This window comes from Hyperoodon ampullatus (genome assembly GCF_949752795.1).
Source record: "Hyperoodon ampullatus genome assembly, chromosome: 1".
Lineage (NCBI taxonomy): Eukaryota > Metazoa > Chordata > Mammalia > Artiodactyla > Ziphiidae > Hyperoodon > Hyperoodon ampullatus.
Window position 1 is genome coordinate 95201930 of NC_136914.1, and position 122329 is coordinate 95324258.

The following is a 122329-nucleotide window of genomic DNA, read 5'->3' on the forward strand; positions in this document are numbered from 1 at the left end:
ACACACAAATGGTCCCAGGGCTTTATTCAGATGCCAGTTTGCTTGTGGTACCACCACAGGGTTATCTGACCCACTGCTGCCTGCTGCACATGGGCTTAAAGAGCTGTCAACGTTTTCTCTTGGCCTGCCATGATACAACACATGAGACTAAATACCAAATGAAGACAAAAGATTATGGTTATTAATAAATATTACAATTCTAGGTGGATTTGGACACTATGTACACCCAATCATGGTAATAACACAGAAACAAACACTTTTATGTTTTAAAAATCTTACATAAACAAGGGTTGAGGGCAAGTCATTTTAAAGTTTTAAATCTCAGATGTTAGAAAACAAACAAAAACCTTTAAAAAAATCTAATTCATTAGATCCCAATAAAACAAAGTAGAAAAAGTGATACGTTGATGCTCGGAATTAGATGAGCATGCTAATTAAAAAAAGCTGTTGTCTCCTTGTTCCATAAAATTGGCCCCTACAATGTTTCTACTTGATCATCTCATTGCATACACAGTATATTTGCAAGTGATCAAGCACTTCATTAAAAAAGCATATAATCAAATTAAGGATAAAAGGTTTGTTAGAATCTAAAAAATTATTTTTTACTTCAAATGTACCAGGTTACTTGCTGAGCTTCTACTATAAGGGCACTAAGTAGTATGGATCATACTTTCTAGTCAAATGTAGGAAAATACTTTGCACAGCCATGTTTTTACAGTCATTCTCAGAGCATCTCAAAGATAGGTTGCAAATTACTGCTCTATGTCTCCCTCTTGAAATCTCAATTGCAGACCAATGGCCAACATTTCAAAAGCTAATAATCATGCACTGTCTTAAAACTGAGGGGTGGAATGATGGCTCTAACCACCAAAATAACTGCTGCAAGTTATTTAATTTAGTAATATAAGCACCTCATTGCACAGGTGGGGAAAGTGAGGCGCAAAAAGGTGTTTCTTCTGTTTTTTGGTTTTTTTTAAAGAGAACTCTTGATGCTAGGTAACTTTGGGGTATAATGGATTCAAGGTTTGCATGAAATGTTATACTTAACTCACATGTCCTGTTTGCATCACAACACCTTAGTCTAACCTCTTGCAAACTCTTTAAAGCATGGACCTGGCAAATGCCACTGACCACCTGCCTTTTCTCTGACCAGGTGAAAAAGGCTAGCCAATGCTTGAGCGAAAAAAAAGAATACCACATATTGTTGTATTATATGTAATTAGCAAGGTTCAATTATGAAAATATTCCATAACTGAATTTCCATAACTCTCAAACATTCCACAAAATTCTCTAAGAACCTGTGGGAGAGCAGAGTACCTGGCAATCCTCTCTTAAACAGAAATTTACCGATTCGTTGCATTACTGTTGATGATCTGAAGTTAAATGTATACGATTTCTAAAAATAAAAGTACTAAACTACTAAATAAAACTGAAAGGATCATCCAAGTTCCTAGATAATACCAAAATATTTATCTAGGATTACTAAAGAAATCATAGCACTTTGGTACCCTTTTCAGAAAAAAATCTCAAAACTTATAACACAAGCATGTGGCATTTCACACTGTACCGAGTAACAGTAAATGGAGGTGTAACCACTATAACTTCTCCACTAACTTTGTGTTTTGAAACATCATGTCTGCCCCTAGCAGTTACCATTCCAGTTCCACAGGGTATTTTCCAGTCAGACAAGCTGTACAATGATTGTTCTTTTCAAAACATTCCAGACCATTCCCATTTTCTTGAATCATAACATCTTCCTTTGTACAATGACCGTTCTTTTCAAAACATTCCAGACCATTCCCATTTTCTTGAACCATAATATCTTGCCTTTTCACTTTCTGTTTTTTAAATGTTATCCCTTCTTGTACAGATGAAACCAGTCCTTCTACTGACAGATACACAACACTGTTTGCTCCTACGGGGGAAAGACAGGGAAAAAGGTCATGAGACTTCCTTTGGAAAGGAAGAATTGCCTTAACAGAGAATAGTTACAAACAGAAAAACATAAGCCAAAATAAAAATTTCTCCTTTAGCCCCTGTCTCTCTCTTTTTAAAAAAAATTTTAAATTTTATTTATTTATTTTTTGGCTGTGTGGCTTATGGGATCTTAGTTTCCTGACCAGGGACTGAACCCAGGCCCTTGGCAGTGAGAGCTGGAGTCTTAACCACTGGACCATCAGGGAATTTTCTCCATTAGCCTCTCTTAAAAAAAAAGGCGGGGTGGTGGTGGTGGTGGCTGAAGAATCAAAACTCAGGGCCTTTATTTATTTTTTTTATTTTAAATTGGAATTTAAGGGATAACAATTTAAAATAGCAGTGGAGGATTCAAGTCTAGAATGGCTTCAAAAGGCTTTAGGAGTCATTTTCTTGAATAACAGACCTTGAAGTCAGGAAGATCTGGGTTCAAATTTAAGCTTAAGGTCACTTACTTTTCCTAAGCCTTTTTTTCCCAGCTATCAGATAAGGGAAATATTGCCTAATTGTAGCAGTTTTGTGATGTTATTATGATAATATAGATGTGTTCCTGGCAAAGAGTGAGTGCTCACAATATATCAGTTGGGTGACATTCAAAATATTTAACTGGGGACTTCCCTGGTGGCACAGTGGTTAAGAATCCGCCTGCCAATGCAGGGGACATGGGTTCAAGCCCTGGTCCGGGAAGATCCCACATACCGCGGAGCAACTAAGCTCGTGCGTCACAACTACTGAAGCCCGTGCGCCTAGAGCCCGTGCTCTGCAACAAGAGAAGCCACCGCAATGAGGAGCCCGCGCACTGCAACGAAGAGTAGCCCCCGCTCGCCGCAGCTAGAGAAAAGCCTGCACACAGCAACGAAGACCCAACACAGTCAAAAATAAAATATAAATAAATAAATAAATTTACAAAAACAAAAAAAATATTTAACTGGTAAGGTACAGGCATGACCAGTCAAGAGAAACAACAGCTGTAAACAATCAGTGTGGAGGTACCATACATGGATGAACATGTATGTGATATTTATAGTTTACACCTCACCTGAATTTGAAAGGCAAATGTCTTATCAAGGATAACCTCCATCTCCAAGACTTCTGACCTCATTATTAAAGATAAGCCTATATAAGCTTTTCACTTTTTGATTTGTACCCACAGCCAAATTATTCTATTAGAATCTGTGGTGAAATTACTTTTGTTTTTCTTCTGATCTGACCTTTGGGAGGCTTTAACTGATTAGCAGTTCTCTCTACTAAGAAAGCCTTTCTTCTTCTCTGATCTCACCTTAGCCTAGCTCTCCATCACAGCACTCACTATGGTGTCCACACATATCAGGCTCTCTCACTATTCATCTGCTCAACACATACAACATTTACTTTCAATAAATACTGAACACTATTTTTTATTAAAAGTGTAAAGATTGACAAGCTTGGATTTTCTGTTAATAAATGAATAAAGATAAAAGTTTATAGAAATTGTAATACCTACCTAGATGATCTGAGATATGCTCAAATTCTGGTTTATTGGCAATAAGCTCTTCTTTTGTTGGTATGTTTATTCCCATGAAGCATGGATATCTAATAGGCGGTGAAGCTACGCGAATGTGTACCTTGGAAAGAAATCATTTCACACATTAATTAGTTTGACATTCACTGTGAACAATTATGCAAAATTCTGTCATTCACAAATACAACATAAAATTGTTTTACAGAATACTTTAACAACATACGGGTAATAAAGCATACTAAAAAATTTATTTCACTCTAATAGGTGGAAAAGAATCTCAGAAAATCATGTGATATACATATAGAACTCCAGTGTTCAGTCAGAACTACTTTTAGAATTAATTCATTACCAAGAATCCTACTTGAGCAGCCCTGTCCTAGACTCCAAAGTGTCCTGACAAGAATTTCAAAATGTTAGCCACTTGTAAAGGGTTCTTTTTACAGAGATCCCCATTGTTTCCTTCTGTCACCTACTAACAAGGACATTTCTTTCTTCTGATCTGTCATTTCTCATTTATTATATTCCTAGGACCACCTTCAGTTTTTTCCTCTAACACTTGAATGGCACTTTTGCCTACCTCTTATTTTACCTTTTTAAAAAGAAAAATAACATCTACCAGGATATAATAAAAACCTTACTACTACTACAAAGAACTATGTTTGTCTATTTTTTTATCTATCATTATTTTCTGCCTTTTGTCAGGAACATTTACACAGCTGTAATCAGTGTCCACATTTACTTTTTACCTTTCTTGTAACAGCAAAGATTTTCCCATGTTTTGCAGTCTTCATAATTATAGTTTTTAATGGTTGTATCATATTTCATCATACTGATGTATTGATTTACTAAATTATTTCCTGCTGGTAGATATATGAGCTATTTCCAGTTCTTTTGTTTAATATGAGCTATTTCCAGTTCTTTTGTTTATTTGTGTCTATTCTTTTTTACTATTGTAATGGATCTGAACTTGCTTTCTAAATAGACTGTCATACTGCTTTCTATACCATTTTCTCCACAATAGATTTTATTTCTAAATCTGATCAACTATTAGCTGTAAATGACATCTCACTTCAGTAATTTGAATTATTGAACTATGTAGTTAGAATAAGCTTTGAGATTTGAAAGTATAACCTAATGTGTCAAATTTATTACACTAGGATTGCTTCCATATCTTCAAAAAGAAAAAGTAATCAATACTCTACAAATTTAAAAGTATTCTATTTTGTGGTTTATTAATTTTAAAATTAGGTTTATAAAAATTTTAACATAAAATTTTCATGACTATCATGTTGTAATTATTGGTGCTTTAGGATAGGTGTTTTAATATTACTTACCTCTTTTGCACCAGATTCTTTGAGCAATTTGATTATGGGTGAAATGGTATTGCCTCTCACAATTGAATCATCTACAAGAACAATTCTTTTGCCTTTAAAGTTGTCCGACAATACTCCAAATTTTTTCGCAACACCAAGTTGTCTTAACCTCATGTTTGGCTGAATGAATGTTCTTCCTACATACCGGTTTTTACATAGCACCTCCACATATGGAAGCCCACACTGACAGAGAAGGAATAAAAGGACAATGAGCAGTACATATACAGAGAACTCTAGGGTTCTGTTTTCTCTAGGTCATGCTTGCATTATAACATCTATGTAAAAAATTTTAAATATGGTTGTTATTCTGACTCTCCATCATCAGATTACAATTTTCCTCCACTATTTAAACTGTAGGGAAGAAAAGGCAAAAAGAAAAATTACTGAAAGTCCTCTACTTAGTAGGAAAAACAATTCATTTTATTAGAATTTGTAATGCTTCTTTCTTAAACACATATTATTTCTCTATCTTGGAAAAGAATACCAAGAATGTGAACACATGACAAAGAATAAATCACTGTCAGAAAAATTCACATATTTAAAAATTGTCAGCAGGAAATGAATTAAAACCAGTAGGCTAAGGAGATACTTTCTGAGGGACAGGAGGTGACTTATCCATCTAACAAGGTAATACTTCTCTAAAATGAATGCATATTATTTCTTTTAAAAATTCACAAACTAAACTTTCCAATGTAGTGAATGTTGGGTATTATACACCAGGATCACTATAATTACATATTCTACCTGGTTATGAAAAATGAAATTAAGCATAGTACTAAGAACATTATACAAAATTAACATAAACAACTTTATTATCACCCACACTCAGTAGGGAATAAATACACCAGCGGCTTGTGAGGGTACTTAATAATAAGCAAATATTACCACTAAATTCTATATATAGTCATGATATTATTTTTTTAAAATGAAGGGGGTCGTTTTCCTAGTCTTTGGGTAAACTTTTTGTGGACCCATTAAAAAATAGTGCCACTGAATTGAAAAGGCTGGAAAATAAGTAACTCTTGCAAAGGAACCAACACTTTCCTTTTCCTTACAATAAATTGATGAGTTTCTCTTTATATACATGGATTTCTAATCTCAGTGCTAAATGAGCAATTCACTGTGTGTTAATTAAGAGAAAATACCTTTGCTGCATAACCAAGGGCAGCAGGCGTAGCAGATTCCGGGACAGTGCTAACTAAATCCGCATCCACAGGGGCTTCAATTGCCAGCTGCAGACCACAACGGTATCTTACTGTGTAAACCATTTGGTCTGGAATGTTTGGAAAAGGAAATAAATTTTTACTTAGTATAATATAGCACAGCATAATATCACTATTCTAAGAAACTAGCTTGTTAGAACTCTATAGAATTGAGCGTGCAGCAACGAAGACTCAACACAGCCAAAAATAAATAAATAAATAAATAAATAGAAAAAGAAAAGCAAGACAAAAAAACATTAAAGTGGAAACACATAAACTGGGGGAATTCACTCTTTAAAAAAAGAATTAACCTTAATACATATCTGAAAATCATAATCCTTACTCCTAAAAGGAAAACAAAATCCAAGAGTCAGATGAAAAGGAAAAACTGTGATCTTATGACTTGTAAGCTCAGTCCCAAAATTTGCAACATAACTATGTGCCTTCAAAGAGCCAGGTAAGCCTTTGGGCCCAAGAATTGCCATGTTTCAATGAGGTAAATAATAGATTTATATCAATAGTTAGAGATATTTTACTTACCTTCAAATATACTATCTGGTCTTGCAAAATAAACATATTCGAAGATACAGAAAGCCACTGGGTTTCCTTCAGACCTTGGTATAATATCAAGAGTTTGGACATTATGTCTGGATATTTCCACAATTTCTCCAGGCAAGATTTCACGGTAATATCTTGGGAAACAATATTAAAGACTATAAATAAACCAGTCAAATTAAGACAAATTATCTATTATAAAGCACACAGAGTCCCTTCCCTTATAAAGGAAAAATGGCTCAATTTAATATAAAGTATATTGGCTTAAAAAATTAAAAAGTAGTATTCCTGGGCTTCCCTGGTGGCGCCGTGGTTAAGAATCCGCCTGCCAGTGCAGGGGACACGGGTTTGATCCCTGGCCCGGGAAGATCCCACATGCCGCAGAGCAACTAAGCCCGTGAGCCACAACTACTGAGCCTGTGCTCTAGAGCCCGTGAGCCACAACTACTGAAGCCCGCACCCAGAGCCCGTGCTCCCCAACAAGACAAGCCATGACAATGAGAAGCCCGCGCACTGCAACGAAGAGTAGCCCCCGCTCGCTGCAACCAGAGAAAGCCCACACACAGCAACGAAGACCCAATGCAGCCAAAAATAAAAACAAATAAATAAATAAATTTATTTAAAAAAAGAAAAGTAGTATTCCTCCAGCAGTAATTTCTATAAATCTGTTACCCCTAAATTCAAATTTAGAATTTAAGAAATTAAAAGCCCCATATTTTTTTTTTGCGGTACGCGGGCCTCTCACTGTTGTGGCCTCTCCCACTGTGGAGCACAGGCTCCGGACGCGCAGGCTCAGCGGCCATGGCTCACGGGCCCAGCTGCTCCGCGGCATGTGGGATCTTCCCGGACCGGGGCACGAACCCGTGTCTCCTGCATCGGCAGGCGGACTCTCAACCACTGCGCCACCAGGGAAGCCCCAAAGCCCTATATTTTATTGATTTTTAAAAGCATGAAGGCTAAAGAGAGCATTTTTATCCTGGCTTAAATTTTTTGCTCATAACTATTACTTGTTGAGGAGATTCTTCCTCTCTAAAATAAGTCTCATGGTATTTTGAAAACAGGATGCCAGTTCCTGGATTAGAAGGTATTATTGGGACATTAATGTTAGTGCAACTGCTGAGCACAATGTACAAAAGGAACTGCATTTATAAACATGTATTCTTGCAGACATCAGAAACAAAAAAAATTTTTTTTATTGATGTGGAAAAAGTTGATCTGCTGAGTGAGATAAAACTTACCTTGCACCAATAGATAAAAAGCTACAAGATTCTGAAGACACCACCCATCCTTCTGTTTCTGAAGATTTCTTTTCTGTAAATCATAAGACAATCGATTCAATTACTGAATTCAAGAAATTTTAAAAGAGGCTACGTATTTCAAGAGAACAGTTAAACACCAAATAGATAAGGAAAAGAGCTCACAGAATATCCATTACTATGACTTTAAGAGCATATGGTTCCTCATTTGACTAGAACCAAAGATAAAATTAATAATCCCAAGATTCCTTCAAACAATATGGTTTCATGGCTTGAATAAGACATCTCATAAGTCAAAAGGAAAATCGCTGACATCATATTGCACAAATGAAAAAGCTGGGCAAAGGATACGAATAGGCCACTCAGGACAAAACAGGAATGTCCATTAAATATATCAAAAATGGCTCAGCTCAGAAATATTCAAGGAAATGTACTTTGAAAACTAAGTGCCATTTTTTTCTTTTTTACCTAGCTTTTACTCAATAAGCTCCTTATACCTACAGATTTCAGGGTGTGCCAATAGTAGGACAATGACTTGGGAAAGCATTATAAAATTGTATTTCTTTTGAAGTTCATTACCTTTATCATTTATATCAGATACAGGAATAAGACGACCAATGCACAGAGGACGATTTCCATAAGGATCTCGTACTGCATAAATCACATCTCTGTGCATTATAATCAGAGAGTATGCCGTGGGTGCTTCCTTCATTAAGTTTTTAATCCTGGAATCAATTAAATAATTGAATGAATAATTTTAGTTACAAACACATGCAAGAGCAAGCTCTCATTACCAGACCTGCACACTCAGCCTACTTTTACCATTACCTTGCCACCCAGTCTGGGGTGTCATCTTGTTCCTGAGGAGGGGTATACGCCAGTAACTGGGTGATCATTTCGCTATCAGAACTTGTTGACAGACCAATACCGTGACGCAGAAGCTATTTGGAAAGGAGAAAAGTTGCAGTCATTAGAGGGGAAGCTTTAACTCACCCCTCACCCAATAGCCTGCCATCACAGGAAGAGATCAGGCATCGTGTAGATGCTCAGTTACGGAATCCTGCATCCTACCAATGGTAGGTATGTACGCATAATAACGGAGAATCGCTGCTGGAGGCAATGGGAAGTCTCTGAATCTTTTCAAATAGGAAAAAAAATAGTGCTTTAGGAGGTATACAGGAAAGCTTTTGAAAACTAAGTTTGATGGAATGTAGACCTGCAGTGGGTGTCTGGAGGAGCGGGACGGAGAAGGCATGAGGGTTTGGGGTTATGGTTCTAACTTTTTCAGCCCTCGACACTCCTGACAGATAGGACACATTCCCGTAAGAGTGGCACACTGCAGTGCAGACTCTCAACTCGGGTTTCTTGGTGGTGGTGATGGTGGCTACCCATCCTCACTGATCATCCCTGATGCAGCAAAATGTGTAGAGGTGAAGTCTAGCATCTGGGTAAGGGGTTAGGCGAAAAATAATGACCTGGGTATTGTTTAGAATGGAACTTCCAGTGGTACCTCTAAATAGTGAGTTTTAAAATAATTTTTACTTCATATTTATATTTTTTTAATTGTCTGAATAAAAAAATTTTTTTTCATTTCAGAGCAAAAAAACTGTATTATTGTAATGACAATGCCAGAGGCTAAGAAGAGGGCAGGACAAAGTTCTGGGAATACTTAAATCAATTTTCCAGATCTCAACTCCAAAGCAGTGCATCAGAATCACCTTAGGAGCATATTAAAATGCAGACTCAGCAACCGGCCCCTCCCCAGACTCTGGGTGGGGGGGGGAATCTCTTAGAATCTGTAATCATAACAAGTACTCCAGCTAATTCTGATACAGTTGTTCTTTGCAGTTAGATAACAGATAGCAACAAAAGGGTAATACCCTTTTCCAAGCTCCTCAATAACTTCTTTTCAGTAATTTATTACAACCATGAAAATGCATTTAAAAAAACCTTACCTTTTTCCTTAAGCGAGCAGCATTTACCAATTCGCCATTATGTGCCACAGCTATTTTCCCATGAAGTGTTTCAACAACAAAGGGCTGGCAATTTTCTAATTCACAGTTTCCTGTAGTGGCATACCTCGTGTGTCCAATTCCAAGATTTGAAGTATATAATTTCTTCAAATTGTCTTCAGTAAAGACGTGATTTACAAGACCCATTCCCTTGCAAAGTCAAAGTAAGAGCTCATTTTAGGGAAAAAAACACTAGTAGCATTTTTATATGCCTTTGCTCAGACAATCCCAAATTAGAAAATGCAGTTCACTTAATTTCTCTGTGCTTCAGAATTCTAATCTAAAAAAAAAAGGCGGGGGGGAACTAACCTAATTGTAAGAACTGTGATGCAATAAAATACATATTTGAGGTGAAATTCACATAACATAAAATTAACCATTTTAAAGTGAAAACTTCAGTGGTATTTAATGCAGTCACAATGTTGAAGTGCTTGTTTTATAAGATACTTTTTGATAAAACATTGAAGAACAGATGTACTAAGCGTTAACATTTGTCAAATACAATAAACTAAATTATTTGTAATTTTAAATTAAAGCATGTTAAAGTATTCAAATAAATGACTTGTCTGAGTCAGTCTAGTAAACCATCACTGGTAGAGAAATAAAAATAGAAATGACAAATAGAAGTGGTTGACCCTTGAACAATATAGGCTTGGACTGCTCAGGTCCACTTTTTCATGGAGTTTTTTCAATAAATATATCAGAAAAATTTTTTGGAGATTTGCAACAATTTAAAAATACTTGGCAGACGAACCGTGTAGCCTAGAGTAACTGAAAAAAATTAAGAAAAAGATGGGTATGTCATGAATAAAATATATGTAGATACTAGTCCATTTTATCATTTACTACCACAAAATATACACAATCCTATTATAAAATGTTAACATTTATCAAAACTTATGCACACAACAAACACAAACCATAAACTGTGCTATTTGCTGTTTCGAGAAATGTAAACAAACATAAAGGTGCAGTATTACATCATAACTGCATAAAATGAACCACAGTCTGCACTGTAATACTGTAATAATTTCGGTGCCACCTCCTGTTAATATTGCAGGGAGCTCAAGTGCTGCAAGTACCGACTTAAAATGCCATGTGACACTAGCCCTCTCCGGGTGAGCCCCTCATCTCTACCTCAAGTTGCCTATTGAAGTAAAAAGTCTCCTCTCCCAGTTCCTGCATATTTTTCTTCGTGTTTACTGCAATACCGTAAACCTTGAGTAACACCGTGGGACTCATTCAAAGTGCCACTAGTGACGCTGAAAGTGCTCCCAAGAAGCAGTCACGACTTTGCAAGAAAAAGTTGAATTGCTTGATGTCTACTGTAGATTGAGGTCTGCAGCTGTGGCTGCCCCACCATTTCAAGATAAATGAATCCAGCATAAAGACCATAAAAAAAAGAAAAGGAAATATGTGAAGCCGTTGCTGCAGCTATACCAGCAAGTACAAAAACCTTGCACTTTTTGTGAAATACCCTTTTATCTCATATTGAAAATGCAGCTTTTATGTGGGTGCATGATTGCTATAAGAAAGGCATACCTATCTAATATGATTTGAGAAAAAGTGAAGCCATTATATGATGGCAATGCAAAAGGAAGGTGAAGGATCTAAAGCTGCAGAATTAAATGCCAGCAAAAGATGGCTGGATACTTTTAGGAAGAGATTTAGCTTAAAAAAGGTCAAGATAAGGCTTCCCTGGTGGCGCAGTGGTTGAGAGTCCGCCTGCCGATGCAGGGGACACGGGTTCGTGCCCCGGTCCGGGAAGATCCCACATGCCGCGCAGCGGCTGGGCCCGTGAGCCATGGCCGCTAAGCCTGCGCGTCCAGAGCCTGTGCTCCGCAGCGGGAGAGGCCACAGCAGTGAGAGGCCCGCGTACCACAAAAATAAACAAAAAAACAAACAAATAAATTTAGAAATAAATAAATAACTAAAATGTCAAGATAACAGAAGTGACTTCTGCAGACCAAGGGGCAGCAGACAAGTTCCCAGACAGCATTAAGAAAATCATTGAGGGAAAGGATATCTGCCTGAACAGGTTTTTAACGCAAAAAAAACAGGTTTTAACGCAAAAGTGACCTATTGTGGGAAATAAAATACCACAAAGGACATTTATCAGTAAGGAAGTGAAGCAATGCAAGCACCAGGATTTAACGCAGTAAGGGATAAGCTAACTCTCCTGTTTTGTGCAAATAGTCGGGTTTAGGATCAGGGCTGCCCTTATCTATAAAGCTGTTAACCCCTGAGCCTTGAGGGGAAAAGATAAACAGCAGCTGCTAGTCTTTTTTTTTTTTTTTAATAAATTTATTTATTTATTTATTTATTTTTGGCTGCGTTGGGTCTTTGTTGCTGTGCACGGGCTTTCTCTAGTTGTGGCGAGCAGGGGTTACTCTTTGTTGCGTTGCGCAGGCTTCTCATTGCGGTGGCTTCTCTTGTTGCAGTGCACGGGCTCTAGGCATGCGGGCTTCAGTAGTTGTGGCATGCTGGCTCAGTACTTGTGGCTCACAGGCTCTAGAGTGCAGGCTCAGTAGTTGTGGTGCACGGGCTTAGTTGCTCTGCGGCATATGGGATCTTCCTGGACCAGGGCTTGAACCCATGTCCCCTGCATTGACAGGCGTATTCTTAACCACTGCACCACCAGGGAAGTCCGGCTACTAGTCTTTTAACACATGGTTGTACAACAAGAAAGCCTGAACAACGAGAACACTTTTTCTGGACTGGTTCCATCAATGCTTTATCCCTGAAGTCAGGAAGTACCTTGCTAGTAAGGGATTGCCTTTTAAAGTTCTTTTGATATTGGACAACGCCCCTGCCATCCAGAACCCCATGAGTTCAACATGGTCAGACCCAAGTGGTCAAAGTGGTGTGCTTGCCCCCAAACATATCTCTAATTCAGCCTCCCTATCAGGGGATCATAAGGACCTTCAAGGCTCATTACACAAGGTACTCTATGGAGAGGACTGTCTACGCCATGGAAGACAAACCCAACAGAAAGAACATCATGAAAGCCTGGAAGGATTACACCACTGAAGATGCCGCAGTTGTTACAGAAAAAGCTAGAAAAGCCATCAGGCCTGGAACAATAAATTCCTGCTGGAGAAAACTCTGTCCAGATGTTGTGCATGACTTCACAGGATTTACAACAGAACCAGTCAAAGAAATCATGAAAGAGATTGTGGATATGGCAAAAAAATAAAAAATATAAATATAAATATAAATAAATAAAAATGGTGGGGGCTGAAAGTGAAGATAGGGATCTTGGAGAAATTCAAGAGCTAACAGTCACCATACCAGAGAAATTAACAGAAGATGACTTGGTGGAGATGAATGCTTTCGAACCAGTGCCAGATGATGAGGAATAAGACACAGAAGAAGCAGTGCCAGAAACAAACTGACACTCAGGCAGTAGGGTTCCGATTATTCAAGACTCTTTTTGGACTTCTTTTACAACATGGACCCTTCTATGATACAGGCACTGAAACTAAAGCAAACCGTGGAACGATTGGTACCACATAGAAACATTCTGGGAGAAATAAAAAAAGCAAAACAGTCAGACAGAAATTAGGACATACTTCCATCAAGTCACATACAGTGTACCTGCCTCTCCTGCCTCCCCTTCTCACCTCTTCCACACCTGAGACAGCAAGACCAACCCCTCCTCTTCCTCCTCCTCCTCAGCCTCTCATTAGGAATGAAGACTACCAGGATGAAGTCCTTTATGATGACCCACTTCCACTTAACGAAGAGTGAATCATCAACATACTGTACAGTTAATAAACTTATCTGTTGTGGATGTGTGAGAGTCTTCTTGTGAAAATCTAGTAACTGTACAGCAAAAACCGTATGAGACATTTTGGTGTCACCATCATCACCATTGCCTAAGTAGTCATTGTGTACAACATCATGTGCAAGACCGGTATTAAAGTGGATAGCCCATCCTTACACAGGCATAAAGTGAGTGATATTTTATAACGATTCATTTATTAGTGTATAGGCTAGGCAACCATAAAGCAATCATATTGCTGCTTCTTTGTTACCAATGCATGAATTGTTATACCTATAAATATGAATTTTTTCACATTATCTTTTCATTTTTGAGGTCTAGTGTTAGTAATACATATAACATCTACAGTGTTCTGTATTAAGACTGCATTAACATAGGTACCGACAGAATTTATCTTGTAAAAAGACAACATAAGCTTATTGTATCAATAAAGGCAGTACTATACTGTAAATGTATTTTCTCTCCTTTATGATTTTAATAATATTTTCTTTTCTCTAGCTTACTTTATTGTAAGAACGGTATATAATACATATGATATACAAAATATGTGTTAATCAACTGTTTATGTTATCAGTTAAGGTTTCCCGTCAACAGTAGGCTATTAGTGGTTAAGTTTTGGGGGAGTCAAAAGATATATGTGGATACTGGACTGAATGAAGGTCAGCGTCCATAACCTGCATTGTTCAAGGGTCAACTATACTTCTAATTACAAATTATTTTTATTCAAAGTTCCTCCCCTCACCACTATATACTAGTTAACTTCGGGCTATTGTTACCTTTATACCCAACATTTTTTAATGCTTAAATATACCTTGTGTGTTTTGAATGTTGGTATCGAATTCCCATCACTGGTCACAATACCAGCACTCTCCTGACCCCTGTGAATATAAAAAGGTATCAACTGTTAAATTTACCCCATTGATAAGCTTCTTAATAACTTTTATGAAACATACTTTTCTCAATAACATCCATGAACTCAGTCTTACAACACATTAAATGCTACTAGCACTAGTGCCACTTTCCACTCATGATGATGACAATGACAACAATTAGCAATAGCAGGAGATGAGACTGTCTGAGTTCTAACTAATATGCCAGGCACTGTCCTAAGCATTTACATGAATGATCTAATTTATTAGGCTTTGAAAACAATCCTCTGAAGTAGGTACTATGATTAGCATTCACATTTTTTTTTTTTTTTGCAGTACGCGGGCCTCTCACCGCTGCGGCCTCTCCCCTTGTGGAGCACAGGCTCCGGACGCGCAGGCTCAGCGCCCATGGCTCACGGGCCCAGCTGCTTCAAGGCATGTGGGATCTTCCCGGACCAGGGCACGAACCCATGTCCCCTGCATCGGCAGGCGGACTCTCAACCACTGCGCCACCAGGGAAGCCCACCATTCACATTTTACAGAAAAGGACAACACTAAAGAAACAGAAGTAACTTGTCTAATGTCACACAGAGAATGGTGGCATGGCCAGGATTAGAACACAGACAATCTGACTTCAAAACTTGTACTTCTAACCTCTGTATTATGTGACCTCTAAATAAGGTTGAGTATGTAGATATAAATAAAAAGCTCCAAATAAAATAGCAGGTAAAATGCTTGTGGGTACTGGAATTATGAACAAAATTAATTTTTTTGTTTTGTTTTGCTTTTTGCACTCATCAAATTTTTTTCTGTCAAATATCTATCACTTTTGTCTTCAGAAAATAAATGCTACTTCAAAAAACCCCAAGCTGATGAGGCACTCTGTATCTCATTTCCTGCATTAGTATTTTTAGGTGATGATACAAAGAAAGCCAGAAGCTAGGCTTCCTAGCTAGGTAGGGTAACACACTCGTAAGACTTAGAGGACCTGCACCACGGTGGAGTACAAACTCAAAAGATACAATAAAGGTTCAAAGTGCTCAACAATTTTTAATAGTTCTGAACAAGTGCTATAAATACTAGATGTTTATTAACAAATTTTTGTTCCAAAGAATATATATCAGGGTAGAAATAAAAAGTAAATCTCTACCATAATATGTATATATACATTAACAACTAATACATGATTTATTTGGTAAAAAGGATCTTTTCCAAAATTGTAATTGTTTAGACATTTTAATGACAAGAAAAACTACAATATTAAATGTACTTGCAAAGTAAAAATCTAAAAAATTAAAATTGAAGTGATTTTACTAAATTACCAATGCTTTAAATACTATGAACTATTATGCTGAAAGCAGACATGCATAATACTATACATCCGATATAAATGAATAATTTGTGACTTAGGATTTATTTATTTAGTAAAATGATGTGGTTTGTAGTTAACCAATGTTCAAAGACTAAGTGATTCATATCAGAGGAGAAATAAAAATGTTAGCCATAAACCTCAGGGCAGAAAGAACCTCTGCCAACCATTTCCAAAACAAACAAACAAAAAATCAACAATCATATAGTAAACTAGAAATAAACACAAAAAAAGTTTTCTTTCCCTTTTGTCTCAAGGGTAATTTTTCTTTTAAAGCTGAAATGAATGACATTAGGAATCATTTAGGTCCAGGCTTCTTTAATCACAAAGCCTGCTTATTTGGCAGTTTCTCAAGTTACTCCCCTCAGGCAGCTTGAACCAGTTAAACTGGATCCTTTCAGCTCTTCAGAGCTTATTGACAACCAGCCGTCTGGTTTCCTAGGAAACAAAACCTTGGCTAGAAATAGTGAATCATTTCCAGGTCACTTTCAACATGGAGAGTGGAGCAGGAAAGCACTGGACTGAGGAAGAGGTTAAAGCTTTGCTAAGTATCTGGGCAGAAAAAAATATACGAAAACAACTTTATGGAACACTGAGAAATAAAGGAATATTTATCTACATTGCTAAAAGGCTGCAAGCACTAGGAGTATACAGAGATTGGAAACAGTGCCGGGCAAAGTACAAAAATCTCAAATATGAATACAGAACAGTTAAATATGCCCACAACTCTGGAGACAGCTGTAAAACTATGAAGTTCTTCCATGATTTGGATGCGATCCTGCAGTATGAACCTGCCACACAATTAACAGAGGAAGATGCAAATGACAGGTGCCTGGCAACGCTGAGCCAAAGTACAGCCCCAGAGATCACTGAAGGTAAAAAGAAAAAGTACCATTCTTTTGTTTTTACCTAACAAACTGTAAAAGAACCAGACTTGAGTCCATATGATAAATATAGCCTGAAATATCAAGGTTGAGAAAAATAACTGACCTGTTATGTATATGCTATTTTGCACAAGGTAAAAATTAATTTCAAAAGAGTTTAATGCCAACCATTTAAAAAATCTGTAAAATACAGAAAAAACGCGTTAAAATGACACCAACTGCTAGTGCCAACTGCTCCTTACCCATGTTGATGCAGTTTTTGGAAAATGGATTGGGTTCTGAAAATATTTTAAGTCTTAATTTTATAAGAGTCGTGAAAAAAAAAATTGCTCAACTGTTGTTTTCCCACAGCTCCAAATAAGACAGAACTTTCTGCTCTATATTATGTTCCCATTTTCCTAAATTTATAAATAAAAGCACTAAAATACTAATAACTGATAAAGAACTTCATTACTTGTTTGGAAGAACACCTCCATTTTAACAGTAAGTAAAACAAATAGATTTGATAGATTAAATGATTTATGATTAAATGATTTAAATACTGGCATATCTTAGGGATATTGTGGGTTCAGCTCTAGACCTCTGCAATAAAGCAAATATCCCAACAAAGCGAGTCACACAAACTTTTTGGTTTCACAGTGCATATACAGTATGTTTACACTATACTGTAGTCTATTAAATGTGTAACAGCATTAGGTCTAAAAAAAAACCCAATGTATATACCTTAATTAAAAAATACTTCATTGCTAAAAAAATGCTAACCATCATTTTAGCTTTCAGTGAGTTGTAGCAGTAACATCAAAGATCACTGATCACAGATCACCATAATACAGTTAAACGGTTTGAAATATCTTGAGAGTTACCAAAATGTGACACAGAGACCCGAAACGAGCATGCTGTTGGAAAAATGGCACTAACAGGCTTGCTTGACACAGGGTTGCCACAAACCTTTTTTTTTTTTTTTTTTTTTGTGGTACGCGGGCCTCTCACTGTTGTGGCCTCTCCCGTCGCGGAGCACAGGCTCCGGACGCGCAGGCCCAGCAGCCACGGCTCACGGGCCCAGCCGCTCCGCGGCATACGGGATCCTCCCAGACCGGGGCACGAACCCGTATCCCCTGCATCAGCAGGCGGACTCTCAACCACTGCGCCACCAGGGAGGCCCACCACAAACCTTTAATCTGCAAAAAATACAATATCTGCAAAGTAATATATGCCTTATTAAAACAAGGTTCTTGAGCTGCTGTGTTGTTAAACCCAACACTATTTACATAGAATTTGCTCACTGTGGAAGCCCAACGTATCACTAGGCAAACTGGGAAAAATCAACGGCAGTAATGAGATTTCTCCCATAGCCAAAATCTTAGAGTAGCTATTTTTAAGAACAGAGTTGTTCAATTCAAAATCTGTTTAATACCTACTGTCTGTGTACACGGTGTGCAAAGCAGTGAGTTACATGCATTCATGGATGTAACCACAGAAAGGAGGGAACTGTGAATAAATGTAACCCAAAAGAAAGTGGTAAGTGGTATAATAAAGGTACCAAATAAGAAGGGGGGTTAAAGATGAGAGATTACAGTTGAGTTAACTTGGGTTATCTGAACTTCGTGTTTAAAGCTCAATAATAAAATCCTTTGGTAAAAAATCCACCCAACTTACTGCCTTTACACTTCTAATACCAAACCAAATTCTGAGAAAGCTTTGCAGTCATTACCAAGTTAAACAGTAATTATATTATTTTATTCAGTTAATCACTCTGCACTCATCATCATCTAAATGCTTTAAGTATTGATTAACAATAAGTAAATCACTCACTGAGCTTTCTGAAAGACCTTGATTTAACCACAGGTTGGTGTAATGAAGATGTGATGGTAATATCTCCACTTCTTAATGGGATCCTCTAGCCCTTTCAGCTACTTGCATGGCTCCAAACTCCCCATTTCACTCATAAGCAGAGGGCCCACAATAAACCTTAACCATGTATGTTTAGGGTATGTCAAACACCCAGTTCTAAAACCAACTCTCTTCCCCCATCGAAACTGATCCTCCTACAAATTGCTTCCACCTTACTATCACTGTATTTCTGGTCACTTAAATAGAAATGTTTGAGATAACCTTGATTTTTTTTTTTTTTTTTTTGCGGTACGCGGGCCTCTCACTGCTGTGGCCTCTCCCATTGTGGCGCACAGGCTCGGACGCGCAGGCTCAGCGGCCATGGCTCATGGGCCCAGCCGCTCCGCGGCATGTGGGATCTTCCTGGACCGGGGCACGAACCCGTGTCCCCTGCATCGGCAGGCGGACTCTCAACCACTGCGCCAACAGGGAAGCCCAACCTTGATTTTTTGTCAGTCACTAAGTCCTTAAAAACAAAATCTACTGACGTGTTTCATAAATTTATCTCTCTGCTCCATTTTCATTACCACCATCCAGAACTTCATCATCGCATGGAATATTAGGATAACCTCTTAACTGGCCTCCCTAGTTTTCAGCCCCTTCTCACATTATCTTCCACAATGCCACTGATTGTTTTTATACAATTTTTTAAATTATAAAATTACAAAAAAATTAGCATTTTGTTTACATTTAAAATAATCTTTAAATTATACCCAGAATTGACCATAATTTAGGGTTAAATGTTACTTAATGGTTCCATAATATTTAACTGAGTGCATATACCAGAGTTTGGGTCTTTGCCCCCTTATATAACGGATGCTGCAATCGATTACCTTTCTTTTTTTTTTGGCCACACCGCACGACTTCCAGGATCTTAGTTCCCTGACCAGGGATTGAACCTGGGTCCCAGCAGTGAGAGTGCCACGTCCTGAACACTGGACCACCAGGGAATTCCCTACAATCAATTATCTTTTGTCCATATTTAAAATTATTAGTTTGGGATAGACTATCAGAATTCAATTTCTGGCCGGGGGGTGGGTATAATTACTTTGAAACATATTGCTAAAATAACTGCTTTCCAAAAGAATTGTAATTTAACAATGGGACTATCCCTTTTATAGAACCCTGTCAAGTAAGATTATGGAGTGAGGTTGAAAGGGGGAGAGACTTTGCTAATTTAATAAATAATGGAGTATGCTAATTTAATAAAGAACTGAGTACAACAGTGTATGCAATAAATAACTTACTTTGCATTTGTTTAATTACTAGTGCTGTGCAACATTTTCCTACATATTTATTCAGTTTTACAAATTGACTGTTCATGTCAATTGAGGTCTTCGAAAAATCTGCGTGACCTCTTTGGCCTTACAAGTTTGGCTGATTTTTATGCGACCCACAAAATTTGAAAGTTTTAACATAGTCACATAGTTTCTTTTCTAAGGCTTAGAAAGCTCTCCTTTCTCCAGGTCTAATTCATTTATAATGTCTTCTGGTGTTTTTGGTGGAAGCAGCAGAATTTTTATTGGTGTAGGGTAAAAAGAGGAAGGGAAGGAAATGAATGTGCCTTTTCTACTGTTGGGATCAACCTCATTCATGCAAGGGGTAAGGACGGAGGATCTGGTCCCCTCTGTTAGGCAGCAGGTAGTCTGACTGAGCCTTCGCAAAAGACCCAAATACAAATTCTAAGACGCTTCATGTTCCGGAAATTATAATTATCTTCAACCTCAGAATACCTTTGGCCGACTGCAGCCAAATCATATTCCTTCACTGAAAGAAAGTTTCCGCTCTCTTTCCCTCCTCTTCCTACATACAAATGCATTAGGAATAATGACTTAAGAGTTTCAGTTTAAAATCTCCATGGCATGGGGCCCCTACATACAGTTTTGGGATTCATGCTAGGAATGACCAACCTAAGGGAAAAAAAAGAGAAATCTCCTGAAGAAGTTGGGGAGAGAGCTTTTCTTTTTTTCCCCCCACCTGTATGTTCAGCTCCAGGACCGTTTCAGTAAACAAAAGTAGGCCCTAAAGCAGATAACAGAATAGCAAACCCTACCTTTCCTTGCTGTTCTCATCAAGCTCAGCTGTTAAATTACCTGGGGATATTAATATCTTTTGTTCTTCTCTCTAAAGAGAATTCTTATGTAACTTCAGATTTTTATTTCCCATATTCCCAACTAAATCCAAAACATTCCCTAACTGCAAGTTAGACTCAAATAATTATGAAACTTGATTTAAAAACTGACAATTTTTATTTTGAGCTTTAAATTTATATAATTATGCCATTTGAAAACACTGATACTTCCCTTATTTTTCACTTGTTTTTTTTTTTGCGGTACGCGGGCCTCTCACTGTCGTGGCCTCTCCCGTTGCGGAGCACAAGCTCCGGACGTGCAGGCTCAGCGGCCATGGCTCACAGGCCCAGCCGCTCCGCGGCATGCGGGATCTTCCCGGACCGGGGCACGAACCCGTGTCCCCTGCATTGGCAGGCGGACTCTCAACCACTGCGCCACCAGGGAAGCCCTCACTTGTTTTTTTTTTAATATAAGAATCCCCAGTATAATGTTTAAGATGATAAACAGCATTCATTTTCTTATTCTTTAATGGAATGCCTTGTAATTATAATGGTGAATAGTGATTTTAAAATGAACGTTTACACCATCAAAATCATACCTAATATTTGATCTCCTAATGTAAAATATAATGCTATTTCTGTTACTCAGTAAAACAAAATTAGAAAAACATGTGGAAATGATATAAGGAGATCAAGGAGGGATGTTTTCATTTTTTCAAGGCTGGCATGGTTCTTTTAAATGGTACATTCCTTGGTCCATTTAAGCAAAACTTAGATTAATTTCTGGAAAGTTTAGTATGTATCAATCAACTAGTTACATAAGATACATAGAAACTCAGCTATTTGACCATATATGCTAATAAAACAAGATTTTCTGATTATCTCATTGCAGGATTTCTCTTTCACATTACCAGTATCACTTAAAGGGCCGACTATGTTAAAGCACCTAAAATACAAAAAAAAAGAAAATACCTCATTTTAAAGACGTAATTTAATTTGAAAACTAACTACAACCATCTCTAGAAACTTATAAAATAAGCAAACAATTCTAGTGGAAGTTCAAAATGTCAATGTGATGGAAGAAATTAGATTTCTCTTTATGGACATAAATATTTAAACCATATTATACCACTATTACAAAAAGCATCTACCCTAAATCTATAATCCTTCATGAATATGAACAAATTCAACTCAAACTATTAGCATTATCAGTTATAATCCAATTTTAATTTTCCTTCATACTTATTTCTAAAAGGAATTCTCTCTTTCCAGGCAAAATGTCAGTTACATCAGTAGACAAGGAAGACATTCCAGGAAATCCTTTACTTTTGGTTTCTCATGTCAGACCAATGGAACTAGGTAGGTATGGTATGGTGGGCCAAATATATAGTGAAACTGATCCAATTTCAAATTGGAAAGTAAGATTGGTTTCAAATCTGAGAAAATGGATGAGTTTTCCTGGTAGAAACACTTAAGATTAATTTATGTTTCCCTCTTTTTTACCAACCTATAAAAAAAAAATCATTTCTAAAACAAATAATTTCCTTAACAAAATGTAAATTGCCTGAAAATATTAGCCTTCAAACCTCCAATCTTTATTCTTTAAATATAGTAAGGAATCTGATGGCCAAAATTACACATAGTAAGTGCTTAATATTTAATGAGCATATGACTTCAGCATTCCTGGGGTCTAAGAAAAACAGAATTTTATATATGAAAGTAAATAATATCAAATCCATAATGAAGTCAAGGATGATTTTATTCACCCCAAAAGTCAACATAAATCTCCTTCTTGCTTCTAAATTCTTATTGAAAGTTAATCCAAGTACGGAAAAATACTGAAAAGCATCTTAAAGAAAAGAAACTAAATACACCACAAAATAAAAACAACTCCCTACCTCAAGTAAATACTATAGTGTTTTTTAATGAGTAATGTTATGGGTGCTGAGGTCCGAACTACCTTTTTAACAAGATAATGGGTTGCTAAATAACCAATATAATGTCAAGTAATGCCATTACCATAAAACGAGTTGCAAAACTGTACCAGAGATGTAATACAAAGTTATTAAAGTATTTATAACTAAGTGGAGACATTCTGCCTAATGCATTATGAAATTTCTGGCACATTTCCTTCCATTAAAAGAATATAATATTTCACTTTGGCATTTGGTCTTTAACCAATGGGACATCTTTTATTTTCACAAAGAGTAGGAAGCACCAGTTATTAATGTGCCTCTTCCAAGCCCTTCATTCATGAATAGTCTTGGTTCTCAACCCTGAACTGCACACTAGAATCACAATCCAGGGATGAGGGGTGAGGGCAGTGGTTTATAAAAGCTCCCTAGGAGATTCTGATATGCAGCAAATGGAAAACATTAGATAAAGAAAAAGCATGGGAAGGAGATAAATTGCTCACACCTATCATGAAAAAGTTGTCTTCAACAAGCTGTTTTCTTATGTAATTATATTTATTGCTTTTGACAAATAAATATAATTTATTTGTTTTATTTGTTTATAATTTATTTGTTTATAATAATAAACAAATAAATATTACAAAATTATATATTCAACTTTCACTATATACATACATCCCACATACTAAAGGAGTGGAATGGAAGAGAAAGAAACGATAAAGAAGAAAGTTGATCGAAATGTAACTAATTAAAAACACAGCTTTATTAAAGCCAGTCACTGTCACGGTAAGGAACAGATTCAGGTTCTGTACTTCCATTTCCCAACTAGTTTGGGAGAAAAGCTAAGCTACGATTTGCATTCCATCTCCTACAGAGAAAATTACTTCCTTTACTAATGTTGCATCCAATTATTTATCTTAGCTGACGTGTGTAACCCATATATCTGTTTCCCTCCCCACCCGGTACAGGTAACTCTACACCAATAATGGAACCCCCTAATAATCCAACTTTCATTCCAGCTGTAGCAAATGAAGGAGGAAAACACTGGACTGTGCCAGAAGTCAGGGCTCTAATAGGCATCTGGTCTGATAAAGGCATACAACAACAACTAGAGGGAACAGTGAGAAATAAAAGGATATTTGAACAAATTGCTGCCGAGCTTCAGAAACTCGGAATAGAGAGAGACTGGAAGCAGTGCAGAACAAAGTACAAAAACTTAAAACATGAATACAAGATTGTAAGAATGGCTCAAGACCTAGGCATGACTAAGAGTATGAAATTTTTTACTGAGTTGGATGCTATTCTGGGACACAGTAAAACAGAAAACTCACAAGAACAGGAATCCCACGATGGAAAGGAAGCCACAGGATGTGCCAATGTAAAAATGGAAGAGGATCAGACAGGTAGGAAGTCAAAGAAAAGTAATCTTAACATCATGCTACCATATAAAAAAATGTCAATACATGAATACAGTCTAAGTTAAATAGGTTTCATTAAATGTTATTCAACAAGCTAATTGCTCAATTTATCATGAAACAGATTTCACGTATATTTGATTAGAACACAGAGAACAGTACAGAGTTACACAGGAGGAAAGAAATGTGAATTTCTAGAAGTTTAAAAAGACCAATTTTAATAAAGCAAAAATGCAATTCCAGATGGCAGAAGTTAAAGCAAATTTTCATACTAGTTGTGGTAAAATCATGAGTAAACAGAAAAGGGGCATTGAAAAACTTAGAAAAATACAAAACCTGTGAGAATGTAAGTGTGAGTTGAGTTGTCCTGGGACACATCATAAAGTTCTTCAAAATAAGTTTAACCCAAAGGATTTAGATGCAATATACACAAAGACATGACAGACAGCATGAAATAAACTGTATGAGTTCTAGGCCAGGAGTCAGGAAATCCAAGTTCTAGCTCAGTCTCTATGGAACTTTGAACTCACAAGTCTCTCCTCTCGACCTGACTATGTAAAATGGCAGACTGGACAAGACGTTCTTAAAGATCTCTACCAAACATAATGTTTCTAGATCTTAACATCATTAAATGATGCAGTCCTAATTTTTAAGAGTATGAGTGTGTGTCTAGGGGAAAGAGAGGGAAATGATAGAGAGTAAGGACTGGGAAATGGTGGTGAGAAGCCCTAAAATGTTTCACTGGTGGACAAGGAAAGAAACTGGTCTCCTGGAGAACTATACATCTCCCCCATTAAAATTAAAATGTAAAATAGCTGGTGATCAAGTAGCCCAACAGCAGTGGCCTGATTATGTTCATACAGTAATTGCTGGAGGTGCAGCTGAAGGTGACTGTCAGTTTTATGTCAGAAGACCTAGTAAGAGATTTGTAACACCAGATATTTATAGTGACCTAAGTGACCTAAGACTAAAAAATATGTTTAAGGATGGGGAATCTAAGCTACAGAAAAGTAAACAACCACAGTTTTTAGTATCAGGTTCACTCTAAAGGGGAAAATAATATATCAGAACTTAAAACACAAATCTGAAAGTGAATAAAAAACAAACCACTATATATCCCACTATGTTCATACAGTCATTGCTGGAGATGCAGCTGAAGACAACTTGGTCAGTAATATGTCAGAAGACCTAAGAGAGACAGATATGAGACAAAGCCCTGGCACAGGTAAAACAGTATTCAGTTTTGTTTTTCTTTTTTGGTCTGTGACAAAATACATAAGATGTTATTATAAGATGCTGCTACATACAGACTGAACTGTGTCACCCCCAAATTCATATGTTGAAGCCCTAACCCCCGCTGTTATTACATTTGGAGCTGGGGCTGTTGGGAGATAATTAGGTTTAGATGAGGTCATAAGGGTGAGGCCTTCATGATGAGTTTTATGGGGACATGTGTATGCATATGGCCGATTCGCTTTGTTGTGCCACAGAAACTAACACAGTATTGTGAAGTAATTATACTCCAATAAAGATCTATTAAAAAAAAGAACATATATGAGAATGTTATAACATTATGAAGTACTGTTGGATAATACATTTCCAAAATACAGAAATGGAAGGTGGAAATTATTAATGACAGTAAAGTTCCCTAAGGCTGTTGTTCTCAAAGTGTAGCAGCATCAGCTTCATCTGGGAACTTATTCAAAACACAAATTCTTGGGCCCCATCCAGAATCAGAAATTCTGAAGGTGAGGCCCAGCAATCTGTTAAGTACTTCAGGTGATTCTGATATATGTTCAAATTTGAGAACCACTGCCCTGTGGTATAGGGTAGTAAGGGGATGAAGACTGTGTGTTTCCTATCGGATGGTTTGCCTTTTACACAATCCAAAATTGGGGGAAGAGGGGATCACTAAGCCCCCAAGCAGAAGCCTAGCCATCACAGACCTTGTATGTAGTCTTTCAGTCCAAAGCTTCATATAGCCTTGGAAAGTATAAAGACCAATGCTGATTAAAAAATCAGGTGCCCCACGGTCTTGGCAAACTTCAGATAAAAAGCTTGATGGGAGAAAGGATAGCTGCCAGAACACTGACAGGTATAAATGGAGAGAAATTAAGGAGACTAACTAGACAGGAATGTGCAGCTGACTAGAGTGAGACAACAAAAGTAAACAAAGCTCTGTGCTCCTAAGGATTCTAAAGATATCACTGCAATGGAGTTAAAATCAGATTACTACGTATACTGTTTAATAAGGCAGAAGGATTTCCATGAAAAAAGTTAAAAACTTTAGCATTCAGAAGATGTAAGCTTGTTAGTCCTCTGGAAAACTCACTTAAGTACAACACCTCAAGATAATTTTTTATATGTAAAAGGAAAATATTAAGTCAGATGTAAACTGATAGGTTTTAAAAAGTTGTTTGGTATGTTTACATGTTAGTATGGAATATATTTAGAAAATATGAAACAGGATGTTTACAGTCATTCTAGAAATACTATTTTAAACTTTCAGATGAAAATAAAAGCAAAGGTATAAACCCACATGGATCTCAGCAACTAAATACATATGAAAACAATTTAAATAGTCAAGAATTTTAGGCACACCTGCAATATATACCTCTTGATGCACAAGTTGCCAGTCCACTATTTGGAAGATTGTTCTGTTGAGGTTAAAGACATGGATATTTATCTTTAGAAAAAAAGTTCACATCAATAGGTAGAGGTCACCTCATTTTGTTTTTATACATTTTACTAATAAATATTATTATCGGAGTTGCCATTGCTCCATATTGATAATGTTGACACTTGGTCATAAAACCGATCTCCCAAAAGTAACACTTTCCTACCTTAAAAGTATACTATAAGCTTCTTTCGTATTTCAAATAAAAATCCAGCTAGAGCTGTGGACCCCTGAATTCTGGATAACTAATTAATTCCCAACTTAGAACTCCTGGAGATTTTGGTTTAGTGTGTGTTGTAGAGTGGCTTCAGGCACCTGTATTTTTAGAGAAGATCATCAAGCACAGCCAGGTTGTCATGGTTTTAGAGAATAATACCAGCAGATGGTTGAAGACAGTAATACATAAAATCCAATTTGATTCCACTTGGGGTAGAAAAATCAGCTACTTCCAGCAAATTATCACTTAAAAAATGTATGACCAACGAAATATGAAGAAGTTAATCACTGGGAAGAATCATAGAACTCTTAGGCTATGCCTAAGTAAATAAGTAAAAAGAAATGGCCCATGAAAACTGAATAACTACTTCTTTGGATCTAAAATAAATTTATTTTTCTCCCTGCCTGAGCATAGGCAACAGAGGATAAAAGGAATCAGAAAGCTACCGTGGGAGAAAGGACTGGTTGTCTGAAGGGAAATTTGTGTTTGACAGTCTTATCAGCTAGCTACCTGTTTCTTCTGAATATGGAGAAATTAAATTGCCTTAATGAATCTCCGTATCAGTTGCTATTTAAATGAGGTAGAATACCTCAATACCTTGGCATTCTGGCCAAAGTCACTGCTTTCTAGTATAGGACAGTCACAGGTAGATCAACTCAGAGGGGTAGAGACCGGCACATATATCCTATTAGAAGCCACTCTTATCGTCAGCCTAAAAACCACATGTGAAAGACTACATGGTTCTTTTAAGAATAATCTTAAAACTATTTTCCTTTTGGCTGTAGTAAAATGTATTTCCAAAATTAAAATATTCACTATCCTGGCAATTTCACAAAAATTAGCAATGTGATGGCCAGCAGAGGGCATTAAAGTATCTATTGTTAGTATCTCAGAAGGCATTCCAAGCATTTTGTTTTCTCCAATTCATTTATTTCTTTTAACAGACTGAAGATTAGTCTATAGTTTTCTTTAAAATGGAATATTTAAACACTTCTGTATATTTTGTATACAATTTGGATAAACTTAGCAGTAAAATTATTATATATTCTAATGTGCTTTAGTCATATGAAACAGTGTTGAAAACTTTTAAAAAATTATAAGTATATAAAAAAAGCTAAGACGTAGGTAAGCTGATAAATTTAAACATGGGCAACTTGTTAATTAAAAAGGTGTCGTTTTTCTAATTCTTACTGTTTATACTTTAATAAACTTTTAAAAAGCTGTGACAAAATAAAGCTTATGTCTGGTCTTTGCCCCTAGTTCCTAGCACAGAGTTTCAAAAACCTTTGGAATTTCTAGTGGTAGAAGTGTTTTGGGGTTTTTTGTTGTTTTTGTTTTAAATTCTAATGAGGTGATCCAGGGTGGGTTTCTAGATAGCTTCAGGATGGTCACCAGAAAAACCACCCTTGTGATCAGAGTTGGAATTTTGGCCCAGCCTGACCTCTAGGAGGTAGGTCATGCCATAAATCAATCATGTTGATGAAAACTCTGGCTCAGGTGAGCTTCTTGGATGAACACATTGATACGCTGGGAGGGTGACACATCCTGGACCCTCTCAGGTCTTGCCCTACGTGCCCTCTTGATTTGGCTGTTCCTGAGTTCTTTTACGATTAAACTGTAATCCTAAGTATAGCACTTTCCTAAGTTCAAGAGTCATTCTAGCAAATTTATCGAACGTGAGGAGGTCATGGCACCCCCTGAATTTATAGCCAGGCAGCCAGAAGTGTGGCCGACATGTGAAGTAAAGGCAGTCTTGTGGAAGATTTGAGTCCTTAAAACTGCAGAGTCTGATGCTAATTCTGGGCAGTTAGTGTCAGAATTGAATTGCTGTACACACAGTTGGGGTGGACATAACAGAAACTAAATGCTCCTCTTTCCTTAAAAGATACTAAATTTAGGGATTCCTTTCTCCCCCCCAGATATGACATTTTACTGTCTAGAACTAATTACTCAAAATTTCTCCATAATACCTACACTGGGGCAAGGGTAGAGGAAGGGTCTGGGCAAGGAAGGAGGTGGTAGGTGTAGTTATAAAAGGGCAACCTTTTGATGAAACTGTTGAGTATCTTGACCTTGATAGTAAAGACACAAAGCTACATAGGTGATAAAATTATTATAGAAGTTAATACACACTGCAAGTGCACATGCACACATTCACAAATGAGTAGAAATAAGATCTGGGAAATCAGAATCATAGTGGCAGATTGTACCAATGTCAGTATCCTTGAAGTAACAGAATATTATGGTTTATAAAATCTCCACATACCCATTGCTGCATATGCTTGCCCTCTTAGCTACATTTTTGCCTCGCAGATCTACTAATACAAACCTTTGTCTAATTTTACAATAATCATTGCAAGCAACTAGACACCTAATCATAGATATATAGATTTTCTTTTTAAATGTCCCAGTGTAGGGCTTCCCTGGTGGCACAGTGGTTGAGAGTCCGCCTGCCGATGCAGGGGATGCGGGTTCGTGCCCCGGTCTGGGAAGATCCCACATGCCGCGGAGCGGCTAGGCCCGTGAGGCATGGCCGCTGAGCCTGCGCGTCCGGAGCCTGTGCTCCGCAATGGGAGAGGCCACAACAGTGAGAGGCCCGCATACCGCAAAAAAAAAAAAAAAAAAAAAATGTCCCAGTGTATAGGAAAGTACAGCTGGGATACAAGAAGACTGTCACAGCATTGATGTACTTCAACATAGCAATCCAACATACCCATATGAGGAGCTGTCCCTAAATTACAAATATCTGACTTGTAAACATCCTAAACATATGCTGACTGGTCCACTAGAATAAATCCCTGTTATATTTACCGGGTTAAGCATTTTAAGTTCCTTAAAATATTTATCACTTGTCTGCTGTTAACATCTGAATGTGAAAACTGCTAAAACCACTTAAAATCTTAGAGTCTTTCATTCCTTTATATGTATTGCAATAAGGATCATTCTCAGTTAAAATGATGATCAAATGAAAAAGAGATGTAAGAGCACTTTGGCAGGCATTAAAATGTAACAATGAAAAATGTTACCAAATTGGATCACAAAGCACTTTCATACTCCCAAACAGAGCATACCGCCTTGAGACTTTTAAGGCAGAATACTTGCAACATTTTGGTGTTGGTGGTGAATCCTATAAGGGCATCTCAAAGTTTGGTTACAGATGGCAAATGTTCCTGGCTTTGAGGTTACAGTTTTGATGCTGGGATCCAGTCTTACTACTTTTTCAGCACAATCTTCAATTGCAAAAGGAGATTAGGGTTCTGTGAACAACAAATTTAAATTGTTACTGTTTGTTTTCTGACAGAGGAAGACACTGTAAGTACTGCCTCAGAAGAGGTGGGCAGCCCCACAGCACTGCACAGTATCACTGGGTCAGGTACAGCATATACATTGTTGAATTTTAAATGTTCTTTTGATACTGAAAATCTAATATATACCAGTTTAAATAGTTACAGGGAAGATCTCTATTATGTATTATCCCAAATGCCTCATTATACCTGAGTTGGTAGAGAATATGGTAGGGAGTAAAGAAAATGTCTATTCCCACTTCTTTTTTTAAGTTAATTAATTAATTAATTAATCTAATTTTTGTTTGTGTTGGGTCTTCGTTGCTGTGCACAGGCTTTCTCTAGTTGCGGCGAGCCGGGGCTACTCTCCGTTGCGCTGCGCGGGCTTCTCATCGCGGTGGCTTCTCTTGTTGCGGAGCACGGGCTCTAGGTGCGCGGCCTTCAGTAGTTGTGGCACGCGGGCTTCAGTAGTTGTGGCTCGCGGGCTCTAGAACGCATGCTCAGTAGTTGTGGCGCACGGGCTTAGTTGCTCCGAGGCATGTGGGATCTTCCCAGACCAGGGCTCGAACCCGTGTCCCCTGCAGGCATATTCTTAACCACTGCCCTACCAGGGAAGTCCCTATTCCCACTTTTTACTAAAAAAAATCTGTAAATACAGAGACTCTCCATATTCATAAATATCCAATGAAGAATACCTATTGATGAAAAGCAGCTAAATTATTCTCACTAATATTGGGGATTAGTCTGCCTTATAATTTAAAAAATATTTTGTTTGCATATGAATATATGAAAAAAAATGATCCTTATACTGAAATTCTCAGTGCTTTACATCCATCCAGGTTGTTTTAAATGAATGATATTCAAATACAGGATGTATCTAAAAGTTTGAATAATTGTAACTCATGTCGATTCATAGGTAATCATATTCCTTTAGAAGATGCTAAAAGTCATTTACAGATTATAACAGTGAGCAACACAGAGGCTGGAAAACACTGGTGTGACAATGAGGTCAGAGCACTTATAAACATATGGTCTGACGAAAAAATTAAGCAAATGCTTGAAGGGGCCACAAGAAACAAAGAAATATTTGAGGAAATTGCCAGAAGACTAATGCAGTTTGGAATAGACAGAGACTGGAAACAATGTCATACCAAATACAAAAACTTAAAATATGAATACAGAGTTTTACAAAAGAAAAATGGCAACCCTCAAGGGAAAATGAGATTTTATGAAGAAGTTGATGGTCTCCTAAGACAACCATCTCTCAGAACTGCAAAATGGAAACATGGTAACCTTGGAATTGACACTTTCAAAATGAAAATACTATAAACTTTCCTCTTTGCATTTAACTTAGCAAGAAATTCTTCAATAATAAATTCCTAACACTATTTTATGTTCAAATGACCCCCTAAATTATTATAAATCACATACCTAATATAAATTAAGAATTTCAACGTCTTCTCAAATCTTGTACTAAAACATTCCTAATTCTTAAATTCATTCTTCATCTGTACAACTGCTTAAATGTTCTAACTTTAGTGTACTTGAATGCTTGAAGACTAATGTATTTTAGGCGATGTCATATAATGATTCTTCTCCTATGTTCTCGTTTAAGAATTATTTGAAAGTCATACCAAAAACCCAAGAACTTTGAGAATCAAGAGAAAAGCACATGAAGACGGTAAGAGTCTGAGAAATGCCAACTTTTTTCACACTGAGAAAAACTTCTGTAGCTTTTTTTTCTGTAGATGTTTATTCCTGTCCTTGACAAATTAGACTATATTGTTTATGAGCTGTGTGAGAGCAAAAAATGCTGAAAAATGATTTCTTTCATAGCTTATTAAGAGTGAAAGTAAGAAAGTAAACAGAAACTTTCCCAGATCAGAAATTTCTGCACAACTATGCATTTATCATGAGCCTTTAAATTACACTTTCCAGTGATTGCTATTAGAAGACTAGGATGTAAAAGGAAAACCCCCCACAAACTAGTAAGTTTTGAATTTTGGTTTCCTCCAAAGGTAGCCAGCAATGGCTGTAACATTTTAGTATTGATAATTCTACAAATAAGCCAAACGCAGAAGCCAGCTAATTATGGAGCTGTAATTGCAAACTGACCCATTATAAGTATCAGAAAAGGTAACATAATATAGTATAGCATAGAGAAGAAAAACGGAGAATATAAGAAAAAGCACTGGTCTGAGACTCAGAAAACCTGAGTTCTAGTCTCCCTTTACTCGAAAAATTCAACACGGAGCAAATGACCGCATCTCTCTGGATCTCTAAGATGATCCAACTTTAGCATATAGATTTATAATTTATCGAATTGTTTTGAGTTCACAAAAATAGTTAAAGAGCTCAGTTTTTACAAAGTGAAGACATCTATGGAACTACTACTCAAGTCAAGATATAAAACATTACCAGTACCCTAGAGGCCCCCCTTCATCATTAATCATCCTCTTAGCCCCCATAACGGTTATCAATATTCTGACTTCCATCACCACAGATTAGTTTTAGAATCATACAGTATGTTTTTTCTTTAGTATGTATTTTTTAATGTCAAGCTTCTTTTACACAACATTGTTTGTGAGACTCATCCATGATTTTACTTGTAGCAGGAGTTTGTTCTTTTTTATTGCTGTAGAATTTTCCATTATAGGAACATACATCCCACTACATTCTTTATCCAATGTTTCCAAGTTGGGGCTACTATGAATAATGCTGCTATAAAAATTCTTGTGCATGTCTCCCAATAAACATGTGTATGCATCTCTGTGGAGTATACACCCAAGAGTGGGATGCAGGGTCACTGGATATGCATATATCCAGGCACTGTTCTAAGCACTTTATATATTAACGCATTTAATCCCTACTACAAACCTATGAGGTATTGGTGTTAGCATCATCCCCAATTTACAGAGGAGGAAATGGAGGCATAAAGAAGTCTGAGCTGTTGCTCCATTGCCTCTCTGTCAGGGGCAGGGACCACATCAGCCCTGTGTAGTACAGTATTCCTAGTGTCTATCACAGTGCCTTGCATACACACAGGAAGAGCTCAACAAATATTTTTTGAATGAAGTATTAAAGAATAGCAGGAATCCACTGCCCCCCAGCCCTGCCAACAATGCTTATACCTCAAGTGAGCTGAAGATTTTATTCTCCATTTTTTGACATAAATTACAAATCAGACGAGTTGCCCCATGTTTGCCTTCTCTTAATGCCCTTTAATGGATATGCTATTGAAAAGGGAAACTGCTAAGGATTAACCACACAAAAGTATCATTCCCAATACACTGAATTTGTGCACTGGACCTTTAAAATACGTAAGTCTAGCCCAACAGGTAAGAAACCAGACTCAGAAATTAAGGAGACGTGACCAAGATCAAACTGTTACTAGCAAACTTGGGACTAGATTTCAAGTCTTATGTTAAAGAGGCTGTTCCTAATACTCACTAGAATAACAAAGCAGTAGTACTTTAAGACCCTTTTGGGGATAAGTCACTTTTCCAACTAAGGGAGTGTAAAACACTATAGGAATGTAACATGTTTGGTCATTATTTCTAAGAGATAAAAATCAAAAAAGTTAACTCCAGCCTTAATATGCAACTCAAAGCAAGTTCTCTGATAATCTACTCCTGTGTTCTCCAACAAACTAAATGAAGATAACTGGGAACTAATTCCCCAGGTTGGTCTGAGTGCATCTATCTCGCAAGTGCCTTTCTAGTGATATGCTATATACTCTGTTTGCAGAACCAGTGGCAGTATCTCTCAAGAAAACTGCTCCTGAGATCACTGCAAATCAGTTTCCTCAAAGAACAACAGAAGCAAAAGGTTGTACAGAATGTTTTTGCAGTCAGGAGACCCCCTACGTGACCCAACTTCATCAGGTAAATGTCATAAATTTTTAGAAAAAGTATGAAAATGTTTATCAGTTGTAGGGTTCATTTCCTAACCCAGGGAAATGATAATTCACTGAAAGGCATTTTCATCTCCTAACTAACCAAGGAAAGGCTAACTAGTTGATTCATGGGGTAAATCTATGAAATTTTAGTAATTCCTTTTATGGAATCTTCAAATATGTCCATGTCATTCTAGTCTCCATAAAATGTGACTGTGGTTTAAAGATGAAGATTTCTGATCTGTGAGGGGGTGTGTGATTTGTCCAGAACTGTGCAAACCACTGAACTAATATTTTTAGGGCTGAAAAAGCACTTGGTGATTATATGAATCTGGCATGAACAAGCATGCACACACAGTTTTACAGCTGAAGAGGACAACTAGTTAGTTTAACATTGAAAAGTCCCCCTGACAGAAAGTAGAGCTATGGTATAAACCTGCAAATAGCAGACTACTAAAAAGAAGTACTTCTGGACGAACCCATCTGAATTAAGCATCCAGTACATGACTGTCTAGTAATTGATACTCCATTTGTTTTTATATATAAAATACATAACATTACAACTTTCAGGTGTTCTGTTATCCCTGACACTAAATGTCTATGCCTAAGACAAAAACAGAACCAAATACAATGCAAAAGTGATAGAAATTTCACCTTCTAGATTCCATGTCTTAGGAAGAAAACATGTAAGGGATAAATCCCTTCATCAAAAATGGGGAAAAAAAATCAATTGAATCTTGTTGCTGTTGTTTTAAAACTAGCCATTGAGTGGAGGAGGGTGAGGAGGTAGACAGAGCCTTCTGCAACAAACCACCACTTGCCAGTGTACACTGTATATAACTAACTCTATATTAAACTATAACAATCTATCTAGGCTTCTAATTTTGACATTCCTTGATTCAATGCCATATAAAAACATTTTTTGTTAGTTTATTTTATTGAAGTATAGTTGATTTACAATGTTGGGTTAACTTCTGCTGTACAGCAAAGTGATTCAGTTATACATATACATACATTCTTTTTCATATTCTTTTCCATTATTGGTACCACAGGATATGGAATATAGTTCCCTGTGCTATACAGTAAGACCCTGTTGTTTAACCATTCCATTAAAAACATTATTTCTTAACCTTCGACCCCTACTTATGAGCTTAGAGAAGCAGAAGATTTTATCTTCTAGGCATAAAGAAGTTTCATATTCTTAGAATCAGAATCAGTTTCCCTAAAGGGTGAGGACTTTTGCTAATTTAAAATTTTGAATTGGATAGGATTATGGGCAAGAACCAGCCCTCTCAGTGAACCTTAATGATTCTATGCCTACACAGGGAAAATTTAAATAGGTTTCCATTAACATCTTTCTTCCCCAGAAGCTACTGGTTTTTTTGGCCACTGTTATTGAAAATATCACAAGGTCAATTTTCAATACTACAGTTTAACAAATACTTGCTCCATCAAATAAGCAGCCTGATAGAATCCATTTAATTTTCTCTATCATCATGTAGTAATCACATTTTTATTGCCCTTACCTTGTATTATCTAATCTCATAATTCTTTCACTTAAAAGTCACTACAGAAAAGTGCATGTAGTTAGGAATGAAGTTATTCATTAAAAAAAAAAAATCACCCCCCTCTTCTTTACACACACATTTAAAGAGGAGATCTTGGGATGAACTTTCTGAGTTATTTTAGCTAAAAAATAAATAGTTAAAAAAAAATTCAAGGTCAGTTCATTTCTTTCTCACAGACCACCAGGCAACTCTAAAGATCCCTTGTTTTTTATTCCTCGTCCCATGACAGAATATCCACAATAACTTCTCCGAAGAATGTTATAAACTAATGTTGCTCTGGACTACCATACGAAATAACTTTTAGTTTTTCCTTGGATTATATATAATCCTCTCAATAATGTAAATGTATTTTAAAATAAGATTTCTATTATGGTTAACCCACAATTATCCAAGATTAGAGTAAGTCAAACTAGAAATATTCTTTTTGATTCATCCCAGATTCTAAGTTACTCTCAGCTCTTAGTAAACAGGGAGTACACAAGATGTGAAACTCAAACTCAAGTATTCAGGACCCGGAAAAAACCAAAGAGACTACTTCTAATTTAAGTTTGGTGAGGGAAAGCTAATCATTTGGAATGCATTTATACATATTGCTCCCATACTGCCCATAAGCGTTATTGCCAAGTTCCTTAACTGTTCTAGAAGTTGTTGCTGAGGTAGTGCCTTATGGAAACTTTGTAATACTTTCAGTGATAATGCCAAACTTAGGTTTATATTTCTTAAGGAAATTGTTTATATCAACTTCCAGTTAGTTCAGTTAGTAGGTAATGGAAAGATCACAGAAGCAGTTATTTTTTAACTCAAAGGATCTATCAGTTTTTCAAAGTCAATGTGTATCTTGTCAGACAGGAACTACTTTCCTCTCCCTCTTTTAAAGAGGGGAGTTATTTTGGCATTTCCTTACTACCAACCTTTTCATTCGTTATCTAAAACGTTTACCAATGAATTTTTTGCAGATGCACTCTTCCCTGCGATTGGGTTATTTTCTGTTAATTCAGATGAGATCTAGAACCGGTAGTTCCTTTTGAACACCAAGCTAATTCAGCTTCCCCGGGTTTGAATCCCTAAGTTCCCACAGCTATGCCTACGTTCAAATACACAGTCTGCCCAGTAGCTCTGTCCTTGCAAACAAAAGCTTGTGGTGACTGCAGGCTCCGCGCGAAACCTCAAGGTGTATTGTAGGTCCTGGACCAGCAGTCACCCCACACAAGCCTATCACAAGAACAGCTCCAGGCTCTGGGAGATTAAAACCCGCAAGCAGTCAAGAAAGAACCCCGACTGCGCTAGTCCAAGCGAATCGGAGCCTTATAAACTGGCCAGACCAAGGAGGCGTGCACGACACCGGAAGAGAGGGGAGAGCCCCTAAAGAGCACGAAGAGTTGCGGGGAACAGGCTGAAATCCAGGGAGGCAAGGTAGCCCCCGCGCACTCCTTGGCAATCGGTGGACGCCACAGGCAGGTACCCGTTCAGGTAAGAGAGAGATCCGGCCTCCGGTCCTCAAGCGCCAGCGAGATCGCCAACTCCGGCCGCGGGAAGCGGCTCGGGCAGATGGAGAAGCACACGCGCCGCCATCCCCACCCCTCACCCAGTCGCTCACCGGTGCTGCAGCCCCACGAGTCCCAGAGTGATCACATGCGGCACATCTAGCTGCGTGGGCCACTCTCCTGAGGCGATGCATCCGAACACGCCACATTCCTCTCGGATCCCCAACTCCTCCAGCTCCATGTCGCCGCCGAAAGCACGTGGAGGGACCCGCCGCTGCGGCAGGGGTCTAAGCACCAACCAGTTGTTCGTTCGGCCTGTAAGCCTCAAAAGCTCGGGCCAGCGGCAGCCGCTTCCTAACCAGCGGCTCGACCCTCGCTACTGCGGCGGCGCGTGCTTTCCCTAAGTGAGAGTGATTAGTTCGCCCACCGCCACCCTTCCCCGCCCCTACAGGCCCACCAATGAGCGAGGACGGAGGGAGAGGCTCCGCGGCTGAGGGGCGGAGTCAAAGGCCCTGTGGGGGTGGAGCTAGCCCTCCACCGGAGGCCTGGGGGAAGATCATTTTTCTGCACGTGGAAATCTCCGTTATTTTCCAACACCCAAGACTGAGATGATGAGACTAGCGGGGTTAACGTCATTTCTGTCCTAGAGGATGTAAATTTTGTATGTCCCTCTCCACATGCTTTCCCCCAGGCCGTCACTACTTGGTATGCTCCAACCTCTGAGCCACTCTCGCTGCCGAGGAGGGGGCCAAGTCAGCGAGCTGCTGTAGAGTGGGGAGGGGCCGCCAGTGCGCGCCACTTTTCCTCTTTCCTGGAACTGCGCCCGCGCAGGGCGGGGTACGATCCGCGTCGCTGCGCCTGCGCGGCGGGAAGCCTTGCGGGAGGCGCTAGCTCCCAGAGTCCAAGTTCTCTCGATCCGCAGGGACCCCCGAGGTTCCGTCACCGCGGTGGTGCTCGAAGAGACCGCGAGGGGGCACTCTGGGTTACGCGGCCCTGGCGGGGGCGTGTCTATCGGCCGTGCTTCCCTTCCCCGCCCCGTGAGCCTCTCTGATCACTCCTCTTTTCCAGACTCCTGCCTCTCTTCCTAGAGCTGCTGCTGCTTCCAGACCACTCCGGATAATGGCGACAGCCGAGGGTGAGTAACAGGCGTCCCCAGGACTTGGGACTCCCTGCCATCCACGGTCTTCCTGCCTCTCTGCCTTGAGCTCGAGGGTTCACGCCGTCACGTGCGCGCTCCGCGGCCCCGACGGCAGCCTTCCCCGGGCAGAACCCGGTCTCCCTGCACCCGCCCCGCTAGGCCACTGGGCTAGCGGGCACGTGGCCCAGGCGCTTCCGAGCGGTGCGTCGGAAACAAAGCACTCCCAGGCCTCCGAACTTTCTGAAACATCCAGAACTGCTTCTGGGATGGGGAAAAGGCGCAAAGGGTCATTAGGAAGAGAAATGGCCAGGAGTTGGAGAGGTGCTTGGAAATCGCGTTTGCAATCAGTAGATGTTGCAAAACAATCGCAGGAGCATCTAGTGTTGACTCTTGAAACCAAAGTCTTGCTTTTTCCTGTGAGGCTAATAATAACCTGCTATTCCAGAAAGTTAATAATTGAACCTTCTGAAAAATTTGCTATTTTCTGTGCAGATTTTGTGTGTGTGTTTAGCCTTTTTATGCCAGTGATGGCTTTGGAGAGTTACAAAAACACCAGGAAAAAATTTCCTTCCTTCACTTTGCACTTATTATATTACATATTTATATAATCATTTTGGCCACTCGTGATTAGGATCCTCAGGAAAGATTGTTTGTGCTATTTTTACTGTAAAACGTTGTCCCCCAGCCCCCATACTCTATTTCTAAACTTACGGTGAACCAAATTTCTTATGTTGTCCGGTCACTACATTCTCTTCCACATAGAAAAATTAAATTTAGGTTAAAAACTATAGACTAAACAAAATGGTCCTGATAACAAGTAACAACTCCATAAAATCAATGCATTAGACCAGAATTTTCCCTGCCGTACCTCTAAACTGACAGATCTCTAAAATCTTTGCTCTTCCACTTCCTTCCATCTTGCATTTTTTTTTTTTGGCAGGTTAATTTTTCCAAATTTTCACTTTTATGGTTTCTAAATGGCACTTCATTGCCCAAAAATGTTCTCTGGCAATGCGAAAGCTATTGAAATCCATTCTGAAGAACCTTTCATTCACATCCTGCATACTGCTTCCTTCCTACCTCTTCAACCCTTACTTAGGTTTTTCTCTCTTATGAATCCAAAGCCTACATTCCAGGCAGGTTAATTCACCAAGTTTACTCTTCTCTATGTTTGTTCTTGCTGTTTCTTCTAGAACAGTGCTGTCTAATAGAAATATAATGTGACACTATATATATAATTCAAAAAGAGACATGTACCAAAGTGTTCTTTGCAGCTCTATTCACAGTAGCCCGGAGATGGAAACAACCTAAGTGTCCATCATCGGATGAATGGATAAAGAAGATGTGGCACATATATACAATGGAATATTACTCAGCCATAAAAAGAAACGAAATTGAGCTATTTGTAATGAGGTGGATAGACCTAGAGTCGGTCATACAGAGTGAAGTAAGTCAGAAAGAGAAAGACAAATACCGTATGCTAACACATATATATGGAATTTAAGAAAAAAAATGTCATGAAGAACCTAGGGTTAAAACAGGAATAAAGACACAGACCTACTTGAGAATGGACTTGAGGATATGGGGAGGGGGAAGGGTAAGATGTGACAAAGCGAGAGAGAGGCATGGACATATATACACTACCAAATTTAAGGTAGATAGCTAGTGGGAAGCAGCCGCATAGCACAGGGAGATCAGCTCGGTGCTTTGTGACCGCCTGGAGGGGTGGGATAGGGAGGGTGGGAGGGAGGGAGACGCAAGAGGGAAGGCATATGGGAACAGATGTATATGTATAACTGATTCACTTTGTTATAAAGCAGAAACTAAAAAAAAAAAAAAGAAAAATATAATGTGACACTATATGTAACTTTGTTTTCTAGTAACCACATTTTTAAAAGTAAAAAGAAACAGGTGAAATGATTTTTAATATATATTATTTAACCCAATATATCCAAAGTAGTATCATTTCAACATGTAATCAATATAAAAAATTGTGATTTTTGCAAACCTTTTTTTCATATTGAAATTCACTGTGTATTTTACGCTTAACTTACATCATCTCAATTTGGAGTAGCCACGTTTCAAGTGTTTCATAGCCACATGTGGCTAGTGACTACCTTATTGGACAGCACAGTCCTAGATGTTCTTACCTCTTTGTGGAAATTCTGTACTTTTCAATACTCTTAAATGTCAGCTCTATGAATTATTCTCAGTCCTCATCGATATCTTCTGAATTCATCTATGAATTTGTAGCAGGCATTTTGGCACTTATAGCAAATGTCTCCTATAATGTTATGTTATTTCTATCCATTAGTTGAAATTCCTACCCTGTTTAAAAATTAAGTAATAAATACCAATTCAGGGAATTCCCTGGCGGTCCAGTGGTTAGGACTCCTTGCTTCCATTGCAGGGGGCACAGGTTCGATCCCTGGTTGGGGAACTAAGATCCCACAAGCCGCACGGCGAGGCCATATGTAACTAAATAAATACATACATACGTACATACCACTTCAAATAAATCGAGAGAGAGGAGCAGTAGGTATAAATTATCTAACCCAGGCAACATCTTAACTTTCCCTTCTTTTATCCCCCATATTGAATCAATTATTATAAAAACTTTTACCTTTTAAATATCTTGAGTCTTACCCAACTGCTTTTTCTTTAGACCAGGACATTTCTTGCCTGGATTGCTGCCACAGCATCGTAAGTGGTCTCTCAGTCTCTAGTTTTCTTCCACCCACCCCTTCCTCATTTCATTCTCCACACAGCAGCCATAATGGTCTTTCTAATATAGAAACTCTGTCATTTTACTGAAGTACTTAAAAGCTTTATAGTTGTTCCTAGGATAAAGTGTAAACTCAATCACCATGGCTTGTGAGACCCCAAGGGTGAGTAGTGAAATGGAAGGGAAGGAAACTGTTTCAGGCCTAGGGAAGAGCGTGTTAGAAGCCTGAGAGGAGGATATAGAGATTCAGTTACAAAGTTGGAGTTCAAGGAAGGGAATAGAGAAATCTGAATTTGGAGCCCTGAGCTGGGACTCCATTCTTGGAAGGAGCTTTTAAACCTTGTCAGTGAATCAAGACATTACAGTTAGAGGATGGGAATTCATCCTCTGAATTAGGTGCCCTGTAGTGGCAACTATTAACCTGAATTAGGTACCCTGCAGTGGCAACTATTAAACTGAATTGTATCTGTTTTGTTTAATCGTTACCTTCATTAATTGGTGATGTGACCCCTGCCCAATTCCTCAGGCTTATCTCCTGCCTTCCCTTTCTACTCCTTAGCTGCTACCCCATCCCACTCCCCACCCCTTCACACCCAACAGCAATGTGCACACACACAGTGCTCCAAACATACTGAAGTTCTGCCAGGTGCTCTTTCATCCCCTGGTCTTGACCCCTTGCCGTCTTCCAGCTAAATTTTGACTATTCCTCAGATCTCAGCCTAATCCTCACTTTGTTCTAGACTTCCTTCTTTGACCTCTAGACATCAGAGGTTAGGTTAAGTGATCCTGCTATGAACCTGTGATCCCATAGTCTGTATTTCTCACATTATACTTATTATGATGTTTAATTTCAGCTTCCCTCAGACTCCAGTCACTTGAGAGCAGGAACTCGGTTTACTGGTACATCCCTAGTACCTGGCACATGGACACTAAAAAATGCAGATACTGAGAATGAGTTGATGTTCTGGGAGAATGAGAGGTGATTTCTCCTCTTGGAAATTTTAAGTCCTTAAATGTCTATTATCTCTGATCTTCATCGAAATCATTCTTTCTAATGACCCAAGTCTACTTTTCTTTAGGTGTGATGACCTGGATCAAAATTGGATTCTCTTGTCCTTACTTTTCACAGTTTTCTGTAGCTGTTAGTGAGGAGAGGGTATCAAGGATGGGGGATGCTTCCAAATGGGCTAACTTCAGTGGGTGGAGGTGCCCCCTCTTGCACATTAACTTGAAATCAAGAAACATATCTGGCTGAACTTTCCCATTTTGCCTGCCATGGAAAGAAGAAGATGGGAAAAATACAGCATTTTTTTCCCTGCAAGCTAGTTTAGTTATTGTATTGTGAGAACATATATGAAACTACTCATGTTGTTGCATTAATTTTAATGTATTTTAACTAATTCTACTTCAGTTCTGCTGTGAGAGAGGCAGGTTGATAGCGAAAAGAGCACGACACAGCATTAGATATTGGAAGACATGGTTTTTTCTGGCTCTGCTATTTCTTAACTGTGTGACCTCTACTTTTTGATACTTAGTTTCCTAATCTATATAATTATTTACGTAATTAAAATTCATCGCAAAATTTTATGAATGAAATGTGATGATGCACTGAAAATTGTAGAGTGTAAGGTTCTATGCAGATGAGTTCATTTTTATTAAAATTATTTAATTATGCTATGTTCACTGATTCATCGTTCTAGACAATTTAGTCTTCTAAATTATCTTCTCTACGAAACTTCCTGAAATCCGATGTTTCTGTTTTATTTCCACAGTACTGAAGATTGGTAAAAAACTCTATGAGGGTAAAACAAAAGAAGTCTATGAATTGTTGGATAGTCCAGGAAAAGTCCTCCTGCAGTCCAAGGACCAGATTACAGCAGGAAATGCAGCCAGAAAGAATCACCTTGAAGGAAAAGCTGCAATCTCAAATAAAATTACCAGTTGTATTTTTCAGCTGTTACAGGAAGCAGGTGAGTGGCTCTCCCAGTAGCCTCCCCCTTCATGTTCTTTCTCACGTATACATACTGGTCCTTTTCATTGGGAAATGACATTATTTGGGTAAATAATTGTTGATAACCAGTTGATTTTTTTTTTTCAGTTGTTATAGGAAGTAGGTAAGTGACTCCCCCTACAGCCTCCTGTACCACTCTGATCTCTTTAATGGGAAGATGGCATTATCTGGTTTAACAACATGTTTGGGGATGTCTCACATGCTAAACTTATTTAAATTAAACCAGAAACTTAAATTTCACTGTAACACTTTACTTGGTTTGGAAGTACTTAAGTGGTATCATTCAGTAAGTTAAAAGGAATCTTAGGGCTTCCCTGATGGCACAGTGGTTGAGAGTCCGCCTGCCGATGCAGGGGACATGGGTTCGTGCCCTGGTTTGGGAAGATCCCACATGCCGCGGAGCGGCTAGGCCCGTGAGCCATGGCAGCTGAGCTTGCGTGTCCGGAGCCTGTGCTCCACAACAGGAGAGGCCACAACAGTTAGAGGCCCGCGTACCGCAAAAAAAAAAAAAAAAAAAAAAGGAATCTTAGCAGTTTGCTACAGTCTTTGTCTGGCATGTATTTCTGCAACTTTCCTCTGCTAGGAAATCTTAGGAGAGGCTTACATGAAGCATGAAGGAACTTAAGGAACTTAACCTGTGAAAGAAGCACATTCTGGTGTTCGGCAGCTCTAACGAATTGAAATTTAGTCCCTAAAATTCTATATAAATTTGCTCCACCCATTGGCGATTATACAGAACTTCAAATCCCTCTTCTACTTGAAAGCCCTAAAAAGTAATTGAAGACTGCAACCATGCCTTCTCATCCTGCCATTCCCCAAGTGAGAGATTTGGACTAGATCAAGATCTGCAGCGTTACCTCCTGCTCTAAAACTGAATGAAGATGATTTCCAATAGAGAAATCTATTCAAAAGATGAAATTCAGATCAAAACATTCTGTGGAGGGCGTTTGGAGTGAAAGAAGGGAAATTAGGATAACGGTTTTTCTGCAGGGATTCAGGCAAAAGCTGATTGGTCTGTAGTGTATAAAATCTCAGCCAGCAAAAGATTTGAGCTCTTTGCCTACAGTGTAAGAGACCCTGTGCCTTGGATCATTCAACGTGTGAAGCCTCCAGTTCCTTATCTGTAAAGTAAAAGCTTTGTTCTTTTTCATTCCAGTTCTAATTTTACAGTTTAATATCATTGTCTCCTTTTACTTCCAATATTCCCAGTTGCCCTCACATTTCTTAGATTTTCCAGTAAGCATTAATCTTAATTATTAGTAATTAAAATTAATTAATTACTCTTTCTTAAATCCAAAGGGGAATTTAATACCTTTGTTTCCAGTGAAGATAGATCTGCCTTCCACAAAATAACAAGGTAATTCAAGTTAAACCCATTCCGTCAATACAGAATAGGTACTTGAGTAATTTTGCCTCTTCCAAAGTACCTTGTTTCACATTTTTAATTAATGTGTAAAAAATACGTTTACTTGACAACCTAAATTGTCATCCATATCATAAATCCCTCTATGCATTGAGGGTGAAAATATTGCTGTAAATTTAAAGCACCTCCCTCAGTTCATAAGTAATACAACCCAGGATTTTTACTTCAAGGCCTCCTTGATTGGTGGTTTCCCAATGACTGAGTAGATTTCTAGAGACAGCATCAAACTAATATTAGGTTTCTTTTGCAGTACAAATAAGTGCTCCTTTTTTTTTTTTTTTTTTTTTTTGTGGTACGCCGGCCTCTCACTGTTGTGGCCTCTCCCGCTGTGGAGCACAGGCTCTGGATGTGCAGGCTCAGCGGCCATGGCTCACGGGCCCAGCCGCTCCATGGCATGTGGCACCCTCCCAGACTGGGGCACGAACCCGTGTCCCCTGCATCGGCAGGCGGACGCTCAACCACTGGCGCCACCAGGGAAGCCCCAAGTGCCCCATTTTTTAACCTCACAAGTTATCTCCTCCCCATACACATTAAAATGGTTTATAGTTGCTAGACACTATAAGTTGTTAACAATACAACCAGCTTCTGTGTCCCCGTAGTAATTGTACCCATCTATGGGATTATATATATGCATTTAAGTGATGGGGGATAAGTACAGGCCCAAGTTTTTATTTGCTTATTTAATAAGGCAGTGTACTTGCCAGGGCTTAAGGACAGGTGAATTAGGGTGATCCAGTTTTGACTCTCAAAGTCCTGCATGCAGCTGGGAAGGTTGGTCATCCACGTGAAGTACTCCAGCAATCATCTATTTGGCACACTTAACATAGCTAAAACTTACTTGGTTCACAAGAAATGCTGAAAGGTGTTTTCCAGGTTTTATATACTGTGGAAAATCTAAGGTTTTAAAAATTCTTAAACAGATGATTAGTTTTAGGGTATGGATTAAGAGTTCTGTTAAGCCTTATATAATTTTTACTTGCTAGTAGTTAAATGCTATGTCTAGTTGACCATCAGTGGTCTATTTAAAACTGCTTTCTTGGGGCTTCCCTGGTGATGCGGTGGTTAAGAATCCACCTGCCAATGCAGGGGACATGGGTTCGAGTCCTGGTCCGGGAAGATCCCACATGCCATGGAGCAACTAAGCCCGTACACCACAACTATTGAGCCTGTGCTCTAGAGCCCGTGAGCCACAACTACTAAAACCCACACACCTAGAGCCATGCTCCACAACAAGAGAAGCCACCGCAATGAGAAGCCCATGCACCACAATGAAGAGTAGCCCCTGCTCGTTGCGACTAGAGAAAGCCTGCGTACAGCAACGAAGACCCAATGCAGCCAAAACTAAAATTAAAATTAAAAAAATAATAAATAAGTTTATTAAAAATGTAAAATAAAACTGCTTTCTTTATAAACAGGCATATATTCCAAATTAAGATATTTCTAGAAATTCAAATGGAAAAAGCACCAGAATGAGAATCAGTAAATCACAATTCTAGTTTTCTCTTTGTCACTCATGAGCAAACTGTAAAAGACTGTATTATACATGCTGTACCTAAAGTTCCTGAATTTAGTCTCATTACTAAAATATCAAAATTTAACCTTTTAAGTTTCAGTTCCCTCCTGCACAGAAATGCACTATGATTACGTTTTGGTGTGATAGTAGTGATATGACTAACAGTCTTGGCAGTTGTTAAACCACAGGTGGGGAGCTGGGCAACCTTAATAGAGGGATGGCTCCAGCGCTGTCATACTTGGCCACTGTAATTCAGAATGTGAAATGACATTTACATTTTCTTAGTAGTCTTGATAGGAGTTTTGAATTTTGTAAACAACTGAGACTAATGGGAGGATTTCTTTTTCTCACCGTATGAAGCCATGCAATTTGCTTTAATGATTAACACCTATATTAGAAGCAATCATTATATCATCTAAACTGAATCTCTCTTTTTTCTTAGTAGCAATTTTTTTTTTTAATATACAAGATCATTACCATAAGTTGATTCTGTGGTTTTGATTCCCTTAGGTATAGGGGAGGACTTTCCTCTGAGTAACAATAACTGTTGTGTATATTTGAACAATAGATTTGGATACTAGTCTATCAAGCTTGATAGACAGCTGAGCAAATATGACTACTAGGTAACAAACCTAGAAAAGAAGAGCTCTTAAACCCAGACATGTACTTACCACCTCAAGTTAAGGATTGACTTAAATCATCTGCCTGCGCATGAGCCCAATTATTCATTAAAGGTTAAAATGGCCTAAATATTGACACTTTTAACATTCTTTCCCAGAGTTGCTGTTCGTGCAGCATACTATTTATTTATTTATTTATTTATAAATTTATTTATTTTTGGCTGCATTGGGTCTTCGTTGCTGCCCAAGGGCTTTCTCTAGTTGAGGCAAGTGGGGGCTACTCTTCGTTGCGGTGAGCAAGCTGCTCATTGCGGTGGCTTCTCTTGTGGAGCACGAGCTCTAGGTGCGTGGGCTTCAGTAGTTGTGATGCACGGGCTTAGTTGCTCAGCGGCATGTGGAATCTTCCCAGACCAGGGCTTGAACCCATGTACCCTGCATTGGCAGCTGGATTCTTAACCACTGCGCCCCCAGGGAAGTCCACAATTTATTCTTTTCCCTGTTTTAATTGCATCTTCCTGGTCAAACCCAGAGGGAATGTGGAGAAAACAGTACAGGTTTAAAAACTGGATAGTGCATTTCAGGTCCAGGCTCCATTACGGATTGGCAGCATGACCTAACTTATTAAGTTACTTAACTGCTGTGAGCCTCTACTTCTTTCACTGTAAAATGTGAATAATAACAGCTACCTCAAAAATTTTATGTATGGTTAAATGAGATAATATGTAAAACACTTCGGGGACTTCCCTGGTAGTCCAGTGGCTAAGACTCCATGCTCCCAATGCAGGTGACCTGGGTTCTATCCCTGGTCAGGGAACTAGATCCCACACGCATACTGCAACTAAGAGTTTGCATGCCGCAGCTAAAGATCCCGTGTGCTGCAACTAAGACCCGGTGCAGCCAAAATAAATAAATAAATATTTTAAAATAAATATTTTAAAATAAATAAATAAAACACTCAGCATGATGCAGGGTTTCCATAAATGTAGGTTTCCTTTACATATGGATACATACATATGTACATAGATAGATAGATACATACATAAGATCAAAGATCTTCAGTCCTTTCCTGATAAGAAAAATTTGATCTTATTAGAGGTTTAGATGGGGATTGGAGGTACTAATATTGTAGCCTGAAGATGAGCATTATTATGTTAAACCCATGCAGGTTTCCAGGAGATACTTTAATTCACGTTAGTGCTATGATGTAATAACACGTCTAGGAGAGGCAGTATTAAGTGAGCAGCTTAAAGAGTTCAGACAGTGTGGGTTAGAAACCCTGCTTTACCTCGTACTGGCTGACATAAATCCTGTGTCTCTGTGTCTCAGTGTTGTTATCTGTTTCTTTGGATGAACATCATACCTTATCAGGTGCTATGAGGATTAAGCAAAAAGAAAATAAATTTATAATGCCTAACCTAAAGTAGGTCTTGCAAAATTGTGGTAAAATATACACACATAAAATTTACCATGTTAACCATTTTTAAGTGTACAATTCAGTGGCGTTCAGGTACACTGACAATGTTGTGCAACCATCACCACTATCAACTTCCGGAACTTTTTCATCATTTCAGACAGAACCTCTGACCCATTAAACAATAACTCTCCCCTGATAACCTCTATTCTACTCTCTGTCGCTATGAATTTGCCTATTTTAGGTACCTCATATAAGTGGAATTATACAATTTTCACCTTTATTTCACTCAGCATAATGTTTTCATGAATCATTCATCATGCTGTAGCACATATCAGAATTCCCTCCTTTTTGTGACTGAATAGTAATTCATTGTGTGTAAACTACATTTTGTCCACTGCATTCATCTGTTGTTAGACACTTGGGTTATTTCCCCCTTTTTGGCTATTTTTAATAATGATACTGTGAACGTTGGTGTACAAATATCTGTTTGAGACCTTGCTTTCAGTTCTTTTGTGTATATACTTAGAGTGGAATTGCAGGATCATAGAGCTTATAATACATTGTAACTACTATAAGAGAGGTGGTTATTTTCTAAGGCCGCCACATAAACTAGCTCTTTATCTTAGTTTTCCAGTGACAGCTTGCGTAAGAGTGAACAGAGGACGGGCAAATATTTTCTTTGCTTTTGGCCAAATTGGCCTCCATGTTCCTGCTGCTACCTGTTGAATGCTTTTTTCAAGGACTCTTTGCTTTAAATATTGAGAGAAAAAGGCTGTCCAGAATTTAGGGCTGTATCTGATTATGATAAATAGATTAATATTTTACAAGGTCCATATAATCCCGGACCATAGAATGAGAATTCTGCCACCAGATCTGATATAGAGATAATTTCGTGCCACTTAGTCATGTGGCTTGTACAAAGTTAGGTGCACAGTGGCAGAGGATATAGTATTTTTTGTTTTTTTTTTTTTTTTTTTTTTTTTTTTTTTTTTTTGCTATACGCGGGCCTCTCACTGTTGTGGCCTCTCCCGCTGCGGAGCACAGGCTCCGGACACGCAGGCCCAGCGGCCATGGCTCACGGGCCCAGCTGCTCCGCAGCATGTGGGATCTTCCCAGACCGGGGCACGAACCCGTGTTCCCTGCATTGGCAGGCGGACTCTCAACCACTGCGCCACCAGGGAAGCCCGATATAGTATTTTTTGAACAGATGAATGATGGTAAAAACATTGGGACTCAAATTTTTTGATCCAGCTTGCCTTGCAACATTAACATGAAATATGCCTGAATATTTTGATAAGCAGTAGAAAGCCATATTAATACTTTTTTTTCCTACATCTGCCTTTTTTTAAAAAATTACATTTGTTTTTGATAGTGCTATTTAAGGGTAATGCATTTGGCTACATAGGCTTTTTGTTTTGTTTTTTGTAAAGGGTAGAATTTTATTATGCCTCAGATCTCCCTTTTGAAAAACAATTTTAATGCTTTTTTTTCTTTTTGTCATCAATCTGTAGGTATCAAAACTGCTTTCGCCAGAAAATGTGGAGAGACAGCTTTCATTGCACCTAAGTGTGAAATGATTCCAATTGAATGGGTTTGTAGAAGAATAGCAACTGGTTCTTTTCTCAAAAGAAATCCTGGTGTCAAGGAAGGATATAAGTTCTACCCACCTAAAGTAGAGATGTTTTTCAAGGTAATTATTTTATACCTCCCTGTCTTACTATAACATAGCAACAAGTTTATTACAAAGTCAAAAGATTTAAATATTGTCAAAGCTTTTGATACTACAGTTGTCATTCCAGAAATATTTGTCCAAAATGTACACTTTAATTAGCAATGATAATTCAGATTTTTAAAAGAAAACCTTTGAAAATCTGCTTATCTTATTTTGGACCAACATGACTAACAAAATGAACAGATTAAAATTAGCAGTTACGAGTCACTGGGAGAGCCTTTCCCAGAAGCATGGAGTGACACTTTGTCCTCAGGAAAAGGTGTTTATTGTTTTTCAAGGCGGGTTGTGAGATCTTAGTTCCCCAACCAGGGATTGAAGGTGTGCCCTCGGCAGTGAAAGCTTGGAGTCCTAACCACTGGACAGCCAGGGAATTCCCAGGAACAGGTTGGTGGGAAGCCTGGGTGAAAAAAAGAAGATGAACACAAGAACCAGATTCAAATCACCTGTACTCTTTGAAGCCTATTAGGTGAAGCCAGAGTGAGGCCTTCACATAACGAGATTGAACTGCCTGTTTTCTAAAAGGAAAACCAATAGAAAGATTAAAGAAAAAATTACTGTTTTCTACAGTTGTGTAGCTGACAGGGTCGTGGTGCTCCGGCCAGGTGTCAGGCCTGAGCCTCTGAGGTAAGAGAGCCGAGTTCAGGACATTGGACCACCAGAGACCTCCTGGCCCCACCAATCGGTGAGAGCTCTCCCAGAGATCCCTGTCTCAGTGCTAAGACCCTGCTCCACTCAACAACCAGCAAGCTCCAGTGCTGGGCAGCCCATGCCAAACAACTAGCAAGACAGGAACACAACCCCACCCATTAGCAGAGAGGCTGCCTAAAATCATAATAAGTTCACAGACGCCCCAAAACACAACACCAGACGCAGTCCTGCCCACTAGAAAAACAAGATCCAGCCTCATCCAACAGCACAGGCACCAGTCCCCTCCACCAGGAAGCCTACACAACCCACTGAACAAACCTTACCCACTGGGGGCAGACACCAAAAACAACAGGAACTACGAGTGTGCAGCCTGCGAAAAGGAGACCCCAAACACAGTAAGTTAAGCAAAATGAGAAGACAGAGAAATATGCAGCACATGAAGGAACAAGGTAAAACCCACCAGACCAAACAAATGAAGAGGAAATAGGCAGTCTACCTGAAAAAGAATACAAAGTAATGATTGTAAAGATGATCTAAAATCTTGGAAATAGAATGGAGAAAATGCAAGAAATGTTTAACAAGGACCTAGAAGAACTAAAGAGCAAACAAACAATGATGAACAACACAGTAAATGAAATTAAAAATTCTCTAGAAGGAATCAATACCAAAATAACTGAGGCAAAAGATGGGATAAGTGACCTGGAAGATAAAATAGTGGAAATAACTACTGCAGAGCAGAATAAAGAAAAAAGAATGAAAAGAATTGAGGACCATCTGAGACACCTCTGGAACAACATTAAACGCACCAAGATTCGAATTACAGGGGTACCAGAAGAAGAATAGGGAAAAAAAGGGACTGCAAAAATATTTGAAGCGATTATAGTTGAAAACTTCCCTAATATGGGAAAGGAAATAGTCAATCAAGTCTAGGAAGTGCAGAGTCCCATATAGGATAAATCCAAGGAGAAACATGCCAAGACACATTATTCAAACTATCAGAAATTAAATACAAAGAAAAAATATTAAAAGCAGCAAGGGAAAAGCAACAAATAACATACAAGGGAATCCCCATAAGGGTAACAGCTGATTTTTCAGCAGAAACTGCAAGCCAGAAGGGAGTAGCAGGACATATTTAAAGTGATGATAGGGAAAAACCTACAACCAAGGTTACTCTACCCGGCAAGGATCTCATTCAGATTTGACGGAGAAATTAAAACCTTTACAGACAAGCAAAAGCTAAGAGAATTCAGCACCACCAAACCAGCTTTACAACAAATGCTAAAGGAACTTCTCTAGACAGGAAACACAAGAGAAGGAAAAGACCTACAATAACAAAACCAAAACATTAAGAAAATAGTAATAGGAACATACATATCAATAATTACCTTAAAAGTAAATGGATTAAATGGTCCAACCAAAAGACATAGACTGGCTGAATTGATACAAAAATAAGACCCGTATTTATGCTGTCTACAAGAGACCCACTTCAGACCTATGGACACATACAGACTGAAAGTGAGGGGATGGAAAAAGATATTCCATGCAAATGGAAATCAAAAGAAAGCTAGGGTAGCAAATCTCATATCAGACAAAAATAGACTTTAAAGACTATTACAAGAGACAAAGAAGGACACTACAGAATGATCAAGGGATCAATCCAAGAAGAAGATATAACAGTTGTAAATATTTATGCACCCAACATAAGAGCATCTCAATACATGAGGCAAATGGTAACAGCCATAAAAGGGAAAATCGACAGTAACACAATAATAGTAGTGGACCTTAACACCCCACTTTCACCAATGGACAGATCAACCAAAATGAGAATAAATAAGGAAACACATGCTTTAAATGACACATTAAACAGGATGGACTTAGTTGATATTTACAGGACATTCCATCCAAAAATAACAGAATACACTTTCTTCTCAAGTGCTTATGGAACATTCTCCAGGATAGATGATATCTTGGGTCACAAATCAAGCCTTGGTAAGATTAAGAAAATTGAAATCATATCAAGTATCTTTTCCAACCACAATGCTGAGACTAGATATCAATTACAGGAAAAAAACTGTGAAAAAATACAAGAACATGGAGGCTAAAAAATACACTACTAAATAACCAAGAGTTCACTGAAGAAATCAAAGAGGAAATCAAAAAATACCTAGAAACAAATGATAATGAAAACACAACAACCCAAAACCTATGGGATGCAGCAAAAGCAGTTCTAAGAGGGAAGTTTATAACAATACAATCCTACCTCAAGAAACAAGAAATATCTCAAACAACCTAACCTTACGTAAAGCAATTAGAGAAAGAAGAATAAAAAAACCCCCAAAGTTAGCAGAAGGAAAGAAATCATAAAGATCAGATCAGAAATAAATGAAAAGAAATGGAGGAAATGATAGCAAAAATCAATAAAACTAAAAGCTGGTTCTTTGAGAAGATAAACAAAATTGATAAACCTTCAGCCAGACTCATCAAAAAAAAAAGGGGGGAGAAGACTCAAATCAACAAAACTAGAAATGAAAAAGGAGGACTAACAACTGACACTGCAGAAGTACAAAGGATCATGAGAGATTACTATAAGCAACTATATGCCAATAAAATGGACAATCTGGAAGAAATGGAGAAATACTTAGAAAAACACAACCTTCCAAGACTGAACCAGAAAGAAATAGAAAATATAAACAGACCAATAACAGACACTGAAATTGAGACTGTTATTAAAAATCTTCCAACAAACAAAAGCCCAGGACCAGATGTCTTCACAGGTGAATACCATCAAACATTTAGAGAAGAGCTACACCTATCCTTCTCAGACTCTTCCTAAATATAGCAAAGGGAGGAACACTCCCAAACTCATTCTACAAGGCTACCATCACCTTGATACCAAAACCAGACAAAGATGTCACAAAAAAAGAAAACTACGAGCCAGTATCACTGATGAACATAGATGCAAAAATCCTCAACAAAGTACTAGCAAACAAAATCCAACAGAATATTAAAAGGATCATACACCATGATCAAGTGAAGTTTATCCCAGGAATGCAAGGGTTCTTCAATATATGCAAACCAATCAATGTGATACACCATATTAACAAATTGACGTATGAAAACTATGTGATGATCTCAATAGATGGAGAAAAAGTTTTTGACAAAATTCAACACCCATTTATGATAAAAACCCTGCAGAAAGTAGGCATAGAGGGAACTTTCCTCAACATAATAAAGGCCATATATGAAAAACCCACAACAAACATCGTTCTCAATGGTGAAAAACTGAAGCCCTTTCCACTAAGATCAGGAACAAGACAAAGTTGCCCACTTTCACCACTGTTATTCAACATAATTTTGGAAGTTTTAGCCACAGCAATCAGAGAAGAAAAAGAAATAAAAGGAATCCAAATCAGAAAAGAAGAAGTAAAACTGTCACTGTTTACAGATGACATGATAGTATACATAGAGAATCCTAAAGATGTCACCAGAAAACTACTAGAGCTAATCAATGAATTTGGTAATGTTGCAGGATACAAAATTAATGCTCAGAAATCTCTTGCATTCGTATACACTGATGATGAAAAATCTGAAAGAGAAATTAAGGAAACACTCGCATTTACCATTGCAACAAAAAGAATAAAATACCTAGGAATAAACCTACCTCAGGACACAAAAGACCTGTATAGGACTTCCCTGGTGGTGCAGCGGTTGAGAGTCCACCTGCCGATGCAGGGGACACGGGTTCGTGCCCCGGTCCAGGAGGATCCCACATGCCACGGAGCGGCTGGGCCCGTGAGCCATGGCCACTGAGCCTGCATGTCCGGAGCCTGTGCTCTGCGATGGGAGAGGCCACAACAGTGAGAGGCCCAAGTACCGCAAAAAAAAAAAAAAAAAAAAAAAAGACCTGTATACAGAAAACTATAAGACACTGTTGAAAGAAATTAAAGATGATACAAGCAGATGGAGAGATATACCATGTTCTTGGATTGGAAGAATCAACATTGTGAAAATGACTCTAGTACCCAAAGCAATCTACAGATTCAATGCAATCCCTATCAAACTACCACTGGCATTTTTCACAGAACTAGAAAAAAAATTTCACAATTTGTATGGAAACACAAAAGACTCTGAATAGCCAAAGCAATCTTGAGAAAGAAAAATGGAGCTGGAGGAATCAGGCTCCCTGGCTTTAGACTATACTACAAAGGCACAGTAATAAGACAGTATGGTACTGGCACGAAAACAGAAATATAGATCAATGGAACAGGATAGAAAGTCCAGAGATAAACCCATGCATGTATGGTCACCTTATCTTTGATAAAGGAAGCAGGAATATACAGTGGAGAAAGGACAGCCTCTTCAATAAGTGGTGCTGGGCAAACTGGACAGGTATATGAAAAAGTATGAGATTAGATCACTCTCTAACACCATACACAAAAATAAGCTCAAAATGGATTAAAGACCTAAATGTAAGGCCAGAAACTATCAAACTCTTAGAGGAAAACATAGGCAGAACACTCTATGACATAAATCACAGCAAGATCCTTTTTTACCCACCTCCTAGAGTAATGGAAATAAAAACAAAAATAAACAGATAGGACCTAATGAAACTTAAAAGCTTTTGCACAGCCAAGGAAACCATATACAAGATGAAAAGACAACCCTCAGAATGGGAGAAAATATTTGGAAACGAAGCAACTGACAAGGGATTAATCTCCAAAATATACAAGCAGCCCATGCAGCTCAATATCAAAAAAACAAACAACCCAATCCAAAAATGGGCAGAAGACCTAAATAGACATTTCTCCAAAGAAGATATACAGATTGCCAATAAACACGTGAAAGGATGTTCATCATCACTAATCATTAGAGAAATGCAAATCAAAACTACAATGAGGTATCACCTCACACCAGTCAGAATGGCCATCATTAAAAAATCTAGAAACAATAAATGCTGGTGAGGGTGTGGAGAAAAGGGAATCCTCTTGCAGTGTTGGTGGGAATGTAAATTGATACAGCCACTATGGAGAACAGTATGGAGGTTCCTTAAAAAACTAAAAATAGAACTACCATATGACCCAGCAATCCCACTACTGGGCATATACCCTGAGGAAACCATAATTCAAAAAGGGACATGTGTGACAATATTCACTGTAGCGCTATTTACAATATCCAGGAAATGGAAGCAATCTAGGTGTGCAGCAACAGATGAATGGATAAAGAAGATGTGGCACATATATACAGTGGAATATTACTCAGCCATAAAAAGAAACAAAATTGAGTTAGTTGTAGCGAGTTGGTTGGACCTAGAGTCTGTCATACAGAGTCAAGTAAGTCAGAAAGAGAAGAACAAATACTGTATGCTTACACATATGTGGAATCTTTTAAAAAAAAAAAAAAGTTCTGAAGAACCTAGGGGCAGGACAGGAAAAAAGACACAGAGGTAGAGATTGGACTTGAGGACACGGGGACGGGGAAGGGTAAGTTGGGTCGAAGTGAGAGAGTGGCATTGACATATATACACTACTGAATGTAAAATAGATAGCTAGTGGGAAGCTGCCTCATAGTATAGGGAGATCAGCTTGGTGCTTTGTGACCACCTAGAGGGGTGGGATAGGGAGGTGGGAGGGAGACGCAAGAGGGAAGGGATATGGGGATATATGTATACATATAGCTGGTTCACTTTGTTATACAGCAGAAATTAACACAACAGTGTAAAGCAATTACACTCCAATAAAGATGTTAAAAAATAAGTAAATAAAAAGTACGATTAGCAGTTATTAGGAAGAAAAGTAACAATGTAGTAAATTTTTAAATCTATTATTGAAAAGTTTGAAGTAAAGGCTAATAAGGGGGCCTTTTTATATTTTTTTTTTGGCCACACTATGTGGCTTGTAGGATCTCAGTTCCCCGACCAGGGATTTGGACCCAGGCCACAGTAGTGAAAGCCTGGAATCCTAACCAATATGCACCAAGGAACTCCCAAGGGATCTTTTTATATTCTAATACAGAAAAACTGTTACTCTCAATGTTTCTTATAAGCAGAAACATAAAATAAAGGATGTAGGAATCAACAGTCATGAATTTTTATTGGTTTTCTTTATTGAAACTGCTTTTTTCTTTTCATCTTTGTTTACGCTGTTAAGTATATTTCTTCTATTTCAGAAGCGATGTTATTGTTGCTTTTTATTTTATTTGTTTATTTGTTTGTTTGTTTGTTTATTTATTGGCTGTGCTGTGCAACTTGTGGGATCTTAGTTCTCCAACCAGGGGTTGAACCCAGGCCTTCGGCAGAAAAGCACGGAGTCCTAACCACTGGACCACCAGGGAATTCCCTGCTGTTGCACTTTTATTCAGTGAACTGCACAGCTTAAAGCATTGTTTTATAATTATACAAATCAAGAATCCATAAAAGAAAAATTTCATGTTCAGTTGGGACACTACTTAGAATAAAATGAAAGTATTTTTTTTTTCACACATCTCTTTACTTTGCACGAAGTCTCTTGAATTATCAAGTAATGTCCCTGAGGACTTATAGTCTTGTATGAATTCTTATCAAAAATAAGGTCAGGGGATTATGAAAGTTGCATTCTGGAAAGATTTTGGTGGACTAAAATGTGTTTTGGCCTTCTTACCTTGTCTGTTGCCTCTGATTAAGGAAAGATAAAAATCAGAAACTTGTATTTAAATTATTTATATATGGAAAGCAAATTCTTTACAAATACTTTATGACATAGAATAAGTTACCCCAAAATTTTGAATTTTAAAGTAGCTATTGAAAATAGAAGAGTTTAAAATGATTGCTGTGAATTAAAGGGTATTTTAAACAAACATTAAATCTTTAGAGAAAATGAATATTTCTGAGGAATTTATCGTGCTCAAGGGAAAAAGGACTTTAGTTTATCTGAAAAGTTCAAAATTTTTGTATTTAATTGTACTTCTATACTTTTTTCTCAGGATGATGCTAATAATGATCCACAGTGGTCTGAGGAACAGCTAATTGCTGCAAATTTTTGCTTTGCTGGACTTGTTATAGGCCAAACTGAAGTGGATATCATGAGTCATGCTACACAGGCTATTTTTGAAATACTGGAGAAATCCTGGTTGCCCCAGAACTGTACACTGGTTGATATGAAGGTACAAATGAAATGGAGTTTTGAAAGTAAAGGTTATAACCGAGAAATGTCTTTAGTAGTAATTTTGAAAAACTCTTTGGTGATGTGCTATTTCTAGATTGAATTTGGTGTTGATGTAACCACCAAAGAAATTGTTCTTGCTGATGTTATTGATAATGATTCCTGGAGACTCTGGCCATCAGGAGATCGAAGCCAACAAAAAGACAAACAGGTAGGTAATGCTTCAGGTTTTCTTTAATCTTTTGCGAGATCAGGCTGGGATAGAGGAGAAAGGGAAGATGGGAGGAAAAGAAAAGTCAGTTATTGTTACTTATGATATGAACCTGAGTTGTTGATTGCTATTTATTTTTAAAGATAAATATCTCTTGTTTCATATATCATGGAAAAAAGATAGGAGTGATACTTTACATTTATGAAGCAGATTTCTCATTTATTATTTTAATAGACTCATGCAGAGGAAGTATTATCCTTGTTTGGCTAATTGAAAACTAAGGCTCTAAGATAGATATCTTCACAGTTACAAGAGTAAGTGGCAGATCTGGATCTCGGGTCTTGCAGATCTTATCAGGCTCCATATCTGCTCTTTCCTATGAAAAACAAAATTAGGGCAAGACCCTCTCTATACTTAATACATAAGAATTGTCAGGGCAGCTAATTGTAGTTGCTGGTGTAGTAACTCAAATGAAAATATAAGTATACATCACTATCTGAACTTTCTCTAGTCTAATTCAGGAATTGAATTTGTTGACTCAGATATATCCTTTGCTATGCAAACTCTTCATAATCTGTACCCAAAACTCAGAAACCAAATAATTTCAGATAGGAAGAATATTACTAATGGAATACTTTACCCAGTCTTCTTTTCTATCAGAAAACTCTGGCCCTTTGAATTGACTTAGGTCTGGGAATTGGGTGAGAGGTGGTGAGTCTCTATAATGGTGGCTCACATCAGTCATCTCTGCTTACTAGATCTAGTTGCTGGGTGTTTTTTGGAGGAGGGAGTAGGGGGAGTTCATGCACATCTAGTAGTTGTATTCTAAACTTTCTATCTTATTTTCTAGTCGTATCGTGACCTCAAGGAAGTAACTCCTGAAGGGCTGCAGATGGTAAAGAAAAATTTTGAGTGGGTTGCAGAAAGAGTAGAGGTAAACCTTTTGTAATAAATCAGTATTGATTTTATGTTTTTTTTTTATTGTATGTTTTTCTCCAAGAAAATCTTGCTTCAAAAAGAAAAAGAAAAAAATGAGAGGGTGCAGTGCTTTTCTTTTTTCCAGTGACTTTAAAGAAAGGAGCACCTTTAAAAAATGTACCAGCTGAACTATCCTCACTGGCTTACTGGAACTCCCTGCTATGAAACTGGCCAGTCCTCATCTCCCAAATCCTGTTGGGGAAATCTGGAATCCTTTCCTCCCTGCCCCCTATAGGAGAAGCCTTACATTTCCTACCCACCTCTCCACTGCTACTCAGAGTTCCACTAGCAAGAGTTTAGAATTGGAACTCCATGTGACATTAAAATGTCACTCTAAAATTTATGGTATTATTATTAGTATAATTCCATGGAAATTGAATGGGTTTTATGGTTATCCAAGGGTAGTAACTACTTTTTAGAACATCATTTCCATAGGAACATGCATTTTGAATTCCAAGCAACTAACTTAAAAAGATTTATAATATGACTTCTATTATGGCTGATTATACCTTAAAACCCCCATTGAACAGAATGTACTAAAAATCTTCAATGACATATTTTATATTGTAGCTTCCTGAATATTAAAAGGTTTGAGTATTTATCCTTGCTTTTTATTACAATAGTAAACAATTTATCTGATTAAAAATCTTACTCATTAGGTCTTAGTTATGAAGACCACTTTCCTTTGTATAGAGAGGTTATTTTGAAAAATAAATCCTCTATCATTTTGTTCTGCTTGTCTGTCTTAAATTTGGTCTATTAAAGGAAATATTGTGGCAGGTTGTAATTTTACTATAAACTATAGCTCTGTAAACTGACTATTCTTACAGTACTCATTCCTATATTTATTCATTTTTGTCTTTGCCTTCTTTTGCGTATTCATGTTTTTCTTTTCCAGTTGCTTCTGAAACCAGAAAGTCAGTGCAGGGTTGTAGTACTGATGGGCTCAACCTCTGATCTTAGTCACTGTGAAAAAATTAAGAAGGCTTGTGGAAATTTTGGCGTTCCCTGTGAACTTAGGGTAACATCTGCCCATAAAGGACCAGATGAAACTCTGAGGATTAAAGCTGAGTATGAAGGTAAATGTAGAATAACTAGAGCGTTTCAGGAAGTTCTCCTGATTTTGCCCCAAATTTTATGTTTAGACTAATAATGCTGAAAAATAGTTTCACCACATTCCAAGGGAAAAAATGTGATATTCTAGGCTTTCATGATGTTTATCTCCAAAAGTTTTAAGGTGCTCTAGGAGCTTATAAAAGAATGGACCAGGGAGAAAGAACTGAAAATGCAAGCATGGGAGGAAAATGAAGACTAGCGTTAGTCTTTACCTAATCCCCTCAAGCATCATTTCTAATATGCTCCAACAGAAGATAGGCCCCATGTCAATTACAGAAGGAGGGCCTAGGGTTGAAGCAGCAGATCCTCTCAAGTATCTTTAAGGAGGCATTTCCTGGGAGGCATTCAAACATGAAATTAAGGAATAATTTCAGAATTTAGTATATAAAAGAAATGTCTTGATGGGATAGCATCTAAAATATGGAGCCCTGTAGATTGGAATGTTTCTCAACTGGAAAAAATATTGGTTGAGTATTCCTTCTGAAGGTAGTTGCTATAGGAGCATAGTTACTGAATTTTGGAGGGTTTTCTTTTTTAGGGGGTGGGTGGGAATGTCTCAGACCTCTTTGATAAGCTAATAAAAGCCAGATCTCTTTCTCCAGAAAAATGCAAATGTAAAATTTTGGATTCTAAGTTAGGAATCACTGTTGTAGGAAACAAAGGAATAACTTATGAATTTATGAAAGAATAAAATATTTATGAGGTATGTTTAAAAATATATTGAAGGGTCTTAAATATTTGGGTACTATATTATTGAATTCAGTTCCTCAACTCTTATTTCAAGAAGTGTCACTAAACGCATATATGTGGAACCTAGAAAAATGGTACAGATGAACCGGTTTGCAGGGCAGAAATTGAGACACAGATGTAGAGAACAAACGTATGGCCACCAAGGGGGGAAAGCCGCGGGGGGTGGGGGTGGTGGTGTGATGAATTGGGCAATTGGGATTGACATGTATACACTGATGGGTATAAAATTGATGACTAATAAGGACATGCTGTATAAAAAAATAAATAAGATAAAATTGAAAAATTAAAAAAAAAAAGTGTCACTAAACCTCTAGTCTCTATTAATTGTGTCTCCCATACCCTGTTGGTTGAAAGACACCAGGACAGATGCCGCTTCAGGTGGTGTCATCCTTTGCTTCAGCGAGCCAAAGCAGCAATAGTGGAAGGGGCCTTTGGACCATTCCCTCACTCACACCCTGGTGTTATACCTCCTTTATACTACAGATCTCAAAGATGGCCAAACTTCTTCTTGCTACTTCATTACTTGATATACAGTAAGTGGCAGAGTGAACCTTATATTTTGAATATATATTTAATAATAGTGTCAGTATAGTGCTTTTTCTGGAGACTACTGTTAAAGAACTCAAGGAGTTACTACACATGGGCCCTTTTTTTTTTTTTAAACCTATCTTTAAATCTCTTGAGTGCTTAGCCTAATTTTAAACTTGTAATTTGCCTAGGGGATGGCATTCCTACTGTATTTGTGGCAGTGGCAGGCAGAAGCAATGGTTTAGGACCAGTGATGTCTGGTAACACAGCATATCCAGTTATCAGCTGTCCTCCCCTCACTCCAGACTGGGGAGCTCAGGATGTGTGGTCTTCTCTTCGATTACCCAGTGGTAAGATAATTGAATTTTTAAAAAAACGTTTACTAAAAAGTTTCAAATATGCACTGTAGTAGAGAGAATAACATAATGAAATCTCACATACCCGTTACCCAGCTTCAGAAATTAACATCTTGTTGCATCTATAGCCCTCTCCTGCTGGATTATTTAAAGCAGATCTGAGAGATTATGGCATTTTATACTTCAATATTTATGTATGTCTTTCTAAATGATAAAGACTCTAGTTTTACAATCATAATTATGATACCATATTCACACCTAAGAAAAATTAATGGTAATTTCTTAAAATCTAATTTCCAATTAGTGTTCATTTTTCCAGTTGTCTCATTTGTTTTTACAGTTTGTTTATTCAAATTAAGATCCAACATAGCCCTTATATTGCATTTAGTTGATATATCTCTTAAGTCTCTTCTAATCTTCCTTTTTTTTTTTCCTCTTTCATTTCTCCTATAGAATTTTCTGCATTCTGGACTTAGCTGATTACATTCCTGGGTGTTTAACATGCTCTTCCATCCCCTATTTTCTGTAAAGTGGTGGTAAAATCTGTAATTAGATCAAGTTCAGATTTGGTTTTGGTTTTTGTTTTTTTCCCCACCCAAGAATACATCATTCATGGTATTTTGTTGTTTGTTTTGTTTTGTTTTTTGTAAATGTGATTGTTACTTCTGTAGAGGAAATAAAATATTTAAAAATTAGGGATTAGAATAATTAAAACCAAGGAAGTTTCATCAGTTGGCTGGCTGAGCAGGATCTCATAAAATAACAGTATTGTTGTGTGCTCATCATGGTCCAAGATAATGATCTGATCTATAAGGCCTAAGTGTCAATACTGTTTCAGTAAGAGTTGATTTGCTTATCACTTAATAAACCTCATATTTTTCTCACAGTCGTGTAAGTGTAAATCCGCTCTTGATATGTGTTAAGTAAGGGTGCCCTCTGACATGTTCCCATATGGACTGGCTTCTCTCTAGGCCTGCTGCACTGCTCGTCTTAGGATCTCTCTCTACAGCATCCTGGACATTCATTTTGCCTTTCTCTAATCTCAGATCTCCTGTTTCCTAGGTCCCATATCTTTACCTTCTTGGTTTACTTTTTGTTGGAGAGCATTCTAGTGAACTTCCTGAGGAAAGGGTACAGAAGATAAACTTTTTGAGACCTTGTATACCTAAAACGTTTTTATTGCAGCTCAGTCTGATTTGATAATTTAGGAATAGAATTCAAGGTTGAAAACTATTTTCTGTCAGAATTTTTTCTTTTTTAAATTTATTTATTTTATTTATTTTTGGCTGCATTGGGTCTTTGTTGCTGCTTGCGGGCTTTCTCTAGTTGCAGTGAGCAGGGACTACTCTTTGTTGCAGTGTGCGGGCTTCTCATTGCAGTGGCTTCTCTTGTTGCAGAGCTCAGGCTCTAGGCGTGCGGGCTTCAGTAGTTGTGGTGGGCAGGCTCAGTAGTTGTGGCTCGCAGGCTTTAGAGCGCACGCTCAGTAGTTGTGGTGCATGAGCTTAGTTGCTCCGTGGCATGTGGGATCTTCCCGGACCAGGGCTCAAACCTGTGTTCCCTGCATTGGCAGGTGGATTCTTAACCACTGCGCTACCAGGGAAGCCCTGTCAGAATTTTGAGGTCATTACTCTGCTGTCTTCTAGCTTCCAGAGTTATTGAGAACTCCAGGGCCCTTCCACCATTTTGGTTCTAGGTCATTTATGAATTTTGTTTCTTTCTGGAAACTTCTTGGATCTTTTATCAATCCATTATTCTTAAATTTCACGAAGATGCGTCTTGGTGAGTGTTTTCATCCTGAGCTTGTAGTGGGCTCTTTTAATCTGGAACTTTGATTCTTTAGTCCTGGGAAATTTTCTTGAATTACTTAATAATTTCCTTCCGCCTCCGTTTTCTTTCCTCTTTCATTTTTGGAGTTACTTTTCACTGCCTTGATTTCTATTTTATTTTCTTATTCTTTCTTTTTTTTAATATTTATTTTATTTTTGGCTGTGCTGGGTCTTAGTTGTGGCATGCGGACTTCATAGTTGCGGCACGTAGGATCTTCATTGTGACATGTGGACTCTTAGTTGCAGCATGCATGTGGGATCTAGTTCCCCGACCGGGAATCAAACCCGGGGTCCCTGCATTGGGAGCATGGAGTCTTACCCACTGCACCACCAGGGAAGTCCCTGTTTTCTTATTCTTGTTGCCATACTTTCTGGAAGATCTCTTCAACTTTACATTTCAACCCATCTTTTACATTTCAACCCATCTGTTGAGCTTTTCATTTTGAACGTGGTATTTTGAATTTCTTACAGCTCTTTTTTGTTCTCTGGTCTCCCCCTACCACCTCCCCAAACATCCTTTTCTTGTTTAATCTTTGCAATAACCTCCTTTATCTCTCTGAGATTATTATTGTTCCTTTCATATTAGTTCCTTTCCATAGCTGTTTGCTAATAAGCCTTGGCTGTTTTCTCTTGTTTAAGAATGGCACTGGGGCTTCCCTGGTGGCGCAGTGGTTGAGAGTCCGCCTGCCGAGGCAGGGGACACGGGTTCGTGCCCCGGTCCGGGAAGATCCCGCATGCCGCGGAGCGGCTGGGCCCGTGAGCCATGGCCGCTGAGCCTGCGCGTCCGGAGCCCGTGCTCCGCAACGGGAGAGGCCACAACAGTGAGAGGCCCGCGTACCGCAAAAAAAAAAAAAAAAAAAAAAAAAGAATGGCACTGTAAAAACCAATTGAAGGGAGTTCCCTGGTGGTCCAGTGGCTAAGACTTCACACTCCCAATGCAGGGGGCACAGGTTCCATCCCTGGTCAGGGAACTAGATCCCACATGCATGCTGCAACTAAAAGATCCCACATCCTGCAATGAAGATCCCGCACACGGCAACGAAGATCCTGTGTGCCGTAACTAAGACCTGGTACAGCCAAATAAATAAATATAAAATTTTTTTTTTTAAAGTGTCATAAAAAACCAATTGGAAGCTCTGCAAGTGGGTAGGGCTTGTCAAAAGTGGCCTCCACTGTGAGTGATCTTGTAGGGTCATTCTTTGAATTAACCCCTCACATCAGTGTCTTTGATCTTTTCTCATGTGTTGGCCAGAATTACCCAGAGAACCTTTTCAGTCTCAGTCTCCTGCCTGAGTTTGTTAACGTGTGCAAACTTAATCCCATGTTTTCACTGTGGCATTCCTTGCTTCACCTGTGCCCAGTTGGCACAGAAGTCTGGACTAAAGTCTGTTTTGCCTCCAGAAGAATTTAAAACTGCCACGGTGCAGAAGGGGCCATTGTTCAGGTACATAGAGTGGGGAGGAGGATCTGATGGCCTTACTTCTTCTTGACTTTCACTCAGTCTTCTTCTTTTTAGCCCCATTTTTAACCTGATTCCTCCCCTAAAAGGTATCTGGTGTCACCAATTCCTCAACCTTTGAGTGGGTTCTGTAATGTCAGGTTGCTTCTCATCTTTCCCTGCTTCTAGTTAGGATTAAATTTTCTTGGTCTGCTAAGTTAGTTACTACTCCATTTGCCAAAATGTTATTGCTGTTATCTCTTTGTTTGTGTATGTTTATTTTCTTTATTCCCTTTACTGTTGTTTTTATAGGTTTCAGAGACACATACATCTTGTGACTAATCTATCTTTAGCTAGACTGATCTGATTATATCAACTTCCCAAGTTAAAAATCTATAACTATAGATGAAACTATACCCAAATGTATGCCAGAGGAATAGTATAGATATTATTATCCATGGAGCTTAGAAAAGGGAATTTTGAGCAAATATGTGGCAGTTTTTACCTAGTAATATCCAAGGAGAGACAGAACCTAGAATATTTTTAGATTCTGATCATTAGAATTGGGGAGAATCTTTTGAGGAATGTTTTCACAGTGGCCTGTGTAAGATACTAAAAACTCCATTCCTCTCACTCTTATGGCATGCTCACCAGGTAACTTAATTTTTTGCTAATTAGGTTTTCTTGACATCAGAAAGTGAGTCATGGGCAGTAGGCACAGGTATTTCAGTTGCTAGAGTGGAATGCTCTACATAGTTTACTACTACTACTACTAATGGTTGACATTCATTGAGTATTTACTATGTGTCAGGCACTGCTCCAAGCACTTTATTTTATTAACTCACTGAATCCTCACATAAGGTAGCTACTAGTTATCATTCCCATGTTACAGATAAGGACACTAAAATTAATTTGGCTGATGTTGGTTATGTAGTAAGTAGCAGAGCTGTGTAAATTGATTTATTAATACAAATTAAATCTTGTGATTTATACTTTAGCCTGTTCTTATTGGGGAAAATGAGAGTCAAAGAGCCTGATGAATTCCAAGAGTATTTAGGGAAATCGGAGCTTTTGGATCTATAATCTATATTTAGTCCTTGACTCTAATGACACAGACATAATAGTACCACCTCAAGAAACTGCCTGAGCAAACCTGTGGCCCCCGAGGAAGTTACTTTCTTAGTCTACTGTCTTTTAGATCTTATTACTATTGAATTTATTTATAATATTTCTTAAAATTATTTTATGGATTTGACTTTTCCACTGCTTAAAAATGTTAGAATAATTCAAGTGAAAAAACAAAAGGAGGGCTTCCCTGGTGGCACAGTGGTTGAGAGTCTGCCTACCGATGCAGGGGACACGGGTTCATGTCCCGGTCTGGGAAGATCCCACATGCCACGGAGCGGCTGGGCCCGTGAGCCATGGCCGTTGGGCCTGCGCGTCCAGAGCCTGTGCTCCGCAACGGGAGAGGCCACAACAGTGAGAGGCCCGCGTACCGCAAGAAAAAAAAAAAAAGGAATAACTAGAAAATTACCAAAACAATTAACATACCTCAGGTTTGTCTAAGAACAGATGATTCTACCTCATTCCTTGTTTTATTTCTATTTCATTTCACCAGGGATTTAAAGGGATAATGTATGTGAAAAGAACTTTGAAAAAAAGTAAATTTCTTTGCAAGTGGATTCAGTGAGAAGAGTGATAGTTGTATATAAAATATCTGTTCCTGGCTGATAAATATTACTTATCATCTTATAATCACTTTATCTCTCTAAAGAGTAAAGATGGAAACTCCTTCCACAGATCTTACTTCAGACAAGGATAATATTGTAGCTGTATTGTCTGTGGCTAGCAGGGCTTCTGAGAGTATAAAATAGTTGGGTAAGTGGTATTTTCATTATTAATTTACAGCTCAATTTTCTGTCTTTTCTTTTATGAATAGGTCTTGGCTGTTCAACCATACTTTCTCCAGAAGGATCAGCTCAGTTTGCTGCTCAGATATTTGGATTAAACAACCATTTGATTTGGGCCAAACTGCGAGCAAGTGTATTGAACACCTGGATTTCCTTGAAGCAGGCTGACAAGAAAATCAGAGAGGGCAATTTATAAGAAAGAACATCATTGCATTTTTTAGGGGAAAAACTATAAATTTCTACTTTAGCTGCAGAAAAAAAAAAGCAAGATGAAAAGATTTTAAATCAATCAGAAAACAAAATTCATAAGTGAATAAATGCCTCTCTAGATTCATGAATTAGTAGAATAAATGTCCATATTTATTAGTATTTCTTTATAAGTAGTGAAATTACTGTACATTTAAAATTAATCTCTTACCCACATATGGTCAGTTAGGTAGGCAGTATAATTAAATATATTTCTTAAATGATAATAATGTCCTATTATAGAGCTGTAAAGTTACTAATTTCTACATCTCAGTCCGTAAGTTTTAGAAACTTAAAATGGCTGTATCTTAGGGTGGTTAAGAGCAATGTAGTCCTCTTTCACATTATGATCTTTACAAAACTCTAGGGCATGGTTTTTTATTTGCAGTCAGTATGTCAGAAAATGATGTTGTATTTATCTCTAGCTATAGCTAGAGATGATGTTTGGGTTTGATATTGCCTTTTTTAAGAAAAGCTGAGATTGACGCTGGGGTAAGAAAGACATGAAACAAGATGAAGGGGCACTGTGGAAACCATGGAGAGACTTCTGAGAACTTCTCTGTTAAGGGTCAGGGCAATTTCCCATGGAAAAGAAGTAGAGTCACCTTTGCCATTGCAAATGAGTTAATAAATCTTACTTGGCTCTGTAGGTCATAAAATTCTTTTAATTCTGATAACACATATTTTAGCCAGACTAACAATCCCCAACCTACCCTCATTTTCGAAAATTGGAATCTCCCAGTTAATACCCATAACTAGTTTCTTTCTAGTATTAAGTCTAGGTAGTATACCCAGCAAAATGCACTTCTAAAGGAGCAGTTGTTACTGAGAGGTATGATAGTTCATCATGAGTCTATAAACCATATTTGGAAATATCAGTGTTACATTATGCAGCCTTGAGGATTTTATAGATCATTAAACTTTAATCTAGGTGTCTATGAACCCCTTAAGCTTACATGTAAAATTTTATGTATATGTTCACCTCTATGAGAAGGGGGCAATCAATTTTTACCAAAAAGATGTGTCCCCCCCAAAATGTTAAGAATCTCTACTACAGATGAAATCTTGATAAAACTTTTGCCACTGGCCTACCCGGTCTATGCTTTTTCACTTCCCTCTCAACTGTTAACAAGCTGGCATCTCATCACTGATCTCTGTGGCATATGATTGACCTTACTTCCTTTCTTGGGCTATACACCAAGTTGTTCCAACCTCAATCTTAATCATTCCTCATATTTTACTCTTTCTCTTAAGTATTGATGTTTCCTACTATTGAGTCCATTGTTTACAAATAATGGTAGGATAATTTTAATTCTTTATAGTGAATGTCTGTAGACTTGTATTTTCAGCTGTCCATTTCTGTCTGAATGCTCTAAACTTAACTCATCTTCCACCAAGCCTATATCTGGCTGCACTCACTGTCCCAAATCAGAAGCTTAATTTTATCCTTGATGTTTTTCTCTGACCTTTCATTTCTAACTCATCACCAAGTCTTGAATTTACCGTTTACCCATCCACTGTACATAAACCTCAAGCAAGGGTCAAATTCTGTATTAGCCTGATAATAGGTCTTCTTTTTTTTTTTTTTTTTTTTTTTGCGGTACGCGGGCCTCTCACTGTTGTGGCCTCTCCCGTTGCGGAGCACAGGCTCCGGACGCACAGGCTCAGCAGCCATGGCTCACGGGCCCAGCCACTCCACGGCATGTGGGATCTTCCCGGACCGGGGCACGAACCCGTGTCCCCTGCCTCGGCAGGCGGACTCTCAACCACTGCGCCACCAGGGAAGCCCTAGGTCTTCATTCTTAACCCAACCTTTTTGAGGTTGATTGTCCAAGGACTTAAAACAAAAACTCTTAAATAAATTTCTTTTGCAACATAGACTCCTTTGAAAATATGAATGCTGTTGACCCTCTCCCTAGAAAATTGCACAGTATGTTTACTAACAGGTTCCATTTGTTCCTGGGTTCCTTGAAGCCTATCCATAGTCTGTAGGTTAAGAATTGCTGTTGTAACCCATCAAGGGAACTTGCTTTCCTCTTTTTCAGACTGTTGCATATCTGTACCTTTAGTTCTTAGAATGTTCTCATTTGTCATTAAAATCTACTTGTTAGTTACTAGAGCTTCATCTTTGCTTTCTCCATGAAACCTTCCCTGATAAACCTTCCAGCTACAGTGGCTACAAGTACTTTCTCTGTTGGATTGTAAGCTCCCAAAGAGGAGAAAATGTAATTCTACAGTTTATTTCCCTTACATTGTATTATGCTCTGATGTGCTAATGCCTAGCTGTCTGTTACAAATGGGGGAATTATAAAAATCATGTACTGCTTTGTTTTCTAAAGTTAGATCACAAGAACAATTAAAAAGATTTGATTTTAACATCTTTGAACTTGGGCTTTGAACTTAGTCTCTGAATAGTCACTGGCTGCTATTTCAACTCTTCTATCCCTACCCAGCAAAAGCTCCACCTGTTTCTGTGCAGTACATAAAAATTTCAAACACTGATTGAGACTCGTAGATAGGACTGACCTTTATCAATGGTCATTATTAGTTTCTTAATAGAGTACATATACCCTCAGTAGTATAGTTCATCAGTGCTAGAGTAAATACTTGTTTGAAAGTATTTTAACTGTTATAAAAAGTAATTTACACAAACCTACCTGGTTTGCCATCTTTGGGTGTTTATACTTTCTGTGGGCTTATAGTTAAATAGAGGAAGAAAAATTGTGTCCGAATAACGCTGTACTTAAACATTATGTCTTAAAGCCACACTTAGAATTGCTTTAATGCCTTCTGAAATTTAAACAAAGCAGCCAAATAAAAGGCAAGGATAAGCTCTTGTGTGAAGCTTTATTCATTCATCCATGTGTGAAATACATGTTTTGCCTTATTTTATTCTAGGCCTAGGAAAGCAACACTGAACAGAGACAAGGCCCTCGCCCTCACAAAATTTACATTTTATTGGGGATAACAAACCATAAAAGATAAATCAGATAGATTCAGGGAAGTATAAGTGCACATGAAGAACAGCCAAGGTGAGAGGACAGTGATGGGGTAAAAGGGAAGTTTTTAAGGAGACCAGGGCAATGATGTAAAAGAGGAAGCCATGCAAAGATATGGGGAAATAGTTTCCCAGACGAAAAACAGAAAGTAAAACAGCTTTGCCTTTTTGAGGACCTGTAAACATGCTAATATTGCTGGAGCTCTGCGAGCAATGGTAAGAGTGGAAGGAGATGTTGATGTAAGCAAAGGCTAGATAACTTAGGGCCTACAGACCACACTGAAGTGTGTCAGGAAAAACCATTGGTAAGTTTGAGCAGGGGCTGACATGATGTATTCAACAGGTTTTAAAGTATTCTCTGGCTGTTGTGTGGATTAGAGGAGAAACAAGGAGATGAGTTAAGAAGCTACTGTAGTCCAGTTGAGAGAAGATGTGACCTTCAACAAGTTAATTAAATTTTTTGTGCCTTTATTTCCTCGTGTGTAAAGTGGGACTAATACTACCTACCTCAAGGTGATTATGAGAATTAAATGAGTCAATATATGTAAAGTATATCCTAGCACATGAATGCATTATGTAAAAATCTATTTGGCTGACTGTATAGAATGAGTGGAGTTGATTCCATAAAAATTACCTTGAATTTGATATTCCCTTCAGCTGATTTAATTTCTAAAAAGAGGGAAAAAGGGCAGAGAGTCAGCATAATGTGACTTAAGTAAAACATGCCATGCCATAGAACATCCACAATTTCTCCCTGCCATCTTCAGCCCAGCAGTCCTTGGAAAGCCAGTGGAAACGCTTACTTTTAATGGTGCCTTTTTTTTTTTTTTTTTTTTTTTTTTTTTGTGGTACGTGGGCCTCTCTCTGTTGTGGCCTCTCCCGTTTTGAAGCACAGGCTCCAGACGTGCAGGCTCAGCGGCCATAGCTCACGGGCCCAGCCGCTCTGCAGCATGTGGGATCTTCCCGGACCGGGGCACGAACCCGTGTCCCCTGCATCGGCAGGCGGACTCTCAACCACTGTGCCACCAGGGAAGCCTTAATGGTGCCTTTTGCATTTAACTTCTCACAACCTCAAACACTTGGGGTGGGGTTGTTAACCCAGCACTGTGGTACAGTGAAAATAGCAGTAGAATGGGAATGAAAAGATTTCCTTGGGCACATTTCTCTTTGAGCTTCAGTAACTCCTTGCACTCTGTCCTCAATCCCTCTTGCCTTTCCTTACTTTTCTTCGTAGAATTTATTACCACCAAACATGGTATATATTTGTTTATTGCCTCTCTCTCCCAACTAGAAAATACATTCCATGGGTACACTAGGTTGTCTTTTTGTTGTTAATTGTATCCCAAGCGACTAGTATTGATATAATGCCTGACATTGGCATTTAGAAGGCACTCAATAAATATTTGTGGAATGAATATATGTGCAAATTCCCATAGGTATGGCAACATGGACCCATACATAACTAAATATTAGAGGAGTATAACATGCAAGGGGAGTAGACAGTAACAAAAGATCATAAAGGACCTTACATGTTAGGCTTTGTAGTTTGGACTTTATCCTGAGGATAGAAGAGTGACATCAGGTATATGCTTTAAAACATCACTCTGGGGCTTCCCTGGTGGAGCACTGGTTAAGAATCTGCCTGCCAATGCAGGAGACCCAGGTTCGATCTCTGGTCCAGGAAAATCCCACGTGCCGTGGAGCAACTAAGCCCGTGAGCCACGACTGCTGAGCTGGCGTGCTGCAACTACTGGAGCCCATGCGCCTAGAGCCTGTGCTCCGCAACAAGAAAAGTCACCGCAATGAGAAGCCCACGCACCGCAACAAAGAGCAGCCCCCGCTCGCTGCAACTAGAGAAAGCCCGTGCGCAGCAACAAAGACCCAACGCAGCGTAAAATAAATTATTTTTTTATCACTCTGGTTTGGAAGACTCCTGTTTCAAAAGGGACAAATTAAATCCATACAATTATATATTGTTTGCCACAAAACCCCATTAAAAATGACAGAAGAAACAAACACAGGAATCCACAGCAGAGGAATTCTGAGGAAATTTCTAGAAGCTACAAAGTATATGAGATCAGACTGATATAGAAATCAAAACTGAATCCTACATAAAGTCAATGTTCTGAAAAGAGAAATGCACTACTAAGGCAGTGGTTCTTAGCTTTTGGAGGGGAGTTGGTATAAACACCTTTGGAGAATCCAATGGAAGCTACAAAATCTTTCCTCAGAAAAATTCTAATAAAATTTTGCGTATACCAAATGTCTTCCAGAACTCCCTTAAGCCCTCTGAAACCCAGGCATAATTAGCTTGAAATACATGACAGTTCCACAGCTAGTAGAAGTCCACAGCCCTTCTCATGATTTTTACTAATTCACAGAGATTATATCCTCCTGAGCTCACTGGGTCATTAGTGCTGTTTTTGCATTGTACATATTAACCAGACATGAAATGTGCCAGGCACCATAGGATATAGCCATGAGCTGAACATAGTTTCTGCTCACAAGGAACTCACATATTAAGGGAGAAATAAGCAAAAACTCATTCAGTTAAAAAGTTGAGTACCAACTATATGCCAGGGAGTGTGCTAGATCCTAGGGATGCTGCAGTGAGCAAGGCAAATATAGTCCTTGGCCTCATGGAAATTACAGTCCATCTGGAGAGAGACAGGCCTTAAACGATGAGCAGTGCTCAGAAGTAGAGAGCTCCATAAGAGAGTGTAATGGGGAACCTGTCAGTCTGCAAAGTCAAAGAGGTAACTTTTAACCTGGAACCAGAAGGATACAGAAATACTGAAGGATGAAAAGGTATTAGCTAGTTTGCTGAGAAAGAGAGGAGGGGGGAAGAGGCAGGAACTGGTAGGATCGTGACCAGAAATGAGCCTGCAGAGTAGGCGTTCAATAAAATGTCCTGTCGTTCTCATCAAGAATACTCAGTAGGTACTCGGTTTGGACAAGCACATCTTGATATTTAAGGTCTTACAAAAACTCTAAATCCCCTATATCTGTGTGTTACTTGAGTGCTTACTATGACAGGGTGGAGGAAGTATCGTTTTTCTCTATAACAATTATATATTATCCCTATTTTACAGCCGGGAAAACTGGGACTCTGATAACACGTTCACAAGTCAGACATTTAGAGCGTCACATAAGCCAGGAACTGAACCTGGGTATTCTCACACCAAAACACATCACCCTTCCAGCCTTATTGCCAACTGCTCCTGAAATGCAGCCCAAAGGGTAGCCAGGGGGTTTTCACCAAACGTGCTTTGCACTTGGAGATTCTTTTCTTCTTTGCCTTTCCTCATGTTCGCTTCTCTGACTGAACTTTACCCAGAACCAACCCCAGATTTTCCTAATCACCTTTCAAAATCCCAGCCAAATACCAATTCCTCTATGAAGTATTCCCAGGCAGCAAGAAGCCGTCTCTCCCCCTCCCCTTCTCTCCCACTCCTTCAGATGACCCCCTACGGTTTCTAGTTGGTATTTTACCACGCCATAGACCTGTTATTTATTTTCCATAGACCTTCGCCCAGCTCCGCCTCTAGGGACCCGGACACTTCTCCGCCCCCAGCGGTCGCCCCGGAAACGCACGCTGTTTTTAGCCAAATCTGTTTGGTGAATCCTTTTCAACCCTTTCCTGGGGTCCGACGCCTCGTTCCTCCAGACCCGCTTCTAGAAAGGTGTATCGACTCTATCTTCGCAAATTTCTAGGTACGAGAGTGAAGACTGCCGTCTTTGACGCCAACTCAGTAATAAAGACGCTTCCGACTGCGAAACGCTTAGCAACCACCGGCTTCCTTCTCCGCTTGGCCACCTCCGAGATCCTCTTCCGGGGCAAGGGGTCGTCCCGCGTCTCCTCCAAGATGGCGAGCGGCGGCAGTGGGGGGGTTTCGGTGCCTGCGCTCTGGAGTGAAGTGAACCGTTATGGCCAAAACGGCGACTTCACGCGCGCTCTCAAAACCGTCAACAAGAGTAAGTGTCCCGGCGGTCGCCGGGGCCGGGGCGGGCCCGGGCCGGTGGGAGGATGCAGCCTCCTTCCGTAGCGCTCGACCACCTCCGAGCAGACAGCGGGAAGGGAGACCCCAGCCGCCCGCCGCTGGGGCCCGAACGCCCAGCGGGCGCGGGTCGCGGTGCCTCCGCTCCCCACGTCCAGCCCTGGGTCCTGGGTGGCTTAGAGCCACGTGTACTTCCGTTTTTGCCCCCCCACACACGCAGAAAGCGAGGGAGGGATTTAAAGAGACCGCAGCTCCCGACGTCTCTTCCAAACTGCTTTCTTATTTTACTCCGTTGTTTTCACGCCTTATTTCGCAAAACCTCCACATTGCCTCCTTTTCGCTTTCCTTATAGCGGAGTGATCAAGACAGTATTGCTGAGGGAGCTTTTTCTCTTGGGCCGCAGCGGGGGGAGGAACCTGCCCGGGACACGTAGTTTGGAAGCTGGCGCTGACAAGGTGGAAGCTGTACAGACTCAGGGTAGAGGGAAGGGCTGGATCTGGATGTCAGGCCTGTCATTCCCACAGATAGAATCCCTCCAGCGTCCTTAGACCAGAAAATGTGTGTGTGAAAGCACTAACATTTGCAATAACGTTGCAAAGACAAATGTTAATCCTGTTTTTTGCCCGGTAACTGATCATTTTGAGTGAACTGTCTTCGGTGTGAGGTTCAACTCATTATATTCTTTTATCCTTTACTGCCTAACTGTAATAAGGCCATGCTTTTTAATGCTCTCTGTCGTGCTAAATTCTTTATTGAAGGTGTTGCCTGTATTTGTTAGATTTGGAAATGTAATTACCAGGACAGGGTTTGACTGTTGAAAGAAGTAATAACATACATGGTATGTCTGTAACGTACAAGTGTGAATTTTCAGCAAACTATTGCTGGGTTAATGTGAAAAGAAATGATTGTGCCCACAGTGAACTTTTGGTGATTTCAGACATTGAGGAGAATAGCTACTAATGATAATTATTTGATTGTTAAACTTGTTTTGAATTAACTTTGGCCTTTGGTAGGCCTGCAACCAATATTAATCAGCAATGTAGTAAGTATTGTGCAGGAATTGTTTAATCAGCAAGGGCTGTCAGTTCTCCAATATATATTTTCTTAATTGATAGAAATTACTCTGATTCTTAGACTGAGATTTGAATTCCTATAGTTGCCCAGGTGCAAGGGGAGTGATCCTAGCCATTTTGACACTGAACAGCTGTTTAGCATTGAAATTTGGGCATCTGACTCCTTCCTTGCACTTCTCTTTAGTTATATTAGCTGAAAAGGGAAATTTTGAATGGTGTTTGGAAATATTGCCAGCAAAACAAATTATGTTTGTATACTTTACAGCTTATAGATTTTTTTCAAAATATTCTTATGTAATTTTTTTAATAACCTTGTAAAATAGGTAATGCTTTCATACTCGTTTTGCAGATCAGAAAGTTGAGATTTGGCAATCAAATGACTTGTCCAAGACCTCAAGGCATTTAGTGACAAGCTTGTACTCAAACCTAAGTCATTTGCTGCCAAGTTTTATGTGAACTTTTTTCTTTCCCTGTGAAGTAATGAAATATGTAGGATATAGCATGCATTGCAGATGAAAAGGCAGTAGAAAACAACTTCATTCTTGCTTCTTTATCTCACTCTACTTTTGGTACATGCATCTTGGGAAGCTATCTCACTGGAAAGTCTACCTTAACTCTCCTTATTGTCACTTCTTAACTTAAAAATAAAGATCAGTCATTTAAAAAAATGTTTTAACTAATCATTTCTGCTGCAATAAAATTGGAAATGTAGCTTCCTGAGATGGGAAATGTGGAAAGGGGATGGATTTAAAAATTGCTTTCCTAAAATTGCTGTCTAGTACTGCAGATCAACAAGGATGATGTAACTGCCCTACACTGTAAAGTTGTGTGCCTTATCCAGAATGGAAGTTTCAAGGAAGCCTTGAATGTCATCAATACTCACACCAAAGTGTTTGCCAAGTAAGTGATTTAATTAGTTGTTTGTGCATGTTTACCATAGCTATAACCATTTCCGTGTTTTTTCCCCCACTATTCAATGATTTTTGACCTTTTTCTTTCCTTCCCCTCTTTTTTCCTTTTGCCTGCCAATGGTGCTTCTGAAACTGGAAAGAGCCATAGTAACTTTTGTTCTTTTCTGCCTTAAGGAGCCTTTTCTTTACCCCTGTCTTCCCTTTGAACCACTAAGAAGAAGGGAAACTGGAGGGATGTGGGGCATAAACAAGAGTCATAAGATTTCTTGGAGGACATAGGGAGAACAACTCAGCAGAAGTTTAATTTAAAAAAAAGAGCAGAGAGGGCAGAACATATAGGGTAGGGATGTATTAGTCGAGGCCTCTAGGATGGTATGGCAGTCTTAGCTGACCTCTGTGCCTACCTCCTTTGAGAATTGTTTAGGTGAGTATGATTTTAGGCCATGATCTTTCAGTGTCAGAGTTCTTTAGCAGCCTTTAGAATATATAGCAGTTTTTTTCAATCTACTTTTTATTTATTTATTTATTTTTGGCTGCGTTGGGTTTTCGTTGCTGCGTGTGGGCTTTCTCTAGTTGCGGCGAGCGGGGGCTACTCTTCGTTGCAGTGTGCCGGCTTCTCATTGCGGTGGCTTGTCTTGTTGTGGAGCACAGGCTCTAGGCACGTGAACTCAGTAGTTGTGGCTCGCGGGCTCTAGAGCGCAGGCTCAGTAGTTGTGGCGCACGGGCTTAGTTGCTCGGAGGCATGTGGGATCTTCCTGGACCAGGGCTCGAACCCGTGTCCCCTGCATTGGCAGGTGGATTCTTAAACACTGTGCCACCAGTGAAGCCCTACAGCAGTTTTTTATTATTCTTAATCTTTTTCATTTACTTATTTAATTTATCATTTTATGAAACGTGAACTTATAATCTGAATTGGTACTGTAATTTCATTTTTCTTTACAGTTATGCCTGAGCCCCAAAAGAAATGTGTGTTGAAATGAAGGTTGCAGCATATTTATTGTTTAATGTTTATAAGGTACAGAACAGTATATTGTATACTTCCTTTTGTATAAGAAAAGGAGGATATAAGAATTTACATGTGTATTTTTTTGTATTTGCAAAGACAAACAATAAATGGAGAAACAATGAATAAAAATAGTTACTTGTAGGAGGTGAGGGGAACAGAGTAGATTTGAATAACAGTGGGAGTAAAACCCTTTCAGTGTATACCTTTTTGTTTTTTTTTACTTGGGCCAACTGCATGTATTACAGATTAAAAACAAATTTTTAAACTTCATTAAAAATAAAAGGGTAATAAAAGGGACACTGCTTTCTACTAGTAAACATGTTTATGCTAAAATTCAGTGTTTTGATTTTTGGCCATTTTGTGAGAGAGGGAAATTTTCAAATAATTTTTTGTTAGGTGAATAAAGGATGTTGCCATTTGCTTGATGTTTATTTTTCCTCACACATTATGGTTGAAACTTCAAAATGTTTCATATGCGACATTAATGTAGATGAATTTTTAAGTCTATGTATGTAAGTAGTGTTTTTGTAGTTGTCTGTTTACCAGTTGTTTGATTACAAGTGCTATGTTCTTTTAAGATTTCTAGTTACTTTTTCTTTGCTAATTATTTGCTTCTTGACAAGTTAGAGTAGCATTATATGGCTTATCATAGGTTCTTAAATGGATTTAAGAAACTTCTATAACAACCCATTTAAAACAATGTTCAGATTGTCTTTATATCTGAAACAGTTTTTAGCTAATTCAGGATTTCATTCTTATATTTTCGTTTCAAAGGCCAGTGATTCTAATAAGAATATCCATGAAAGCAAGAAAGCCTAGGGAAATGGATGTCATATTTTCTGCCACTTATGAGCTGTCTGATTTTAGACAAGTAGCTAACCTTTGTCATTTGTTGTTAATGGGGATTAAATAATATGTATCAAGTGTGCTTAGAGCAGTGGCTGGCTTATAGTGGGTGCTCTGCAGTGTTAGCTAATAATCAGACATTGGTTTTTCCTTTTTCAGTAACTCTCTTTCCTTCGAGAAGGCATACTGTGAGTACAGGCTGAACAGAATTGAGAATGCCTTGAAGACAATAGAAAGTGCCAACCAGCAGACAGACAAACTAAAGGAGCTTTATGGACAAGTGGTAATTACTGCTTTAAAATCCCTGTTTGACAGTCGTCCTGCGTGAACGTGATTCTGCCTATAGCAAGGAGCAGGGATGAGGAACCCCAGCCCATCCTGATGCTCCATAAAACTTGCCACCAAACCAGTTCTTGAGGTTTGAACATATTCCCTCTCCTTGATCTTCATATGAACAATTGCATGTATAGTGTTCTATGAACGAATGACTTCCTAAGGGTAATTGGAAAATTAAGAACTATCCTATGAAATTTGGACTTTTTAGTTGGAAAGATGAAGGCCAGTAAGCTTATATACTTACGCAGTTTTGAAACAGTCTTTTTAGTTTTTAACTGATATTTTATTCTAAGTGTAAAATAAAGAAAATCGTGATGAATAAGAATTTGGATGAATTCAGATGGTTCATGAAATCCCTGGAAATATCTTATTCTAAAAGAGTTTTGAGACATACAATTAAGCCTAATGTAAAATAGGGTTATTTATGATAAGAGGACAGAAATGTTATATTAGAACTAGCAAAACCCTCTTAAAATTTTTTAAAATGTTAGTTTAGGGCAAATAATGTATTGAATATATTGTCCCCAAAAGGTAGTGTTGGTTTAACGAAGACTTGGGCAAGTTCATGGACTGTAGGTCTATAAAGAACTTTTCATGTAAACTGGGTTAGCTTAGGGTAGATTCCAGCATTTTGATATTGATGAAGGGCACCCATCTCTGTCATACATGTAGACTAATTTACCCAGAGTGGCAGTTCTTATCACCCTTAAAGAACAACTTGAATGAAATAAGCAAGAATTATGTTGTGTATACTTGATACTACCCTACACAATAGTTGGTTTCTGGAAAAGAGGAATGAAGTTTCAGTATAATGAACTAGGAAATAGTAAGTCCTTTTGTTAACATCTAATTTTGTTCCTGTTTACTGGGGCTTAGTAAACTTGTGGGAAATTTTTTTCATTGTAAGTCAGATTTAGGTAACGGTTGATTTCTACAGAATGGTTTTCTTTCACAACCCACTTAGACACTTACCTCACCTCAAGATGGGGGTCAGTACAATGGCTTTTTTAACTGAATCATGCCTACAAATATGCAATATAGTAGAGATTCATTGCAAGTAACTTTCGGGAAGTATTAGTAGCATACAGAACTAATTGAAAAATTGTAAAGGAAAAACAATAATTGCCCACGTTATGCTGAGTTAGGTTTCTTACATGGTGGTTCCAAAAAAGGGTTTATATGGTGTTAGGGATGTAACACAATATTTGTCTTCTCTGATTTTTTTACTTGCTATTTATCTCTTCAGTTGTACCGATTAGAACGCTATGATGAATGCCTGGCTGTGTATAGAGATCTTGTCCGAAACTCTCAAGATGATTATGATGAGGAGAGAAAAACAAACCTTTCAGCAGTTGTTGCAGCTCAAAGTAACTGGGAGAAAGTAGTTCCAGTGAGTATCTCTGTGTACTTACACAGCCATGACATAATATTCCTGTCTAGTGTTTGACTGGTATTTTGCTCTGTGACAGGAGAACTTGGGTCTCCAAGAAGGCACACACGAACTGTGCTACAATGCTGCATGTGCGCTGATAGGACAAGGCCAGCTGAACCAGGCAATGAAAATCCTGCAAAAAGCTGAAGGTTGGAAGTTTGTTAAAATGATATGTAAATGTAATGTGCATATAACTTTGCAAAGTATTTCCAAAAGTTAAAAAGTTAAAAACTTTGGGAAGTTTTTAAATGGAAATTATTGATGCAGTGGAAATTTCTCAAAATCCATCTAGCCTTTCTCTTGGGTTCTTAACTCTTATCTCTCCTTTGTTACTATGTTATTCCTAAGCCAGTCTACTTGTCCATTTTCAACCACACCAAACCTTAAGTTTGAGTTTTGAGGAGTAGGTTTTTGAACAACTTACTGTGAATGTTAAATGTAAATTAACTGAGTTAGTAAGCATTCAGTAAATATTATTATCATCATTATTGGTATTAAACAAGTACACAAATATAGTAACAATATGGTGTGCCACATTTATGCACTGATAACACTATTCAAGCACATTTTAACTCCACTTAGTATGTTTCTATATACAATATCTGCATGCTTTGAAGCTCTTAATTAAGTGAAAAAGAAAATGATTTATTAGAGAACTTATGTCTGGTCTCAACTCCTGAAACATTTCGACTTTCTTCTCCATACATTTCCCTTGGAAGCTATAAAAGTGATGTTGTAGGGACTGCAATGAATGGTGGGAAGGAAAAATGGTGAAACAGGGTCTGTTTTAGTCTTAAATATTGATGGTTAAAGTAAGGGCAGAGGTTAGAGCATCATGAGGAGAAAAATATATTTAAGAATTATAATTTCTGGATCATACCCAGTATTGACAGTGGTATGGGAGGACATCCTCATATATTGCAGGTATGAATGTAAAAGTAATAGAGGCTTTGCAGTGGGCAGTTTGGTGCTATAGCAGATTTTGAAATTTTCATACCCTTTGATCTAAGAATTTCATTTTTAGAAATTTAAGGAAATAAGGGAATAATTAGATAACATCCATCTATATATATATATATATATATATATATATGAATTTAATTGAAGGGATTTTCATAAGAACAAAATTTAGAAACATGAGTTTCTGTCCTATTAGAAGACTTTATTATAATCACAGAATAGATTACCATGCAGTCATTAACAATAATCATGTTAAAAATAATAATGTAGGGCCTCCCTGGTGGCGCAGTGGTTGAGAGTCCGCCTGCCGATGCAGGGGATACGGGTTCGTGCCCCGGTCTGGGAGGATCCCATATGCCGCGGAGCGGCTGGGCCCGTGAGCCATGGCTGCTGAGCCTGCGCATCTGGAGCCTGTGCTCCGCAACGGGAGAGGCCACAACAGTGAGAGGCCCGCGTACCACAAAAAAAAAATAATAATAATAATAATAATAATAATAATAATAATGTAGATGTAAATGTGTTATAACATAAAGATGTCCACAGTATATTAAATGAGGGAAGGGAGGTTTCAAAATAGTAGACTATCCCACTTTCATTTAAAAATGTAACTGTGCATTTACATTAAAAAAAAATAGCTGAAATGCTTCAGTGGTTATCTTTGGGTGGCAGGATTATTGTCCTTATTTTTATGCTTTTCTATAATTGATTTTTTGCAATCAACATTTGTTACATTTATATATTTTAAATTCCCTTAAAAATTTTTTTAACATAGGGATTACAAGTGAAAGAAAATGCCAAAGAGCTAGAGTAATCAAGGATTGATAATATTTATGTAATATATTTGATGTTAACGATAAATTCCAAATTTGCTTGTTATTAAAATTGTCTTAAATATTCTGCCTAAGAATTTAGTTCTTGTTCTTTGGAACATGAAAGAAACGAGAGTTACCCAGCAATATTAATTTTAAAACCATTTTCTCCTATAGATCTTTGCCGCCGTTCATTATCAGAAGACTCTGTAAGTATTCCACTGTGGTTAAACCCAGATTTTACACTTCTGCTAATATAAATTTGTAGGAGCCTTCTTTGTAGTATTTATTGACTTTTTGAAATGATATTGATTCATTAGATAAGAATCACAGAAACCCTCTTGACCAGTTATTTGATGGACTCTCTTAGGGTGAGAAATTACAATACAAAATTTTATATGCCTTATGCATTTCATTTTAAATTCATATAAATTCATTCTCCTGTTTTAGATGTAGGGCTCAGGTCTTTGAGTAAGGTCCTATTCATAGGAATTCCATGCATATTTCTTACATAAACTATACATAATCCAACAGTCATGATCTCCAGGTTTTTTTTCTTAACTGTAACAATACTTTAAAGACAGTTGTGAATTAGTTTCATTACAGAGTCCTTTTTTTTTTCCTTCATTTTCTGGCTCATACCTAATTAGATAGTAATTTTCTTTAGGAACTCACCTTTGTCAAATATTTCTGAGCATTCAGCATAGTTTTCATCGAAGCAAGTCTCTTTTCTCATGCATAGTTGTTGTCTTACTACAATACTTAAGTTTTATCATTTCTTTATCAAACACAACTGGCATAATGGGATTGGAAACAAACAAGTCTGACCTCCTGGTCGACATATGCTTACCAGGTGAGAGTAGGAGCGCCTGGTATGGCAAAAAATAGCAGCCTCCTAGCCTTGAGCATTCACTCTACGTGGGCATCAGTCAACCTCTCCAAAGGAATGGAAAATATAGATTGATCTGGGCTATCAGTTAAGAGAGCTGCTACTTTAATTACAGAATTAGTTTCAGCTTTTGAAGTTCTTTGTACAGTGATAGTTACTACTTAGAATTTTGTAGTATTTGGATTAGAATTATTTTAGAATGAAGAGTGAAACATTTTGAAAATGTGTTTCTTATGAGAAAATTGTTTCCAGAATTTAGGGGTATTGTAAAAAGTTGTATGCTGTTTTTCACTTTTTTTTTTTTAAGTCTTAGCTTTTTAGAGAACAAAAATTATCAGTGAATGGTATTCCTGAGCTTGTCGCCATATCCTTCCAGAATTTGTCTTTTTGCCATTCTCATTTAAGCTTCCCTCTTTTGGTAGCTATTCCTAAATTTTAACAAGCTGACTCTACAAGAAAATTCCTGAAAATTCTATGTCTTCTTTAGGATGATATATCTTCTGAATGTTTGGATCACTTGGTTAATATGTGGATCAATTTGGAGAACTCACAGGAAAAAAAAATATTTCTTTTTCTGCTTAGGATGGGACTGAAGAAGACCCACAGGCAGAACTGGCCATCATCCACGGGCAGATGGCCTATATTATGCAGCTTCAGGGTCATACAGAGGAGGCTTTGCAACTTTACAATCAGATAATAAAACTAAAGTAAGTGGGTTATTAAAATGAAGCGTCTTTTATAGGGTATGGGTTTTCTTTTTAAAGGTTTATTCCTTTTTGACTGTTGCTTTTTGTTCGCAGACCAACAGATGTAGCATTGCTAGCTGTGATTGCAAATAACATCATTACAATTAACAAGGTACGGAATATCCATGGTTTTCTTACACTATTTTTTGCTGGAAGCATATTACCCCAGCCTTGTTCTAGGATAAGTTTTTCCATGACAGAGTCCAGTTGCAGCAAAATCACAATGGAGAGTTTTATTTAACTCTCATAATGATTCTGCAAGGTATATTCAAATAATAAAACTATTTTGTAGTTACATACCCTGGGCTTTAAAATCTTACCCTTTTCCCATTGTTTTTTAAAATTATTATTCTATATAATTATTAATATAATTATAATATTATTTCCCATTATTATCGTTATATGGAGAATACTTAGTAGAGAAATAAGTTGTTTGGACTTTGATTTCTTCATCTAGTAAGTCTGAATATGAGTTTTCCGTATATAGTTTTTCTCTTTCCAGTGGTTTTTATTTTGGGGGAAAGGAGGCATGGACAGGTTCTCTCTCTTTCTCTGCCACCCCGCCTGCAAGCCCTGTGTAAACTATTACAAGCACGTATATAAACAATCCTAAAGAGTACTGTACTAGTTAGATTAACCACCTTTTGGAACATTGTTCTAATGGGAAGATATTTCAAGTTCAGATTTGAAATTCAAGTCAACAGAAAATTAGAAAAGTAACATTTAGTTTCTTTTGATAGGCTATGTGATTTTCCAAGTGCCAGCTTATTTCATCCTCACAATTATCTTTTTAGGTGGCAGTACATGTCTCCAATTTATAGGAATGTAATCTGAGACTAAAAGGAGTTAAGTGTATAAGATCACAGCCACTAAGAGGTAGAACTTGGATTCAGATTCTAGTCTCTGACTCCAGTGCACTCTCCTTTTAGGCCTGTGTGGTATCTCTCTCCCCCTATAGCAGAAATTCAGGGGGTTCTCAGATATAGGATAATGGCATTGAGGGGTAATAGATATAGGATGTTGTAGGCCATTGGCATGGTTTAGGTTTCCAAAAATTGATGCTGGCATTTGACTCTTAGCAGCAAGATGTACCTGCCTATGTGTATGAACAATTTGAAATGCCAGTGAGGACAAATTGTTTTTATCTGATATATAATTGTGGGGAGGAGAGTATGTGAAGTACTAAATATCTCAATCTAAATGTATTTATACACTGAATTTTTCTTCAGTTAACATTTATTTCTAATTTTTTATTCAGTATGGTGCTGGATGCAATAGGAAATGCAAAAATAAATATGAAACGTGGTCTTAATCATTACATAGTATAAAAAAAACTAGTGTTGAAAAAAATTGTGCACATTTAAATTTCTTGTACACTTTGTAACTACAGTATTTGGTGACGGAAGATCTGGGTTGGCTAATTTGAGTAGAGCCATGAAGGAGGGATATGGTTTGAAGGTTAAGCAACAGCATAAGCAAATGACTTATGGAGGGAAAGTGAGAGAGCAAAAGATATGAGGATACATACATGCTGGCTAGTTAAGAAAAAAAAAAAAAGGTTACATTGAATAATATCAAGGTGTGGGAGATGTTGAAAAATCAAAAATGTTAGTAAGTGTCATGGTAGTCAAGTTTAAGAGAAGTCTGGCAGTGGCATGCATGGTGAGTTTAAGTACTAAAATAGTGACATAGGGGTACCAACTAGAAATATGGTTTCTTGAGGATTGATTTATATGAAAGCCAGTTTCTTGCTGTACATTTAAAATAATTTCACATTGGTTTGGAGCTTCACAGTAAAAAGTAGAATTTATTTTAGATTTCTTCTTTGCCTCCTTTTAGTCTTTAAACTAGTAGAAGACATGGTTTAAAAAGCACAGTGGTAACACATATTTGCAAATAATATTTAACAAAGTTAGAATACTGTGCACATAGTAGACACTTAGATGCCCTTTTTGTCCTTCTCAGGGTGCAGTGTGACTTAATTGTCTTCCATTCTTATTCCATTCCATTTGCTTATGTATGACAATATGTCAGAGAGGAATAAGCTACTTTCCTCATTTGTCATCTAAATTCTAAAGATAGTTTGTAGAAATTACAAATTTAGGTATCGTTGTAGTCCTAATTTCCACTGTAAGATTTGTGTAGTCCCTTTATACTTTTCATCAAAAAGCTAAAAAAAACAATTAATAGTAGAAAGATAAAACCAAACCAAGAAAGCAAGCCAAATTTATATGTACCTTAGGAGCATAGGCACCCCAGCCAGGTAGGTGTATTATCTTCCAAGCTCTCTTGTTGTGTTTACATAAAATAATGAAATGAAAGAGGAATAAGGCCTTGGAGTGTTAAAAGAGTTGAAGTCTGAGATTGCTGTTAATGGTGAATGAACTTTTCTTTGTCAGGACCAAAACGTCTTTGACTCCAAGAAGAAGGTGAAATTAACCAATGCAGAAGGAGTGGAGTTTAAGCTTTCCAAGAAACAACTGCAAGCTATAGAATTTAACAAAGCTTTACTTGCTATGTACACAAACCAGGTAGGCAACAGACCTCTGGTTCCCCTGGCTAAACCTTTTGGAGTATGGCACATGAGGCATAATGGGTGTATCAGTCCAGTCTGTTTATGTTTTTGCTTATATTTTGTCTTAGGCTCATGTAGTCTTCAGAAGGTCATGTATCATAAATTTTATCTGTTAAGTAAGTAATTTGCCCAGTTCTTTGTAAAGGTCTACAGTGGTGGCTTTTAAGAAGAAAACACTATTCACTGCTGTAAATGAGAAAATTCTCTCATTACCTTACTTCTAATTTCTCTGAATTAAAGGAAAAGTCATCAAAGATGCTGATCATGATTATAAATTTAAGGCCCATCTTTTTAGTTTGTGCGTAATCACGTCAAGTTATAAATAAGAAGGGCAATTCTGACTCCAATATGTGTAAATTCTAATTAAATTATGATTTTATACTCTTCTAGAGCAGAGGTTTTCAGTGGGGGACTGAGAGGCAGTAACATTTTCATTATTTAGAACTGAGTCAAGTTGTTCCTAAATACTGTAGCAAGAAATACCTGTACATTTTGTTGCTTTGAAGCAAAGGCTGACACTTGATGTGTCCTGTTTTTTTTTAAACAAAATTCTGCAATTTAAGCATCCAAATGAATGTTTAGGACTTATTCTTTCCTAAATGCTTTAAGAACTCATAGCTTATATTCAGTAAATGGAAATATTTTTCTTTCAGGAAAAAATTGAGGATACTGTAAACAACCTCTCTTACCCTAGGTAGTTCTTCACTTACTATTTTGTTTCAACTGGTTTCCTTCCACCTCCCCATCCTTCTTTTCTTTTTGGTCATTCACTTAATGTTTGATTTAATTAACCAGCTTATTTTTGTGGGGGGGGAAATACTGTCTTTTAGGCAGAACAATGTCGCAAAATATCTGCCAGTTTACAGTCCCAAAGTCCTGAGCATCTCCTTCCTGTGTTAATCCAAGCTGCCCAGCTCTGCCGTGAAAAGCAGCACACAAAAGCAATAGAGCTGCTTCAGGTAAAACAATTACTTGCATTTTTAATGAGATGTCAGGTAGTTGTAGCCTTGTTTTATTTTCATTATTATAATGCTTTTCATTTGGAGATAGATGTAACACTAGTTAACGGTTTGTTTTAGACTTAAAATACCAGAACATGCTTAGCCCCTTTTTCAATAATGTATTTTCTAGTAAGTCCCAATCCAAAACCTCAAACGATTACAGAGATACTGACTTGGTTTTTAATTAAGCTAAACCAAACATTAAATCACATTCGAATTTCCTGAAGTAGACTACATTGGGAAGTTGGACAGCATAAAATTAGGACCATCCTGAGGGGCAAAGTTGCCAAGCAGGGATCCTCAGTAAGGAGTCGTCATTTTTTTTTTTGAGTATCTTTCTTTAAAAAAAAGAAAAAGAAAAATCTATGTAGTAATTTTAATTATTATTTCTCTACTGGTGACTTCCTAGAGACTTGACATTATTGCAGTTTCTTTCAGAGCACAATTTTTTTTTTTTGGCGGTATGCGAGCCTCTCACTGTTGTGGTCTCTCCTGTTGCAGAGCACAGGCTCCGGACACGCAGGCTCAGCGGTCATGGCTCACGGGCCCAGCCGCTCCACGGCATGTGGGATCTTCCCGGACCGGGGCACGAACCCATGTCCCCTGCATCGGCAGGCAGACTCTCAACCACCGTGCCACCAGGGAAGCCCTCAGAGCACAATTTTAAGCAAAGTGGGTGTCGAATAAAATTTTTCCAAATTTAAAATTTTGACCTGAAACCAGAAGTTTAATGTTTCAAAACTGGATTTAAAAATTTAATGAGGGGACTTCCCTGGTGGCGCAGTGGTTAAGAATCCGCCTGCCAATGTAGGGACACGGGTTCGAGCCCTGGTCCGGGAAGATCCCACATTCTGTGGAGCAGCTAAGCCCGTGCGCCACAACTGCTGAGCCTGCGCTCTAGAGCCCGCAGGCCACAACTGCTGAGGCCTGCGTGCCTAGAGCCCGTGCTCTGCAGCAGGAGAGGCCACCACAGTGAGAGGCCTGTGCATCTCAGGGAAGAGTAGCCCCCACTCGCCTCAACTGGAGAGATCCTGCACACAGCAACAAAGACCCAATGCAGTCATAAATAAATTAATTAATTAATTTAAAAAAATTTAATGAGGCTGAAATAAGTAATTAGAATATGTGCGCTTAGTTGTGTAAATGTGATTTTTTTTCCCCAACTAAAAAAATTCTAGGAATTTGCAGATCAGCATCCAGAAAACGCTGCTGAAATTAAGCTGACCATGGCACAGCTGAAAATTTCCCAAGGTATTCATGATTATTTCATTATGATTAAAATAATCCTGTTAAAGAAAACATATGATTGGAATGATTCTGAAGTAGTTGTGGACTATGTGATTTTTAAAACTTTTTGCATAATAGTGAAGCATAATGCTGTTTCAAATATTAAGCTAGATTGTGTGAACTCCAACAGATTTAGTAATAAGTTAGGAGGCCTTTTCTTGGGTTAATTCCTAAATTGTTAGGATGTTTCTCAATCCATGCCTTGAAAGTCTGTAGAAGCATAGAATTCCTCTGTTCTATACTTGAATTTCCTATGTACGTCATGTGTAGAAATGCTTATATCTGTCACTTGGTAGTATTTGCATGAATTAAGAGTTACTTTGCTTCCTAGTTTTCAAAATTTCTTAGCCCTTTATTCTTCATTTATAATCTATAACCCATATCTTTGGTAGAGAAGAGGCAAGGAAATTTAATGAGAACTCGTGTTTTTGAATCTTACAGAGAACTGACAATTTTTTGTTTATAATTTTGAACCAGTGTTGAGTATCTAGAGCTGTGTTGTCCCTATCTGGTAGCCACTATCCATATGTAGCTATTTTTAAATTAAAATTAAACGGAATTTATTTTTTAAAGATTTACTTATTATTTATTTTATTAATTAATTAATTTATTTTTTTGGCTGTTTTGGGTCTTAGTTGCAGCATGTGGGATCCTTCATTGCAGTGCACAGGCTCTTTGCTGTGGTACACAGGCTTCTCTTTAGTTGTGGCGTGAGGGGTTTTTCTCTTCTCTAGTTGTGGCACACAGGCTCCAATGCATGTGGGCTCTGAGTTGTGGCGTGCGGGTTCCAGAGGGTGTGGGCTCTGTAGTTTCCAGCACGCAGGCTCTCCAGATGAGGTGCGCGAGCTCAGTAGTTATGGCGCATGGGCTTAGATGCCGTGTGGCGTATGGGATCTTAGTTCCCTGACCAGGGATAGAACCTGCGTCCCCTGAATTGCAAGGTGGATTCCTTACCATTGGACCACTAGGGAAGTCCCAAAATTAAACTAAATTTAAAATTCAGTTCCTCAGTTGTGCTGGCTACATTTCAGAAGTTTCATTGCCACACGTGGGTAGTTGGACAGCATAGATAGAGGATGTTTCCATCATCACAGAAAGTTCCATCAGACAGCTCTGGTGTAGACCATACATTCTCAGTGGGGGTGATCACTGGTTTGGTGCACAGGATTGAAAAAAATCTTAGATATTGTGATGGCTAAAATGAAAAGTTCATGGGTAGAGGGGAGAGGAGTTGGCAATTAGGAAAAATCAATGTCTAAAAAGGCACCTCAGTGGGGTAGTAATGAAAATCAGGTTGAGACCTGATAGCTACCCTATTTTCACATTTCTTATCTTCCTCCTTTGTTTCTTTTTCCTTTTCCCACCTCTCTTTCTTCTTTTTCTTGCTTTCCTCTGTATCTTGTTTTCTCATCCAGTTTTCAGTTTATTTTTGTGAGGATTATTTATCATACTAATATTACTGAGAATGAGTCTGTCATGGTTATTGTTTTGTTTTGTCTTTAAAGACTTTGGAAGGTTTGTTATTGAGGTTTGCAATGAGTAGAAAATCAGACTTTAACATTGTAGGAAACTATCCATTGCACTCATATCTACAGTAACAATTTCAAGGCCTTTAGGGAAGGACTCCTACCTTTAAGTTACACTCTGAAAAGGGAGAAGCAGAACTCAAAAGATTGGAAGCTGGGAGACTTCTTTTCTGGTAGCAGCTCTGCCATTAACTTTGTGGGCATAAGCAAGATACATTGTTTCTTTAGGATTTAATTTCCTTTGTTTGTAAAATGAATAAATAGAATACATTATTCCCAAGATCCCAAAGCTTGAGTGTTTAGAGATGTTACCAAATATGACTCTTAAATTTTTTATCTTTTTTTTCCTCCGTGAGATGCTTTCTTCAATGTGATGCTGATTTTGTTTTTATTCTATTAAGGTAATATTTCCAAAGCATGTTTGATATTGAGAAGCATAGAGGAGTTAAAGCATAAACCAGGCATGGTGAGTTTATAACTAAAATATTTTAAGACTGAAAAAGTAATGGAATTAATAGTTCATTGGTATGTCTGATATTTCTTTGTTTTCACTTTAATTTCTGCTTATTTCTTTATTCAAAATGTAGAAGTTGTAGTTAAAATAATAGCTTTCTGGTGTAAATTTAATTACATTTTATGCTCTGCTTTGCATTGATTTATTATTTAGTCAAATGTGTCAGGAACTGTTTAGGCCTTATATTACCACTTGAAAGCCAACCTTAAATATCCTAAGACATATATAGGGAATTTCTTAGCCTATTATTTTATCATGTCTTCAGTGTGATTTCTTTGAGTTAAAACAATTTGGTAATAATGGCCTACGAATTTAGTTTTTAGTTCTCTGATTATTCAAGCATCACAGGTTTAGATCACTAATATAGCTGTGAGCACATCTGTTTCGAAGTAAAGACATTCTGTAGTGGTGGTATGTACATTTATTGTACAGGGACTGTTTCATTTTCCAACACAGCTTGTTTACAAATGGCACTCAATAAATGTATAATAGTATTATGGTAGTGTTTTCTCTTTTGAAGAATCATAGTTTAAGACCGGGCTGTGATTATGTTAGAATCAAATATAATATATGGCTAACAATAATCTTTCATCTAGGTTGTTGGATTTATTGGCATGAAAGTTGTTCAGATATTCCCTGTTTATCCTTTTAATATCTGTAGGACGTTTTGTCCCTATTATCTTTTTTTTCTAATTAGTCTAGCCAGAGGTTTGTTAATTTTATTGATTTTTCTCAATGATCTGGCTTTTTGTTTCTGTTTCCTTTTTGTCCTCATCTGGCTATGGCTCCTCCCCCTGTCACTCCACTCCAGTTACATGGGCCTCTTTGCTGTCCCTCCAGCACACTAGGCAAGCTTTCACTGGCTTCATGTAGTGGAGGCCACATGCAAGTTTAGCCTCTCTAGTGTGTGCACCTCAGTGATCATATAAACTAATTTTCTAAGTGCTTCTTCTCAATTTCTGTATTTACCTTGTTGTGTACTGGTAACAAACCATTTGTGAATGAGCTTTAGGGGAGGTATTTTTTTTACAGATAATCACCTTTGTGTTTGGAAAACACCATTGTTGTTCATGGTATTTCTAGTTATGCATTAGCAATTTTTATGATGAATTAGATACTAGCACAGAGCCTAACAACCTTTATTTGCTGTTTCTTTAACGTTATTCATTTTCAAAAAGTTTATTCTGAGAGAGAAGGAGGAATTCTGTTCACTAATTTATACCTTTGGCTGGGTAGGTGTCTGCATTAGTGACAATGTACAGCCATGAGGAAGATATTGACAGTGCCATTGAGGTCTTCACACAAGCTATCCAGTGGTATCAAAACCATCAGGTAAAAAGATGGAGTAAAATGTTTTGAGGGTACATTTTTGCATAAGAATAAAAAGCTGCAGCAGTGAACTCAAAATTAAGAATTGAAACACTTCAACTCACTATTTAAAAAATGGAATGCTGGGCTTCCCTGGTGGCGCAGTGGTTGAGAATCTGCCTGCCAATACAGGGGACGCAGGTTCGAGCCTTGGTCTGGGAAGATCCCACATGCCGCAGAGCAACTAGCCCCGTGAGCCACAATTACTGAGCCTGCGCGTCTGGAGCCTGTGCTCCGCAACAAGAGAGGCCGCGATAGTGAGAGGCCCGCGCAGCGCGATGAGGAGTGGCCCCCGCTTGCCGCAACTACAGAATGCCCTGGCACAGAAACGAAGAGCCAACACAGCCATAAAGAAAGGAAGGAAGGAAGGGAGGGAGGGAGGGAGGGAGGGAGGGAGGGAGGAAGGAAGGAAGGAAGGAAGGAAGGAAGGAATAAAAAAAAAAAATGCTGTTAGACTGTCACTCAGTTTTTAAGTATACCAGATCCAAATAAAGTTAAAAGCTCAGTTATATTTTCTGAAGCTCCTTCCTGAGTGTATGTATGTGTGTTTGTGTGTGTAATCTCAAGAAATAAGAATATTAATTATACGTGCTTGTGTATAAGAGAGCTCATCTTTAGTGGCTAGAGAGCCCATGGATGGTAGTACTTGGTAGAACGGCAGTACATAGAATAATTGTATATCTCTATCTAATAGAAACATCTTCGTTTTTTCCAGTATGGGTCTTTGCATAGGCAATATCCAACTTACAGATATACATACACCAGGGGGCATTAATACTGTTAGCACTATTAGCAGTGAAGAGATATCAGTGTTCTAGGAAGTATCGTGTCAAATTAATGTTTGAGAACTATAGTGACGTAACTTTAAGATTTGGTTATGCAATATTTCTAGTTGTAGACAAGACAATCTAAATAGAGATGGGTTGTATACCAAATGCATAAATTGGTCTTCACTTGTACTAATTTGTCTATCCCTCTGTGTGTGTGTGTGTGTGTGTGTGTGTGTGTGTGTGAATTTCTTTTTGTTGTTTCGTGCATTCAGTAAAACTTAAGATGAGAAAACTAATGGATAGGTCCATTTTAAAGATCTAATGAATATAACTTCATTGACTTGCTAGATATTTAGCTTAAAACTTTTTTCTTTCTTTATTGAACCTATAGCCCAAATCTCCTGCTCATTTGTCCTTGATAAGAGAAGCTGCAAACTTCAAACTCAAATATGGACGGAAGAAGGAGGCAATTAGTGACCTAGAACAGCTATGGAAGTAAGCTCTGAAAGGTGGAGGTGCAGAAATCCAAGTTTTATTTGATATGAGAGAGTTATTTTGCTTGTTTATGTTACTTTCTCCAGTTTTATAAACTGTTTAGTGACTTTCTTATTTCTTCTTTTAGACAAAATCCAAAAGATATTCACACCCTGGCACAGCTTATTTCTGCTTACTCACTTGTAGATCCTGAGAAGGCAAAAGCGTATCCTTTTGATTGTTCTAGACAGCTCCCAAGTAGTGCAATAAATCCCTTCCCTTACCTGTTTTGACCAGGGCTTTTTTGTTATAAATTTCAACAAACAAAACCCCTCCTCTAACTAGTAAAAGCAAAAATGAGAATTTATTGATCAATGTGCCTGAAAAATACAGTGATAGATCCAAACATATATATGTGTATATATTGTGTTCCTGAACTCTTATTCTATCCCAGCCTTAGTAAACACTTGCCTTCATCAGATAGTATGTCTCTAAAAGTAGATGTGGAGGCTCTTGAAAATTCTCCTGGTGCTACGTACATTCGGAAGAAGGGTGGAAAAGTTGCTGGAGATAGTCAACCAAAGGAGCAAGGGTAATGTTTTTCATTGTAACATTCACTAATGCTGATTTTAAGTTATATGAGGAATAAAAAAATACACTCTCGTAAAAATTCCATGTGAATAAAGTTAAAGTCCACTTTGTTTCTTTTCCCTTCTCTTGTGCTGTGCCCAGCTTTTTGTCCTTGTTTCCCCTCCTCCTCCCCACCCACAATTTACCTCTGATACTAATTTAGTGTGTTTACTTCCAGATCTTTTTCTTCGTGTTTGCATACAGAGCTGATGTAGAAATACTTTTCTTAGATTAGATTTTTTTTATATAGAAATGGGATTATATTGTATTTAACTGTCTTTGAATTTTCTTTCATTTAATAAGTCTTTTAGAGATTTTTCCATATTCTCAATGTAGACATATTTTATTATTTTTATGAGTAGTATTCCATAGGCTGGATGTGTCTTACTTTATTTACCTGTGAGATATTGATGTACATTTAGTACATCATTTAGAATTCTAGACCAAATTTCAGATAAGGTTTATTTTGCTGATTTGGAGGAAAGTTAGCCAGCTTCAATAACTTATAAGAAGTCAAATTCCAATTCTTTTCTTGTTTTCGTACATTGTCATCTCAAAAATAGCAGAGGCCTACTAAATAAACTGTTTTAAGATTCTATTTTTGACTCAGGATGAATAGAGAATGGAAGAGATATAGCACTTCCCCAGTTTTGTGACTTTCATAATTTTTCAGTTTTCTCTTTTTTTTTGAATGACTTTTGAAATCTAATTTTTCATAATTAAAAATATATATATATCAGCAACAGTATATGATTGACTTCATTATGAACTCTGTGTTTGTTAAAAAGGTATTACCATCCTCTTAATAGATTTTTAAAAGTTAAATAAGAAATTGGAGTCTCAGAGATATTACATTGTTCCACATTTCATTTTATCATGATCCCAATTTCAAGCCTTATCAAGAACTCCAAAATAATGAATTCAAGCCAGGTCTTAGGAGATTTTCATACAATGTGTATTTAAATATTTTCAGTATTTTTTTTTTCCTTTTCCAAAACAGGGCTGGGTAATTAGTAAGAACATACAGTTCTTTTCTAATCTTTTAATCGTCTTTATCTTTTCCATTAGACAATTATTAAGATGTACATTGACTTTAAAGCTTCTCAGTTTCAGCACAGTATTTTCATTAGGCATTATTAATGCCTTTTATTTTATGTTGACTTTTGGATATATAAAAAGGTGTAGTTTCTTTTGAAGTTAACACTATGTGGGTGACAAAAATAAATCATTGTCCTTGCCCTGAAAAGAACTTCAGTCTAGCAGAAGGAAATATACTTAAGCAGTATTTGAAATAAAGGTTGCACGTGCTGTGATAGTGCAAGCATAGAGGAGTACACCAGAGGGAATAGTCAGTCCTTCCTGGGGACGGTGGGAGGTTAGGAGAGGCTTCATGGAGGAGGAGACGGTGTTGACTCTGGAGGAAGATGAGGATGAGATGGGCAAAATGTGAGCAAAGGCAAAGAAGTAAGAAACGGCAGAGAGTCTTTGGGAAATTGCAGATATGGCTGTGTAGTATGATTTGTAGGGAGACAATTCAGAAGACTGTTGCATAGTCTGAGTGAGAGATGAAGCTCTAAAGTAAGATGCTGTATGTTGCATTTCTTATTCTTCAGGGTACCCTAAAAGAACTTTCACAATTGAATGACTTGGTAGAATGAAATTTGGGCAGACATTGTTGCTGTCTTATCTTTTTAGTTCACTGTTTCATAGTTCCCGTAGAGGTATATCACATGAGTATATCCAGAGGGATTTTTAAAATGTCTTCCTCTTTTCTACTGTAGCTGTCAGAGTATAGCTGTCAGAGTACTTAATAGTTATTTTGAAGTATTCCCCTGACTTTTTATGCTCTTTCAATACCTTTATTTATTTTTTGTCAGTGTACTTAATAAAGATTTTACTTACTTAAAAAATTCAATAAACTCACAAGGTCCAAAGCCTGAAAGATTAAAAAAGTACGGTCTTCCTCCCACCCCTGTCTGCCCTCTTCCCACCCAAGGCCACAACCAATGTTACTTGTCTTGCATATCCTCCCAGAAATATTCTTTGCATGTATGATACCTTTACATGTTCTTCTAGCAAAGAGTTTAAATTATCTGTTTTCTAGTTTTGCAAAGTATAAGGTAACTTAGCACAGAACTATAATAGATTTTTGTGCTTGTACAGATTTCTTACCTTTTTACATAGACTTAATATGTGCCAGTGTAAATGATATCTATTTTCTGAAAACAGTTGTCACCCCTCTTTTCTAAAGCACCTTCCAAAAAGTAACGGTGTTTGAAGCTTGATTAAATTTAACCTGAATTAATATCCCAACTGGTTTATTAGCTTTGGTGAGGTGACGCCAAATCTTAAACACCTTTATGACAAAGTACCCAGCTCACTCTTTTGCACATGCTTAATGCTCTATAAATATTTTATCACAATGATGATAATGATTTTTCTTCTCTTTATAGACAGGGAGATTTGAAAAAAAAGAAGAAAAAAAAGAAGGGTAAGGCTTTTTTTTTTTAATCTTTAGATTTCTTTCTATAAGGTAAAAGCTTGAGTTTGGCCTTACATAGAAATCTTCAGACATAAACTCTCATATCTTTGAAACTGAGTTTTTGTCTTGACTATAGCTAACATTTACTTAAATTTATAACTTTAAAGAGTGCAATTCTGAAGTTTATGAGTGCCTGAATTCAAATTGTTGCTCTAGTAACATTGCTCTTTCACTGTGACTCTGAACAGGTTAACATACCTTCCTGAGTTTTTCATCTGTAAGATGGAATATGATAGTATATACCTCATAGGATTAAATAAGATACTACATGTAAAGCTCTTAGAACAGTGCCTGGCACACAGTAAGCTCTTCTACATTAGAGTGCTTTTGGCTACAAGTACCGTAGAACTCCATGAAACTGGCTTAAGAAAATTTACTGTTTATGAAACTGGCAGTGTAGAGGAAGGTTGTATCAGGGTTAGTTTATCCAGTAGTTGTATCTCTTTGTTCTCCTGTACACAAAAATGAATCCCATTAGAGTAATCAGATGTTTGTTGGAAACAGAGCCATATACTTGTCATTTATATCCAGCAGGATGTAAAGAGAGCCTCTGCATTTGGCAAATCTTTCCCATTAACCTGATTGGGCCAATATAGGTCAGTGTCGAGCCCTGAACCATTAACCAGAGGAATGCCATGCATTGATTGGCTTACGTATTTTAATCCAAGGCAAGAGAGGGAGGAATTACCATGCTTGGCTTCAACTAGTCAGAGGATATCCCTGGAACCACCTACCTGTTCCCAAGTCTTTGGGAAATCTGTGGTATAAATCAGTTTGCTTCTTGATTTTGCTTACTGCAAAATCAAGGATTCAGGTTTCCCAAATCTGCTAAATTTATTACCACTCCTCCATCTGTTTTCCAGCTTCTAGAATTTTACTGAAAGTATCTTTTCTCCTATTCTTCCTTTTAATGGGTTTATTACTATTTTAGTGGAGTTTTGGATAGTGCAGAAGCCAATGTTGCATTCACTCCACTGTCTTTACCTACAGGTCTTACTAGTTCTTCACTTTTATCACTGTACTTGGAAACTGGTAAAAACTAAAGTATTTGTTTCATGTTGTTTTATTTATTAGTAATACTGCAAGGAAATAGCTGATAACTATAGGTATCAGTAACCTCCAGTTTCAGTTTCTTTTCTATTTTCGTGGTTTCCAGATGAGTATTTTTTTAAATTTACAAGAGATATGCTCATTATAAAAACAAAAGAAAATAAAAACAAAATAAAGGTAACAGACTTCTGTCATTATAGAATGGCATGAAGAATGGAAAATTCCCTACCCCAAATTCATTCTCCCAGAGATAATTACTTAACTTTTTTTGTATATAGAAACACATACACATTTACATGCTCAATTAATATTTTTACAAAACTCATATAAACAAATCAAGATAATTTGTTTTAATCTTCTACTTTAGACTATATTGTGTAGACATTTTTCCAAATTATTAAATATAGAATTTGCTGTTTTCAAGAATATCACAGAGAGTATTCTTACACACATATAGCTTTGTGACTTAGGAGTTTCTGCAGGATAAATTTGTAAAAGTATAAATTTTGACTGGTACTGCCAATTATTTGCTCTCTACAGAGGTTATACTAGTATATACTTCTGCCATAGTGTTTGAGAGTTGCCCACTATCTCACAAACACTGCATATTACGCTTTTTAATATAGAATTTTTTATCCTTTAATTTTTTTTTTGCGGGGGTGGGGCTATGCTGCACAGCTTATGGGATCTCAGTTCCCTGACCAAGGATTGAACCCGGGCCACGGCAGTGAAAGCCTGGAATCCTAACCACTAGGCCACCAGGGAACTCCCCTATCCTTATTATTATTATTATTATTATTATTATTATTTGTGGTACGCGTGCTTCTCACTGTTGTGGCCCCTCCCGCTGCGGAGCACAGGCTCCAGACGCGCAGACCCAGCGGCCATGGCTCACGGGCCCAGCTGCTCCGCGGCATGCGGGATCCTCCCGGACCAGGGCACGAACCCGCGTCCCCTGCATCGGCAGGCGGACCCTCAACCACTGTGCCACCAGGGAAGCCCTATCCTTATTATTTTTAATTAGTGAGGTCATGCATCTTTTCACATGGTTAATGACTTTTATTTTTCTTGGCTTACTCTAATTACAGCTATGCCCATTTTCTTTACATGATTTACCTACTGATTATCAAGAACTCATTCTATATTAAGAATATTAATTCACTCTGTTACATAGTACGCAAATGTTTTCTTGTTTTGTTATTTCTCTTAAAAATTATCTTTTGGGCTTCCCTGGTGGCGCAGTGGTTGAGAGTCTGCCTGCCGATGCAGGGGACACGGGTTCATGCCCCGGTCCAGGAAGATCCCACATGCCGCGGAGCGGCTGGGCCCGTGAGCCATGGCCGCTGAGCCTGCGTGTCCGGAGGCTGTGCTCCACAAGGGGAGAGGCCACAGCAGTGAGAGGCCCGCGTATCGCAAAAAAAAAAAAAAAAAAAAAAAAAAATTATCTTTTACCAAATGAAAATTTAAATTTTTTTATACAGATACATCTATGAAATCTTTTTATGCCTTCTGAATTTTGTGTCATGCTTAGAAATAAGTCCTTTTCCCCCTGCTAGATTATACAAATAAAACTTTCTCAGATAAGTTTATTTCAGTTTTAATGTTATTTATTCCCAGGTTTGGACACAGTGTTTAAACAAACTATCTCGAAAACATTATGGACAGATCTCTCATTTCTTTATCAATTAATTGTTACACAGGAAAACTGCCTAAAAATTATGACCCAAAAGTGACCCCGGATCCAGAAAGATGGCTACCGATGCGTGAACGTTCTTACTACCGAGGAAGAAAGAAGGGTAAAAAGAAGGATCAGATTGGAAAAGGGACCCAGGGAGCAACTGCAGGAGCTTCATCTGAACTGTAAGTCATTGCTTCCCAGTCCTCAGAGCATAGGTTGATTCTTTCTGAGATTGACTCAGGGTCATCATTAAGAATTTTTGAAATATGTTTTCAGTATGAGAAGTATAGTCAGATATCTTTAATAAATGTTTTGTAATATGCTTATGTAAAGGAAAGAAAACGTGCTGTTTCTGGCTTGGTTGTATTGTAAATACTAGAATTGTAGGATTATATTGCAGATGTTAGGATTACAGTACCTTCAAAAGGAAACTATATACACTGAGTAATTCAACTAACTAAATATCTAGAGGAACATATAAATAAATAATTTGACTAGAAAGCAGAATTTAAAATGTTACTAAATCAGTTATTTCTACATGGTAGGATTATAGGTCGTTAAAAGTTTTTTTCTTTATTTTCTAAGCTTTCTAAAAATTGACGTGTACCATCAATTACATTTTTAAAAATTATAACACAGTAAAAATTTTATTCAAAAGAAAAATGGATAGGGAGTTGGGGAACGCACCTTAAAAGGAAATATGTGCGGGAACTTCCACGCAGTCCAGCGGTTAAGCCTCCGAGCTCGGAGGCACTGCAGGGGGCACGGGTTCCATCCCTGGTCTGGGAACCAAGATCCCGCATACCAACCCTGATCGGGGAACCAAGATCCCGCATACCGTGTGGCGCGGCCAAAAAAGAAAGAAAGGAAGAAAAAGAAAATGTGTGTGGGAGATTGTGAGAGGTGGAAAGTGAAATCCATGTACGTACATTTTTATAGCCTTTTCCTTTGTTGAATATATGAATGACCAACACTTTCCTGATCTGATGATTTCAGGGATGCCAGTAAAACTGTGAGCAGCCCACCCACCTCCCCACGACCTGGCAGCGCAGCAACAGCATCTACATCTACAAGTAATATCATACCCCCAAGACACCAGAAACCTGCAGGGGCTCCAGCAACAAAAAAGAAACAGCAACAGAAAAAGAAGAAAGGTGGAAAAGGTGGCTGGTGATTAGGACATTCTTTTGCAGGCTATTTTTAAACTAGTCTCAGTGACACTGGGAACATAATAAAGGTAACACAGCAAGAAGCACAGAGCTGCTCCCTCTCCCATCCCCACATTTTCATAAAATTATTTTCTTGTGCATCAAACAGAAAAGCATCTTCTTCAAACTCTGCCCAGTCAGACTTGGCCTACTTGTACCACCTTGCTTTGCACAGATGAGGAGGGCTCAGAATAGTTGGACATTTACCTACTTTGATATCTGTTGCATCCTTTCTCTTTGTGTGCTGATCTGCTGTTTTTTTCAGTTTCACAAACAAGGCATGTTATCCAAGGTTTCCTAGGATATAAACAGAAACTACTTCTGTTTCAACTAGAGTGCAAAGATATTTGTTCTGTCAAGTCCCACTTTAAATTATGTCTTAGGAGGCCTTAGGAGACTGAAAGTGGAGTCTTCTGAGCATTCCAAATATCTGCTTAGAAATAGCATGTAATAAAAAGGGACCTTATCAATACACTGGTATTTTTCAGTTCACTACATGAGTGGCCACAGGAAAACTAAATTAAATGTCTTGATTATTCTGACTGTAAATTCTCTCTGCCATGTGATACTGGAATATGGGATGCTATATATATATATAGTAATGAAAAGTATGTGTATGTATATACATATATACACATGTATATAAATTAGGACTTTTTTGTGCCCCCATGTCATTTTCAAATTATGATAACATTATGCTGATTTAGCACTATTAAAGATCTCAAGGGAAAGACATCGATGTTGCAAGAAGTTGACTCTTAGACCCAGGGTTCTGAGGTCAGATGTATTTGACAGAAATCAGAAAGATTTAAACAGCCCCTATCAAGAGCATGAACATTGACTTCCTACATAGAGAGGAAGTCAATACCAGAGTTCAGGAATAGGCAGTATTAAAGCTTAACAGAACTGTTGGCCCAATTGATAGGTCTCAAATGACTCCTCTTTCTAGTTGGGGGTATGACCACTCACTACCCTTCTCAAAGTAATGAAGTATTGTGGTCAGTGTGTGGTATCAGTGTCGCTCTGTTCTTGCCTTGCTTACGAGTCACCTTCCCATTGAACAGGTGTGAGACAGACACACTGGGATGCCTACACTTGTTAGTATTCCTTTTATGCTGCCCAAGATAGCATTCAGTTTAGACTTATGAGTATTTCCTTGTGATCATATTGCTCTGTCCTTGTTAATAAAGTGCTGCTGTGTTTGACTCTGAACATATCTACTGAAACTTCTTCAAAGAGTATTTTTAAAGGCTTTTCTCCTTTACAAGAGTAAGAAATGTGGTGCTGCCTTTCTGTTTAACATAAACTGTGGTAGCATCTAAACAAGAGATCTTCATATATGAATGATTTATTATGGCATTATACTTTCTGAGCTCTCAGAATAGTCTTTTGGTAAGTGACAGATATTTATTCCTTCTGAATATAAACCCCATTACAAAAATAATTGTTAGTAAATTTATGATTTTAGGATTCCATTAAATTTCTGTGGTGAAGGATAATCATTTTTTAGGTTAACTAAGCTACAGAATTTTGGTGAAAATTATCTGCCAATGAAAATTTTGACCCAAGGCACACAGAGAAATTTATAGTTCTCTATTTAAGTCATTGTAATTGCCAGTCGTTATTATCAGTCATTATTAAGCAACTGAAACCTCAGTTCAAATAAATTGTAATTGTCAAATGAAGTGTAAACAACTACATTAACTTTCTAGTAATTATTTCTTCTTTTGGACAGGTCTTTAACCAATGACCTATATACTTTGTGTGTATATATGTATATGTGTCTTTGTGTGTGTGCATTTATAAAAGCCAATATGGATACATCCATTCACTGTAGCACATTTTAAAATAAAATAATCTAGCGGTGAGTATGGATTAAGGTGTTCTGGGGCATTGGCATTTTACAGAGGACTTCTGTTAGTATATCTAAGAATTTTTTAAGCTGAGTATCTAAAATTATCCCCTGCCTCTCCCCCTAAAACTGGAAAACTAAACTAATGGGATTGACAGAACCCAGTTTTAACTTGACTGAAAATTCATCAGTGTTGATATCTGTATATAAACAAATTGAGGAGTAAACATTTTTTCAGTTTTTAAGCATAGCATTTTCAAGACTTTGGAAACTGCTAACCTTAAGAACTACTTAAAAACTGTTGCATCACTGAAGCTTTCTGAAACCTGCAGTTCATTTGTTGTTTCCTTTAAGCCTGTTTGAAATGTAGATCTGATGAAGGTAAGTCAGTTTATTGCATTAAGATAATTTTGTTAGATTGTAAACTATACTAAAGGGTCCAGTTTAACAAAATAATAAAAAAAGAACCATCCATATACTTCTCAAGCAAGTGCAACGTTACACCACCTTTGCAAAGCCCCGTGGGTACCTAATTTGTTACATATTAGATCATTGGGAGCGACTAGGCTATTTTGTTTAGTTGCGCGTTACCCGGTATTACCAGTATCTGTGATCCTGGCAGACTAATCTCCAGAAAAATTTTTTTAAGCGAAATGTAACAAATTTAAAATAAGGGAACCATTCACATTCCTGTTTTTCCTTAAGCATCCTGGATAACGTCTCTAGACGCTGCTGGTGGACTTAAACAGGACGGAGGGCGGAGAGATCCCTAACTTCACTCTCCAGGCTTGTGACTACTGACGAGGGGAAGGCGGGGCATCCTCTGGTGCGCCTCAAGCGTTCTCCGGGTCGGAGATAGGAGGGTTGGGCGGGCTCGGGGAGGAGGCGGGAGAGGTGAGAGGCTAAGATCTGGGCATCTCGAAAGGCCTTTCTTAGGCACCCTGCCCAGCCCGAGGGGATCTCGCCGTAGCGCGCGCTTCCAAGGAAGTGGCACCTGGGGACGCTTTTCCTGCTTGACCGGTCTTTCCGAACTCCCTCACCTGGGCTCGACCTTTCCTCTAGCTACCCGCGCCTTAACCTCTCCAATTCGCCTACCGCCCCAGGGTTCGGCGAGTCTGCTGCGCGCAGCCCCCGGCGAGCGAGCGCGAGATGCTGGACTGCAGCCGTCGCCCCGGGGGTGCTGGCGGCCGCGCGGTGACCGCGGGGGCGCAGTACGCCGCGTGGACCTGCGTCTCCTCCCTGCGCCGCTCTGCAGGGGCCACTCCTGCGGGGACCCCCGCACCGCAGCTCCAGCGCGCGGGCGCGTGGGAGGAGGGACGGAAACAAGGGTGGTGGGGATGGAGAGGGGGAAAGTGAAGAGAGAGAAGGGAAAGGAGCCGGAGAAAGAGAAAATTCGGGGAAACGGAAAGGAGGAGAAAGATAAAAAGGAGATGAAGGAGAAAATTAAGGAAAAAGTAAAGGAGAGGGGGAGGGAAGAGAAAAGTAAGAGTAAAGAAGAGGAAAAGAGGAAAGGGCGGGAGACGGAGAAGGGGAAGGAGCAATTTACGGAAAAAGAAGAGAAAGAGAAGGACAACAGCACGTTGGCAAAGCCCCCGCTGGAGCTGCTGGTAAGAGACGGGTGCCTCAGACCCTCACCCAAGGCCGTTGTCGGCGTTCTGGCCGGAGCGCCGGCTCTCGTGCCGGAGGGAATCCGGTCTCGTGTGCGGGCTTTGTACCCGCGGATGGAACGGGTGTGCCAAGCTGCGAACACCATCTCCCCAGCCCCTTGCCCGCTCTCACCCCTAACCCCGGCCCTGCGTCCAAGGTCTAGGTCTAGTGTTGATGAAGGTCAGGTCTCGTCAGGTCTAGTGTTGAAGAGGAGGCCTTAGTCGGGTTCACGGGAGCGCGGGGAACAGCCCTCTTTCCAGCCCCATCTCTGTCCGACGCCCAACGCTAACTCCCAGTCCGCCCAGGACACTGAAACCAGCCCCAAACACTCACCACACATGCGCTCTCTCTCCCAGTCTTTTCTGTGACGTAAGTTCCATGTGGGAAGGTGCAGGGTTCCTGAATTTGTGCAGGATGTGTTTTGGGTCCCTCTGGACATTTTCTGTGGGCGCTGAGGTTACTACTTTCATTGTTTTCAGACCACCAGGGCCCAGAAGGGACGGGCACAAAGGTTTAACTGAGAGGCCTCAGAAACCAGGCACTGCAGTCACAAAAGGACAAATACCTATGATTCCACGTATATGATGTACCTAGAGTAGTCAGAATTATAGAGAATAGAATGGTGGGGCCTGGGGGGAGGGGGAGTGCGGAGTTCGAGTTTAATGAGTACAGTTTCAATCTTACAAGATGAACAGTTTTGGAGATGGATAGTGGTGATGGTTGCACAATATTATGAATAGATTTAATATCACCGTATGTTTAAGAATGGTTATGATGGTAAATTTTATGTTGTGTATTTTACCACGATTTAAAAATTGAGGGGGAAGAAGGAAAAACAGGCATTATTTGGATCAGCTCAGTAGGCTCTGTGCTCCTGGAGTTCCTGAGCTCAGAGCTGCTTTCTGGTTCTAAACAATGTGAATTATTAATGGAGATTTGATCTCTGGTAAAACACAGACTACATAGGTTCACATATAGTTAAATGAATAACTTTTGCAAGGAACAGTGGTGTTGAGAATCACATTTCAGGTCTGAACTCCTGGTTTACAGTAACCCCAGCTTTTCTTAAGAGATTATAAACATGAGGAGGCTTGTATTTTAGACTAAAAAATAAGCAAAATGTAAAGCATCAGTGACTGCAGAATTTCTAGGGGTTTAGGAGCAGCAATATGGTTGGAAAGGGAGTAGGGAACTGTTTTTATTCACAAAATTTCATAGGATCTAAGGTGCTGTTATTTTAGGTAACACAAACAAAGAAAAAAAATGCTGCTAACCAAAATGTGACATACCATAGATTGTAAAGTCCTCATTTCAGAGATGTTAAAATGTGAAAAAAAAAAAACCAACCCAAAAAACAAACAGCATCTTGGAACTGATGAAATATGTTGGGATAGCCTGAGTAGAGCCATTGGTGGAGATAATGAGGGGGACACAATCCACATCTTGCAGGCAGTTCTTGGTGGCATCATTGCTTTAAAGCATCCCCTTCATGCATCAATCCCTCCTTACCATCACTCTCTCAGAATGACACTATGACATTTAGGTGTGGGTAAGAGGGAACAGGGAGGAAGTGGGGATGGAGAGAGGAAACACCTATGGAAATACCTTTTGCTTTAAGAGCCATCAAGAATTCACTCCAAAAACAAACATTCTGTTATTTACTAGACAGGTTTATTAAATGCTGCCCTGTACACAAGACCCTATTAGACCAGACCTAAACCATCTTACTTTTACATGGATCTTATATATTAAAAAAAAAAAAAAGAGGTGGGAGGTGGGATAGACATTTAGTGCTGTTTAGGATCACTTTTTTAAAAAACAAATCCAGTCTAAGTCTAATGTTAACATTTAGTGTTCAAGCAGAAATGTATAAGATTATTATTTTTAAACCAATGCCACTGAAGACATTTATTAGTTTTTCTTATGCATGAGAAATCTCTTTAGTAGGCTGTTTGCGAAATAGAATAGAATTCCTGCAAGTAGTCTGGCTGGATTGTTGCTCATTTATTACTGTTTACATTAAAGTTTGTACCCTAAAAGTCACCTTTCTGAGCACTCTGAAATTTCTATTTCTGTCTTCATACCAGCCTGCCCTTCTTGCCCCTCAATCACTTGTCATAAAATTTTCTAAGGTTGGTATGTTGGTAGAATGCTTCTTCCTAAAGTCTACATCTAGTTCCTCAGGTTTTAGTGTCAGATTTTTAAATACTCAATTATGATTGGAACTGGTTTAACAGTTTCTATAGTCTTTGCCTTTTCATTTATGAGGGTAACCTTGCCCTAAGAGCTTTTAATCTAGTGATTCAACTGGGAAGACAAGACAGATTAATAATATGAGACCTTAGATGCTTACATGCTGAGTGGCAAAGTCAATATATGGAACAAGTAGGCCCCAAGACCCCATACAACAAATTGAATTCTGTTGCAGTCTCCAGTAAACATGAACTCAGGAAACAAAGTGAAGTCTGAAAATTGACCCTGAAAATATGGCACCTCCCATAAATCCTGATATATATATATAAAGTATTTATTTGATAGATTGACCAGGAGTTGGGGGATGGAGAGGGGGTATGCAATTAATATCACATAACTGATGGCTGATTATATAAAATACAAACTGACTGGTACAGTTTGTTCTAGACCTATTAAATGTTTTGCGAAGTTTTGTTCTGGTTTACAATTCCACAATATTATTGGCAGGCACACTGCCAGGAGCCAGGAAAACCAGGCCCTGATAGCATAGCTTTATTGACTTATCTTTTGTTTCGCAGGAGAAAAATAAGCAGATCCTAGTGCTGGGCCTGGATGGAGCAGGAAAGACCAGTGTTCTCCACTTTCTAGCTTTAAACAGAGTCCAGCACAGCGTGGCACCAACCCAAGGTTTCAATGCAGTGTGCATCAGCACTGAAGACAGCCAGTTGGAGTTCCTGGAGAGTAAGCTCTCTTTCTCAGTAGTTCTGGGGATACCCGATAGCCTATAGCCACATTATCGTTATACCTTAAGCCAGATTTAATGTTATCAGCATTGGGTCCTTGTGAAATGAAACACTGGGTCAGATTTTCCTAGACTTTCAGAATGCATGTGTAGTTTAGTGCTTGGGTACAGTGTGGGAATCACTTTCTGTTCTTTTCATTTTCTTCTTTTTGCAGTGGTGGTGATAAAGGGGAGTTGAGGGGAAGGCTTTCGCACCCCTCCTATAACAGCCTCCCTCCTCCCTTACTACCCCAAATATAAATGCAATCCAAGTAAATACAGTGTGTTTCCTTCTCTGCAAATGCAAATAGAGGAAAGCTCCAAACCTCTTGTAACCAGATGGCAACCCAGAAACCCTCCTCTGGCAGTTCTGGAGTCACCACGTCTCAAAATATTGCTGTACCCCAAAGTTGCATTAGATCCTCTTGTCTCCTCTTTACAGTCTCTCCTAGGATGATTTCACCTTTCCTCTTGACATTAAATACTATCTATATGCTAATGACTCCCAAATTTATCTCTCCAGCCAAACATCTCTCCAGCCTGTCTCACTGGCCTCTCAAGCCTAATATCGCCAAGACAAAATGTTTGATATATCTCCGTATCTGTTCCTTTCCCTTGTAATCCAACTGGTCAGTAAATGTCTCCTCACCCATCAACATGCTCAAGCCAGAAAACTGGCAGTTTTCTGTACCCCCTTTTGTACCCCACCTCCAGCCTGCAAGTAAAATGCTATGAATTTTTGCTTTCATTCAGTTGCAAAGAGAAAATGGTGGGAAGAGAAATTGGTAAATCTGCAGGCAAATCTTTATGATAAAAGCATTGTTAAGAATAGAGTTTTCAATTTCCCCAGAAGCTATGGAAGAAATAATATTTTTAATGAAATGGATGGCTAACAAAAGTCTCAAAATATAAAGTGAAAAGAAAAAAGGGAAGGAAAGGAAAGGGAAGGAAAAAAGGAAAGGGAGATAGGAAGAAAAAAGAAAACTCCAATTAGGGGGAGAAATGGACAGATCTGCCGTTGGAGTGAGGGGTTTCAACATATCTTTGTCAATTATTAATAAGATCAAGGAGAAAAAAATCTGCAGAGATATATAAAATTTGAACACAGTCAACAAGTTCAATCTAGTGAATAATATAAAATTGTCCAATTAGACAATTTTAGCCACATACAAAAGTTAAAATTCACATTCTTCTCAAACACTCACAGAACAGTTACCAGCAATGACCGCTTACTGGGCCATACAGCAAGTCTTAACAAAGTTTTCAAAGAGGATGCATCATACAAACTGTGTTCTCAACTACATTGCTGTTAAGTTAGAAGTTAATACCTAAAAGATAGCAATCCCTATGTAGGTGAAATGTCATGGTGTTGCCAAAAACATGGGGAACGACATGTTCATTCATCTTTAAACTACATATGTTAAAACCATATGAATTACTTGGATTATACACATTCTTTAAAAAAATTAAAAACACAAAATACTTCAAAGAATGACTAGCCTGGCTCTCCATACAAAAGAAAACAAAGACAAATCAACACCCTTTCCTATTCGTTTTTTAAATGGTATTGTTAAGTCCCTACAACAGGAGTCTGCACACTTTTTCTGCAGAGGGCTCGAGAGTAGCTAATGTAGACTTTGTGGCCGCATGGACTCTGTGCAGCTACTCAACCCTGCAGTTGTACTGCAAAAGCAGCCGGAGACCATATGTGCACAAATCTACGTGCCTGTGTTCTCATACAACTTTATTTGTACTGGAATCCAAATGTGATATGATGTTCATGTGTTACAAAATGGTATTCTGTTTTTCCCCAAACATTTAAAAAGGTAGAATCCATTTTTTGTTCATGGGCTGTACAAAAATAGGCAATGAGCCAGATTTAGGCTGTGGGCTATTGTTTGTCATATTCTGTCCCAGGAGGAAAATAAAAACTGAATTCATTGTGTATGTATTATTATCATTCCAAAAAGTTTCTTCTGGGAAGAATCAGCAGAATGAAATAACCCAAAGGAATTTCTTCTGAAGCAAGTATTCCTGAATGCCCACAGGATCATATTAACTCTTAGTGCAAGATTAAGAGAGGAAATTAGTTCTGGGATTTTGACAAAGGAAAAAAGTTGTGCAAGTGAGGCTAGCCAATGACATTTAAATCAGTCCATTTAAAACTTATTTTAGAGAAATAGGTGTTTTAACCCACCACCCTGAATTATTTTAGTATCCTACTCCCATTCGCTGAGCTATACCTGACAGATAGGCACTGGCCATCGTGGCTGCTGTGTATAACAGATCAGGAGGCATCCACTGTAGTACAAATTTAAGATCTTTATGCTGGTCCTTTGTGTTCCAGAATGAGTGACCCGCTTGTGGAGGGTAAATATTCCCACAAATCATTTCCCCAGTAACATCGCTCAAGTTGTTCGAAGAATTGGGTAGAGTCTCACAGAGGTCTTTTATCAGAATACGTATCCAGTGTTCAGAAATTTTCAAAATGTGTCTTTCCTGCCCCCTTCAGTGGACTCTTCTGAGGTTTGTGTGTGTGTCTTCCTTCTCTACTGTTCTTTGTAGTTGGTGGCAGCGAACTTTTCCGTTCCTGTTGGGAAATGTACCTGTCCAAGGGATTGCTGCTAATCTTTGTGGTAGATTCAGCAGATCACAACAGATTACCTGAAGCCAAGAAGCACCTTCATCAACTAATTGGGACAAATCCAATCCTTCCTCTGGTTGTGTTTGCAAACAAACAGGTAAAAATTTGTGCAAACATAAATTGTACTCAATAGTTTTATTATTAATACAAGAAGTAGAAATGTCTACTTTTAATAGCAAGATATTCAATAATATGTTCTATGTTCAGTTCAGTTTATACTATTAGATCTATTGGATTATACAGTCAGCCCTCCATATCCGTGGATTCAACCACCTGTGGATCAGGAAAAAAAAAGATTCTGGAAAGCTCCAGAAAGTAAAACTTATATTTGCCACACACAGGCAACTATTTACATAGCATTTACATTGTATTAGGTATTATAAGTAATCTAGAGATGATTTAAAGTATATGGGAGGATGTGCATAAGTTATTTGCAAATACTATGCCATTTTATGTAAGGGGCTTGAGCATCCTCAGATTTTGGTGTCTGCTGGGGTCTTGCAACCAATCCCCCTCAGATACCAAGGAACAGCAGTAAATTCCTTGAGAACAGAGACTATCATTCACCTTTGTGTCCCTTGTAAAACCTAGCGTAATGCCTTGTACATAGTAGGAATTCAACAAATACCTGTTGAATTTATTTATTTTTTTTTTTTTTTTTTTTTTTTTTTTTTTTTTTTTTTTTTTTTTTGTGGTACGCGGGCCTCTCACCGCTGTGGCCTCTCCCGTCGCGGAGCACAGGCTCCGGACGCACAGGCCCAGCAGCCACGGCCCACGGGCCCAGCCGCTCCGCGGCACATGGGATCCTCCCAGACCGGGGCACGAACCCGTATCCCCTGCATCGGCAGGCGGACCCTCAACCACTGCGCCACCAGGGAGGCCCTGAATTTATTTTTTTTAATTTAATTTTATCTATTTATTTTTTACAGAGCAGGTTCTTATTAGTTATCTGTTTTATACATATTGGTGTATATATGTCAATCCCGATCTCCCAATTCATCCCACTCCCCACCCCGACACTTTCCCGACTTGGTGTCCACATATTTGTTCTCTACATCTGTGTCTCAGCTTCTGCCCTGCAAACCGGTTCATCTGTACCATTTTTCTAGGTTCCACATATATGCATTAATATATGATATTTGTTTTTCTCTTTCTGACTTAGTTCACTCTGTATGACAGTCTCTAGGTCCATCCACGTCTCTACAAGTAACCCAATTTCGTTCCCTTTTATAGCTGAGTAATATCCCATTGTATACATATACCATATCTACTTTATCAATTCATCTGTCGATGACCATTTAGGTTGCTTCCATGACCTGGCTATCGTAAATAGTGCTGCAATGAACATTGGGGTGCATGTGTCTTTTTGAATTATGGATTTCTCTGGGTATATGCCCAGTAGTGGGATTGCTAGGTCATATGGTAATTCTATTTTTAGTTTAAGGAACCTCCATATTGTTCTCCATAGTGGCTGTATCAATTTACATTCCTATCAACAGTGCAAGAGGGTTCCCAATTCTCCACACCCTCTCCAGCATTTATTGTTTGTAGATTTTCTGATGATGCTCATTCTGACTGGTGTGGTGATACCTCATTGTAGTTTTGATTTGCATTTCTCTAATAATTAGTGATGTTGAGCAGCTTTTCATGTGCCTCTTGGCCATCTGTATGTCCTCTTAGGAGAGATGTCTATTTAGGTCTTCTGCCCATTTTTGCATTGGGTTGTTTGTTTTTTTAATATTGAGCTACATGAGCTGTTTATATATTTTGGAGACTAATCCTTTGTCCGTTGATTCGTTTGCAAATATTTTCTCCCATTCTGAGGGTTGTCTTTTCGTTTTGTTTATAGTCTCCTTTGCTGTGCAAAAGCTTTTAAGTTTCAGTAGGTCCCATTTGTTTATTTTTGTTTTTATTTCCATTACTCTAGGAGGTGGGTCAAAAAAGATCTTGCTGTGATTTATGTCAAAGAGTGTTCTTCCTATGTTTTCCTCTAATAGTTTTATAGTGTCCAGTCTTATATTTAGGTCTTTAATCCACTTTGAGTTTATTTTTCTGTATGGTGTTAGAGAGAGTTCTAATTTCATTCTTTTACATGTAGCTGTCCAGTATTCCTAGTACCACTTATTGAAGAGACTGTCTTTTCTCCATTGTATATCCTTGCCTCCTTTGTTATAGATTAGTTGACCATAGGTGCATGGGTTTATCTCTGGGCTTTCTATCCTGTTCCATTGATCTATATTTCTGTTTTTGTGCCAGTACCATATTATATGATTACTGTAGCTTTGTAGTATACTCTGAAGTCAGGGAGTCTGATTCCTCCAGCTCCGTTTTTTTTCCCTCACGACTGCTTTGGCTATTCGGGGTCTTTTGTGTCTCCATACAGATTTTAAGATTTTTTGTTATAGTTCTGTAAAAAAATGCCACTGGTAATTTGATAGGGATTGCATTGAATCTGTAGATTGCTTTGTGTACTATAGTCATTTTCACAATATTGGTTCTTCCAATCCAAGAACATGGTATATCTCTCCATCTGTTTGTGTCATCTTTGATTTCTTTCATCAGTCTCTTATAGTGTTCTGCATACAGGTCTTTTGTCTCCTTAGGTAGCTTTATTCCTAGGTGTTTTGTCTTTTTGTTGCAATGGTAAATGGGAGTGTTTCCTTCATTTCTCTTTCAGATTTTTCATCATTAGTGTATAGGAATGCAAGAGATTTCTGTGCATTAATTTTGTATCCTGCAACTTTACCAAATTCATTGATTAGCTCTAGTAGTTTTCTGGTGGCATCTTTAGGATACTCAATGTATAGTGTCATGTCATCTGCAAACAGTGACAGTTTTACTTCTTCTTTTCCAATTTGTATTCCTTTTATTTCTTTTTCTTCTCTGATTGCTGTGGCTAGGACTTCCAAAACTATGCTGAATAATAATGGTGAGAGTGGACATCCTTGTCTTCTTCCTGATTTTAGAGGAAATGCTTTCAGTTTTTCACCATTCAGAATTATGTTTGCTGTGGGTTTGTCATATATGGCCTTTATTATGTTGAGGTAGGTTCCCTCTATGCCCATTTTCTGGAGAGTTTTTATCATAAATGGGTATTGAATTTTGTCAAAAGTTTTTTCTGCATCTATTGAGATGACCATATGGTTTTTCTCCTTCAGTTTGTTAATATGGTGTATCACATTGATTGATTTGCATATATTGAAGAATCCTTGCATCCCTGGGATAAATCCCACTTGATCATGGTGTATGATCCTTTTACTGTGTTGTTGGATTCTGTTTGCTAGTATTTTGTTGAGGATTTTTGCATCCATATTCTGTTTTTTGCATCAGTGATATTGGTCTGTAATTTTCCTTTCTTGTGGTATCTCTGTCTGGTGTTGGTGTCAGGCTGATGGTGGCCTCGTAGAATGAGTTTGGGAGTGTTCCTTCCTCTGCAATTTTTGGAAGTGTTTGAGAAGGATGGGTGTTAGCTCTTCTCTAAATGTTTGATAGAATTCACCTGTGAAGCCATCTGGTACAGGACTTTTGTTTGTTGGAAGATTTTTAATCACAGTTTCAATTTCATTACTTGTGATTGGTCTGTTCATATTTTCTATTTCTTCCTGGTTCAGACTTGGAAGATTATACCTTTCTAAGAATTTGTCCATTTCTTCCAGGTTATCCATTTTATTGGCATAGAGTTGCTTTTAGTAGTTTCTTATGATGCTTTGTATTTCTGCAGTGTCCATTGTAACTTCTTTTTCATTTCTAATTTTATTGATTTGAGTCCTCTCCCTCTTTTTCTTGATGAGTCTAGCTAAAGGTTTATCAAATTTGTTTATCTTATCAAGAACCAGCTTTTAGTTTTCTTGATCTTTGCTCTTGTTTTCTTTGTTTCTATTTCATTTATTTCTGCTCTGATCTTTATGATTTCTTTCCTTCTGCTAACTCTGGGTTTTGTTTGTTCTTCTTTCTCTAGTTCCTTTAGGTGTAAGGTTAGATTGTTTATCTGAGATTTTTCTTGTTTCTTGAGGTAGGATTGTATCTCTATAAACTTCCCTCTTAGCACTGCTTTTGCTGCATTCCATAGGTTTTGGATCGTCGTGTTTTCATTGTCATTTGTCTCTAGGTTTTTTTTATATTTCCTCCTTGCTTTCCTCAGTGATCTCTTGGTTATTTAGTAATGTATTGTTTGCCTCCATGTGTTTGTGTTTTTTATGTTTTTTTCCCCTGTAATTCATTTCTAATCTCTTACCTTTGTGATCAGAAAAGATGCTTGATATGATTTCAGTTTTCTTAAATTTACCGAGGTTTGATTTGTGACCCAAGATGTGATCTATCCTGGAGAATGTTCCGTGGGCACTTGAGAAGAAAATGTAATCTGCTGTTTTTGGATGGAATGTCCTATAAATATCAATTAAATCTATCTGGACTATTGTGTCATATAAAGCTTCTGTTTCCTTATTAATTTTCTGTCTGGATGATCTGTCCATTGGTGTAAGTGAGGTGTTAATGTCTGCCACTATTATTGTGTTACTGTCGATTTCTTCTTTTATGGCTGTTAGCAGTTGCCTTCTGTATTGAGGTGCTCCTATGTTGGGTACATATATATTTATAATTGTTATATATTCTTCTTGGATTGATCCCTTGATCATTGTGTAGTGTCCTTCCTTGTCTCTTGTAACATTCTTTATTTTAAAGTCTATTTTATCTTATATGAGTATTGCTACTTCAGGTTTCTTTTGATTTCCATTCACATGGAAAATCTTTTTCCATCCCCTCACTCTCTGTCTGTATGTGTCCCTAGGTCTGAAGTGGGTCTCTTGTAGACAGCATATATATGGGTCTTGTTTTTGTATCCATTCAGCGAGCCTGTGTCTTTTGGTTGGAGCATTTAATCCATTCACGTTTAAGGTAATTATCGATATGTATGTTCCTATTACCATTTTCCTTATCGTTATGGGTTTGTTATTGTAGGTCCTTTTCTCCTCTTTTGTTTCCTGCCTAGAGAAGTTCCTTTAGCATTTATTGTAGAGCTGGTTTGGTAGTGCTGAATTCTCTTAGCTTTTGCTTCTCTGTAAAGCTTTTGATTTCTCCCTCGAATCTGAATGAGATCCTTGCTGGGTAGAGTAATCTTGGTTGTAGGTTCTTCCCTTTCATCACTTTAAATATGTCATGTGACTCCCTTCTGGCTTGTAAAGTTTCTTCTGAGAAATCAGCTGTTAACCTTATGGGAGTTCCCTTGTATGTTATTTGTTGTTTTTTCCTTGTTGCTTTCAATAATTTTTCTTTGTCTTTAATTTTTGCCAATTTGATTACTATGTGTCTCAATGTGTTTTTCCTTGGGTTTTTCCTGCATGGGACTCTCTTCACTTTCTGGACTTGGGTGTCTATTTCCTTTCCCATGTTAGGGAAGTTTTTGTCTATAGTCTCTTCAAATATTTTCTAAGGCCCTTTCTCTCTTTCTTCTCCTTCTGGGACCCCTATAATGAGAATGTTGTTGCATTTAATGTTGTCCCAGAGGTCTCTTAGGCTGTCTTCATTTCTTTTCATTCTTTTTTCTTTGTCTGTTCCATGGCAGTGAATTCCACCATTCTGTCTTCCAGGTCACTTATCCATTCTTCTGCTTTAGTTATGCTGCTATTGATTCCTTCTAGTGTATTTTTCATTTCAGTTATTGTATTGTCATCTCTGTTTGTTTGTTCTTTAATTCTTCTAGGTCTTTGTTAAACATTTCTTGCATCTTCTCGATCCTTGCCTCCATTGTTTTTCCGAGGTCCTGGATCATCTTCACTATCATTACTCTCAATTCTTTTTCTGGAAGGTTGCCTATCCCCACTTCTTTTAGTTGTTTTACTGGGGTTTTATCTTGTTCCTTCATCTGGGGCATAGTCCTCTGCCTTTTCATTTTGTCTATCTTTCTGTGAATGTGGTTTCATTCCACAGGCTGCAGAATTGTAGTTACTCTTGCTTCTGCTGTCTGTCCTCTGACGGATGAGGCTATCTAAGAGGTTTGTGCAAGCTTCCTGATGGGAGGGACTGGTGGTGGGTAGGGTTGGGTCTTGCTGTGGTGGGCAGAGCTCAGTAAAACTTTAATCAGCTTGTCTGCTTATGGGTGGGGTTGGGTTCCCTCCCTGTTGGTTCTTTGGCCTGAGGCAACCCAGCACTGGAGCCTACCAGCTCTTTGGTGGGGCTAATGGTAGACTCTGGGAGGGCTCACGCCAAGTAGTACTTCCCAGAACTTCTGCTGCCAGTGTCCTTGTCCCTTGGTGAGCCACAGCCACCCCCCGCTTCTGCCACAGACCCTCCAACACTAGCAGGTAGGTCTGGTTCAGTCTCCTATGGGGCCACTGCTTCTTCCCGTGGGTCCTGATGCACACACTACTTTGAGTGTGCCCTCCAAGAGTGGAGTCTCTGTTTCCCCCCAGTCCTGTCAAAGTCCTGCAATCAAATCCCACTAGCCTTCAAAGTCTGATTCTCTAGGAATTCCTCCTGCTGTTGCTAGACCCCCAGGTTGGGAAGCCTGATGTGGGGCTCAGAACCTTCACTCCAGTGGGTGGACTTCTGTGGTATAAGTGTTCTCTAGTTTGTGAGTCACCCACCCAGCGGTTATGGGATTTGATTTTATTGTGATTACGCCCTCCTACCATCTCATTGCGGCTTCTCCTTTGTCTTTAGACGTGGGGTATCTTTTTTGGTGAGTTCCAGTGTCTTCCTGTCGATGACTGTTCAGCAGTTAGTTGTGATTCCAGTGCTCTTGCAAGGAGTGAGCACACGTCCTTCTACTCCACCATCTTGAACCAATCTATCTGTTGAATTTAATTCAGTAAACATTTATTGACTTTTGAATTGATTTCTACAAAATATTTGCATGTTTAATATGTATAAAGAAGTGGTTTTAGATCAATTAGCCTGACCTGAATTTATTTCACACACATGCATTAAAATATTAAATGTTCATGAAGAAATTGGAACCCTTGTGCAGTGTTGGTGGGGATGTCAAATGGTAGAGCCACTGTGAAAAACAGTATGGCAGTTCCTTAAAAAATTAAAAATAGAGTTTTCATATAGTCCAGCAATACACTTCTGGGTATATAACCAATAGAATTGAAAGCAGGAACTGAAACAGATATTTGCACAGCCATGTTCATAGCAGAATTATTCACAGTAGCCAAAAGGTAGAAGCAACCCAAATGTCCATCCACAGATGAATGGATAAACAAAATGTGATATATACATACAATGGATATTATTCAGCCTTAAAAAAGGAAATTCTGACACATGCTACAAAATAGATGAACTTTGAAGACATTATGCTAAGTGAAATAGGCCAGTCACAAAAGGCCAAATACTGTATGATTACACTGTTTTTAAAAAAATTATTTATTTATTTATGGCTGCATTGGGTCTTTGTTGCTCCATGCAGGCTTTCTCTAGTTGCGGCGAGTGGGGGCTACTCTTCGTTGCAGTGTGTGGGCTTCTCATTGCGGTGGCTTCTCTTGTTGCGGACCACAGGCTCTAGGCATGTGGGATTCAGTAGTTGTGGCACACGGGCTCAGTAGTTGTGGCCCGCGGGTTCTAGAGCACAGGCTTAGTAGTTGTGGCGCATGGGCTTAGTTGCTCCATGGCATGTGGGATCTTCCCGGGCCAGGGCTCGAACCCATGTCCCCTGCATTGGCAGGCGGATTCTTAACCACTGTGCCACCAGTGAAATCCCTGAATACACTTTTATGAGGTCCCTAGAGTAGTCAAATTCATAGAAACCAAAAGTAGAATAGTGGTTGCCAGGGCCTGGGGGAGGGAGAAACGGGAAGTTATTGTTTAATGGGTACAGAGTATCAGTTTTACAAGTTGAAAAGTGTTCTGGAGATGGATGGTGTACAACAATGTGAATGTACTTACCTGTACACTTAAAATTGGTTAATATGGCAAATTTCTTTATGTGTATTTTACTACAATAAAGAAAGTTAAAAAAGGTATTAGACATCTATAGCATTGTACAGGCATACCTCATTTTATTGCACTTTGCAGATATTGTGTTTTTTACAAATCAAAGGTTTGTGGCAACCCTGCATCGAGCAAGTCTATAGGTACCATTTTCCCAAAAGCATTTCTCACTTCATGTCTCTGTGTAGCATTTTGGTAATTCTTGCAATATTTCAAACTTTTAAGATTATTATTATATTTGTTATGATAATCTGTGATCAGTGATCTTTGATGTTACTATTGCAAAAAGATTACAACTTGCTGCAGGCTCAGATGATGGTTAGCATTTTTTAGCAGTAAGGTATTTTTTAATTAGGGTATGTACTTTTTTTAGACAATGCTATTGCGTACTTAATAGACTACAGTAGTGTAAACATAACTTTTGTATGCACTGAGAGACAAAAAAATTCATGTGACTAGCTTTATTGCAGTATTCTTTTTTTTTTTTTTTTTTTTTTTTTTTGCAGTATGCGGGCCTCTCACTGTTGTGGCCTCTCCCATTGCGGAGCACAGGCTCTGGACACACAGGCTCAGCGACCATGGCTCACAGGCCCAGCCGCTCTGCGGCATGTGGGATCTTCCCGGACCGGGGCACGAACCCGTGTCCCCTGCATTGGCAGGCGGACTCTCAACCACTGCGCCACCAGGGAAGCCCTGCAGTATTCATTTTATTGCAGTAGTCTGGAACCAAATTTGAAATATCTCTGAGGTATGCCTGTAATGCTAAAACCCCTCTCTTAATTGCTAGGTTTGCCAGTCATAAGAGAGCTCAGTTCCTGCCATTTCTTCCACTACTTCTATGGGTGAATATTTATGGAAGTAAACTAAATAATTACAAATGACGATCTAAAAGTAGGAGCCTATATTAAAGTCCAGCATAGATGCTAGTCCAGCAGATTATTTCTAAAAGAAAAGCTGGAGATTTTTTTTTTAATGAGCATCTTAAGTACCACAAACTGTAAAGATTTAGAGGATCCTGGTACATTTAAGTAAGCTGTATAGTATTCCATTGCATGAATATACCACAGCTTTACCATTTTCTTGTTGGATAGTTGGTTTATTTCCAATGTTTTATTGCTAAAATCAGTTCTACAGTGAATCTTCATGTATGTGTCTCCTTGTTGATGTGTACCAATATTTCTCTAGTGCATGAGGAATTGCTGGGTTTTGGATTTGTCCATATTCAATTTTGCTAGATATTACCAAGTTGCTTTCCAAAGGTATTGAACCAGTTTATTTTTCCTACCAGCAGTATATGACAGTTTTTTTTTTTTTTGCGGTATGCAGGCCTCTCACTGTTGTGGCCTCTCTCGTCGCGGAGCACAGGCTCCAGACGCGCAGGCTCAGCGGCCATGGCTCACGGGCCCAGCCGCTCCGCGGCATGTGGGATCTTCCCGGACCAGGGCACGAGCCTGCGTCCCCTGCATCGGCAGGCGGACTCCCAATCACTGCGCCACCAGGGAAGCCCTATATGACAGTTTTTATAGCTCCACATCCTTGTCAATACTTGGTTTGTCAAACTTTCATTTTTGCCAGTCTCATGGGGATGAAATTTTATCTTATTATTCTAATTTGCATTTCCTTAATTACTAGTGAGCTTGAACAGTTTTTCAGATGTTCACTGGTTATCAGTTTCAAATTAGTTTCATTCTTTGAAATGAATTTTCACATTTGTGAATTATCTTTTAATATCTTTCCCCAAATTCCTGTTACGGTGTTTATCTTCTCTCCTTTGAGTTGTAGGAGTCTTTCATGTCCTTTGGAAAAACTTTTGTCTGTTACATGCATTACACATATCTTCTCCAGCAATCTATTAGCTTATCATTTTACTTTGTTTATGGTTCTCTTTTTAATACATAGGTTTTCATTTTTTAAAATAAATTTATTTATTTTTATTTTTGTCTGTGTTGGGTCTTTGTTGCTGTGCGCAGGCTTTCTCTAGTTGTGGTGAGTGGGGGCTACTCTTTGTTGCGGTGCTCGGACTTCTCATTGTGGTGGCTTCTCTTGTTGTGAAGCACGGGCCCTAGGCATGCAAGTTTCAGTAGCTGTGGCACGCAGGCTCAGTAGTTGTGACTCATGAGCTCTAGAGTGCAGGTTCAGTAGTTGTGGTGGCTTCTCTTGTTGTGAAGCACGGGCCCTAGGCATGCAGGTTTCAGTAGCTGTGGCACGCAGGCTCAGTAGTTGTGACTCATGGGCTCTAGAGTGCAGGCTCAGTAGTTGTGGCACATGGGTTTAGTTGTTCCATGGCATGTGGGATCTTCCTGGACCAGGGCTCGAACCTGTGTCCCCTGCATTGGCAGGCAGATTCTTAACCACTGTGCCACCAGGGAAGTCCCAGGTTTTCATTTTTAGTAGTCAAATTTAGCAATACTCTCCTTTGTGGTTTATATCTCTTCATCAAATTGAATAAACAGAGCCATTTGGTATCAAATTTATAACTTTTACTGAATTTAATAATAAAAGGTTTGGATATTCTAGTTTAAGTTTAATGCATCTTGGTTGATACTCCTTGGCCAAAGTAATTTATTCTTTTGTATGACTCATTGGTTCAAGTTATTACATAAGTATTTTTAAAACGTCAACTTACTATCTTTACTCTTTGAGTGATGATCTCTATTAAGGCACAGTTATGTAAGTGTTGAATGCACCTGATATTTATCCCTGATGTGCTTTTATCATTACAAGGAGCCTCTCCTTCCACGCAACACCCTCCTTCTCCTATTTTCTTCCTCTCCAATTCCATCAGTGACTTTTTTTTTTTAACTTGAGACATTGTCCACATGTTACTAGATTCATTAACACAATTGCAAAATTCACTGTGGGCTCTAGGAATAAGTGAATTCAGGTTTCAGACAGGTAATATATTGGGAGGACCAGAAAGGTAATCGTACCACATCAGGAAAAGTCTCACAGACTCCCAGTTATGGAATTTGATAGGTTCACATTGGTACAAGAAAAAAATGACACAATATTGGACTATTTCCAGATGATGCCCTAAAGCTATGGGAAAACACTGTGAAACAACAAAAAGCCAAATACAAATGCAATTTTAGGAGTCAAAATACTTAAACTTTTGCAAAGGACTTAAAAACTATAACTGAATCTGTGTATGTACTTAGGAGAGGGAATGTCAGAGGTCATTTGCATAAATAATTCTTGATGTGTGAGAGGCAAAGAAATATGTTTTGACCTTGGCATTTTGACCTCAAGGAGGTTTTGACCTTGGCATGCAGCATAAACACATGCTTTCTGTCTCCTCGTTTTAATCTCTCCTCTCTCTGCCTCTCCCAGTGGGTTTCCGTCCTTTAGCCTTCCCCACTTCTCCATCTTGTCCTCTTTCCCTCCACCTGTCCCTCACCTCTCAGCCTCCTTTACCCACCACGCCATTTTCTAAATTCACTTCCTCCCTCATCCCTTCTCTGTCTCCCTCCATCCCCCAAATTTGATCCAAAATTTTTTGTTCAGTAGAAATAATGGTTGCAAAAGAAAACTCACATTTGGCAAATGCTTAATCAATAAAATATGATATGGACAAAAACCAATTAATGAATCAAGTTTCTATTGTTAAAGACAAATTAAAAATAATCTTAGGGCTTCCCTGGTGGCGCAGTGGTTGAGAGTCCGCCTGCCGATGCAGGGGACACGGGTTCGTGCCCCGGTCTGGGAGGATCCCGCGTGCCGCGGAGCGGCTGGGCCCGTGAGCCATGGCCGCTGGGCCTGCGCGTCCGGAGCCTGTGCTCCGCAACAGGAGAGGCCGCAGCGGTGAGAGGCCCGCGTACCGCAAAAAAAAAAAAAAAAAAAAAAAAAAAATAATAATAATCTTAGGAAAATAAAGATAAAAATGGAAAAACAAAATTAGAAGCAGATTGACTGCACTGTTTAGGAAATTGATTAAGGTATTATATTGACTTAACTTCATTCCAGAACATACTTTTTTGATGATAACTCATAAATGCTGATATAATTCCAATGAAAATCATTATATTCAAACAATCATTAAGATCATAGTAATGGGATTACAGTATCCTCCATATTAGAATGGAGGTGTGGTCATTGAGAGCAATAAATGAGAGTAATAAATGTATCTGTCCAAAAAGATTGCAAAATAACCAACTTTTTCTCAATTCTTTTTTCATTCTTGGTGAAGGATCTTGAAGCAGCCTATCACATTACAGATATCCATGAAGCTTTGGCATTATCTGAGGTGGGAAATGACAGGAAGATGTTCTTGTTTGGAACCCAGGTGACTGAGAATGGCTCAGAGATACCCTCCATCATGCAAGATGCCAGAGACCTGATTGCACAGCTGGCTGCAGACGTGCAGTGATCAGGCCTAGGCCCACTGTGAGGCTCATGATTTGAATGTCACCAAGGAATGTTTAGTGGCAGGCTGGAAGCCAAAAGTTTCCACTTTCCAATAAAAAATAAGGCATTTCCTATGTTCTCAATGCATGGCATATACACATATATAAGATAATATTAATTGATTAAGAGGATCTCTATCTATATTTTGAACTTTAAAAATCGTGGTAAAGCAATGTATTTGGAGGGATTTTGATTTTTTTTAATTTTTATTTATTTTTGGCTGTGTTGGGTCTTTGTTGCTGCATGCAGGCTTTCTCTAGTTGCGGTGAGCGGGGGCTACTTTCGTTGTGGTGCATGGGCTTCTCATTGCGGTGGCTTCTCTTGTTGCGGAGCATGGGCTCTAGGTGCACGGGCTTCAGTAGTTGTGGCACATTGGCTCAGTAGTTGTGGCTCGCAGGCTCTAGAGCACAGGCTCAGTAGCTGTGGTGCACGGGCTTCATTGCTCCGTGGCATGTGGGATCTACCCAGACCAGGGCTTGAACCCATGTCCCCTGCATTGGCAGGTGGATTCTTAACCACTGTTCCACCAGAGAATTCCCAGGATTTGGATTTTTAATCAACCAAATTAAAGTGAACAGTAGCAAGCATTCATTCCATTTGTAGTTTCTCAATGAAATGAGATTTACATTAAAATATTTTAATAACTTTTCTCTTTTCAAGTAAAAATCCAGGTGTCTTTCCTTTAAGTGGATCCATTTAACACTGTAGGGAAAGAAATATCAGGATAGGGCAATAAGAAAAGTAAGCACTATCAAACCCACATAGAAATATAAATTAACAGCATGCAGAAAGATTTAGGAAAGCCTTCTTTTTAAGAAACTGTTGCACTAAAAGAAGAACACCATGGGGATTTGTTTTTTAAATTCTTGATATTTAGCTTTTTTATATAGAGAAGCTTTCTTTACTAGAAATATTTTGTAAGAGTGATAACTCTACCTACAGACATGATATAAATCCAACTTCGAACCTTAGTGTCCTGTCTTGATCTTTTTTTTTAAAAAAAAAAAAAGGACTTCCAGTTTTGAGTCCAGCATGTAAGAAGCTTGGAAGCCACCATTCCATTCTAAGTTAAAAAGCTGAACAGACTAAAAAATCAGCATTGGAGGGAGCAACAGGAGATTACAGAGATTATCAATTTACCAGAGCAGAGACTTATAGTGGGAAACTCCCCGTAGGAACCCCAGGGTAGAAAAAACGGAACGGTGACTGATGAATTGCTGGTTGCTCAAAGTGGAGTAATCTGAAAGTTAAAAAACTCTAGGGGAACCCAGTCATTGGAGGGGCCCCCAATTATTTGAGATTTACCTCCAGGACCTTGACCAGATTCCCATAATAAATATTGG

The 122329-nt window shown here is 38.4% G+C and overlaps 4 protein-coding genes across 8 annotated transcripts; 3 read left to right on the forward strand and 1 right to left on the reverse strand.

Annotated features, from left to right (window-relative positions):
* Positions 1–1649: 1649 nt before the first annotated feature.
* PPAT (phosphoribosyl pyrophosphate amidotransferase) lies at positions 1650–37434 on the reverse strand (the record flags this gene model as incomplete). The annotated part of the gene is made up of 11 exons (XM_079703310.1): positions 1650–1915; positions 3458–3578; positions 4810–5031; positions 5994–6121; positions 6591–6742; positions 7844–7916; positions 8441–8586; positions 8690–8802; positions 9817–10023; positions 14469–14535; positions 37307–37434. 11 exons carry the CDS (start codon positions 37432–37434, stop codon positions 1650–1652), a joined length of 1623 nt encoding a protein of 540 aa, XP_079559436.1.
* Positions 16389–66982, forward strand: PAICS (phosphoribosylaminoimidazole carboxylase and phosphoribosylaminoimidazolesuccinocarboxamide synthase; the record flags this gene model as incomplete). Of its 3 annotated transcripts, none has more annotated exons than XM_079703286.1 (13): positions 16389–16770; positions 23622–24125; positions 31862–31927; positions 33994–34130; positions 38262–38328; positions 42829–43026; positions 49549–49727; positions 57375–57554; positions 57651–57764; positions 58615–58698; positions 59641–59821; positions 61328–61486; positions 66696–66982. In XM_079703286.1, 13 exons carry the CDS (start codon positions 16389–16391, stop codon positions 66860–66862), a joined length of 2418 nt encoding a protein of 805 aa, XP_079559412.1. In that variant the 3' UTR covers positions 66863–66982. The 3 variants fall into 3 exon arrangements, with proteins under 3 accessions (XP_079559412.1, XP_079559413.1, XP_079559414.1); XM_079703287.1 differs by having other exon boundaries at positions 23622–24056; XM_079703288.1 differs by lacking the exon at positions 23622–24125.
* Positions 66983–73776: 6794 nt separating this feature from the next.
* On the forward strand, positions 73777–99748 carry SRP72 (signal recognition particle 72; the record flags this gene model as incomplete). Of its 2 annotated transcripts, XM_079699912.1 has the most annotated exons (19): positions 73777–73885; positions 75761–75881; positions 77904–78027; positions 79327–79470; positions 79550–79661; positions 81459–81490; positions 82753–82877; positions 82971–83028; positions 85316–85447; positions 86322–86450; positions 87671–87743; positions 89707–89771; positions 91056–91151; positions 92349–92452; positions 92580–92657; positions 92886–93023; positions 95515–95552; positions 98354–98513; positions 99328–99748. In XM_079699912.1, the coding sequence occupies 19 exons, from the start codon at positions 73777–73779 to the stop codon at positions 99503–99505; spliced, it is 2016 nt and encodes a 671-aa protein (XP_079556038.1). In that variant the 3' UTR covers positions 99506–99748. The 2 variants fall into 2 exon arrangements, with proteins under 2 accessions (XP_079556038.1, XP_079556039.1); XM_079699913.1 differs by lacking the exons at positions 82753–82877; positions 82971–83028 and having other exon boundaries at positions 99328–99745.
* Positions 99749–102561: 2813 nt separating this feature from the next.
* ARL9 (ARF like GTPase 9) lies at positions 102562–120948 on the forward strand (the record flags this gene model as incomplete). 2 transcript variants are annotated; one of them, XM_079709995.1, is made up of 4 exons in its annotated part: positions 102562–102998; positions 105810–105972; positions 108578–108753; positions 120769–120948. In XM_079709995.1, the coding sequence occupies 4 exons, from the start codon at positions 102729–102731 to the stop codon at positions 120946–120948; spliced, it is 789 nt and encodes a 262-aa protein (XP_079566121.1). The 2 variants fall into 2 exon arrangements, with proteins under 2 accessions (XP_079566121.1, XP_079566122.1); XM_079709996.1 differs by lacking the exons at positions 102562–102998; positions 108578–108753 and having other exon boundaries at positions 105925–105972.
* Positions 120949–122329: the final 1381 nt, after the last annotated feature.